Source organism: Myotis myotis, unplaced genomic scaffold (assembly GCF_014108235.1).
Source record: "Myotis myotis isolate mMyoMyo1 unplaced genomic scaffold, mMyoMyo1.p scaffold_m19_p_7, whole genome shotgun sequence".
Classification (NCBI taxonomy): domain Eukaryota; kingdom Metazoa; phylum Chordata; class Mammalia; order Chiroptera; family Vespertilionidae; genus Myotis; species Myotis myotis.
In genome coordinates, this window is record NW_023416379.1 from 37,160,015 (window position 1) to 37,304,193 (window position 144,179).

General features: G+C 38.9%; 2 protein-coding genes across 13 annotated transcripts; one reads left to right on the forward strand and one right to left on the reverse strand.

The window, feature by feature from the left end:
* Nucleotides 1-5,912: 5,912 nt before the first annotated feature.
* On the reverse strand, nucleotides 5,913-59,998 carry CDC40 (cell division cycle 40). 3 transcript variants are annotated; one of them, XM_036316813.1, is made up of 15 exons: nucleotides 59,640-59,998; nucleotides 46,301-46,387; nucleotides 38,990-39,119; nucleotides 28,926-29,006; nucleotides 27,266-27,405; nucleotides 26,076-26,172; nucleotides 24,615-24,754; nucleotides 23,729-23,803; nucleotides 21,258-21,303; nucleotides 18,990-19,091; nucleotides 17,622-17,737; nucleotides 17,235-17,368; nucleotides 10,746-10,822; nucleotides 9,311-9,455; nucleotides 5,913-7,883 (listed from the first exon to the last, which is right to left on the reverse strand). In XM_036316813.1, the coding sequence occupies exons 1-15, from the start codon at nucleotides 59,826-59,828 to the stop codon at nucleotides 7,706-7,708; spliced, it is 1,737 nt and encodes a 578-aa protein (XP_036172706.1). In that variant the 5' UTR covers nucleotides 59,829-59,998; the 3' UTR covers nucleotides 5,913-7,705. The 3 variants fall into 3 exon arrangements, with proteins under 3 accessions (XP_036172706.1, XP_036172707.1, XP_036172708.1); XM_036316814.1 differs by lacking the exon at nucleotides 59,640-59,998 and adding an exon at nucleotides 42,493-42,604; XM_036316815.1 differs by lacking the exon at nucleotides 59,640-59,998 and having other exon boundaries at nucleotides 46,282-46,306.
* WASF1 (WASP family member 1) lies at nucleotides 59,283-94,802 on the forward strand. 10 transcript variants are annotated; one of them, XM_036316817.1, is made up of 11 exons: nucleotides 60,544-60,810; nucleotides 61,475-61,620; nucleotides 62,382-62,462; nucleotides 81,070-81,230; nucleotides 82,586-82,720; nucleotides 86,013-86,166; nucleotides 87,203-87,347; nucleotides 88,840-89,012; nucleotides 91,060-91,239; nucleotides 92,432-93,060; nucleotides 93,950-94,802. In XM_036316817.1, exons 4-11 carry the CDS (start codon nucleotides 81,098-81,100, stop codon nucleotides 94,105-94,107), a joined length of 1,707 nt encoding a protein of 568 aa, XP_036172710.1. In that variant the 5' UTR covers nucleotides 60,544-60,810; nucleotides 61,475-61,620; nucleotides 62,382-62,462; nucleotides 81,070-81,097; the 3' UTR covers nucleotides 94,108-94,802. The 10 variants fall into 10 exon arrangements, with proteins under 10 accessions (XP_036172714.1, XP_036172710.1, XP_036172711.1 ...); XM_036316818.1 differs by lacking the exon at nucleotides 62,382-62,462; XM_036316819.1 differs by lacking the exon at nucleotides 61,475-61,620.
* The last annotated feature ends 49,377 nt before the right edge of the window (nucleotides 94,803-144,179 follow it).

Genomic DNA, 144,179 nt, shown 5'->3' on the forward strand with positions numbered 1-144,179 from the left:
AAATACTTTATGTTTTTTTGGAGATTGGTTTGGTGCCATAAGATTATCTGAAACAATAAGGGATTTATTGTCCTGTCAAGTTTGAATTCTAATCTAGACTGTTCCGATAGAGGAGCCCAGTATACCTAGGGCAGATATGCAATCGATATGTACCAGGAAGCTATCGTGGTTGGTAAATAGCTGTGGTCCTGAGTCATTCTCCTCCGCTATAGCTCCTCCCATGGGACCCCCAGACCTCTCCAAGATCGAGCAATTAATGCACGGCACACTAGGCAGCTTCCAGGACCCTGCCCTAGCACAATGGTTAGCTTCTATTCTAACTGCTCTATGTCCCATGTTCCTGGTCGTTGGATGTTTTGATATCACCACTGGGTGGGTAGAGATGATGAGCAAAGGTCCAAGTGTGTTCTATAACATGAATGAAACCACAATTATGTCAGAAATAAGTTATGATCTGTACAACACAGTATTATTTTTCAAGGATTTTGATATCAGAGCAAACATGGTTTCCCCAGGGACTCCCCACCCCATTTAAGGCCCCCAGCTATGTGTCCCTGTAATGCCCCCCCTCCCCCATTCTCTCTGTTTTCACACGCCTTGTACTTTAATGTACCTGCTTATTTAATGGCGGTCTTTCCCAGCAGATTGTACACTCCATGAGGGAAAGGGCCAAGTCTGAAGCCCCAGTGCCTGCCAGGTAAAAGGTGCTCAATAAATATTGGTTGGGTATGGATAAAGAAAGCTATTTCTCATAGGATTTTTCAGTGAATTTATTTCGCCAGCATTTGTTACTGAAAATTTTTTTCTGACATGAGAAATACCTTTGCCATTTAGATGCACCACTGTCTCTCCTGTTGGTTCATTTAAATTTAGACACACTTTAGCCTGTTCTTAACATGGCTGTTTATTGCTCTGCTTCTGGGAGTCCTCATTCCCGATTAATGCCAACCTGGAGATCTTTCTTAGGAACTTGAGAGCTACATAATAATCGGATTGAATAAATACAATAATAATTGAAGGCTCAATTACGACTACAAGATATTCTAGGATATTAAACCTCAATCTTCGCTTCTCATGCCTCATTGTCCTTCCTTTGTACCAATTCCCAGAAAACAGACTTTTTAGAATCAGTGTGTAAACCACAATTCCTGTAGCACAGAGACTATTTTTAGTTTATGAGAGAGGAAAGGTATGGTGTTGTGAGGCTACTTAGGACCAGGATAGAGACTGGTATTTCTAAAAAAAAAAAAAAAAAAAAAAAAGATTAAAACAGATGTTCAAAGAATAAAAACAAGATGAGAAAAGGTATCGTGTTGTCAAAACTATCGGAAATATACAAAGGACCTTCCTTGTGAGTGGTTATGAGGGGGTGTTGTGGGCCAAGCTCAAGGGAAGAGGCCAAGAGAATGTCTTTAGCTACAAGTTGTTTTCCTGAAGTCTGAACTAAACATGATTTAAATAGCTGAGTGCTGCGTTTAAACCACCTATGTCAGAGAGAGCAAGCTGGAAGCCACAAAGATTAGGACACCACTCTGACAGTTTAAAAAATAATACTCAGTGAAGTGGCATTATGTGGAGGAGGCAGGATCATAGGATGAAAGGAGGAAGATTTCAGCACTGCTGCTAACTAGCTGCATGATATCAAGCAGCACCTTTCTTGACCCATTTCCTTACTTAGATTAGGATATTTAATTTCTAAGGTTTCTTCTAGCTTGAAAAATCTCATTATTCTAAGACTTTCATGATTAGAGAAGGCTTAGACAGTGGTAGATAATTTCTTGATTAGTGTGCTATAAAGGGAACTCTTAGGATAAATTCACAAGAATCCAAATGATGTGATTATTCAAAGAAAAAGCTCAGATAAAAGATGAATCCATTATGATGGCTCTCCAGTCATCAAGTGAAGTGCCCTCAGGAAAAGCACCTTTTTGGATAACACACTTCAGCCCCCATGGTTCTAAAAATCAGAATGTTTCAGACTGCAATAGTTTATACACCTGTTTTTAGACTGCCCTAACAAAGAGGCAATATCTGAAGATACCAGATCAAGTACATATATCTATGGTAATACTTCTATATGTATGTGTGTATGCATATATATGTATATATGTGTACACACACATACACAAACATGTATGCATACACACATATAGAAGGATATATATATATATACACACACACATACATACTTACCCAAATATCCTATATAATAAAAGTCTAAAATGCAAATTGACCAAATGGCAGAATGATGGAACGACTGATTGCTATGACACACACTGACCACCAAGGGGTTGACACTCAATGCAGGAGCTGCCCCCAGCCTGCAGGCCCAAGGCCAGCCACGACAGGTGCCAGTGGGACCCCCCCCCACCACCATTGCCCTGCCGGTCGCCCCCACAGATTGGCCCTGATCGCTGGCCAGGCCTCTAGTATACATATATATGGCTAAATAACAAATAAAAATCTTCAGACACAATAAATTCAGAGGTATCCTGCATATGTGTAGTGTGTATACACTCACTACACACATACATACCTGTGCATGTATATGCATGGCTGAATGCCTAATAAAAATCTTCAGACATGCAGAGCTCAGAGGGAGCCTAGTCAGAGAGGTAGACAGGGAAGTTCCTTGCAGCAGTCCCTGGGGCCCTAGAGATAAGGCAGGTATTGGGGGAAAGGATTGGGACTGAGACCCCTGTAGCAGTGAGCCTCTTGGAGGGATACAACCCCGGTGGAAGAGGGTCCCTAGTCTACTCCCCCAGCACAAGGAAGCCTATTCTGGCTGTACCTCTGGGAAAATATATTTCTCATGAGAATTTGAAATCTCTGTCTTGTTTAAGGATGTGACTTTATACTAATCACATGGTGAGGGAAATCATAAACTGAGAAATTAAGATAAACTGGTTCTAGGGGGAGTGACACCTCAGGGATACATGGCAGAAGCAAGTGTAAAACCACTCTAAGAGATGCTTCTTTCAACTCAGGCTACAAAGGATTTCCTCAAAAAACAAGACCCACTTCAGATGAACGCCTAATAAAAAATGACAACTGACAAGGAAATGGCCCACAATGGGGTAAACACTGGAATTTTCAGCCCAAGAATGTGAGATAGAATAACAATCATAAAGTATAATATAAATTGTTTAAAATGATTAAATGCATAAAAGACTATATAGGAACTTTAAGAAAAAAAGACATTTGGCTCTAGCTGGTGTGGCTCAGTGAGTAGAACATTGGCCTGGGCACTGAATGGTCACAGGTCCGATTCCCAGTCAAGGGCACACACCTGGGTTGCAGGTTTGATCCCTGGACCTGGTCAGGGAGCATGGGGGAGGCAAGTGATCTCTCTTTTTTCTTCTCTCTTTCTCCTTAGTCCACCCTCCCTCTCATTTTCTCTCTAAACAAAACAATCAAAAAGGCATTAGGATGAGGATTGATAAAAAAACAAAGAAAAGGCATTCAAAGAACAGTAGATATTAAAAATAAAAATAAACCTTCCATAATGGGAAATGTCATTGGAATGAGGAGTTTAATGGATTAAACAGATTAGACATAGCTGGAGACTGTAAAGTGAACTGGAAGCCCAACCTGAGGAAACTACCCAAAGGTAGGATAGACAAATGTGAATATATTACTTCCAAGAGATAACTTATGAATTGTCTGAATCTTGGAATGCCTTTCAAAAAGTGAAGCAGTAAAGTTAACTATCTGAGCCAAAGTGTGTGAAAAGTTGGCTGGAATTGCAGGTGCCATATGGCAGCCATTCGCCACATGTTGCTACTGAGCACTTAGGTCTGGCTAGTGTGACTAAGAAACTGAATTTTAAATTATATTTACTTTTAATTATTTTATATTAAAAAACCTATTCTTGATTCAATTATTAGAAAACTCTTAGGTATGTTTGGAACAAAGTACATTTCATACAAATGTACTTTGTATGACAAAGTATTTGGTGAGAACTTAGTGTCTGAATTGAGATATGCTGCTAAATGTAAAATGTACACCAGATTTCAGAAACTTAGTATGAGAAAAGTAAAATATTAATTTTACAAATAATTGAATGTTGAAATATTTTGAATGTTATGTAAAATATAGTATTAAAATTAGTATCCCCTGGGCTTCTTAATCTATAGCCACTAGACAATTAAAAATCACATATATAGCTCACATATTTCTTTTACACAGCACTATACTAGAACATATACTTAAATAAAAAATGGTTGAGATTTGAGTTAGTCCTTCAGATCTCAAATGCAGAAAGATGGAGAGTGGGGAGTGGGAGCTAAATAATTCATTTGAAGAGATCTATTGCAATTATAGGAAGCTGAACATGCACAGGCGTTCTCTCTTCCTCCGTCATTAAAAATGAAGCCACTCTAAGGACTCTGGCTGCAAGTCACGACTTCTTTTCCCTTAAGTTCCAGGCAATGTTGCAGTGTTTAGGTTGAGAAAGTTGTTTCTACAATTATTAAAGTGACTATCAACATGGAAGGTGCACATATATAAAAAAATGTATATACACACATTCACATACACATGCATACACACACACACACACACCTATTTTTGGTTAGGTAAATTTTTCTGGGTTTACCTGTATGAAACAGTGTAGTTTCTGAAATACTCAAACTCAGAATCCACATCACTGACTCTCATCTGGAGACCTTGCTAGAAATGCCAACCTTAACCCAGTGAATGACTATTATCTTAAGAAGTCAATCTTTTGTTAGTTCATTCATTTTATTTACCCATTAATTAGAAATTGGTAACATGAAATTCTTTTTAGGTAAGTGCTGATAGAACCTTCTATTGACTGGATCTTCTTTCTCCTCAGGTTACTAGTACTTGCCTTAATACTGTATTTAATCAATTATTTTATGATCTACTAAGAATGCTGCAATTAAACTATGATGCAGTATTGATTTTAAGATGTAGCTCTAAAAAAGAAAAAAGAAAAAAAGATGTAGCTCTATTTGAGATGTCAAAATGTGAAAAATATGTATCTTTGATGAAATAGCACCAGAGTTCTATAGTTTCTTTTGAGACTCAAATTTTATACCACCAATATCTTGACCTGGATGGCACGCCACACTTCCCTTCACACACCGGAATCCATATGGCTCCCTCAGCTCACCTTGATTTTCTTCTGAATTCTCTCAGTAAGATGCAGCTGATTCTGTCCACTCTGAGAAACACTGTTCTCCAAGAAGAGCCTCTATAATTAGTGCTGGTGCTGTAATCCTCCTGGCTGCCAGCCAAGGGTTTGCTGTTTCACTGTCAATGTTTTCTTTCAGGTAATTTACAGACATGCTGGGGACATCAACCAGCCTCCCAATGCATCCGTAAGAATCACTTCACACTTTTCTATTTAGAGAGGTGCCTGTTTGACGCTACTCCCTGTTCCTCATCTTAAAACTGTCTCCTTATTTAAGACAAAATATCCCCAGCTTGTGCTTTAATATTTAAATATTCATCCCATTAAACTTTTCACTAAAGCATTACTTTTACTCCAAACATTACTTTTACTCTAATATGTTCTGAGTGTGACAAAAAGCATACACAGTAAAGAAAAGGAGTCAGACAGTAGGTTACCACTTAATTCCAATAACATGACCTTGAGATGTTTTCATGCTGGAAGGAACCCCACTGATTTGTGTACTCTGAGTGCAACTGTGACTCAGTGTCACCACGAAGTGAATAAATGTGTAATGTTAAACTTAACCTGTATACCCTGAGGGCACTGCCCTGTATTTTTATTATTTAATCAGAAAAAACCCATTAATATAGCACACCTACCTCTAAAGCATCATTTTTCTCCATAAAATCAAAATGAACCATTTAATATCTATAAGTGATTTAATTTGGTTAAGACTTAAAAGGAAACCAAGAATAAAAATTTTGGTAACACGTTTTTTAAAAAATGCTTTATTTAAAAATAGGATTTCTTTAAAAAAGAGAACTTTTATACACAGTTGCTTAGTTTAGAAACAGTCAAAAACACAATAAAATAAACCCAGATTTAGAAATGATTTGTAACATACACAATACTGGTGCTGAACAAGGTAGTTTAAATATACGATTCTTTTATTATTAATCAAATGTGATTAATTCACATTTGTGAAACCCAGTGGTTGGGACTAAAGCAAAGGTCTCGTCTGAAATCTCTCTTCTTGAGGAACGGTGGCCACCCTTCCTGGCAGGTACAGAAAGGGCAGCAGCTGGCAGTGTATTCTGCTGAGTGCTTTTGTGTCCAAAACTATGGCTCTACCACTTTTATCATTTTTCTATTTTCGTCTTTGACATTTACTTATATGTGGCTACAGCACATGGCCATCTATACCAGTTTTCTTTTTTCATATTAATTTTTAAAAATGGATGTTTTTAAGGGCAAGAAGTATAAACTGCTTTGATAGCACATGAATCCGAGCTAATGGCCTTAGGATATCATCACTCAGTATGATGTTGCTCTCCCAGTCAGCACTCTGAGCAGCTATGAACCAATCTTTCCTAGCATAGTAACGAAACATTTCAAACTACATTCAAACATCTGATACAGATTTGTAATAAAGCTAGAGAAATGGTTTGTCAACTAAAGTGCTATTAGCTACTGTATTCAAGAGGTTATCTTAATTTCACAATCTCAAATTTTTAAACCCAACCACAGCCACTGCTTCTCAAACTGGGGAACACTAGCCATTTTCCTGGTTGTCTATTTTACTCAAAGATTTAGAAAGATGTTTAAAACTTTATTGATTTTAAAAAGTTCTGTCGAGTATATTCCCAAACCAAATCAGAATATTTTAAAGATAAGACATATAACTCTTCAAAGAAATTACAAGTTGGTATTTTGATCTTTGCCCTAAATCCAATGAGAAATATTTCAGTAGTAATATCTGTGAAACAATGGCCTAAGAGACCCTGATTTATGAAAGAATAGCCAGGTTCTTACTGACAGTAAATACAAGTAAAGTCCAAAGTTCTGACTCATTCTCTTGAGTTTCATCTTCAAAAATAACATAATTCTCTTATTATATACTGGTCAGGAAGAAAGTCAAGGAAAGAACTCTGGGCTGATTTGTATTTTACACTGTTTAATAATTAGAGGAATGCTGCAGTCAGAGAAAATTGCTGGCTTACAACTAAAAATACACAACATGTGTCATAAAAAATAGTGGAACTTCTCAATCCAAAAGATTAGAACCTGACCCACTGGCAATAATAGAAACAGTAATTGTGGGTGGTTTTATCCTTCTCTCAGTCACATTAAATTATATCATCCCTGTTCTTTACTCTCTTTTTGTTTAAGATAAGTACACGGTACCTTTCTGAGTTGTCATTAACTATATCACCGCCTTCAGAACCCCAATCCTCGAGGAATTCTTACCCGACTCCCAGGGGATCTTTTCTGTGTGTCTTGGGGGTGAGCCCAAACTGCCTGCCAATAGGATCTATTTGTCAAATAGAAAACTGATGGTCATTCTCTGTATAAATAATATCTATAAAGAACAAAATAAAGTTGCCAATGAAATTATATGAGTCAAATTTACAAAGTTCTTTTTCAAACAATGTGTCAACTTTATAAGGCCATGTAAGGAAATGATAATCTGTAAATCAAGTTATCATCCAACACATTTAACAATTAAATATAGTTAAATAGGTTATTGGGTCAAAAACAATCCTAGATAGTTAAGGATTAACCTCATCAATCCCACAACTTAATGAGACCATCCCAGCCACAGGTGATGACTTTAGATGTTTCGTGAGGATGCCACACTGCACCAATACACACTTTATCGTGAGCTTTAAACCGACTGTAGAGTTTTGTGGTCTTCCAGTCCCAGATGTTCAACTTTCCATTTCCATCTCCTGAAATCACATAGCTACAATGGGAAGAAAAATAAATTCAAATTATTCAAACACCTCAAACTGGTAAAGTAGATGAAGAACAGAGAAAGAGTTTACCTTTTTCACCATATGTAACTTAGTAAGAAGAACAAGGGCCCTAACTGGTTTGGCTCAGTGGATGGAGGGTCCTGGGTTCGATTCCGGTCAAGGGCATGTACCTTGGTTGCGGGCACATCCCCATTGGGGGGTGTGCAGGAGGCAGCTGAGTGATGTTTCTCTCTCATCGATGTTTCTAACTGTCTATCCCTCTCCCTTCCTCTCTGTAAAAAATCAATAAAATATATTAAAAAAAAAAAAAAAGAACAAGGTCTAGGTCTATAAGTCTATAATGTAAACTTCTACCAAAAAATCATCCCCATTGAGCAACAACCTAAGAGTAAAAAGTAATTTTTAACTTGGAAGACTGAGATGCCCAAGGGCCACGATGAATACGGTATCACAATCACTCTCTGACAGTCAGAATCAGGGTAGGGGAGTCAATGTCACTGAGCCACCGAACACATCCAGACCCTTTCTGCTGTAATAGACTCTAGCACCTTTATAATTACTTCCTGGTCCCAATGCCTTTTGAATATGTCTAAGACTGACCCAGAGGCAGAAGTCCTAAGGCCCAATCATCAGGCTAAACAGATTTCTGAATTACTGTTACACCTATGTGTTTTAGCTAAGAATAGGGGAATGAATGCAGAGTTTCACTTAGAAAGACTCTAGGCTTCACAAATCTAGTGTGACTTAGAAATAATCAGAAGTTAGGTTGAGATTTCAACACAGAAAAGCTGTAGCGAAGTTGTTAACTTCAACAATGCAATACATGATTAATTCTTCTGGTGTTCATTCCACCACAGCAATATAGCCATTATAGTCCTTCAAACCTTGCTTAAAAAAGCAGAGAGATATATGGCATTGCCTATATAGACAGGGACTTTTATGTGGTTAAAGGGCACAGGACTATACAATATAACAGTGATGGCAAACCGATGACACGCGTGTCAGAGGTGACACGCAAACTCATTTTTTTGGTTGATTTTTCTTTGTTAAATGGCATTTAAATATATAAAATAAATATCAAAAATATAAGTCTTTGTTTTACTATGGTTGCAAATATAAAAAAATTTCTATATGGGACATGGCACCAGAGTTAAGTTAGGGTTTTTCAAAATGCTGACACGCCGAGCTCAAAAGGTTCGCCATCACTGCAATATAAGGAGATATATGAAAGAACTTAAAAAAACAGAAGGTAATTTTCATAACTTGTTTTTGCCCTTTTATCTGGCATTTGACAATTTGCATAGCTCTCAATCAATTACATATGTGAGAGTGACGTAAAGTGTTAGTATTTGTACAACAGAAGTTTATAACATCATATTTGAATATAAAAATACATGAGAAGATTTAAACTTACCTCATGTCTGGTGAAAAGTCCACCTGACAAGCGTAGCCTGCTACCATATGGCCCTTAAAAATTTTCTTCTTATTTAATCTAAATCTGTTCTGTGCTCCAAAAATTAATATTTGGTTGTCCATTGATTGGCATGCTAGCCATTTCCCTGCAAATTCAATAAATAAGACATTTTAGAGAGAAAAATTTTTTTTTTTAAGAATTTTCATTCTAAATATATTCAGTCACTCATATTCTTTTGTTCCCAACTATTTTATAATAATAGGAAAATAAATTTACCATACCACGTGTAAAATGTTACAATCTGTCACTGACAAGAGGCATTTGTATATAAAATAATGGAATTTGCTCATATAATCCTGTGTCATTGAACACTCATCTTTAAATAAGGATATACAGATATTCCGAGTTTATACAGAAATAAAGTAAAATTTTATGAAATTAATCTGTATTAAATATAGACAATAGAATCGTGGGGAGACAGAGACTTCTCTATGTTGATTACAAAAAAGGAAGGAAAAATTAACTTTAGATGAGAAAACCTAGGATTATATATAAGGCTATATCCAAAAAAGTTATGATTAAAGTAATCTCAGTAACTGTTGTTGAAAGGTCAGTACATCTATAGCATAAATTACCTTGCTCTTAAAAGGCAATGCATTACTGAACAAAAACAGTATTAAACAGATTTATCTTTTTTATTTTGCCTGAGAAAATATTTTACAGTGAAATGCTAAGATGTTCTCATTGTGAGGAACCAGACCAAAATAAAAGAACTCATAATAAACCACTAAATGAGTTGTAGAATATGATTCTGTTGGAAGGAGAATTGTTTTAAAAAACCTGATTCTCAGATGGGGATACTTAGATGCTTAGTCAACATTAGTTGCAAATCATTGTTTCATTTATTTTTTTCTTGTAGAAAACAAGAGCCCAGCTGGTGTGGCTCAGTGGTTGAGCATCAACCCATGAACCAGGAGGTCAGGATTCGATTCCAGGTCAGGGCACATGCCCAGGTTGGGGATTCAATCCAAACAGGGGGTGTGCAGGAGGCAGCCGATCAATGATTCTCTCTCATCATTAATGTTTCTCTTTCTTTCTTTCTTTCTTTCTTTCTTTCTTTCTTTCTTTCTTTCTTTCTTTCTTTCTTTCTTTCTTTCTCTCTCTCCCTCTCCCTCCCTCCCTCTCTCTCTCTCTCTCTCTCTCTCTCTCCCCACCCCCCCCCTTTCTCTCTCTGAAATCAATAAAAACATTAAAAAAACAAGAGACTGGGTGAAGTGACTTCATATGAAAACCAATGATTACTTCTAATAATGAAAATTTTCCTTATACAGTATGGCACTGTGACAGAATTGCCCTCAAAGAGAATGGCCAAGGTTCTTTTCAAGAGAAATCACACCATGTCTTAGAAACTCATTTAAAACACATTCTAACTCACCGTTTGGAGACAAAGTCACTGCAGGCATTGAGTGCATACTGGGTTCTGCTATATACTTGAAATCCACAGGGATATCCCTAAATATTAAAAATAGCATATCAGAGTAAGTAATTTTTAAAAAGTACCTTTAAAAGAATTATCTCTGAACCAAAGAAATATATGAAAGAACTCTTGAAAAAATATATTTAATAAACCTTTCATGAAACTTTCTGGGGGGAGAAAAATCACAAAATGACATTCTATTGCATATTATAAATCTTTTACTTTACAAATGACTTTGTGATAATTATAACAGTGTCAATGATTTAATCTTTAAGCTCTATTTGATTTAAACTTTGGCCTTTATGTTAAAAAAATCTGTTACTAAAACTTCTTTAATAATAAGCTCATCTAAAAATGTGTCATGGTAGGCAGAAGCAAGATGTCTGAGGCAAAGCTACAGGGAAACATTCTTATTTTACCTGTCAGTCAACCTTAACTTTACTCTGCAAGCTGGTGAGAGTGCTAAAGAGTCGTCAGCAATGCAAATGGAGGGTAAGCAAAGCTATAGAGGGATCTGCAAGCAGGTTGAGCCCCTCCAAAAATGATGAATTTCAGGACAGGTAAAAAAGATTAAGTGCTTGTACTTGGACACTTTCTATTTTTCAGTTTATATGTAAAATATTACAAATGTGTAATGTACAGAAGAAATAGCACTAAAAAATTCTCATGTGAATGTTCCAAACGATAAAACAAAACGAATCCAAAACTTAGTCACCTAAATTTAGAATCATCAAAGTGCGTTTTTATTTTTAATATTCTCCATGATAAAAAATTCTTTACTAATTCTGAAGGGTTTTGGTCTTGTTGCTTTTCACGACAATTTTTTTTTTTTTTCAATGTGTGGGAAATGTAATTTCATATTATCTCAGAATATAAAGCAGCAATTTAAATTTCAAACTATGGTTCAAGTTCCAAGACTTTAATTAAATGGAAAATAATAATAACAACAACAATTTGCCTTTAAGTAAGGACATTCTCTATCCATTTATCCATCTAGAAGAAGCAGCAAATGATTAAAAAAAAAATTCTATCAGGGTCTTGGTTAAAGGAAAACATTTTAAGGTATTACCTGGGGAACAGTATCATTTATCAAGTCAATACTTTACACATCTGAGGTACCAGTGACAATTACATTCAGAATGACTCAAATGTATTGAAAAGAGCCTCAATTTGAAAAAGGTCCAACTATTTTTCCCTCCTCATGTTTATTATTAGTAGCTAGTAATTATATAATTTGGGTTAAAACATAAGTGAATTTTCTAAATTAAATGAGCCATAATCCAGATTCATATCAACCAAGTTTTACTAAAAGCAAACAAAAAAATTTCAACTTATCCCTTATTCCAAGGACTCTTGGTATAATGAGCTCTAGAACAAGAAATTATTCTGAACACCCTGTGAACTTCATTATTGCTTGTAAAATATGCCTTCAAGGCACAGTTATATTTAATAAACACAACACTATTTTCTAATTGGAAACTGTAATTCAGTATAATAAATTAATAACCTCTCTTACAAATGATCTTCAGTCTGGAAATGAATAACTGAAAAACCCTTACAAAAATCTATAAAAATTTAAAGCTATAAGATAACCAGTAGTATCAACCTCTGTTAAATTTTCTTTTAAATACATATATATATGTGTAATATATATATTTTTGTTGTTGTTAATCCTCACCTGAGGATATCTTTCCTTCTTTTTTTTTTTTTTTTTTTTTTTTTAGAGAGAGTGGAAGGGAAAGAAAGAGACAGAGACAGAGACAGAGAGAGAGAGAGAGAGAGAGAGAGAAACATTGATGTGAGAGTCACATCGATTGGTTGCCTCCCACATGTGCCCAGACCAGGGCTAGGGATTGAGCCTGAAACCAAGGTACGTGCCCTTGACTGGAATCAAACCTGGGATCCTCAGTCTTCAGGTTGACACTCTATACCAGGGGTGGGCAAACTTTTTGACTCGAGGGCCACAATGGGTTCTTAAACTGGACCGGAGGGCCGGAACAAAAGCATGGATGGAGTGTTTGTGTGAACTAATATAAATTCAAAGTAAATATCATTACATAAAAGGGTACGGTCTTTTTTTTTTTTAGTTTTATTCATTTCAAACAGGCTGGATCCGGCCCGCGGGCCGTAGTTTGCCCACGGCTGCTCTATACACTGAGCAAAACTGTCTGGGGCTTAAAAATATTTTAACAAAATAAAAACAACTGCCGAAACCACTTTGGCTCAGTGGATAGAGCGTCGGCCTGCGGACTGAAAGGTCCCAGGTTCAATTCCGGTCAAGGGCATGTGCATATCCCTGGTGGGAGATGTGCAGGAGGCAGCTGATCGATGTTTTCTAACTCTCTATCTCTCTCCCTTCCTCTCTGTAAAAAATCAATAAAATATATTTAAAAAATAAAAAAATAAAAACAACTGGGTGAAAACATGTCTATGACATCTTATGAATTTAGCCAACCAGAATATCACAGGCTGCTCAATATCTAATAATCTCCTATACTTTAAAACTATAGAGTAATGCTCAAGAAAACCAAGTTTTCTTTTATTTGTTTTCCTTTATCATTGTGCTACTCTAAGCAGATACCGGATGTAAACAGAACTTGTCTGAAAGCCAATAATTTTCCTACACTTTGAGGTGGTCAGGGTCTCCCTTTCTCTCTCAAGCATGCTGCTAATATTACTAGTAATTGATTTTGGGTATGGCTATATGTGATTAAGATAGTTCGAGGGATCCTGAGGTAGTTTTGTTCCCTGCTTGTCTTTATAGCAAGACTGAGCCTCGCATGCTTTCTGACTATGGAATCTAGATACAAGTTATCTTCTCTTCCCACCAGATGGGTCACATTCACCTAACTATCCATCCATATAATTATGAATTCAAGTTCTGCATGTTTATATAAGCCTCATCATATCCACAAAGCAAAAACCTGTCATATATACATAAAAGAGAAAGGAATCAAAGCATACGACTACAGAATATCTTCAAGTGACAAAGAGAGGAAGAAACAAAGAAACTATAAAACTAACCAGAAAACAATTAACAAAATGGCAAGTCCATATCTATGAATAATTACTTTAAATGTAAATGGACTAAATTCTCCAAAAGACACATAGTGGCTGAATGGATTAAACAACAACAACAACAAAACACACCAAGAACCAACTATATGCTGCCTACAAGAGACTCACTTCAATTTCACACATAGATAGAAAATGGAGGGATAAAGATATTCCATGCAAATGGAAACCAAAAGAAAACAGGGATAGCTATATTTACATCAGATAAAATAGAATTTAAGCCAAAAACTATAATCCTATATAATAAAAGCGACTGGTCCACCGGTTGACTGTCTTCCCCTTGGTGGTCAGTGCACGTCATAGTGAGTGGCTGAGTGGCCTTAGCATATCATTAGCATATTACACTTTGATTGGTTGAATGGACGACTGGACACTTAGCATATTAGGCTTTTATTATATAGGATTATTGACCTTAAAAAAGAAGAAACCCACCATCTGTGACAACATAGATGAACCTGGAGGGCATTATGCTAATTTGAAATAAGCTGAACAGAGGAAGACAAATACTGCAAACTATCATTTATATGTGCATTCTTAAAAAAAAAAAAGTTAGCCCTAACCGGTTTGGCTCAGTGGATAGAGCATCGGCCTGCGGACTGAAGGGTCCCAGCTTCGATTCCAGTCAAGGGCATGTGCCTTGGTTGAGGGCACATCCCCAGTAGGGAGTGTGCAGGGGGCAGCTGATCGATGTTTCTCTCTCATCGATGTTTCTAACTCTTTATCCCTCTCCCTTCCTCTCTGTAAAAATCAATAAAATATATATATTAAAAAAAAAAAAGCCAAACTCATAGAAGTGGAGAGTAGAATGGTGGATGCCAAGGGCTGGGGAAGAGGAGGGGTTGGGAAAAAAATTGAGGCTACAAACTGAATAGGGCACAAATTTTTAGCTGTAAGATGAGTTAAGGGCTGAGGATCTAATGTACAACATGGTGACTACAGTCAATACTGTATTGTGTAACTGAAATTTTCTGAGACAGGAGAACCTAAGTTCTCATCAAACAACAAAGGGTAAATAAAGAGGTGATGGATGTTAATTAACTTAGTGGGAATCCTTTCACAATGTATATCAAATTATTATATTATACACTTTAAATATAATTTTATTTGTCAATTATAACTCAGTGAAGCTGAAAAAAAAAGACCTCAAGCTTTGGAATCATTTTGATCCAACACAGAAAGTTTAGTATGCCTGACACATAGAAAGGGCTCAATAAGTATGATATAATTAATGATTATGACAACAATGATTTCCTTAGATATGCAGTACATACTACGTGCCAGGCATTGTGCTGGTGCTGGGGACAGATGGAGAGCAGACACAGGTCTTTTCTCCTGGTTAAGAACTTGCTCAGGGAAGAGGAACAAGTAAGCTATGGAAAGCAAAGGGTTACTGCGATGATGGTGAACAGGCACCAAACTCATGTGAGGCCTGGTTAGGGAGGATCCAATAGCAGTGAGCATTCAACTGAAGTCTAAAGAATGCCATCATTTATAATCAAATACTATTATGACTCTAGGAGTATTTCTTAAGCTCTGAGAAGAAAAAAAAAATAAAGTTTTGTTAACATCACCACTTAACTTAATCAAAATATTTTGCTGACCAATGCTCTTCTTTAGAGAAGAGCACAAATGTTCTTAAAGCCTTGTGACTGTGGCATCATTTAAATATTTACCAATTTTTTTGTATCACTATACATTTTTAAATGGAGCTGAACTATTACCTGAAGATACAAACATCTGAAAGTGTAAGTATAATTAAATTGTTAAAGTCTATTAACAAAACAAAACAAGTTTATCGATGTTTAGTCTTCAGAGTATTGTGCAAATGGTCTAAGGCAGCGGTTCTCAACCTGTGGGTTGCGACCCCTTTGGGGGTCGAACCACCCTTTCACAGGAGTTGCCTAAGACCATCGGAAAACACATATATAATTACATATTGTTTTTGTGATTAATCACTATGCTTTAATTATGTTCAATTTGTAACAATGAAAATACATCCTGCATATCAGATATTCACATGACGATTCATAACAGTAGCAAAATTACAGTTATGAAGTAGCAACGAAAATAATTTTATGGTTGGGGGTCACAACATGAGGAACTGTATTAAGGGATTGCGGCATTAGGAAGGTTGAGAACCACCGGTCTAAGGTGACTCATATAAAACTTGGTGTCCATTATCAGATTTTCTGCAGGTAATATCATTTCTAAAGTAAGAAAGAGCTTGGTTATAGTCTCAAATCATGGGCACTAAGGATGATGCTAACTCTCCCTTTATGGGAGGTCATTTGGAAGAAGTTTACTGGTGGTGAGTGTGGGAGAAACTGCAGTTAAATTACATTAAATTTTCAATTACTCAAATTGCTCTGACAATGGTTAGGGACCTGCTCAGCTCCCTGAAGGGACTTAGTTTCAGAGGGAAACTCCTAGCTACAGTTTAAGGCTTCCCACTTCTTAAAGCAGAACAACTTCTGGGGGTGGGAAGACATACTCCTTGCAAGGCTGTAGGTAACCATAGTTAAGCTGTGCTTCATAGCTGACTAGAAAAACAAGCTGGGTTCCATTCAAGCATTAATTTTAAAAAGCTTATTATGCATTTCTTTGGAAATAATTATAAAACATGATCTATGACACTTAGTGAAATTAGCTTTTAGTATTTCTTGATTTTAGAAAAGTGTTTTTTCCTTTCTCTCTCTAGGAAAGCAAAATTCACCGATACAGGGTGGGGCAAAAGTAGGTTGTCAGTACGTGAAAAACAGAGTTTATTCTTGTATTATTATTTATAAACTATTGCATTATTTTCCATACAAACAACTGTAAACCTACTTTTTTCCCAACCTGTATATTCTGATTATAGGTAAAAACACTGTTTTCTACCATATGGACTATAAATGGCAGGCAGGAAACAAGGGAGATGACATAGGCAATTTTCAGTACTAAATAGTCAAAATGCAGGCATTAAAAATTTGAGATTTTTTAATTTGGATTGGTTCTGAGGCCAGGATCTTATGCTCAAACTGGCATAGTCTACACATTTGTGGCGCCTACTTCTCATTAGTCATTTTGCAAAGATGAATAAGACAGCTAATAGAGGATATAAGACTGCACTATAAAAACTTTTCACCGCTGCCAGAAAAGTGACTCAATATATATATCCTTTAGATAGATTATCCAAAGACTATGAAAAGTATCATGTTTAAATTTTTATTTCGATATTCTGGATACTTAAATAGTTATAACAGTTTGACTGGCAAGCCAGAACTCACCTTTGAAAAATATTCAAATGGCTACATATTATCAGGGCTCGTCTTTGCCCACAAATTTTTAAATTGCTTCTTTTATATATCAGATTTTCTACTGATTGAAACTCACCATTCCCAAACTCTAAGGCTCTTATCATCAGATGTGCTCACAAATCTCCTATTCTCATCAACAAAAACAATGGTGTTGACAGCTCCCAAATGCCGATCATATTCCTGCACAATTTCTCCACTTCGAATGTCCCACTGTATAAACGAGAAGAGGTAAAGACGGAAGTGGAGCAGATTTATGAAAACAAAGAAAGATTGTAATTATGGAAAGTGGAGAAATAAAAAGATTTCCAACATCATGTTTTTATGAATTTACTATTTTCTACTAAGAAGAGCATCAGCAGTCCCTAAAAGTAGCCAACATTAAACAAGTTAATATTCCTTATTCCATCCCCAGAGACAACATAAACCTCAGGAATCTTAATAAAAATACCGTGGAAAGACTTACTTGCACAATCTTTTTATCAGACATCCCAGCCACAAAGAGATTTTGTTTATCTTCATCAGGATTAAATTTGACACAATAGGGTACTTTTCGGTTAGTAAATCTTGATATACACTGTCCTAAAACCAAAGACCCAAGTTAAAATAGGCAAAATAAATTTGTCCACTTAAAGATAACCCTGGGATTAAGATCTAAAGATTATTTGCTTAATAAATTCTGAGGAAAGGCAACCTGATTGTTCTTTATTAGAAATCACATCATTCCTTCTCACGGATTTTTAATGATTAAAAATACGTTTTTCAAAAGTAAATCTGTATCAACAATTGCAGAATAGATAAAAGTCTCCAGGTGATTATGATGTGCAGTAAGAGTTGAGGACCACTGCTAAAGAGGTTAAGAATAAGGGCTCTGACATTAGAGAGATCTTCGTATGAATACAACTTGGCTACTTATTAGCTGTGTGACCCTGAAGATGTTAAGCCTGTTTTCTCCTCTATAACAATAATAGTACTTATCTCACAGGGATATTTTAAGGATTGAATGAGATACTGAATAAAAGCACTTAGCATAATGCTTGGTGAACACAAAGTGTTCAATAAATGTTAGCATTATCTTTATCCTTAAAACCCAGCAAGATTGAAAGATGGTTCTTTAATTACACAAACTTTTACTAGCCACAATGTACTGATGCAATTCATGTCTGTGAATATATACAACCAACTGGATGGACCATGGGAGTTTAGACCTACATTTTAATCAATTTGGGCGGTTAAATTTAATTCTGTTCATCAGACATCTACTGTGCTTCTATTATGTGCAAGGCTGTGTGTTAGGTGATATAGGGCAACAAAAAGATCAATTAAATAATCAATGAAAGATTTCAAACATCTTTGTCTATCAATATGTTTGCTTTATAAATTGCATTTGGTGGAAACAAAGCTTCATAGTGAAAGAGCTATTTATTCAGCTGAGCTTCAACTCTACAAAGTGATATAAGCTGATAGTCAATGATAGGAGAATTAGCAGTTAGAGAAGGTACCATTTTGCCACAGACCACCACACACATTTCATTTTAAAATGCTAATTTAGCCCAGCCAGCGTGGCTCGGTGGTTGAGCGTCGACCTGTGATCCAGAAAGTCACAGTTCGATTCCCGATCAGGGCATATACCTGGGTTGTGGGCCTAATTCCCAGTGTAGGGTGCGCAGGGGGCAGCTGATCAATGATTCTCCCTCATCATTGGTGTTTCTCTCTCTCTCTCCCTCTCCCTACCTCTCTGAAATAAATACAAATATATTTAGGAAAAAAAACAAACCTCCCCCAAAATGCTAATTTATAATTTAAGTATCTATTAGTATAAGTGAGCTCTTACCTGTCTCAGTGTCCCAGAGCTTAAGATACCTGTCGTAAGCTGCACTGAGGAACTGTGTTCCTGCAGTATTAAAGCAGATGTCCCTAACAGCTTTACTGTGACCTAAAGGCAGAGACAATAGAAATATAGGTGAGGTGAAGTATCTTTATTTAAAACATAAACACCATAAGAAAAATAGCATTAAACAGTGTTTTCTAAGCCATCTGTGAGTAAAAAAAAAAAAAAAAAAAAATCACTGAAACCCCATCCCCTGATTTACTAACTCAGAATAGGTTTTATGTGGGCTTGGGAATGTAGGTGGTTCCCCTTCAAAAGTTCCTCAGGTGATTCTGATGCATAACATTTAGGTAAGAACCAAGAGAAAAGCTCTAAGTTTTTTTTTTTTTAAAGTCTGTCATGGCAACTTCTTAACATGTAATATATATAACTGATGACTAAACAGCTAAGAATTTAAGGAAACACAATAGGCCAATTATTGCCAATGAAGGAGAAATGACTGGTGACATTTTGGAGGTTCACTCTGATTACTCACTAACCTGGAAGTAAAAACACAGTGATCTAAACCTCAAGTTCATGAAAATTGTAGCCCTTATTCAATAACTGCATATTTGCGTGATCACATTACCAAATTTCATAGAAATAGATTCAGAATCTGACACTAAGCCTTTTTGAAAACAAATATTAGCTTCTATTTTGTTTTAAGATTGCATGTTGGCAATAAATTAATTTTACGGTACTTTGTTTGGAAATCATTCTTGCCAGACCAATCAATTCTTTTGACAGTTACAGGGATAAATAAAATATGGCTAAATGAAAGCAGAAACTTTCATATTTTTTTACCACCCAGCATCACCAAGACTGCCAAATACATTAGTGCAAAATGTGCAGGGCAACCACACACAGCAGCCCTGAACCACCACCACCACCAATGACCTCTAGCGAGGCACTATGTGTCACAGCAATTAGGCAATCAGGTATCTTGTCTCTAGCAGGAGTCCAGTCAGAGCTGCTACCATCTTCCTAAGCAGGACATTTTCAGCTTCCCACTGAAAAACTGTCTGCCAGTGCAGGGGAGACAAATGGGGGACCAAATCCACTACATCTGCAGGAGACATTTTGTTCCCCTGTATGCTGCTGAGAGCCTTCCCATGAATCTTCAGGCTGCTACACAGCTTGGACAGTATTTACTTGTGCAGCGAGGCTCTAAAATCATACAGCATTGCAGAACACCTCCTACTTCAATCTAAAAACAGAGCCACTAAAATTCACACAAAAGTGTTTCAATGCAATACAGTTAAATTTGGAAACATAACTAGTCTTCACACAACATCTGACAAAGGCAATAAACCATTCTCTACCAAAAAGGCTAGACTGCCACAAAGCTGTCCTCTCTTTGGCCCTCTTCGTTGCTTCAAGGAGTTCTCTCAATCTCATTCTTTTCTATGCGTTTAGATCCAATTCCTAACCTCTCTTCAAATCTTAACACCTGGGCATCTAATTGCTTACTAGACATTTTCATTTCAAAACCCCAAGGGCAGCCAAAATTCAATGAGTCCAAAACCTCAGCATCATCTTCTGTTTCCTCTCTTGGTGAACGACACCAGCATTCAGCCTGGTGTCATCTGAGAGTCACCTTAGATTCCTGCCTTACTCATCACTCACATCCCATTACTAAGTTCCACTGATTTTAACTTTTGATTCTTTCCTCTCTGTCTCTGCTGCTTTAATTCAGGCTCTCACCATCTCTAATCCAGACTAATGAAATAACCTTTTAATTCATTTCCCTGCCTCCAGGCTTGCTCCATCAAAGCATCCTCCATGTTGCCAATGTGCTCTTTGTAAGCTTCAAACCTGATCATGTTGCTTTCTTGCAAGAGCTGTTTAATGTCTGGCTTCTCAGAGCCCTCAAAAAAACATCATCAGCATCTAAACTCCTTATTAATAGTACATCTGGTCCTCCATACTCTGCTCCCTCCTCAGCTGCTTTTCTCACTTTCATTTTTCACCATATCGTCCCACACCCTGGCAATTCTGAAATATACGTGGTTCCCCCAAAGCAGCATGCTTTCTGACACTTTTGCTTCTGCTGCTCACTCTTCCTAGTTCCCTTTCTTTCTCTATCTGAGGGGACTTACTCCCTCCTCAGGACTCAGTTCAAGTCTGTGAAGATTTTCATTCATATTAGTCCAGGAAAATTATGGTAAATGATGATAAAAAGTTAAACGTTTTCCCAAACAGATTTATAGTCAGGGAGAAAAGAAGTATTACCAATAAATGTTCGCAGACAGCGCCTGTCTCCATAAACTTCCCATAGCTGGGGGGAAAAAACAATACAAACAAATATTAAATTTAATACTAGACTGATAAAACGACAATTTTCAATCAGTAACAACAGTCATATGCTGGCTATATGTGTGCATATCTGTGTGTGTGTACAGGGGATTTAACCAAAGGCATTATATATCATTAAATTCATTGCTTGGTGCTTCCAGTCTGTGTTGCATTGTTTGGACTCATGGACTCACACTCACACACACATACATTTTAAAACTAAACTCTGAAATCAGATACTGAAAGACACATCAAAATATCACCAGAAATTAGGTGGAGCTGATGCAGGTGATTTTTGTTTTCTTCTTGTTCTTTTCTGTATTCAGCACGAGAAAAAAGTTCTACTGATGTAATACTATGAACTACTTTTAAAATAATTGTTATTAAAACTGTCATGCCTATAACATTTTGGTACTGAAAGGCTTTTTTTGAACCTTCCCGAAGTAGCAAGTATTATAGAAGCTGTATTATGAAGCTGTATTATGAAAATGATGATCCAGACTAAAAGGTAACAGGCTCATAATTCTCATCACATCTAAAGTGAATTTATGCAATAGCTTCAAAGTACCTTTATTCTTGCCTGCATCAAATGCAATTCTCAACAGTGTTGCTAGTCCTCTAAAATAGAAGGCATTTCCTGGCCACTAAGGGCCAAGAGGATAAAGTCTCAGTGTCCATAGCATAACCAGGCAAGGACCTCCCTGGTCCTTTACTTATGACTGAGTAGTCATTCTGTATTTCTCAGATTTTGGGCTCCAGCAACCATGAAACTGCAGTTTACAGTGCACACCATGCTGATTCATTCTATTCACTCTTCTCAGACATAGTCTATGCCCTACCCCTCTCCCCCTTTACCTAGTTACCTTCCTATTGAGGAATGCTTCCTCTTTGAAACCAGAACGCTTTTTATCTGATCATTAAAATCATAATGAAATTTTCATCCTAAGGGCAGAGACAGTGCCTTAATAACTTTTTATCCTCAGGCTCATACACATAACAGGTGTCTAATTAACGTTTATAGAAGTGATAGAAATTGTATTCTATGCTGTTTTAATTGGTAAAAGAGATAACTTTCATCTTAATTAACATAGTTTTTAAGAAGTAAAAGTTAAAGGAAATAAGGGTTTTTTATTTCAAACTCTTGACCTGTTATTTTAAGCTCTCAAGTACAGACAAATGCCAAAATGGTTGCTCTCATTAAAAAATAAATAAATAAATCACCCTTTATAGATATTGTAGCTCAGTTGGTTAGAGTGTCATCCTGACATGCCAACGTTGTGGATTCAATCTCTGGCCAGGGCACATATAAGAAGCAACCAATTAATCCATAAATAAGTGGAACAAAACAATTGATGTTTCTCTCTCCCTCTCCCTTCCCTCCTCTCTCTGGAATCAAGTAATAAAAACTAAAAATAACATAACAAAACAAAAACTTTCCAAGTCCCAAGAACACTACAGGGTTGATATTTTTGACCATCATAACAAACCAGACAAACAAGACACAAAAGAGATAAAAACTATTCTATTAAAGATTTTTAAAAAGACTCTCCTATACTCAAGTTGACAGGCACAGGCAACTGAGTTTTTCCTCCCACATATTCTATAGCAGAACATGGGCCTAAAATGAAGTTTTCCGAGACTATAAAAAGTGGGAGGAGCCTGGCCAAGGTGGCTCAGTGGTTGAGTGTGGACCCAGGAACTAAAAGGTCAACAGTTCAATTCCCAGTTGGGGCACAAGTGGGCTCGATCTATAGTAGGGGGCATGCAGGAGGCAGCTAATCAATGATGTTTCTCTCTCATCGATATTTCTGTCTGTCTATTCCTCTCCCCTTCTCTTTCTAAAAATCAATGCTATAACACACACACACACACACACACACACTAACACACACACACACACACACACATTAAATAAATAAATAAAATAGCACAGGGATTTTACAAAAGAATGGGAGAAGAGTCTAGGAGCATCCTGCTACTTGGTGTCTACTAGCACTGAAAACAAAAAAGATGATTCACATTATTTACTCTTCAGAAATAGGATTTCTATCTTGTATCCTTTTTACCTCATAAGGTTCTGAGGAACAAATGAACTCCGTTACATATACAAAAATCTCTATAAAAATGCATTGTTAATGATTAAGCATTTATGTGTCTAAAGCCAAAGTGATTAATTACATTCTAATCAGTTATCTAAGCTTAAAAAAGAGGCTAGCCTACTGGACCATAGAGCCATATCTGAATCAACATGTTTAGAAGCAGTTCATAAACTGCTGCATTCATAGGGCCTAAGAGAAAATAACTAGCCTCTGATTGCCTAACAAATCCAAATTTATTTATAATTAACCAAAAAGATGTAACCGAAGCACTAGTTTTGTAGCACTCCTACTCTCTTACTGAAAACTCACCTTAATTTTACAGTCCATGGAACAAGACAGCAATAAATGGCCCGAGAGAGGAAACAATCTGACAGCACTGACACCCTACGAAAATGTATTACAGTTATCAATCAGAAGCATTCTAAAATCAGCTAAAATTACACAAGGAAAGGACAGTATATTTTTAAGCAACTTAACTTACTATTTTTCTTCATTCCAAAAATTATACACTCAGAATAAGCTTCATTAGTATTCCAAGAGCAGCCCTTACTGACACTAAACTTCTAAAGATTTGTTTTTTAATCTTTAATATTGACTTCCTCACCCCAAGGAATTCTTAGTCAATCAAGTGCTAATGCCCCCACTCCTCTCCCTTCTTTGCTCTTTGCTAACAGCCATAAATTGGTACTTGGAATAGCACAGATGACAAAGGTTATCAACATTTAAAGTTTTTAAGTAACTTGTCTCTTCATTAGTTTAAATATTATCATAGTTTATAAACTAGAGAACATCTAATCTTCTGTGAAAGGTGATAAACTCAAGAGCCTAAGCAAAAGGACTGCGGCTCTGGTGCTAGTACAAGCCCATTACTCACTGACTTGGTGCCCAAGAGGAAGCAAATTGTGGCAGGAACTTGGAGGGAAAGTCCAGGGCTACCATAAGGGGACAGGACACCGAATCACAAATCCTTATGTCATGGCCAATCCAGATAACCTTGAAGACTGAGTCATCACTTGTGACAGGTGCATGTGGGTACCTCCAAAGCCTAACTTAGATTTCTCTTCAATTTGACTTCCCTGCTCTATTTTGACTTCCTTACATCTTTACCAGAAATAGTGAATATTCCACATCAATAGCTGAAACTTTATTTTGGCTTCACTATTATACAAGAAACAAAAACAACCAATTTGCTTACCTTTGTGTGTCCGGACCACACATGAATTTGTTTTTTGGGAAGATAACACTTCTCAGGTGGCACAGATGACCGCAGATTAACACCAACATCCTGAGGTATGTGAAGATAGGACCTGCCTTGATAGTCATACATTTCTTTAACTGAAATAAGAAGGCAAAGGAAAGCAATGAACAAATACAAGCCACAGCATGAAATCTATATCCTTAAAATGATAACGACCATTTTATTTATAAAGATATTATTCCATTTTAAGGTTTAGATAATAATACTCTGATGTAAGACCAAGACTAGCTAAAATTTAGCTACCTGAAATCATTGCTGTTATTTACAATTAGAGGTAGTGAGGTAGTATTTTGGAATTCCTAAATACCCAGAGAATAAGATCAATACTTGTTTTATTCAGTTACAGATTTAGTAATATATATAAAAAAGGACTTTATTCAGTATGATTACAGCGAGGTAAGGAAAAATAATACTTGGGCCATGTGAGTCACTGACAAAGAATCAGAAGCAAAGCAGGGTAAGAAAGAAGTTAAAACAAACAAAAATAATACCAGCTATCATTTTTCCCTGCTTTCCTCTCTTATGCCCTTCTAGGGTCCTTTTCTATTCTCTTTTCTACTTTCAACACAGACTTTACAATAAATTAACTTGTGGGAATTAAAAGACATAGTGTAAATAAAGCATTTGGTAGCATGCGTGGCAGAGTAAGTACTAAATAAACGTTGGCTGTTATTGTTATTGTGGCTGCAGGACCACAGTGCTAAATGAACTCCTTGGGGATAAAAACTGGAACTTGAGAAACCAAATAAGGCTTTATCAAACCTAAATATTGATATGTGATATAACATTAGAATAATCAATACTATCAGTACTAAATTATTCTTTCCAGTTTCAGATAACCACTACATACTTTAAAAAATATAACTAATTATTAATGAACCAGGTACTTTCTAGAATATTTATAATTTATTTTGGTGTATATGCATTTCCTCCCACAAATCAAAATGAGTATAAGAATCTTAATCTCCAATCTGTTCACATGAAAACAGAGTTTATTCTTTTAAAATATAATTTAGTAGCTGTGAGGAGACCTGGAGAATAGTTGATTTGTGTTAAAAACAAAAGGTTAAAATAAAATTACTGAAGCACTACTGAAGAGAGTCAACTTTATCTTAAGAAAAAACATGTTAGACCATTCAGATTTCTTATTTATCATTTAAAAAACTCATTAGCACTAAAAAAATAATCTGTGACTATCATTAATCATGCTATTTCTTATCATCTATTAGAACATAAAAAATGTTGTAATTTTGGGGGGATACAAAATATCCAATATGATTCTTAATATAATGAATGTAGCAGCTGATTCATAAGGGCAATGGATATTATATGAACAAAGAACAGAGGGAATATCTGAAATTTTATCATAAAAATGAAGAAGCATAAAAAATATATTACCATGTAAGATGGTCTTTTCCTCCCCAGGCTTCTCTTCTTCCAGTTTGCCTTTTTTCTGCCTCTTTGCTGTGATTTCATCCAATTCTTTTTGTTCTTCCTAAGGAAAATAAGGAGTCAACTTTAAAATAGATGTCCTAGGACCCTATCATGGCCAAAGGCGGCTATAAATTCTTTATAATGAGGTCCATTTTTTGCTGAATCAATAGCTTTAAGTATGTCTCCCAGGATAACAATCTCAACTCTTCAACAGATTACAAAATGATATTAAACACATAATGGGTACTAGTTAATGATTTTAAACTCATTTTATACAAAACCCATCCTGGAACACCTAAAAATAAGTTTAACATATTACGTTAATTATGCAAGTGAAAGGATAAGGCAATTAGAAAGCCTAATAGCAGACAGGAAGCTGAATTTTAGTGCACAGTGTTGTTACATAGTCATAAGAATATAAGCAATGTCAGTAGATTTGTGACACAACTTTTATGGAATGAAAATGGGGTAGTAGAAAATCTTTATCTACAATAACAAAGACGTTGACAGATGAAGTCTAAAATAAAGAAGTAGTAGCATATGTATGTTATGGAGTTATATTAATATAACAATATGCATGTTATTGGATGTGAGATACAGCTAGAATAAAAATTTCATGAGAATAGGATTTTCTTGATCCTGTCCACTGCTATATACCTCAGACCTAGAATAGTAATTGACTCATAGTGAAATTAGGAGGTGGGGAGGAAAAGGGTAGGGGTCTATTGCTTTACTTCATAGTAGAATTAAAAAAAACACACAATATAGATATGTTACTTAGTTAAAAATTTTAAATAAATAAGTAAAACCTACGTCAATTCTAAAATTATAGAAAGGCTGATTCTTTAGTTACTACCTGAATATCTAGTATCAGAAGAACAGCTACCATGGCAGCATAATAGCATTATCAAGGTGATTTTTATTAAAAATTGTTCAATATTAAATTACAATGAAACAGTATGGAAGACAGTAAGTCAGAAAAACATGTAAGTAAAACTATTCTAAAGAAAAACAAATCTTACTCTATTTTCTCAATTAAGCAAGACAAAATTTTAATGAGTCATTGGGTTCTCTGAGGAAACCTTATTTGTTAACATAGGTTTAATGGCAATATGGCAACGCCTGAACTGACAATGACAAGCATCAAAGCTTACTTCCGAAGGTTTGGCTACATCTTTTTCATCCACATATTTTGCCCATGGCCCCAGAAAACCATCAATGTTAGATGCATCATTTTCTTTGAACTTTTTCCTCTTTTCTATTTTCTTCTGACCAGTTTCAAACACAGTTAAACCTATATTTAAAAAAATAGACATCACAAATATAGACTTTTCTAAAGAAACAGCAGCATATATATAATTTTACTTTATATTATTCATGTGACCAAAAATCTATTAAAAAACACACAATAAAATCTATATAAATGTGTCGGATATACAAATATATGAATGTGTCAAGTAATACAAAAAGGGATTCAGTGTTCTGGGCAAAGAAATTTTCTAACACTGTAACATTTGCAAATTCTAATATATGTAAAAAAAGACCAGCTATGGACACAATCCTTTTAATGAATCAGAGACCTACATTAGCGGATTTTACCACTTTTTGAGAAAAACGGCAATTTAATCTTGCTATATTCTGTTTTGTTTTGTTTTTTGTTGTTTTTTTTTAAATATATTTTATTGATTTTTTACAGAGAGGAAGGGAGAGAGATAGAGAGTTAGAAACATCGATGAGAGAGAAACATCGATCAGCTGCTTCCCGCACATCTCCTACTGGGGATGTGCCCGCAACCCAGGTACATGCCCTTGACCGGAATCGAACCTGGGACCTTTCAGTCCGCAAGCCGAGGCTCTATCCACTGAGCCAAACCGGTTTCGGCTATATTCTGTTTTTTAATGAGCCTTTTATGAAAAAGGTTCCAATGAGCTGATGAGCTTTAAATTAGCATTTAGAATATGACACTTCGCTTTAGAATAACACAAAATGAATGAGCACAAATATGTATTTTAAAATACATTAAAAAACTCAACATTCAGCTCTAGCTGGTTTGGCTCAGTGGATAAAGCATCGGTCTTTGAACTGAAGGGACCTGGGTTTGATTCTGGTCAAGGGCACATGCTGGGGTTGTGGGCTTGATCCCCAGTGTTGGGACATGCAGGAGGCAGCCAATCAATGATTCTCTCTCATAATTGATGTTTCTCTCTCCCTCTCCCTCTCCCCCTCTGAAATCAATCTATAAAAATAAAAGTGTAATATGCTAATTAGACCAGACATCCTTCTGGACGACATTCCGGATATTCCGGATGAAGCTGTGGCAGTGGGGGCTGAGGCAGAGGTCGAGGCAGCCGCAGCCGCAGTGGCGGTGGGGACCAAGCCCCTTGCACAAATTTCATGCATCGGGCCTCTAGTAAAAATATATTAAAAAACAAAAACTCAACATTCAAAGCAACTCTTCAAAGATAATCTCCACAGGCAAGCACAATAACATTTTTTCTGCTATTAAAATGTAGCTTGACATTAGTGTTGAGAAATAAAATGATAAAATCAGCTATGCATTAATTATAATTTACTGAATAATTTCTACGAGGTTGGCAATGTGCCACGTACGCAGAACAACTTCCCAAAATAGGTACAACTATCTTCCCTAGTAAGTGGCAAAGATGTAAAACTGTAATAGTTCTAAACTGCAATACTATTGTCTCAACTTAAAAGAAGAATCAACAGCTAAATAAAATACTAGTTTTATTCCTATTGTCTAAAGTCAATCTGCCATACAGTAATTATAGGTATAAATAATTTCAAATAAATTACCTTGATTTTTTTCAGCTTCTTCTACAGAACCAATATATTTAGTAGTTACTTGATTATCTAATGAAGGGTCCAATGCATAACCTGAAAGGAAAAAGTAGATATTACTGACTTCATTTTTTGCCATTTGCAATTCATTTTAATTCTATACAAATATACTCATTTCACATTTTCTTCCCCAGATGTCAAAAATACTCTCCTTAACTTTGAGTACCAATCCTTCTTTCCTGAGTTTTGTTTCTATTCAGAACAATTAATCTCAGGCTGGACCATGAATGACTTCAGCAGAGTAAGAAGTATCTCATGGGATGAAGCTAGCACACTGATATTATATTATTACTAAATATCCAATTGTAGTCTTAAATTTTGGAAGAGCTTAAAATTATACATATATCAACCTGGCCTGTATGATTCAGTTGGTTGAGCATCATCCCATGCACTGGGAGGTCACCAGTTTGATGCCCAGTTGGGGCACATGCCCAGGTTTTGGGCTCAATTCCCGTGCAGAAGGTAGTCGATAGATGTTTCTATCTTTCTCTCCCTATCCCTTCCTCTCTCTGAAATCAATAAAAATATTCAGAAGTTTAGAAACTCTTTTTCTTTTTGGTAAACACATAATACATGGCTTAGTTTATCAAATTATATAAACTACTGAATAATTTAAAAATAGGGTAAGATGAACTAAATAAAATCTAGCTATTTATTTTGAAAATCCCATCTCAGTAAAGATAGTCTGCCTTCTCAGTTTTAAAATAATATATTTCTACTTTATAAATCACTATTTGCATTTCCTTGATAAGAGAAGGATATCAAATAGCATATGAATACACTCCTTCAACTAGAAACAGAGTACAAATAAAAGACTACACATAAATGTGGTCTCAGTGGCTTATAGAAACTTAAGGGGAAAAGTCTATATTAACTCAAATCAGTTATTTTCAAGTAGGGGTGTTAGTATAATAAATGTTTGGTAAGATCAGTTTTAATAATAATCTAGCATATTCAAAAAAGAGAGCTAGATCATTAATTAGTCTATGGCAGGGGTCCTCAAACTTTTTAAACAAGGGGCCAGTTCACTGTCCCTCAGACCGTTGGGAGGGCCGGACTATAGTTTAAAAAAAAAGCTATGAACAAATTCCTATGCACACTGCACATATCTTATTTTGAAGTAAAAAAAACAAAACGGGGACAAATACAATATTTGTATTTGCATGTGGCCCGCGGGCCGTAGTTTGAGGACCCCTGGTCTATGGTTTACAACCCATGTGAACTATCATGGAATTCATAATAGTAACAGACTATTTTTTAAAAAAATATATCTTTATTGATTTCAGAGAGGAAGGGAGAGTGAGAGTGAGATAGAAACATCAATGATGAGAGAGAATCCTTGATAGGCTACCTCCTACACACCCCACACTGGGGATCGAGTCCCCAACCCAGGAATGTGCTCTGACTGGGAATCGAACCATGACCTCCTGGTTCATAGGTCAATGCCCAACCACTGAGCCACACGAGCTGGGCCAGCCTATTTTTTTTTTAAGGGCACATCTTAGTGACTATAGTTAACATTTAAAATTTCCCAGCTAAAGCTTAAAAAGAACAAAGATTTGTTGCCGCGGTCCAACCCCAGCAGGTCCAGGGGTTCCCAAAGGTGTGGATGGAGTCGGCGAAGAAGGAACAACACAGAGGCAGCGTTCAGTTGATCAGCAGCCTAGCCAGGATCTCCAGCCAGGATCTCTAGCCAAGTTCTGGTCTGGATCTCCAGAGAGGTTCTGCTTAGGATCTCCAGCTAGGTTCTGTGTCCATGTTCTCTTGCTAGGTTCTCCAGGTTCTCCAGCCAGGTTCTGTAGCCATGTTCCCTCGCTAGGTTCTCCAGCCAGGTTCTGTCCAGGTTCTCCAGCCAGGTTCAGTCACCAGGTTCTAGTCAGGTTCTTTTGTCAATTTCTGTAGTCAGGTTCAGTCCAGGATCTTTTGCCATGTTCTCTCCAGCAAAGTTCTTCTGTCTGTAGGTTCTGTGTGGGTTCTGTCTTCTAAGTTCTGTGTGTAGGTTCTGTGTTCTAAGTTCTGTGTCTTGCTGTCTTGTTACATCTGTATTTATACCAGTTGATTCAATCCTATCAATCTCTATTCCAAAGGTTAGGGCGTTTCTTATCTCCATTCCAGGGAGTAAAGATTATGTAGCTTAAGCATGATTGTTCATAGTTAAAGTGATTAATTACCCTCCTGGCACTTAGTTAAGAGGTTTTATTCCCTCCCTAACTTCAGGGGAAAATCCCTACCTGGGGAAACAACCTTTCTCAGAGACCTTGGTTAAAACACATAGTGCCAAGAAGGTGAGCAAACATATTAAGAACAGTATGCCATATATGCCAGGTCCCTTGAAACAGCAAGCATGGACCGGCTCCCGGCAAATTCCCCCTTTTTTATTTTTTAAAAGGAGGCATTAAAAAGAAAAACCCCAAATGCTCTCTTGTATCCATTTTAAGAGTAGGATTGGCGCTTTCCGCTATTACCTGAGTCCTGATCTATCACCCCAGGGAGAACTTGCCAATCCTGCACTTTCCCGTGGTGGAAAGGCTGCAGTGGGGTTAAGGATAAGGCTTTTTGGGCCTACCTTCTCCCATGCCTCTACATTTACCTTTCCGGCACCTTTCCTTCCTCAGAAAAGCATGGACGTATTTCTTATATAAAATGTTCCATCTGACTGGGAGTAACCTTAACTCCTCTGCTAGCAAGCATGTGTGTTAAAAGATCAATACAGAGTCTTATTTCTTTAGACTCAGTATGGCACATCTTCTTAATCTAAAGATCAATACAGAGTCTTCTTTCTTTGGACTCAGTATGGCACATCTTCTCAATCTAAGTTCTGTATTATCCACCTTCTTACCCGACTTATCCTCTATAGGGGGGTCTGAAGTACCCTGGTGGAGTCCTATCCGTCCCGAATGTGGGGGTTCTCAATGGGGGTGGCTTACCTAGGGGAATCCTGTTCCAGGGGTTCCCAAAGGTGAGGACGGAGTCGGCGAAGACTATCCACCCTCTTCCTACGGTGGAGTCCTATCCATCCCGAGAGTGGGGCTTACCTAGGGGTCCCTGTTCGGGCGCCAGATGCTGGGGTCCAGCCCCAGTGGGTCCAGGGGTCCCCAAAGGTGTGGACGGAGTCGGCGAAGAAGGAAGGACACGGAGACAGCGTTCAGTTGATCAGCAGCCTAGCCAGGATCTCTAGCCAGGATCTCCAGCCAAGTTCTGGTCTGGATCTCCAGCGAAGTTCTGGCTAGGATCTCCAGCCAGGTTCTGTGTCCATGTTCTCTTGCTAGGTTCTCCAGGTTCTCCAGCCAGGTTCTGTAGCCATGTTCCCTCGCTAGGTTCTCCAGCCAGGTTCAGTCACCAGGTTCTAGTCAGGTTCTCTTGCCAATTTCTGTAGTCAGGTTCAGTCCAGGATCTTTTGCCATGTTCTCTCGCTAGGTTCTGTCTCTAGGTTCTGAGGCCAGTTTCTGTCCAGGATCTTTTGCCATGTTCTCTCCAGCGAAGTTCTTCTGTCTCTGGAGAACGTTCTGTGTAGGTTCTGTGCCTAGGTTCTGTCTCTCTTGGTTCTGTCTTCTGAGTTCTGTGTCTTGCTGTCTTATTACATCTGTATTTATACCAGCTGATTCAATCCTATCAATCTCTATTACAAAGGTTAGGGCGTTTCTTATCTCCATTCCAGGGAGTAAAGATTATGTAGCTTAAGCATGATTGTTCATAGTTAAAGTGATTAATTACCCTCCTGGCACTTAGTTAAGAGGTTTTATTCCCTCCCTAACTTCAGGGGAAAATCCCTACCTGGGGAAACAACCTTTCTCAGAGACCTTGGTTAAAACACATAGTGCCAAGAAGGTGAGCAAACATATTAAGAACAGTATGCCATATATGCCAGGTCCCTTGAAACAGCAAGCATGGACCGGCTCCCGGCAATTTGTTATCAAACATACTTTTCAAACAAGCTAAGGATATAAGTGCCCACCTCACCCTCATGATATGCTTAGTATAGAACCAACCACCTGGCTATTAGCTAATTTGCGTATTTTTTTCAGTATTTAAAATTTGTTCTTATCTGGAGGAGAGAGCTTGATGGCAAAAAAGCAGCTACAGAATAGAATCTGTGAAAGCACAGGTTCAAATTACATGAGTTACTTTATCTTTCATCTCTCATGTACAGAATAGTGTTCTGTAAATGATGTATTTTTAAAAATGAGACTAGATAAGGCTTATATAAAATTTAAACAACATACCCTAAATTTAAAAATCCCCATCTCAATCATAAAAACGTATTTAGAGTGTCTTGAAGGAAATTTATGTCTTTAAATGGCACTGCGCTAAGTTTGCAGGGATGAAGTAGGAGGCAGAGGGAAAGGCAATCCCTGGTCCTTCCTGTGTTAGCTGTGTAAATACCAATCCCCAACTCTGGCCATAGTCTTGTTTCTGAGAAAAGGAACTTACACTCTCCTCCTTTTCCATCCTTTGTGGTAAAATCTTTATAGCTACCATCACCATTACCACTACTGCCTCCCACCCTGGGTAATTAGGAGATAAAAGTATTTTCCTTTACAAATAAGACAAGTTAAATATTTAGCTATATGTCTTACTAGAAGTCAGCTAGTGACAGAATAAGATATAACTCTAACACTAAAGAATTTCAGTCCAATTCGTTTTTTATTATTCTATGTCTCAAATAAATGAATATATTTGCATTTTATTTCTGAAATATTCTCATCTATCTTTCTGAAGCTTATTTTCCATTTTATCTTTTTAATGGAGTTAACATCTACTTTTTTCATTTGTAGTCTTATTTGAAATGGCTATCAATTTTATTATTTATCCTAAAGTAATTAACTCCAATATCTGAATAGGTAAATGAGGATAGACTATAAACAATTTGCAAAAGAATGGTTACAAATACAAATACTAAAAGATAGTGAGGGTTCAGTTCCAGACAATAATGGGATATTTTAATAAAATGAGTCATAATCTTTATGCCTGTGTAGGGTCTTGTCTTTAATTTGTAAAAAAATACAACATCTGTGAAGCGCAATAAAATGAGGTATGTCCTTATATGGAAAAACCTTCAACCTTACTAGTAGTCCCAAAGAATAAATTAACAAAGAGATATAATACTTTATTTAACAAATAAAGAAAAACAATCATATGGATCTTGGGTAAGGAGAAATAGGACTTCCGTGCATGGTGGTGGCCCTATAAGGTGGGAGAATGCTTTTGAAAAGCACTTTGACAATATAAAACAAAAGCTTTAAAAACATTTATATTCTTAGACCTACTTCTGAGAGCTCTTTTTAGAAAATAATGAAGCCCAGATGGCATGGCTCTGTTTGAGCATCAACCTATGAACCAGGTGGTCATGGTTCGATTCCCAGTCAGGGCACATGCCCAGATTGCAGCTCGATCCCCACTGTGGGGCATGCAGGAGGCAGCGATCAATGATTCTTTCTCATCACTGATGTTTCTATCGCACTCTCCCTCTTCCTTCCTCTCTGAAATCAATAATAAAAATATACTAAAAAAAAAAATGAGAAAAAGTCGAAGTTTTATGGACAAAGATATTCTCCATCATATTAAAAAAAAGAATTTATCAAACATACTTTTCAAACTTTAAAAAAGCATTTTACTGCAATTCAACATATACATTACCACATTTTTTTGTTGTTAAATCCTCACCCAAGGATATTTTTCCACTGATTTTTAGGGAGAGTGGAAGAGAGAGGGAAATACAGAGAGAAATATCGATGTGTGAGAAACACATCAATTGGTTGCCTCCTCTACTAGCCCTGACCAGGGCCCAGCCGGTGAGGAAGCTGCACCCAGGGTACATACGGGCCCTTAACCAGAACTGACCCCAAGACCTTTTGGTCTGCAGGTTGATGCTCTATCCACTAAGCCAAACCGGCTAGGCTCATTACCACATGTTTAACAGTGAAAACTGGGACAAACTTGAAATCTAAATGATACAAGAAATTTTTATATAAATGATATCTTCATTCAGTAGAGTATTTTAAAAAAATCATTTAAAAAGGTTAATAAAGAATTTCTGATACTGAAGTGAAAACTAAGTTATTAATAATGTGGTGAAACTAAAGGTGTTTAAATTCTATTCTCCACTTCCACAGACTGGTGTAGAGAAAATTCTGGGTGAACGTAGAAGAAAGGGAAGAGACCTCATTGAGAAGCCCCCCAGCAAGGGAGCAGACCAAGAACCCAAGAAGAAAAGGGAGGAAAACATGACGAAAGAATCACACAAACCATTGACAGTCTAAAAAGTCAGGATAAATACCATAAATGGGAGCCAAAAGCAAAACTGTAGAACAAGTGTACGGGATGATACAGCAAATGAGATTATCTGCACTGATAAGGACTCTACAGGTGGGTTCTGTGACAAACTAAATGTACTGTACAGCACCAATCTTCCAGGAATAATACACTTAGATTATAACATTGCTAGGACTATTCAAAAATGGGGGGAAAAAGTATATTTGTTTTATACTCCAGCTGAGTTATAGAATGATAAATATAAGACTTAGGTAAAACTGAATTTAAGTGCAATCTCCTTTATGTCTTGTAGACAACACCAATTCAAGATAGAAGGTTTGCGCCTTGGTACTTTGCAAATGAAAGTTCTCAATCTTATAAGAGCAAGAGAACACTTTCTCTCACTACCTGAAAGGAATCACTACCTGAAGTTAGACAAGAACTTTCTTGAGAAAATTACATGACTTTTAAGTTAATAGAAACTATATTTGCTTAATACTTGGGATTAAAAAAAAAAAGAGAGAGGGAGAGACTGCTAAACCTGAAATTGATTAACTAGTTTATTAAGGTCAAACAAACTGCTCTCAGTTCTAAGATTATCATCAAAGGAGACAAATGATAACGTTGCTTTGCAACGGGTCACTCCCTTTATAATAGGTGCCTAATATAGGAAAGCTACATTCACTTTTTGTCTTAAACTCACTAAATAGTTCAACCTGTGTCCTAGACCAGCCCCTCCTAATGGGAGAGGCAAAAAACACCAGCTATTTAAAAAAAAAAAAGTAAGCCTGGCCTGTGGCTAAATGGTTGAACTTTGACCTATGAACTAAGAGCTCATGATTCAGTTCCTGCTCAGGGCACATACTCAGGTTGCCTGCTCCATCCTCAGTGGGGGGCGTGCAGGAGGCAGCCGATCAATGAATTCTCTCTCATCATTGATGTTTCTATGTCTCTCTCCCTCCCCTTCCTCTCTGAAATCAATGAAAATATATTATTTTTTAAAAAGTAAGGCTATTTCTAAATCCAGGTCTAAAGCCAATTCAATAATTTTAAATGGTTACTCTTTTTCTACAGGATAATTTAAGGAAGAAAGTAGTAATTAAAATATTAATTACTTTTTTCTTGTTTTGTTTTAAAGAAGTCTTAAGGTATCTAAATGTATTGCTTAAGGACCTTCTAAAGTGTAAGAAAATATTTAACTCTATTTTATTATAGGCTAAAATATAATAAATTCATGATGCAATAGAGTTGATTTTTGTGTGCTACATATGTACTTACATGGATCCCTTATACAAGCAATGAGTACAATGTATTTATACCTATTTTTTTGGACTGGAAGTTTTCTAGGTGATTTTAGAGGTATACAGTTAAGACAATTATAACCTCACCATGCTGAAATATTTTATAAATGACAATCTTTTTTACAACTAGTTTCTATGACTACATTGTGATAAATAATTAAGACCATTTGTACTAAACTTCTCAACTAAATTTACAGTGAATGTTTGCATTACTAAATATTTAAAAAGTAACTTTCTAACATTAAAACATAATGTAAATTATGATACAATCAATGGATTATTACATAGCTCTTAAAAGGGATAAGCTTTGAGATTATAAAATAACACTGAAAATGCTTATAATAAAATATTGAATAAAAAAGTGAGATGCAAAATTTTCAGTTTAGAAAGATAACAGCTCTGTAATACAAACATAAACATGAAAAAAGACTTGGAGGGATAATATCACAATGCTGAAAGTAGGTATTTTAGTACTAGAGGCCCGGTGCACGAATTTGTGCACAGGTGAGGTCCTTTGGCCTGGCCAGCGATCGAGGCATATGGGGGGTGGGGGGGGGGTAGCTGGCAGAGGGCAGGCACCACAGGTGGTTGGCCGTCTGGTTGGGGGGCTGGCCAGCTAGGGGGAGGGACCACGGGAGGTTGGTCGGCCAGGGGGAGGGGCCATGGCAGGTTGGCTGGCTGGTGGGGGGGAGTGAGGAGCCACAGGAGGTTGGCTGTGGGAGCGCACTGACCACCAGGGGGCAGCTCCTGTGTTAAGCGTCTGCTCCCTGGTGGTCAGTGCGCGTCATAGCACTGGTCGACCAGTCATTTGGTTGTAATGGTCGCTTAGGCTTTTATATACAGTAGGTCCTCGGGTTATGTCAGAGAGAGATCCATTCCTACGGCATGATGTAATGCAATTTTCGCCATAAGTCAGAACCCACCTACATAAGCACCTACATCACTCACACGGAGCACATACACAGCAGAAATGAAGTGAAACAGTAAAAAATAATTGAAAGAAAGGTAACAATTCCTGACCTAACAATTCCTGACCTTTACTTGTGGTAAATAAATAATAAAAAACATAAAACACATATGTACATACATCAAAATGACGGAACTTTTTTTTAAATAAATAAATGGGAGATGGCGACATAACCACGAAACGACGTACATCGAGTCTGGCGTAACCCGAGGACTGCCTGTATATAGATAGTGAGATTATAAGTATATTTTTTTTCTTCTCTCTTAAATGTCTAAAATTTGTTTGTATTACTTTTTAATGATAGTAACTGTTATTATATAGTATCACTGGAAACATTACATTGTTCCTTAACTTTTTTTGGTCCTGTCTTATAATAATGGAAGTTAATGGTACATAGGACAGAAAAATTTGTTAGAACTTTAAAAAAAATTCTATTGTATTAAATGAAAGGAGTTATCAGGATTCTAACTGGAAAAAAAACCCCAACTTTTTAAAAAAGAGACGATATTGCTGATATTTAAGATGTGATTATTAGCCCTAGCCAGGTAGCTCAGTTGGCTGGAACACTATTCTGATGCACCAAGGTTGCAGGTTTGGTACCTAGATCAGGGTACAAACAAGAATCAACCAATGAATGCATAAATAAGCGGAACAACAAATCAATGTTTCTCTTTCTCTCAAAAAAATCAATTTAAAAAAGTGATCATTAAATCTGTTGTTAAAAAAATTCAGTTTTCTTTTTCAATTACTTTTTTGAGAAAGAAACATCAGCATAAGTAGTTTATTCATAAATAAGATCACAACTACAACAGGCATAAACATTCTCATGTACTTTGCTCACCCACCCCTGTTAAAAAGATCTGGAAAGCAGCACCAGTGTGTCTGTCACACTACAGATGTGGATTATAGGAAGAAAAATGAAAGGCACCACCCAATAAGGACAAATCTGAGGATGTGACCAGAACCTATGATTTGTGGAACTCTCAATAAGGACTTAAAAAACCATCCTCTTTTTGAGAGGATTCTCAGCCTTGTGTATGCACGTGAACTTTTTAAAATCTTGCCACTGATAAGATGTAATTATTTTGTACAATAAATTTGTGGCCATTCTATTTCTGATGCCCTCAGTGATCAATAGAAAACTTTTCAGTGATAAGCTCTGTATATAAAATAAAAATGTAATCTCTTAATCTATCCTGTCATTTACTGACTCAACAGAGAACATTCTGTTTTTAAGACATTTAGTACTCAGAATTCATAGCAGATTTAGAATGACAGTTAAAAATATTAATTTACCTTCCCATTTGTATATTTATTGATGTGTATAAGAAAACACAATACCCTTTTTGAGGGAATCCAGGTTAATAAATTTAAAAAGCTAGAAGATAAAACAGATTCTCTCTCTCACACACACACACAAAGACACACACAAAGACACACACACACACACACCACTTCTAATAAAGTCAAACTTGAAACTCTAAGTCTTAGCACCTTACCATATGTGGCAAAAGTTCTTCTTTGCTGTTCAAACATAAAATCATTGATATGAGCTGGTTCAGCATACCCAGAAAGCATATTTCTGGGGGCAGCCATTTGCTGTGTCCTAAAGGGATTTTCTGGTCCAAACTGTAGCGTTATTAAAAAAAAAGAAAAAGAAAAATAACTTAAATTCTGAGTGTATAAACTAGAATTACTAGAATAACACACAAGAATAATATATGTTCAACTCTAAATCATCAGGGGCTGGTGAACCTGTTTGGGAGCACGCTCGCCTCATGTTGCTCAGTGCAACTAGAAGGTGGCCGATTAGGACTGTGTTAATCTTAGGACAGAAGGAGAGAAACTAGCTCACCCAATTCTACAAATGCCTATTTAAATTGAAATGAACTTCAGTATTCAGCTCCTCAGTCACACTAGGCACGTTTCAAGAGCTCAACAGCCTCTTATGGTTATTGAGTACTACATTTCCATTATGACAGAGTTCTACTTGACAGTGTTTCTCTAGATAAGTGACACTATTGTTTTGTTTAAACCATGATGTGGAGAACTTGATGGGGGGGGGGGGGGGAGACTTTTATACCAATAATGGCACCATGAAGTAATTTTAAAAATACATGTTTCTCCTCTACTAGATTATAAGTTCCTCAAAGGTAGAAACTAGAATCCTTAAAACTTACCCTAGTTCCTGGGAAGTAGAAAGCACTAATAAAGGAAAGATTAATCAAAATCCCATGGGGACAGAAGACAGTAAAATAAACAATAAAAGTAAAGTGCTTAAAAAAATTTCTCCATTCTAAAAAGTCACACTATGAAAGCCTTACATAAAATAGTACCATTATTTGTTTATAATGCTTTGAGTTTCCAGAATGGCTTTCCAAATGTTATTTAATTTGTACAAAAATCCTGGAAAGTTAGAGAAGTATTTTCTTTCTCATGTTAGAAATGAAGAAAGAGGCCAAGATGATGAATTTTACCTGATTTAGAGTCAATAGTTTTATTCATTAGTAATACCAAGGTTAGGATAAATCCCAATCTAGCATTCTATTACATAAACTATTCCTTAAATATACAATCATAGCCTCTAACTTGTAAAAAATGCTATTATAAAGTACTGGGAGAATACCTTTCCTCATTTTGTTTTAGATAAAGAATAAAATAAACTTACCACTTGGGAAATAATGGAATTGCATGTAATATTTTTATTTGAATTCTGAAAAGTCTACTGTCAAGATGAAATATTTTGACATTAGAACATCTTAGGTCACTGGCATTAGAAACCACTTTTCTATGATGTATAACCAGAGCCACATAAATTATTCATAGTCTCTTAACCAGAATGTTGCCTTCTTTAAATATCAACATTATATTATGCACGAAAATCTAAATTTAAAGGATGTTAGGTTTGCCTTACAATTTTTCTGCTTAAGGAAAATTACAATATTCTTCTTTATCGACAGCTTCCATTTCTATGTTTAAAATAATTCAATCTTAAAATACCTGTTTTCTATATAAAGCTTTTATTACTATTTATTCTAAATTATAATAAAGGAGAGTACAAGGCTTTGTAGGCCATATTAGTTCTTCCTGTGTTGCTAGGTAAAAACAACAACAACAAAAAAAACACCTAAACTGCTGAATGCTGAAATTTTCAGTTAACTTCATTCAGTCGTGAAATTTATTTCAAAACAAGAAATATCCATAAAGTTAAAGATAATAAAATGAAAAGTTTCCTAGATGCTCTACTTGCTACAGTCAGCTACATCTGCATAGCAGCATGTGATTATTATTTCTAAAACGATAAAAATCCCCATTGCTCTTACTGTTAATTCCTTTCATATACAATAAATTATCAATCATGCTTATAATTTCCAATTTAAAAAAGGAAAATATAATTTCCATAGTCTTATTTTATTAAGATCTTACAAAAAGAGAGTAATTCTTCTATAGGCCACACATATCAAACCAAATTTTAAAGAAAAATTCTCAGCATTAAAGAACTTTGATTTTTATACAAATACAGATCCATATATTACAGATAAGTGTATTTTATATGAGGTGCTATCCTTAACATCAGTCTAAAAATTTAAATATGCTTGTCTTATAGATATTTAATCTGAGACAACAAAAAATTTAATGATATAGGAAGCTGTGTGGGGGACATTCCATCTATACCTGGCTCTCACCTTAACTGCCTGGTTACTGGCAACTATTGGAGCTGAGCTCACAGACATTAAATGTCAACAAAGGCAACCCTGGTCAGGTGGCTCAGTTGGGTGGAGTATGGTCCATACACCAAAAGGTTGCAGGATCAATTCCTGATCAAGGCACATACCTAGGTTGTGGGTTAAATTCCCAGTCGGGGTGTGTACGGGCACCAACAGATCAATGTTTCTCTCTCTCTCTCTGTCTCTCTCTCTCTTCCTCTCTCTAAAATCAATAAACATATCCTCAGGTGAGGATTTAAAAATTATTAAATGTCAAACAAAGGCAGAGAACATTACTTAGTAAGACTCAGCTCTCCTAACTACTCAAAATATGTCTCCCAGATGTTGCTGGTCTCTGTGAATATGATGTCTTTAATTCTGGGTTAACCATTAAAAAACAAAACAAAGCATATTAAAAAATGCACATCATTGATTCCCAAATACTTCTTTTCAACTTTTGGTAGTTAAGTTTAAGTGTAAATCATTTGTAATTCAAGTAATTTTAAAAAACTGACTGGTCTTTGAAATCATAAGTTTACATATAGAAAAAAATCCAAGTTATTAATTAATAATCACAGATTGTTGGTTAAGTTCTTTATTAATATTTATTGCAATCATCAATGTTTAAAACATTCATAAACAAATCTTAAGGTGAGAAGAATCTGTTGATTAACTTAAAATTATTTTCTACAAATTTGGAAAATATCAGCAAAATTCAATTTTATTGGCAGAATACCTCAATCTTGTAAGATATAAGTAGAGCTTAAATATCATTAATGTAAGAATATTTTATTAGGGCTGATTCTATGACCTAGGGCCTCGGTTTCCTCGTCTATAAAATAAAAGAGCTAAGCCACATGATTTTTAAAGTTCATTTTAACATTAATATTTATAGCAGCCCATACAGTCAAATTTTTAAGATTAACTGGCTTTTTTCCCCTCTAACTTTTATATTTTTTTCCTATTCCTAAATATACTATTATTTTAAGTCTGAAAATCTCCCTGAAGCTTGTGGGTTTTATGAGTCCAGGGAAGCCAACAAATACACTTTTCTCTAAGTAGATACAAAAAGGATTGTGTGAAATGGAGAAAATGACTAGATTAAAACAATGGCTACAATCTTCAAGTTCTATCTATAAATTTGAGAAAGCTTATCTGGATAACTAAGTAGACCATTCAGGAAAAGTACTTGGTTAGGAGGGGTAAACAATATTTGATAAAACAAAATAGCCAGTTCAGTTAGTTTGCTGAACTAGCAAAGTCAAAGACATAGGTGTATACCCTGCAAACCTTACATGGCCTTCAAAATGCTCTTCCAGTTACAGAGTGATTTGTTAAGAGTGATCTGGACTCAAATCCTCAAGTCTGTCACTTGCTGGCAGTATAATCCGAGACTTGGTTTCCTTGCTATAAAATAGGGATAAGAGTACTTATTTCATAGGGTTGTAGTGAAGACTAAAGGAGATAGGTATATAAGTATATATGCCCCTCAGTATGGTAGCTGGCATGGTTGACCCAGTTTTAAAAATGGTAGTTTTATTTCATTAATTTCTATCCCAGTTCTTCCATCATGCAAATTCTTACCAAATTCACCTTCCTATAAATTCAGCTTTAATTATGCCACTCCCCCACTAAAGAACCTTAGAAATCTATTTACCATTAATTAAATAAAGACCACTTTGGTCTTTAGAGCATTGTGCAATATTATTTTACAAAGTATCATTCTAGTCCAGCGGTTCTCAACCTGTGGGTCGCGACCCCTTTGGGGGGTCGAACGACCCTTTCACAGGGGTCGCCTAAGACCATCGGAAAACACATATATAATTACATATTGTTTTTGTGATTAATCACTATGCTTTAATTATGTTCAATGTGTAACAATGAAAATACATCCTGCATATCAGATACAGTGGGGCCCTGACTTACGAGTGTCCTGACTAACGAGTTTTTCGAGATACGAGCCTCCTCTCGGCTGATTTTTTGCTTTGAGTTGTGAGCTAAAATTCGGGTTACGAGCCAGCAGATAACCCACCGCTAGTTGGCGCAGCAAACGTCACAGTGAACGCCACAACATCAGCCCAGCATCACGTGTCTCACTCGTTCACTTTAAGATTTGACATACGAGTAATTTGAGTTACGAGCTCCGTCATGGAACGAATTAAACTCGTAAGTCAAGGCCCCACTGTATTTACATTATGATTCATAACAGTAGCAAAATTACAGTTATGAAGTAGCAACAAGAATAATTTTATGGTTGGGGGTCACCACAACATGAGGAACTGTATTAAAGGGTCGCAGAATTAGGAAGGTTGAGAACCACTGTTCTAGTTTAACCTCCCCTTTCTCCCCTACTAATAATGACTAAAGCATTCTTGTTATTTTATTTTCAAAGATTTAGTCAATTATTATAATTCTCACCCAAGGATATGTTTTTATTGATTTTTTGAGAGAAGGAAGGGCGGGGGGAGAGACAGAGAAAGAGGGAGGGAAGGGAAGAGGAAGAGAGAGAATGATCTAAGAGAGAAAAGCATCGAACAGTTGCCTCCAGTAACTGGGGATTGAACTGGCAACCTGAGTATGTGTTCTGACCGAGAATAGAACCCACAACCTTTTGATGTATGGGACTATGCTCCAACCAACTGAGCCATAGGCTAGGGCAGCATTCTTTTTCTTTAGATCTTCAATGATTTAGCTCATGTTTTTCCCTTCTGCCTGGAATATTTCCTCATAAAAGCCTTCCTAGTCATCAATGCCAATAATAGTAATATAAGTAACAATAAATGCTACCATTTATTAAATGCTTACTCTGTGCCAGAACATTTCCTAAGTACATCATACATTATCTCATTTATCCATATAACTCAGTAAAGTAAAAATTATCTTCATTTTACCTAATGAGAAAACTAAGATAATCCAAGGTCACACAAGACCTAAAAAGCAGTCTAACTCCAAATCTCATGTTCTTAACCTGGATTGCTTACTTTAAATACTATTTTTCCCATGGAACTTTTTCTTATCTTTATAACCAGATGTAATCTCTCCTTAAACCTGAATAGTACTTTCGAGGCACTATAGGAAACAATCTGGTCTCTATCTTTAAAAAAAATACACTTAGCATATCTTCTTGGTAAAACTAGCTTGAGGAGAGGGTTACATTTTGTTTCTAGCAAAGGCTCCTCAAATAGGAGAACTTGAATTTCATCTAGCAAAGTTCCTGGTAATACCTTTCCAGACTTTGCCAAGTTATATAGATCCTAGTCATAAAATTCAAAGTTAATAATCTGTTATATCACAGACAATTCATTTGGCAACCGGGAAATATTGTAATTTTTCTTCACTTTTCAGTCTTACTCTTTTCTTAAATTGCTGACAAGCACTGTAGTGTTTCTACCACAAACTAATTTATATATGTACTAGTGTATCAACATAGGAATGTCATATCCTACATTACTTCCAAATTTTCTCATTTTCTGAATTCAGTGATCCTATTTTATTGAAGTACTTTCATTTAAAAACTCATGAAGCATATCTATTCTCTCTCTCTCTCTCTCTCTCTCTATATATATATATATATATATACACACACACATATATATATATATATGCCTAAGCAACTGTCCGACCGGTAGCTATGACATGCAATGACCACCAGGGGGCAGACGCTCAACACTGGAGCTGCCGAGCTGCCATGACTTGACAGCTGTGGTTCTCGGAGGATGCACCCAGAACCAGAAAGGAGGGAGTCTGATTCCAGGATGCATCACCCAAGTGCCGCCCACTCGCAATCCAGGACCCCTCAGGGGATGTCAGAGAGCCAGTTTCGGCCTGATTCCTACAGGCCAGATGGAGGAACTCCACTGGTGCACTAATCCTTGCACCGGGCCTCTAGTATGTAATATACAACCTCTCTTCAATGTGATGGCTAAAATGTTGCTAAGGAATATGGGACAGCCTATAGTTCAACAGGCTGGAAGGATTTAAAAAATAATGGAATAAAATTTAAAATGTGCTATAGTTTCGGAGTGTGAGAATGAGATTTTTGCTTTGTGTATACCCAGAGAACTAGAGCATTGTCTAAATACTGGCATTGACATCATTAGCTGTGCTAATATTTCAATCACCATATTTTGAGTGACTACAGAAACCTACACAGGCAAATTATGTGGAATAGATTTATGACTCGGCTTTATAAAAACAAACACCAAAAAATAAAACACCAATGACTATACACTAAAAAAATGAAAAATATTAGAAAGTACCTCTTCGCTACCTACCAAGATACAGTAAGATTTAGCTTTTTAAAGTGCTTCTTAAAGGCCCTAATAAACCTTTTCTTGTGTGTTTTATAATTACCATTTTATGGCATCTCTATTTTGTCAATCAAGCATTCTTTTTCCTTTTTTAAAGGCAAAATATCTAGAAATTTGATCTTTTCTACAAATGTTCCTAAATGAAAAATTTCACTCTTTTCTTCCTCCCTCACCTTCTTTAAGGCTTTCATCACCATTTATCATCATTATATAGAAAAAAGAATCCATAAGATGTCTTACTCAGAGCAGGCAATAAACACTGTGACTACTTTTGAGCCGTGACCACATCAGTATAATACCTCTTTTAATATTCAGCACAGCAATGTTTGTAACCAGATGTTTCATAATATACTATGCAGTGATGATGTTAAGAAACCAAATTCTTTTCCCCTTAAGGTTAATTTGTAATACTCTCTCATCAATACTGAGAGGAAGATGTTAACTAAATTTATATCTAAGAATCAGATATTCTGAGATTTCCTTTTTTCAAAAGACGTAGCTCCACACTACCAGATAGGTGTATGTTGGTAGATAAAAATCCTTAGTGGATTTTTAAAAAGTATTCTCACAAAAGCAAATACACAATTCAAAGTTTTCGAGAATAGAAAGGTATATTTTATTTTCTTTTAAAATTGAGATATAGTTTATATATAACAGGATATATTTTCTAAAAAGCTTAAATAATATATTTTTGTGAGAAAACTTTGAAAAATTCACTGACTGTTTATCTACCTATGTATAATTTAAATAGTTTAGCAAAATGTAGAATCTTACATATAGTATGTTTTCTCACCTCAGGAGCAAACATGGTCTCATAGGTAGGATTATACTGTACTTCCTTGACAGCAGGGTCAAGGTGAACTCCGGTCTCCAAATCTTCCTGAAAGAAAACCAAATGAACATTAAAGATCTGACAAGTAATTGTTTTATTTTAAAACTACATTAAGGTCTCACTAGCCATTTTAACACCAATTTAATGATTATTATGTCAGTGCCATATAATTAATAATTCTAATCAAAGACTAATAAAAGTAATATATGCAGGTATAAAGGTTAAAGTGCGTAACAAAATTTTTTTTCCTTAAAAAATACTGACTTTATCCCATCTGAATAAAAAATTTCTAAATAAGTTAACAGTACTCAAAGCCTTAAATTAAGAATCTAACTCCTCTTTTTTATTAACTCAAAAAGACCTAATCTTCCAGTTCCAAATTCAGGAGAAGCGCTCCTTATTCAGCAATCTTTATTAAATATATACCCAGATGGCATTGCTTAGGGGCTAATTAAAGAAAAGGAAGTGACAGGACTTAAATCTGAACCTTGTCTTATAATCTACTAGAGGCCTGGTGCATGAAATTCATGCTCTGGAGGGGGGACCCTCAGCCCGGCCTGCCCCTCTCACAGTCCAGGAGCCCTCAGGGGCGGGAGGCGACCCGGCCATTAGGGGAAGGCCCTGGGACCGAGGAGACTGAGGGACTCGCAGAGGCAGGAGCATGAGGCAGGCCCGGCCTTGTCGCATGCCTGCTGCCCCAGCGGGGCTGAGGGGGCTGGGCGCCGCCATCTTTGAGGGCGTGGCAGTAATTAGCATATTCCCTACTTATTGGCTGTGGGTGCCGCCATCTTTGCGACGGTGAGGGTCAATTAGCATATTTCCTCTTTATTAAATAGGATGTTAATGTTTCAACCTTCTTAAATTCATCCTCCAGTTTAGTGAACATAAGAATCTCATCTCCACTACAGATTACTGATAGTCTCTCTTTTGTGTAACCCCACCTCTTACAAATATAACAATTCTCAAATTGCTATCTTAAGTCTGGACCTCTCCCCTGAATTTTAGAGACTTGTGTATTTAACCTTCAATTCGAAATCTTTTCTCCATCTCACACTTAATATGTCCAAAAGGGAAGAACTTCTGGTCTCCCTTTCCCCCAGGACACCTTCCAACCTTCTCTAAGTTAGTTGCAATTCCATCCCTACATCTGCTCATGCAAAAATTCCTGGAATTATCCGTGACTCCTCTTTCTTTCACATCATCTAGTACTATATCCAATCCATCAGCAACTCCTCTACCTTCTGTATACATCCAGAATTCAACCACTTTTTAAGTCCTCTTTCACTCTCACCTCAGTCCAATTTATGATCTCACACCTGGATTAATTTAATAGTCCCTTGCCCGCCAACAGCCTCACTTCATAAGGAGTCAGTGATTATTTTAAAATAGTCACCAGATTATGTTACTCCTTTGCTCTAAACCAGCCGTGGGCAAACTACGGCCCGCGGGCCGCATCCAGCCCCTTCGGCTGTTCTATCCGGCCCGCGGAGCCGAAAGAACGGAGGGTTCTCTTGCTCTCCCCTCCGCTCCTTCACCAGCAGCAGTGTTAACATGGCAACGTCGGGAAACACGGCTGCAGCTCCTTCTTCTGAGTCCAGTTTAAGAACCCATTGTGGCCCTCGAGTCAAAAAGTTTGCCCACCTCTGCTCTAAACCCTCCAGTACCTTCCGCACTCAATGAAGTTTTATTTTGAAAATTTTAAGGAAGTTACATATAATTTGTGAATTATATTTCAGGAAAGCTGGAATTTCAAAATGCTATTATAAGATGAGACATTTGAATTTACCCTCCATGATCTGTCCCTCCCTCTCCCTTCCACTCCAAATTGTCTCCATCTAGCTCCTGCCTATGCCCACTTCACTACAGCCTCATGGGATCATTTGTTACTCCTGGAATTCACCAAAGGACAATCCTGCCTCAGGGTCTCTGGACTTTTCCCTCTTCTTGGAATATTCTTTTCCTGGATACCCACATGATTGTTCTCTCTTCTATCAGGTCTTTAACGAGTTGTTTTTTTTTGTTTTTGTTTTTTTTTACTTTTCTCTAATACCTTGCTTTAATGATTTCCAGTACATGTATCACCTTCTGACATACATATTTATTGTCTACCTCCCTCCACTAAATATAAGCTACAAAAGTTGGATTTTGTATGCACAAATGTGTCCTCAACAGCTAGAACTATTCCTAACATGTCACCATTTTTATTCTGTTAGTCTCTTGCTGATGGTAGGATATATCTGTCAATAGACAATGCAAAGTGATTTTGCAAATTTTACAAAACAGGTGGGATATCATGACATTGACAGTAATGTTGGAGCAGAAGCAATGCCACTGACAAATGAAGATCTGGTAGCATTAGACCAGTTAATGAACAAAGACTACAAAACTGATAAGAGAAACAACACCACAGGCACACAGATATTGTTCCAAAATTTTACATCTTTTATTTTATTATTATTTTAAATCCTCACCTCAGGATGGATGGATAGATATATATGTTTATATACCTATACACATACATATATATCTATCCATATACATACATATGTATATTTGATTTTTAGAAAGAGAGGAAGGGAGAGAGAAACATCAATGTGAGAGAGAAACATCGATTGGTTGCCTCCTATATGCACCCTGACCAGGGATACAATCTGCAACCTAGGTATGTGCCCTGATGGGGAATCAAACCCACCGCCTTTTGGTGTATGGGACGATGCTCCAACCAACTGAGCCACCCGACCAAAGCCAAAATTTTACATCTTTTAAAGCACCCTTCACCAAAACAGGCAATTTAGTTTCTCTACTTCTCAAAGGTAGAGTCCTTCAGGTCTGACTCCATTGAAACTTCCTTTCCCACTAGTTTCAAAACTGTCCATATCTTTATCCGATCTTATCCTCCTCATGACTTCAATTTCTACCCGAAACTTATCCTTGACCACAATCCTGGCCTCTGGCTCCACATATCTAACTTTGAACTTTATGATATGGATGTTCCACAGACTCAAACTCTTTGCTGTGTCTAAAACAGATATCATTCCATGACTCAGCCTTCCGTCACTAACAAATCAACAGCCACCGAGTCTTACTATTCTATCTCTGCACTATTTCTCCAGCAACTCCAACCATCCCTTCTCAGCATCCCAGCCACCACTATCCTACACAGGGCTTCATCACATCTTGCCTGGCCTATTTTAATACTTCCTTATCAAGTTTAATATATCCCTCACTTTTGCCATATTAGGCTAATTGCTGATTTTCTAAAATATTAAGCACTTGCATGCTTTCTGTGCAATGTTACTCTTTGTTCATTATGTATTTCCCTTTATTATCACTAGAGGTTAATCTTCTGATGATGATACTATGTCATCATCTTATTTTTCCTGATACCTTCCCTCCTTCTGACTCAGAAAAACTGCTTTTTGTACACAGTCCTAAGAAATGTTTTTCATAACTCCTTATAGTATTTGTGATATTTACTATATTTACTGCACATGACCTTTACTTTCATTTTATATCTTCATTGCCTAGTACAATACAGGGCACTCAGTGCATGTTCAAAAAGTATTTGTTAATGAAATTGAAGAAAAGTCAAATCCATAGATAATTAAATAGAATGAAAGCTGACCAAAATCACTGAATTTGGCAATCATGTCACAAAAACCTTTGCCAGGACAATTTTGGTAGTGGGGTGGGAAGCCAGCTGCAAGGGGCAGAGGTATAACTGAGGATTTAGAAAAACAGACAGTAATAATGTTTACTCTTTCAAGACATTTGGTGATAAAGAAGAGAAGAGATGGGCTGCCAGACTGAAGGATTTTCAGGGTGAAATTAAGTTTGTTTTTTCCTCTCCATAAGAAAAGACTAGGTCAAAGATTTATTTAATCAGTCATAGGCTAGAGGAAAGGAGCAAGTAGGGAGAAACACATGAATAGGAGGGATAATCAAAGGTACGGAAGAGGTGGAAGGGAAGGGAATCCTGGAGAGTTAGAAGATGAACCTCTGAAAAGGGAAGGAGCTCTCTCTGAGATGGAATTGAGATGACAAAGATAAGAACTGAGAGGTGACAGATGTTTAGAGGGTAAAGATGTAGGGAGTCACAGTTGGTCTTTTTATTTTCTTTGTGTAGTTAGGGGCACCGACATCTTCATAAAACAAGTACCATAACTTCAGACTTATTCATTTAACAAATACTGACTGCGTGCCTACTATGTGCTAGGCACTGCTCTAGGCCCATAGAAATAGACAAAGATCCCTGCCCTTGTAGAGCTTATATGCTACTGGAGGATATAGACAATAACCAATATAATAAAGTGAATAAATATATATACATATATATGTATATGTGTGTGTGTGTGTGTGTGTATCCTATCTAATAAGAGAGAAACATGGTAATTAGCGTACGTCCGCTACCTTTCCCATTGGCTAATCAGGGCTATATGCAAATTAACTGCCAGCCAAGATGGCGGTTAACCACCAACAAAGATGGCGCTAATTTGCATATCCTGCAATGATGGGAGGCGAAAGGGGAAGAATGGAAAAATGGTGATCGGAAACCCAGGCGGCAGGCAAGAGATGGGGGCGGGCAAAGGCAGCCATCAGAAAGCCTGGTGGCCTGTGGCCTCATGATCCCCGCGGCAATCGCGGGGGGAGCGGGAGCCCGGGCGCAGGCTGGCCGTGTGATCCCTGAGGCAATCGGGCTGAACGGAGCCCGGGCGCAGGCTGGCCGCGTGATCCCCGCGGTGATCGGGGCGAGCGGGAGCCCGGGCGCAGGCTGGCCGCGTGATCCCTGAGGCAATTGGGGCAAGCGGGAGCCCGGGGACCCCAGCACCTGACATGCACAGGTCGGGGATGAAATGACTTTTCCCAACCACATCTGCAAATATCCTGGGGAAGGCATCACTGAAGAGTTCACAACTCTCTTACTTGGCAAGGAAGAAAAAATTTGGCAACGGAAACAATCCCTTACATCAAACTTAAGGTCCGTCTGGGTAAAAAAGAGTATTTCCAACGTAAAGTAGGGAGCAGGCAAAAATAATATGTTCTCATGACTTCCACTGAAGATTGAGCATATGACAGAGTCAAAACGAACATACAAATTAAAACAGACAGTGGACATTCAGATGACCCAAATCAACTGTCACTGTTTGTGCCAATAGCAGCAATGCTTATGCGATAATATAGTTTAACAAACATACAAAACAAGTCACATGATAAGAGAGGTTCAGCTTCTAAAGTAAATTGAATATGTTCTTTAAAAATTCTCATGTCCTCCCCTCTGACTATAATTCTTAATTTTCCAATCAGAAAATTACCCCAGGTGATCCAGTAACATGTAGAACTCCAGTAACCTAACTTATTTAAAAAGCAAACATCCAAACCATTTTTAAAATATTTAAATTGATATTTTAGGGTTAAAATTATAGAAGATATTTAGATCCAAATATATTTTCTGAATAGAAAATATTTCAGTTTTTGATTTTAAAAAAATAAACATAAAAAATATATGTGACACATTTTCCCAAGGAACTCTGAATTAGTACCTTTCCCTCTAACTTTCTTCAAATTAAGAGAACCTATGGCGTTCCCTATACTGCACAAGTTTTAATGAAAGAAAATAAGACTTTCTAAGAGCATCAAATACATGTTTTCTTATTTACAAACATACTCTTCTCTCTCTCTCTTTAAAATATATTCTTACTGATTCAGAGAGGAAGGGAGAGGGAGAGAGATAGAAACATCAATGATGAGAGAGAATCATTGATAGGCTGCCTCCTACACGCCCCTGTACTGGGTATCAAGCCCACAACCTGGGCATGTGGCCTGACCTGGAATCAAACTGTGACTTCAGATTCATAGGTCAATGCTAAAACACTGAGTCACACCTGCCGGGCTTAATTCTTATTTATAAATTAATTCCAAGGACATATATAGCTTGAAAAGCTTTGGAAGCAGTTTCAAAAAAAACTATCTTTTAAGTAACAAGAAAACAATTATAGAAGTTTAAATTAAAAGAAAAAAATTATTTTAATTTATTCAAGAGTGGGAACATCTGTGAGTGACGGGGGGAGCTCCTCAACCACCTGATGGGCCCTGCTCTGTGCGTGACAGGGAACAGCGCCCCAACCCCCTGATTGGCCCTGCTCTGTGCGTGACAGGGGGTGGCGCCGCAACCTCCCCATGGACTCTGCCTTGAGTGTGACAGGGGGCGGTGCCCCAACTCCCCAATCGGCCCTGCTCTGAGCCCGACCAGGGGCTGCACCTAGGGATTAGGCCTGCCCTCTGCAACCCCGGAGCAGGCCTAAGCCAGCAGGTCGTTATCTCCCGAGGGGTCCCAGACTGCGAGAGGGCACAGGCCGGGCTGAGGGACCCCCCCCTCCCCCCCGAGTGCACAAATTTTTGTGCACCAGGCCTCTAGTATATATATATATATTTTTCTAGAAGAGGGTAAGTGCTATAAAAAAAAAGTACTGAACATTAGTGCCAGGAGTGGAGTAAACATATTACCTCATACAATCCTTACAATGCTCTGTGAATTAAGTATTAACAAGATTCAGGCACTTGCCCCAAAGCACTAATAGAATAAATGAAAAGGGGAAAAATTTAAAGTAACCGTAATGATGTCAAAGAGACCTAGTTAGCAACAAACAAAATTGCGGGCAGAGTATCACCCAGGTTCTTAGTTGCAAGCAACTGAAACCATCACAGGCTGATTAAACAGTACTGAATCCTTCTAAGTTTCTCTTAGCATCGCCAAGAAGGGTGGAGAATCAGCTTGGGGAAACAGGCAGAGATGAAGGGTTGAATATACAGATGGAATCACAATTCTAAACCAATCATATCACAGAACCAGTCCAGTGAAGACAACAGTTCACTATTTCTGAAAACCACTGCTATGGCTGCCACTGGATGGTGCTGTTGAAATTACTAGACCAGGAAACTAGATAATGTTGGCTACCACTGCCACTTAGAAATATTTCCTTGCTTCTTTGTGGATTAGCTTTAGATTAGATGGATGCATTTGTCTGGCTGAGCCTAAACCGTAGTAATGGGCCTTAAAGGGAACTGGGAGAATGAGAATCTGGGTTTTCAGCTCTTGAAGGTAGGAGGCAGGGAGGGATGTTCTTCACAGTAAGACTCTTAAGGAAGGGGGTTCCAAAGCTGGGCCACCTAAGAGATAATACACAGACATTATCCTAGAATGCATACTAGAATCTTCATTGATTAGAGATGACATCTTGCCTAGGGCTCAGTAGCAAAACCCAGTACTATAAAATTAAAAGATTATAAACAAATTGCTTAAACTGCATAAAAACTAAAATTAAATGCTTTATTTCTTAATATTCAACTTGTAGTGATAAATTGCTTAAATTAACAAGAGGCCACATTGATACCTCCCCAAAGGATTTCATAGAATACAGTTGCCAGATCACTTTATAATAAATAATGGTTTACCAGATCTTTCCAATTAAGGGTATTCTAAACTTTAATTATTTGACTAGAGTACCATGAGATACCAAGCTTTAAATTCAAAGTACAATTTAAAAATAATTACTCTTTACATATGCAACAGTGGCAACTAATACAACATATAAATAGGTCCCAGTCTCTGGGTCCTCAAATCACATAAACTGAAGAGACCTCTAGAAAATAGTTATTAATTTTACATTAATTAGAAAAACTTGGACAGTACCGCAACTTTGCTTTAAAACCCATGAGGAGTTCAATAACAATTAGGCATGCAATTGAAATTACCGCAGAATTACAAAGGATTTCTATTCAGTTTTAATCCATATAAATTAAAGTGCAGTAAATGAGGGGCAGATCCTATGAGTCAAATAAGTTTTGAAAGTTTATCTTTCATTGACTCAAAGAAAACTGAGAACAAAACTACATGATATTTATTTTCCAGTCTTTTTCACATTTCTTACTATTGTACAAATAAGAAAACAGATGTGAAAGCACTTTATAAACTGTAAAGCAGAAATAAATACATATCATTATTATAAACCATTTATTAATTTATGGTATAGTTTTGTTCTCCCCCTCCCCCCAAGAAAGTAGAAATGAATAAACTTCCTAAAATGGGAGTGTAGGTGGATGAGATAAAAGAACCGAAATTCATATAAAGATACCAGAGGCCCGGTGCACGAATTCATGCACAGGTGGGGTCCCTAGGCCTGGCTGGCAATCAGGGCCGATCGGGGCCATCTTGCCCAGTCCTGATTGGGGCTGGGCCAATCAGAGCCTGCCAGCAAGGGGGAGGGATAGGGTGAGCGACCGGGGAAGGTTGGCCAGCCAGAGGAGGTTGGCTGTAGGAGCCCACTGACCACCAGGTGGCAGCTCCTGCGTTGAGTGTCTGCCCCTTGGTGGTCAATGCGTCTCATACTGACTGGTTGACCGGTCATTCCAGTTGTTCGGTCATAATGGCCGCTTAGGCTTTTATATATATAGACTAGAGGCCCGGTGCACAAAAATTTGTGCACTCAGGGGGCCTGGGGGGGGGTCCCTCAGCCAGGTCTGTGCCCTCTCGCAGTCTGGGACCCCTCGGGAGATAACGACCTGCTGGCTTAGGCCTGCTCCCAGGTGGCAGAGGGCAGGCCCAATCCCTAGGTGCAGCCCCTGGTCGGGCTCAGAGCAGGGCTGATTGGGGAGTTGGGGTGCCACCCCCTGTCATGCACAGAGCAGGGCGGATCGGGAGGTTTCGATGCCACCCTCAGCCACGTTCTGGGTAGGGCCGATTGGGGGGTTGGGGCACCGCCCCCTGTCACACTCAAGGCAGGGTCAATGGGGAGGTTGCGGCGCCACCCCGTCACGCACAGAGCAGAGCCAATCAGAGGGTTGGGGCGCTGCCCCCTGTCACATAAAGTGCCGGCCAATCAGGGGGTTGGGGCGCTGCCCCCTGCCACACACAGAGCAGGCCCATCAGGGGGGTTGGGGCTCTGTACCCTGTCACGCACAGAGCAGGGTCGATCAGGGGGTTGGGGAGCTCCCCCCTGTCACTCACAGAGTAGGGCTGATAGGGGAGTTAGGGCACCACCCCCTGTCACACCCAGAGCAGGGCAGAGCAGGGGGTTGGGGTGCCGCACCCTGTCACACTCAGGGCAGGGCCGATGGGGGGTTATGGCTCTACCCCGTCATACACAGAACAGGGCCCGTGGGGGGCGCGGGGGTTGGGGCACCGCACCCTGTCATCCACAGAGCCACAGGGCGATCAGGAGGTTGGGGAGCTCCCCCCCATCAGGCACAGAGCAGGGCTGATCAGGGGGTTGGGGTGCCTTCCCCGTCACGAACAGAGCAGGGTGGATAGGGAGGTTGTGGCCCCGCCCCCTGTCACACACAGAGCTGCAGGGCGATCAGGGGGTTTGGGCGCTGCCCCCTGTCACGCTGATCCCGGTGCCGGGAGGCCTCGTGGCTCCGCTGATCCCAGCGCTGGGAGGCATATTACCCTTTTACTATATAGGATAGAGGCCTGGTGCACAGGGGGGGGCCGGCTGGTTTGCCCTAAAGGGTGTCCTGGATCAGGGTGGGGGTCCCGCTTGGGTGCCTGGACAGCCTGGGTGAGGGGCTGATGGATGTTTGCAGCTGGTCACACCCCCTTCAGGGTGGGGGTCCCCACTGGGGTGCCTGGCCAGTCTGGGTGAAGGGCTGAGGGCTATTTTCAGGCTGGCAGGTGACTGAAGCTCCCAACCGCTCCTTTTTTTCTTTTTTTTTTAAATTCTGGGCCAGCTTTAGCTTTGAGGCTTGGCTCCAGCTCTTAGGCCTCCGCTGTTGAAAGCAGGTATCTGGTTTGTTTGGGTTCTATAACTGAAACACTGTATCAACTCCAGCTCTGAGATCCCAGCTGGCTGAAAGCAGGTTTCTGGGGTTTTGTTTAGCTTCTATATTTGTAACAATGTTTCAAACTGCAAGCTCAGAGGCCGGCAGCGGCAGGTGGGGAACATTGGCTTCCTCTGTCACTGAAGCAAGCAAGCCTCATGTTCGCTTCAAGCTGCCTGGCTGCCAGCTGCCATCTTGGCTGGCAATTAATTTGCATATAGCCCTGATTAGCCCATGGGAAGGGTAGCGGAGGTACGGCTAATTACCATGTTTCTCTTTTATTAGATAGGATTTTTTTGAGTTTGACTCTTAACAAATGCAGGGGGACAGGGCTATCATTTGAAGCTCACAAATAAGAGAAAGATCACCCATGAAGAAGAAATTTTAAAATATACTCAAAATTAGAGACAAAATTTTCATTTTACTCATGTAGACTATACTAAAGCAAGGGATACATCGGTGAAAAGTAAGTTATTAACTGAAATGAGAGAAAGCCAGGTTTGCTTTAGTTTTTCAACTTTAAAGTCAATTAATAAGCAACTGTTACCATCCAATAGGGCTCATTACATAATTTCCAAAGTGTAAAATCTGACAATGTTGCATTAAAATAAAATATTTTTATTGATTTCAGAGAGGAAGGGAGAGGAAGAGAGACATAGAAACATCAATGATCAGAGAGAATCATTTATTGGCTGCCTTTGCACACCCCACACTGGGGATCGAGCCCACAATCCAAACATGTGCCCTGACTGGGAATTGAACCATAACCTTCCTGGTTCATAGGTCAACACTCAACCACTGAGGAACGCTGGCGGCCAAGCTTAAAATAAAATTTTAACCAAAAATAGTTATTGTCATACACTGGAAAACACAAATATGTTAAATTGGAATTCTAGAATAAGAGAAAAGAGGACTAAAATAATATTTGAAAAGATAAGCACTGAGTACTTTCCAGAAATGTTTAAAGATGTATACTCCAAACTAATTAATTCACAATTAAAGAAACCTGGCAAATTCTTAGCAGGACAAATAAAAAGATATTCATAAGTATGTATCCAAAAATGAATATAAGTAATGAAACTATACCCCCAAATAAAAGGGGTTTAGGGCAAGTGTCTTAGAAGCAGTCAAAAGAAAAAAGAAAAACAACTACACTAACAGCTGACTTGTTATCAGTAACAATCAGTAACAATAAAGATCAGAAGACAGAGTATTTTAAATATGCTGAGAATATACTTGTCAACTAAGCAAACCCAACCCAGTGAAAATACCCTTCAAGAAAGAGGGTTAAATAAAAGCATTTTAACGACAAACTAAAACAAAGTAGCTGCCACCAGCTAGCCCTCACTTAAAGACCTTCTCAAGTATGCATACAGGCAGAAACAGATCTCTTGCATAATGAGATGCCAAGAATCAGACTCACTTGCTGTCATCTTTTGAGTTTTAAAAGAATGACAATAATAGCTAAGTGAAGAGTTCTTGCACTGTTCACTAAGGCAAAGGTATCAACTCAGACATGTTTTAAGTTTTAGGACTAACCACTTACCAGAAATTGAGGGCATAAGTTAGAAGTGAGTACAGGAAAAGAATGGAATGATTTTAAAAAAGTAATCCAAGAGAGAGGATGCCTACCATACTAACTTTCTGACTTTCTTCTTTTCTATTACATGTATTTAAGACTATACTTAAATGTTGCCATGGCTGTACCTCACAAGTTCTGAATAATATTATTTCCCTGATTGTTCAGTTCAAAATATTCTCTATTACTTTTTTTTTTGGCTCATAAGTTACTAACAAGTACAATTTCATATTTCAAAGATGGGATTTATAGTTATCCTTTGTGGCTGATTCAGCTTAGATGCACTGTGGTCACAGAACATGATAGCATGATTTAAAATTTATTGAGGCTAATTTTATGGCCTAGTGTAGGGCCTGGCAGAAATGTTAGAATAAGCCGAATGACTAGCTTCAAGGGCTGAGGAAGAAGAGTAAAGGAAGACCCCTCTTCTTGGCTTGGACTAATGGGTTGGAATCATTATTCAAAATGGGACTGAAGGTGCCTGAGAGCCATCCTAAGAAAGAGGCTTAATAGCTCTGGAGCTAGCAAGGAGTTTACAATCGGACATAATAAGAATAGTGTGCCTGGCAGAGTGCTTTAAATGCTTTATGGTACCTTACAACTCCAAGAGTTTGCCCAAGAAGCTACAACCAGGCTGCTCTGGGTTGAGGAGAAAATGCAATGAAGAAGTAGGAGAGAGATCCCAAAACCTGAGCTGTGAAAGGAATGAGGGCTCAGGAGTTGATGTATAAGTTTGGGGAATTTGTAAATGACGTAAGTGATAACACAATGGCCCTGCGAACATCATAAATACCAAGGAATTTTTGCACACTGCCTCCCCCGAGCTTCTGATCACCACCTGCTTTGGGGCCTAGGCTACCAATTGGCAGATGCTCTCCCTGGGCTCCAGACACACTGACTTCCCCTCCGCTATTCGAACACATTAAACTCTGTGCCATCTCAAGGCTTGCTGTCTCCTTTGCCTGGGATCTCTAGCCTTCGCTTGAGCGTGGCTGGCTTCAGAGAGGACTTCCCTGACCTATCTATTGAAGTCCTACTCCTGCATTATTCTCTATCATAATACTCTATTTCCCCCCTTCACAGTACGCAGTCCAATCTGCCACTCTATCTGCTCACATTTTTTGGCTGCCTCTTCCATTGAATGTGTGACCCATGATGGCAAAGATGCCTGGCTTGTTGGCCTCTGTGTCATCAGCCTTTAGAACAGTTCCTGATAAATAACATGTGTTCCATATTTGTTAAATCAACTATATAACCCAATTTCTCCATCACTTCTCTCAACTGGGGTCATGCATTCCTTCTGCAATCCAGGTTCTTTTCTCACTGTATGGACCTATACAATCAAAAGAGCTAACAACACTTATCGCACTATATTAGATATCAGGCTATACGCTCCATTTACGCCGTTTCACTTCACCTCCACAATAATCCACTCACACAATATGTGCTTTTAAGATGATCTCTATTGCACAGGTAGGAAACTCGGCCAAGTCCAGACAAGGGGGTGGAGCTGGGAATCCAGTTCAAACTTCAAAAACAAAACAAAGCCAGGCCACTGCTCACAACCAGTGAAGGCATCCGCTCTAGTTTGAGAAGTCCTGAGTTATAGCCTTTCTTATCTTTTGAGATGACACCTGCTCCAGCCAGGCCACATCCTAATCCATACATTCAACTTTCACTCCCTCTCTCCGCGGGAGGCGAAGGCGGGGAGCAGCGGAGCGCTGTCCTGAACTCCCACTTCCTGGCTTCTCCCGAGGAGGATGCAGGTGGAGAGGAGAAGAACTCCAAGCGTCAGCAACTCGTCTCTCGGCACGGAGCAAGAGGTAACACGGGGCCCAACAAGCCACCGCCAGGTTCTGGAGTAGAAGCCCATTCCCGCACCGCGTCCGGGGCAAAAGCGCTTACCTTAACTGCCACCTCCGGAGCCGCGTCCACCGCCACCGCCAGAGAGGGCTTGGCGGAAGGCGACTTGGTCAAGTGCATGAGGGAGTCCGCCGCTGGCAGCGGACACCGTCCGCCCTCACTGTCCGAGTCCGATTCGGACCCTGAACCCGAACCATAGGAAGCAGCCAGAGCTGCAATCGCAGCCGACATGACGGCGGTAGAGCTGCGGAGACCAGGCCCCGGCGGAAGAAGCGGCGGCTCCCAGGTCCTGAAAGATTACCAATGCGCACATTGTTTAGTTCCTTTGCTAAGCAAAAATTTATGACACTTTAAATAAATTAATTAGTATTAGAATAAATACCACATAACTGATAATTTGGAACATGTATCTAGAAATAGAACTATATTAGCTTATAACTTTCAGGACCTTTTTGACTTAAGACTACGAATTCCGATATACTTTGCCGGTCGGAGTCCTGCACTCCCGGCGTGCAGCGCGACAGGAAACCAGAGGCACAATGGGAAATGTAGTTTAGACTAGGGGGCGGGGCCGGCAGGCATCTCTTTGACCCCGCCCCCGATTGGATGGTTCATTCAATTGGCTATCATCTTCCCTCATTCCCTGGCCAGGCTGTGTTCTCTCCGTCCCCTCCCCCAAATTGAGGATTGGGCAATACCATGAAACCTCAGGAAAGGGGGGAAGATTGATACTCATCCCCGCTTATGGGCGAGGGGGCGGAGGCTGAGTTTCTCTCCACGGCTGCACCTCGGTTCCCGGGGCTGAAGAGGAAAGCGAGAATCTGAAGTTGGAAGACGCTGACTGGCGGGGAATAGCTCCTGCTGGGAAGGGTGGGAGGTTAGGTGGCGAGAGTCCAGCGGTCCCCCCTGCTTCAGGCGCTGGTCCCCGCGCCCGGTTGTGGAGCGGGGCGCGCGGGGAGGGGGCGGGTGGGGGGCGGCGGCAGCGGCGCTCGGTGTTGTTCGCTCGCGCGTCGAGCACACTGTGGATCCGACGACCGGTGGGCGCCTCTGGCGGCGTTCCCCGTGGCCCGGTGCGTCGGCCACTGCCCGAGCGGGTTCCCCCCGGGAGCCTGACTCCCCTGGAGGCTCTAGGGGGAGTCCGGGGAGCAGAGGAGGACCGGCGGCCGCCGCCGAAGCATGCAGAAGGGCTAAGGCAAGAGCCCCCAAGATCTCGGTGAGCGCGAGCCTCCCAGGAATTGTTTTTTGGGGGAGAGGGTGCCGGGGAGGAACTCTTCCCCACCGGCCAGGACGGAGAGCGGTGCGTGGAGCTCGAGCCCAGCAAAGGTTACGGGGATGGGCGCGCCTCCCCCGCAACGTCCCCCACCCCCATCTCGGTTCCTGATCTCCCGACGCCCACCCGCCAGCAGGGCTGGGTGCCGCGGGAGACGGCGGCCGGCCGGCCGGCGCGTCTGGGTCTCGGTTGCAGGGACCGGCCCGAGGCGGGGAGACTGCGGGTCTCACCTGAGGTGCCACCGTCTGAGCGCCCCTGCCCTGCACCCCCGGGCAGCCACCCGGCCTCCTGGCTGCGGGGGTGGCTGCAGCGCCGGGGGCCGGGGGGCTCCGTAAAGGAAGCCCCGCGTTTGCGTGCTTGCGCCGCGGGTCTGGGTCTGAAGATCTAACGGTGAAGCCAGTGCGGGGATCCCTTTCTCCGCTGGGGAGCAGGCGGAGCGGGGCTGTTGCCTCCGATGCCTGGGGGTGGGGGGTGCCTCGTGGCGAGTTGGGGAGCCGCTCCCTCGGCTCCGATGTCGGCAGTTCTCGCCCATTGTGCCACCCAGATAATTATTCAACTATGCAGCATCCATTGCACCTTTCCCGTTTTTCTTCTCCCCTTGCTACAGCGTGCCCCCTAGCTTCGGTCCTCAGGCGCCTTCTCTTGCACTTGCTGATGATGAGCTGGAATAACGATGAACAGAGAGCACATCTGACCTGAACGTTCACAACCTGTCCTGTAGCCTATTGATTAACTGATCCCCAGCTAGACGGGGTACTTTCATACGACTCGGGCGAGTCCTATCCTTGGGTTATATTTTCATTTTTTCCTTTGGTGTTAGATTCACGTATTAACCAAGTCTTATTTCTGTCCGGTAATCGATGTAATTGATTTATTGGTTATTCAACCCGCCTGATGTTCTTGAATTTAATTTGGATGGTAGGTAACTTTAACTTTTCTGGTGGTTGATAGCACTATATCATCTTCGCACATGCAGTTTCAGTCTTATTAACTCTCAGGAACAGCTTTCCTCATGCCCTAAGTTTCTAAGTTAGGAAAAGTATATTTATGTCGAACCTTTGAATAAAGTACATGGTATAAAATTTCTCAAGCATTCAATAAGAAAAGTTTTGGAATTCTTTATTTTCTAATAACAGAATAAATGATGCTTATCATAGTCTGCAGCTGAACGAAAGGAAGCATTTAATATTTAAGATGGAGTTGTAATTATGGTAGCAACCTTTTCCTAATTTATCTAAATTTTATTTTTTGTTCATTTCTCTCTTTGCATTATCATGTACTGAATTACTTGCTACAGGATTTTTTCCTCGTTTTTCTAACTTACGTCTGCAAGGATGGGTAGGCTCTAATTTTGCATGATCTAACTGAAAGGTGAGTTTTTTTTGAAAATGGAAGAAACAACTTAGTTATTTGATACTATATTAAACACTGTTTACATCTCATTATATTAAAATAAATGGTTCCCTACCAAAAATAAGTGTTTTCTTTTTGTTTTCGTAATCCTTCCTTTCCAGCTTTTCTTGTGTGAGCTTGTTGCCATAACCCTCTAGATAAAATGGAATGCACATAGGCATTGCAGAGGCAGCTGCTTTAAGGTACCGTAATTGTTTTGTGGCACTTGAAAGTGGCGCACATATAATTTGATGGGGTAGGGTCAGTTGCTTGCTTAGGAAGTGACCTTGCAGCTTACAAAATGGACACCTTTGTGCCTTGATTTCCTTATATGTAAATAGTGACAAAATACCCATTTATTCCACTACTAAGTAGAATGCATAAATTCAGTAAAGATGTTTTCGTAATGCTTTTAAAGATTTAAAAAATGTTTTAACTGATGAATGATGAAAAATATTTCAGTGTAAAATTTCATGAAAAAATGTCAGTAGGATTTTTCTTGACTTTTTAGAATGGTTGATTTACATTGCATTTTGCTTTGGAAGGGTATGGCTCTAAATTGAAGAATGTTTCTCATATATCAAGAGTTTTTAATAATTTAATAGGTATTATAGTTAATATCTATGTAATATCTAAATATAGGTATGGTTAGTATGGATGAAAAAAGTTATAGTACTTGGTAATAAGCAAGCAGAATATTGATTTGAGTTTGTGAAAAATAAAATCTCCAGAAAACATTAAGGCCTTTTTCATTAAAAACTTGTAGCTGACAAAATCCAAAATGCATAGTTGTGATCATTTGTAAGATATGCTATGGAGCTACTTTATTATTCAGGTTTGTAAATAATTATATATTTAGAACTGAGCATTAAGTTCCTAACTTAAAATGGTCCCTGACAATGTATGACTATCGTATAATACTTTATGCATTTTGCTTTATTTTCAGAATAGTCGAAGGTGCCATTTCCAAATGCTTGATTTTCATTATCACAGTACATAGTAGCTTTTGATTTATTTTCATAGCAAAAACCACTATTAACATATATTATTAGAGCGCTGCAAAAATAGTGCTTTCGGCTCCTTTGTGAGGCTACTTTATATAGATGAGACTATTCAGTGTCTTCAAAATTACTATTGTATTGGTTATTTTTTTTGGAAAATTAATTTGGTTATATTTTTTAGTGTTTTTTAAAAATGACCAACTGAAATTCAGATGTCATTATCACTTGGGTACATACAGTTAACTCAAGGTTTTTTTTTAAGCTTCTTGAGGACAGGAACTGATTTGATGTTTTTTTATCATAAATCTAAAGTAGTTAATACAGTGTGTAGCAGGTTCTAGGGGCTCATTGTTTTTTGTTGTTGAACAGATTAAATGAATGAGTGAAGAATATCCATTGATTTAATGTACTGAGTAGAAATTTTAAAATTAGATTTATCAAACAAATTTTAATTCATGAAACATAAACTTTATCTCAAGAGGAAAGAAAAATGTATTTGGATGTTTTTTGAATTTCCACTTATCTGTTCAGATATAATTCATTTACCCATACATATTTGGAACTAGCTCTAGATATTGTAGAATGTATACATTGTCAAATCTTTATATATGAAATGATAATATTTTTCTTCTTACCTATTATAGCTCTCTACATGAAAATATACACGAAAAGTTTTGTTTTTCCTAAATGAGTATAGAAATGTTTCATTTTTTTTAACTTCGGTTTTCCAGTGAAATATTAATAAAAAGGTGTATGTAGATTATATCCTGTGCTAAATGTTCAAAATACCTAACTTTAAAAATAAATGGTCCCTGAGGTGGAGCTTTGTATAAAATGGCACTTTTTCTGAAATGTGTTTTTAGCTTATTACATTCAGTTTATAATTTTGTATCATTGTGTATTGGTACTTCCTAACTTAAAATGGGATTGATTATACCTTAAAACTTATAAAATGGTTTATAACTTGGAACTTACTTTCTCATAAATAGGAAACTTAGTGGTTACATGAATAAACAGCCCACCAAAATCCATAATATACCTTAATTAGAGAATTAGGCTAACTAATAATACTAGAGAATTAAAAAACTATAATAATTTGTACAAAGATAATATTAAACATATTGTGTACAACAATACTTCTGTAGAAAAGTCAACTCAGAATCTACCTCAGAATGCTAGGAATACATTTCTCTTGTGTTAGACATGACAACATTATTAGGCACGTGATCTCTGATACCCACTGGGCATAGAGAAGAGGGTCTTCTTCAGAAAGTGGTACAGCCTCACATCTGAAGCAGTGATCAGAGAATGGGAGAAATTGGAAGGAGCTAGGAACTTCTATGTAATGTTGGACCAGTCATTTTAGTTCTCAAGAAAGGACTTTCATTTTTCTCAATTGTAAAATGAGGACGTTGAAGTAGATGACCTATGTGGGTCCTTTCAATTACAAATAAAATTCAAAGGCACTTAGAAGCTCATTATAACCGCCCCCCCCCTCCCCAGGGTTCATTTTTTCCTTTCTAGTATTAATGCTTATATGCTTCCTGTTAGGGAATATTTTCTTTCTGGATCTACCTCTGAAAAGATTGTAGTCTTAATCTTTTTTTCAAATGCCTATGCTTGAAAGTTAGACTTTTTAGGTTTTTAAAGGAGAGTTTTTGTTATGGTGGTCAAAATTGATTTTTTGCTGTTACTAGGAATAGAGAAGTCCAAAGAATGGGTAAATTTTCTTTTTGGGGAGAATGGAGAGTCTTAGATGATGAATTTGATTTTGGATATGTTGAATTTGGGTTAATGAAACATTATTGTATTGCTCTCTGGCACACTCATAGCACAGGACTAAATATTTACAGGGATGTTAGGTTGTTTGTATAAGTAATTTAGAGATGACAGTTCAAGATTCTGGAAAGAGATGGATTTATGCATAGAATAGAGTGTAGAAAAGAACTGGGATATAACAAAACTGTTGACTTCTGACTTAATAATTGCAGAGTGTGAATTAAGGAGAGCCAGGAGAGAATGTCAAGTGTGTGATCAGATATGATATTGGTGTTGCATTCTGATTTGACTGTTCTGTTGGGACTAGGGTTTGAGGTCTAGGGCAGTTCTCCTTTGAAGAGGAATGTGAAATGCTAATGAGGTAGGAAGGGAGGCAAAGGTAGAAAAGTATGTTGATGGTTTTGGAAATAGAGGAGAATAAAAGGATAACAGGAACTTAATAAGGACAAATACATTTTATAATGAGAAATTGGATTGGTAGGATAGAATATGAGGTGTGATGGGGACATTTTAGAGACGGAGTTCTGGGAGGTAGGACTTTGGAAGAGTGCACAGATACTTGATGTGCTTAGCAGTAGAAGGGAAGGGGTTGCTCCTCAATCTTCAGGACTGGAAGCACTGACCGTGGGAGCCTTCAGGACAGATCGATTTGATTCTGAATTGATTTTTCTACAGAATTACTGTTGTACACAATATGTTCAATATTATTTTTATATAAATTATTATCATTTTTTAATTATATGACCAACAAATCAATTATGACCACTTTAGAAAGCCTTGCTCTACTCTACATGCTTCTAATTCTAACCCTCGGGTTGGCAGGCAGTGTAGGCCACATCATTTGGGGTAGGAATATTGGTGAGAGAAAAGGGGTCATGCATTACTAGTGAGTGCTTAACTATAAATGTATTCTCCTTCTTACTTGCAAAAATAAGTCTTTTTTATTATGATAGAGGCAGGCAACAGCTGTGTACCCCGTCAGGGTTAATATAATAAAAATCATCATTTTCATTGTCTGTCTAGTCATGGAAGTAAATGAAATACAGCACGTCTCTTATATGTGTTTATAAAGGACTTAGTTTCATTCATTAGCATTAAAAAGAAACTGTAAATTTCTTTTTTGTAATGTTACACTAAGTACAAAAAGATGACATTAATGACCTGTCATCAGTTGAACATGAATTTTAAAATGTAGTAGGGATGGATTTAGGAGTTCTCCAACTAATTTTAAATTCATTATATTTGCTTATTGAAAGCCTGTTATGTGAGCGGTCATGAAACTGCTGGTTAAAATAGTATTTTCTGTAATATCCTTATGGAGTCTTTTTTTAGGGTTAAGTGAGATAATTGCTATAAAAAGACTTTTGAATTAAGTCTACATTAATATAAGATATTACTGTTACACTCTCGGGACCAGAACCATAGTTAAGGCCCTGATTTACATTTTAATGAAATTATTTTAGTATCTTAATATTTCTAATGTATGTAATAAATTAGTAGAATAAAAAGTATTTGTTTTGGTATTTATCTATTTAAATTTGTAATTTTTAGCTTTTAAGTTATCAGGAATATTGAATTTAAAGAAAGATGGTGATAGTCTCTTGAAATTTTTCACTTATTTTTCTTTTTAAGTTTTTTGTTTCTATTTGAATCTGTTTTTTTATCTGCATCTTCTTCCCCAAATAATGGCAGAGATATCTATAATTGACTTTATTTGAGGATGACAGTGAACCCTTAAGTTAGATATAGATGTATAATCTCACTTTAAGAACATTAATATGAAACCATTAATGAAGTGAATATGGATAAAAGTAATAAAAAAAGGTTCAAGCACTAAGTCTTAGAATACTCTAAGGGTTACAGGTTCAGAAGATAAGGAGGAGGTAGAAAGAAAGCCATGAGTTTGAGGTCTTCGAAAAGCCAAATTAAGGAAGTGATTTCAAGGAGTGAACAACTAACTGTGTCAGATGCCGTAAAGAGATTGAGAGAAGAGGCCTGACAATTAACTGCTGGTATAGCAGATAACTGACCTTGGTAAGATGGTTTGGTATAGTGCTGAGACTGAAAGCCTGAATGGAACAGATTTAAGTGAGAATCCTGTGAGAGAAATCGGAGAACTCATTCAAGGACTTCTGCCATAAAGAAGAGCAGAGAAATCAGGATGTCTGTTGGAGGTTTGGGGCAGATAGAGTGGGATGAAGACAGGCTTGTTTTTGTTGTTCATGTTGTTTTGTGTTTTTAAGATGGATGAGATTACAGCATAAGTCTGTGCTGATGGTAGTGATCTGATGGGCGGGGGGGGGTGGGACGGACAGTGATGCAGAAGAAAGGATAATTAAATAGCGTTTGGGAACTGGTTTGGAACTCTGGAGAAATTTTTGACTTTGACGTAGGCAGTTTACAAATGCCTAGTAACCCAACTCATCTGCTATTTTATAGTTGTAAATTGTTTTTAGTGATAGGGATAGGAATTGATAAAGTCACATACAGTTTTCCATTGTGATAACTGCATTTATGTTCAAGTCAAAAATAGGGTTGTAAATATGTTGACAAAAGAGCAAATCTCATTGATCTACCCATTTCTCCAAACTTGCACTGTTTTAATTTATTGGTCTTCAAGATTTTTTGCATACATATTCCTAGAAACATTTTTGAAAAACCAAACCATACCCTCTTGCACATCGAAGTTGATGTCTAATATTACTATCATAAATTTAAATCATGTATTTTTGTAATAGCTGGTAGAAAATAAGCATTTTTAGCATGATAAGAGTAATGGAATAAAAAGTTAATGCTATTTGATTAGATGGATTTTTGAGAACTTTTATTGAACTATAATTGCCAAACAATAAATTGTTAGGTAAGCTTTGACTTGTGGGTTCATTCTGAAACCATCATGACAATCAAGATAATGAGCAACCTCCCCCCTTTCATGCTCTTCCTTTATATTCCCGGTATCCTACCTCTTTCTCCTTTCACCAATCCCAATGTCCATTGTAGGCAACCACTAATCTACTTTCTGTCACTATAGGTTAGTTTGCATTTTCTAGAACTTTATAAATGGAATCATGTAGTATGTACTCTTATTTGTTTGGCTTCTTTCACTCAGCATGGTGATTTTTAATTTAACCATGTTGATTCATATATCATTAGTTAATTTTATTGGTGAATACTATTCCAATGTATGAATACTGTTCCAGTGGATAACAATTTGTTATTCATTCATCTGTTGATGAACATTTGGGTGGTTTTTAGGTTTTGGCTATTTCAAATACAGCTGCTATGAGCATTCATGTACAAGTCAATGTTTGGATATATGCTTTCATTTTTCCTGAGTAAATACCTACAAGTGGAATAGTTGGGTCATACAGTAGACATATGTTTAACTTTGTAAGAAAGTACTGAAGTGTTTTTCATAGTGGTCATGTCATTTTATATTTCTACAAGCAAGGTGTGAGTTCAATTGTTCTACCTCCTTGCTATTCTAATTTTAGCTATTATAGGTTTATAGTGGTATCTCATTGTGGCTTTAATTTGCATTTCCCTAAAGACTAATAAATGATGTCACTAGTCTTTTCTTTTGCCGTTTGTATATTTTCTTTTGTGAAGTATCAGTTCAAATCTTTAGCTATTATATATTGGGTTATTTATTTTCTAATTGAATTTTAAGGGTTCTTTATTCTAGATATATGTGCTGTATTATATGTGTGATTTGCAAATATTTTCTCTCAACCTGTGGATTATCATTTCATTCCCTTAACAATCTTCCAAAAAACAGTAGTTCTTAATTTTGTTGAATTCCAATTTAACATTTTTTTTCTTTTATGAATTGTGCTTTTGGTGTTGTCTAAGAAATTTTTGCCTAACCAAAGGTCACAAAGATTTTCTGGTTTTTTGTTTTTGGTTTTTTTGTAGAAGTTTTATGGTTTTACATTCTACATTTAGGTATGTGACCCATTTGTATATGATGTGAGGTAAGGATCAAAGTTTTATTTTTTAATATAGATATCCAATTATTGTAGCAATATAAAAAATTATTTCTGTATTAAATTGCCTTTACACTTATGTCAATTTCTGGACACTTCTCTTCCATTGACTATTTGTCTGTCTTCACATCAATACTACATTATCTTGAATTATGTAGCTTTTTAATAAATACTGAGGTCAGATAGTATAAATTCTCCAATATTGTTTTTCTTTTTCAAAAGGCTATGTATTTCTTCTTGAGTAAGTTTTAGTAGTTGTGTCTTTAAAGGTATTTATCCATTTCATTCATGTTTAATTTATTGGCGTAAGTTGTTTATAATATTCCCTAACTATTCTTTTAATATCTCTAGAATCTATAGTGATATCACTCCTCTCATTCCAGATATTGCCAATTTGTATCCCTTCCTCCTCCCTCCCCTCCCCATTAGCCTGGTTAGTGATTTAGCAGTTTCATTGATGTTCTCAAAGAACCAGCTTTTGGTTTCATTGATTTTTTTTTTTCCTCCATTATTTTTCTGTTTTCTATTCCATTGATTTCTGCTCTCATCTTTACTATTTCCTCTCTTGCTTATTTTGAGTTAAATTTGCTCTATTTTTTTCTATTGAAGTGAAAGTAGTTGAGGCCATTCATTTGAGATCTTTCTTTTCTAATATAGACATTTTAGTGTTATATATTTCCCTCTATGTGCTGCTTTAGCTGCTTTCCTCAAATTTTGATTTTTTTTCTAGTTTACTCAGTGCAAAATAACTTCTAATTTTTAAAAATTTATTCCTTGACTTGGGGCTATTTACAAAATATGTTTTCTAGTTCTTAGATATGTAAGAATTGTCCAGATATCTTTCTGTTATTTCTAATTATATTGTGGATAGAAAACATACTTTTAAATTTATTCTGACTTGCTTTATGGCACAGAATAAGGACTTTCTTGGTAAACTTGAAAACATATGTGTATGCTGATGTTTGGGGATGGGATGTTCTATAAAATTCAGTGAGGTCAAGTTGGTTTATAGTGTTCTTCAAGACCTCTATGTGCTTATTGATTTTCTGCCTACTTGGTTCAATTATTGCAGTACTAGAGATGGTGAAATTCCTGCCTATACCTGTGGACTTTCCTAGGGGTTTTTTCTTGCAGTTTTATTTTTACTTTATTTTGAAGCTCTTTATAAAGTGCGTAAACATTTTAGATTATTACATCTTTTTGATGGATTGACTCATTTATTATTATGATGATGATCCTATTTATCTCTGCTTATATTCTTTCTTTAAAATCTACTTTGTCTAATTAGTTAATATAGTCACTCAATCTTTTTCCCTTAGCATGATATATTTTTTCCCATCCTTTTACTTTTAACTAATTTATGTCTAAAGCAGATTTTTTATAGGCAACATGTGGATGAGTCTCATTATTTTTCCCATTCTCACAGTCTTCCTTTTAATTGGCATGTTCATATCCTTTATAATTAATGAGATTATTGATATGGTAGAGTTTAAACCTACCATTTTCCTACTTGTTTTCTTTTTTACCTTAATGTTCATCAGTTCCTTTTATTTCCTTTTTTGTCTTTTAGATTTAGTAGGGGTTTGTTTGTTTTTTTGGTCTTTTTAAAATTCTTTATTGTTTAAAGTATTACACATGAATCCTTTTTTCCCCATTGATCATTCCCCATTTGTCCCGTCCCCCCTTCACCCCCCCCCCCCCCATTGGCTGTGTCCATGGGTTATGCTTATATGCATACATACAAGTCCTTTGGTTGATCTCTCCCCCCCTTCCCCCACTTCCCCCTGAGGTTGGATGGTCTGTTCCATGCTTCTATGTCTCTGGATTTATTTTAGTTCATTGGTTTATGTTGTTCATTATATTCCACATATGAGTGAGATCATGTGATATTTATTTTTCCCCACTGGCTTATTTCGCTTAGCATAATGCTCTCCAGTTCTATCCATGCTGTTGCAAATGGTAAGAGTTCCTACTCTTTTACAGTAGCATGGTATTCCATTGTGTAGATGCACCACAGGTTTTTAATCCACTCATCTGCTGATGGGCACTTAAATGACCTAAATAGACCCCTTAGGAAAGGACATATAAAAGGCCAAGAGACATATGAAAACAAGCTCAAAGTCACTAATCACCCAAGAGATGCAAATGAAAAGGACAATGAGGTACCATCTCACACCTATCAGAATGGCTATCATCAACAAATCAACAAACAAGTGCTGTTGAGGATGCGGAGAAAAATGAGCCCTTGTGCACTGCTGGTGGGAATGCAGACTGGTGCGGCCACTGTGGAGAACAGTATAGAATTTCCTCAAGAAATTGAAAATAGATCTCCCATTTGACCCAGTGATCCCACTGCTAGGAATATAGCCCAAGAAACCAGAAATACCAATCAGAAAGGATATATGCACCCCCATGTTCATAGCAGCACAATTTACCATAGCTAAGATTTGGAAACAGCCTAGTAGGTTTTTTTTACGATTCCATTTTGTCTCCTTCGTTGGCTTAATAGCTGTAACTGCTTGTGAAATTTTAGTGTTTGCTTTAGAGTATATAGCTATTTATTCTAATATTAATTCACAAATTAATTTATCTAGCTTTCAGTTTAAGGACTTAACATTTGCCACTTTGGGCTCATACTCATTTGGACATTGGAGTCATATCCACCTGGATTCAAAGCCCAGCCATGCTATTTGTGTAGTGTAGGATTGCTTACACTTTCTATCTTACTCTTGTTTATAAAATGGAGTTAAACTCTTCATAGTTTTTTTGTGAGATAGACAGCGTTTAGATACCTAACAACACAGTAAGCACTAGAGTTGGTACCTACTTGAAAAAATTATTTTATGAATATCTCTTATGGATTCTATCTTTACATCATTCTACTTCTCTAGCCAACCTAATTAAAACACTTATTACTTTTTTAGATTAGTTGATGGTCTGCTACTCTTTTGCCTTTCCCAGTTTGAATGAATCCTCCCATCAAGTTAATCTTTTTTCTAATCATCAAATCATATCACATCATTTTTCTATTTAAAACTATTTTCACCTGCTGCTCACTTTCAAGATTAAGGACAAATTCTTCATCCTGACAAGCAATGTAGCGTATTGTATCTGTTTTCAACTTGTTTTTCCATTCTTTATTTTCACTACTTTTCTACTTTTACTCTATATAGTTCAGTCAAACTGCATTTCTCTTTCCCATATATGTAATATAGTGTCCTGTCTCTGTCTTTGTTGTTGCTGTTTTATGTCTGTGAAAAGTTTTGTATTTCTGGAAATTACCTTTTGTACCAGTGTTCACCTGTCATCATCCTTTGCATCTTTGAAGGCTCTCATCAAATATTACCTATTTCATGAAGTGTTTCCTATTATTTAGTTGGTTGTGGTCTTTCTATTCATTATATTTCTACAATGACCTGTGCTTTTCTTATATCACTGGCCTTATTCTCTTTTGGGTTATACAGGGCCAAATTCCTTAATCTGTAGTTCTGAAGTCCAGAAGTCAAGTCAGTGGTTGCTTGTAGACATGGGCCGAGGGAGGGATTCCAAAGGGGCACAGAAAACTAGGGTGACTGTGGTGGTTTTACAGTGTTAAATTGTGTTAAAATTGTTTTAAAACTGATCAAACTTTAATGTGCAGTCTGTTAAGTTCTGTTGCTGCTCAATGAATTACCACAAATAATAGCAGATTAAAACAACTATGAATTACCTCAGTTTTGTAGGTCAGGAATCTGGGTGGGCATAGCTGGTTTTCTGTTTAGGGTTGCACAAGGCTGAAATCAATGGATCTGCTGGGCTGCATTCCTTTCTGGAGGCTTTGGGGGAAAATCAGCTCCCAAGCTCATTCAAGTTTGCAGAATCCAGTTCTTTGCATTTTTAGAATTGAAGTTACTCTTTTATTCCTAGCTGTCAGCCAAGGGTTGCTTTTAAGTTCCTAGAGGCCACTCTTAGGTCCTTTCCATATGGCCCCTCCATCTTCAAGCCAGCAATGACATAGAGAATCATGAGTTGAATCTCTGACTTAGTCTGTTTTCTCTGTAGAAACCACTCTGCTTTTAAAGGGTTTGTGTGATTAAACGCGTGCATATAATTGAGATCAGCCATATTATGTCTTCAAAATCTTTCCTAACACGTCATATAATTTTAGTAGCACTAGAGGCTGAGATCTGGGGGCCATCTTTGAATTCTGCCTATCACATGCAGTATATTGTGCTTCAGTTATACCTTAATAAAGTTTATACATATTTTTCTAAAAATAAAAAGACAAAAATAATGACAAATGTTTGCAAAGATTGTGAGATGTAGATTTATTTTCCTCACTGATTTGATTTAGCATAGCATTTCTGTGTTCTAAGTCAGGGAATAGAATTAAAATAGTAATATACCTAGCACCTTTTCTATATTTGTATTTTCTTTCACCTGCAATAAGAGGCAACAGTAGAAAGGTGAGGATGTAATTAAGAATCAAAAAGAATAGAAAATAGGTGATTTTGTAAGATTCTTCATAAGTCCTTGGCTCAAAAATTGTGATTAATAAATATTGTGGCTTAATGTATATCTACAAATCTAAACTTAATATTTTAAAATTCCTATTTATTAAACTTATACAATAGATGAATTAGTGTAGCTGTGTATTTTATTGATCCTGTTATTTAGACCAAACTTGGAAGTCTTAAATTTACAGAATTCTTACATTACAGAATGTAAGGAATACTGTTTCTGTAGCATGGAAGAGGTTTTATCTACTTATCGTTTATTTTCCAGAAAGGATTAAGTCAAGAATTACAAACTTAATCTTTTATTGTAATTATTTATTATGTAATGGCTACATGTTTTAGAAACTTAAAAAATGTGATAGACAAGACGCAACTTTAGAATAAAATGTGGTTTGTCTTGATTGTGTCATCTCACTTGATCATGGTGTATTATCCTTTTAGTGTGCTGTAGAATTTTGTTTGATAGTATTTTGATGAGAATTTTTGCATCTATGTTCATCAGGCCTGTAGTTTTCTTGTATTGTCCTTATCTGGCTTTGGTGTCAGGGTTTGCTGGCTTCATAAAATGAGTTTGGGAATGTTCCCTCTTCTATTTTTAAAAAATATATTTTATTGATTTTTTTACAGAGAGGAAGGGAGGGGGATAGAGAGTTAGAAACATTGATGAGAGAGAAACACCGATCAGCTGCCTCCTAAACACCCCCCACTGGGGATATGCCCGCAACCAAGGTACATGCCCTTGACTGGAATTGAACCTGGAACCCTTGAGTCCGCAGGCTGATGATCTCTATCCACTGAGCCAAACCGAACCAAACCGGTTAGGGCTTCCATTTTTTTAAAGAAGAGTTTGAGAAAGATTGGTTTTCTTATTTAAATGTTTAGTAAAGAGTTAGAGAAGAATTGGTATTAATTCTCCTTTGGAAGTTAATAGAACTTATCAGTGAAAGTCTGGTCTTGTGATTTTCTTCATAATTAAATAGTTGCTTTAGAAAAGTATGTGTGTATGTGTGTCCTCTGTACTCAGTAACCCAAAGAAAATTTCTTTTTGCCTCCTTACAGCTTATTGTCTTGTTCTTTTTTCCCTTATCAATCAACTATTGAACATCTTCTGTTGTTTAGATCTTGGAAACACAAGCTGAGTAAAGCAAGATTTTTGCCCTCTAGGAGCTCTCGCTTGAACATAAACATACAGTACAAAAGAGTGTAATTGTTAGCATTTAGGCAGATGCATATATAGGTCAAGGTCTTCTACAAAGAATAGATGGTTACATCTGCCTAGGAGATTCAGTAATGCTTCAGAAAAGAGGTAATACTTGAGTCTAGTCTTGAACAATTAAGTATTCTCTGTGAGGATAAGAAAGGGAAAGGCATGCTAGAAGAACACCATGAGAAAAGGCATGACTGTACAACAGCAAGGTGTGTTCAGAGTGATTTGAGTGAGGCAGAAGGAGTGTTGTGAGAAATGCGCCAGGAGACATATGGAGGGGCTAAATTCTGGAGAACTTGGTATAGCCTCAGTGCAAGGAGTCATTGAAGGTTTTTTTTGTTGTTGAGTGAAGCTGACTGTCAATAAGCATCTATGTCAGTAAAGTTATAAAGAGAGCAGCATATTAAACCCACTGAAAGCAGAAGGAAAGAAATAATAAACCATTAGTAATGAAGTAGCAAGCAATGTACAATAATGAAATTCAGTAAAGCCAAAAATTGGTTCTCTAAAAAGACTAATAAAAGTGATGACCCCTTTATGGTAAAGGAAAATAGAGGATGCATAATTAATCAGTGTAATAAATGAAGTCAATGTAATAAATGAAAAAATACTTTGTAACTTTATAATCCTAGGAAAATTATAAGAATTTGATGTCAATAAATGTAAAACTTCAGATGAAGTAGGTAAATTCCTAGAAATTCAGCTTAGCAAAAATTAATTTAAAAAATAGAGAATCTCAAAAAGTCTATGACAAAGAAAATTCATAATATTAAACCTTTCCACAAAGAAAACTTGAGGCTAAATTGTTTCGTAAGTGAACTATACCATACATTTAAGAAAAAAATAATGCATTTCTTATACAAATTACTCCAAAGAATAGTGAAAGGGAACATATTCCAACTTGTTTTATTAGGCCAGCATAACCTTACTATAAAGCAAACTAAAAAACTTCTCAAGATATTACACAAAAGGAAAATAATGGAGCAATTTCTCTCATGAATATAAATGCAAAATTTCTAACATAGTAACAAACCAAAACCAAATCCAGTTGTATATAAAAAAGATATAATCTCCCTATTTTGAGGTCAGCTGATTAAACTTAATTATCTATATCTGCTACCTTATTTTCCCTTTGCCCTGTAATATAATCACAGATTCTGGGGACTGGAAAGTGGATAGCTTTGGGGGGCCATTATTCTGCCTATCACATCCATCTCAACCAAGCTGGGTTTATTCCAAGGAATGCAAAGTTCTTTAACATAAAAAAAACACACACCAATGTAGTTTATCACATTAATAATAAAAGAAAGTTACTTGATCCTCATAATAGATATAGGAAAACATTTGATAAAATCAGCATTCATGATAAAACAAAATCTGAGCAAACTAGAAATATATAGGAATGTCCTTAATCTGTTAAAAGATGTCTACACAACAAAGCAACACAAAACCCGCTAGCAGACATTTTATGAAATGTTGAAGGCTTTCCTTTGGTTTAGGAAAAAGACAAGAATGCTTGTTATCATTACCTCTATTTCACATTGTGAAAGGTTCCAGCTAGTAATGAAGAAGAAATGAAACAGATCAGAAAGGAGGAAATAATCATTATTCAAATATGATAGATTATATACATTTTAAAAATCCAAAATAATTACAGATAGGTTAGTAGAGATTAGAAAAGTATCTGGATATAAGGTCTGTTCAAAAATCAATTTATGTGTGTGTGTGTGTGTGTGTGTGTGTGTGTGTGTGTGTGTATATATGATAAAGAGAAAATAAAACACAAAATATACCATTTCCAGTATTTTAAAAAAATTCACATATATACCAGCAGATCTAATAAAGGATGTATAAGACTTCTATTCTTAAAACTATAAAACATTAAGAGACATTTTTAAATACCTGAAATAATTGGGGAGATAACAATATATTCATAAATAGGAAGATAGTGTTGTATAGCTATCAGTACTCCCTAATATGATCTATAGATTTAGTACAATTCCAATAAAATTCCCAATGGTGTGTGTGTGTGTGTGTATAATTTGATAATCTGACTCTAAAATTAAATAATAAAAAAATAAAATTCACATGGAAATACAAAGGGCCGAGAATAAACGCATTTTTTAAGAACAAGATAAGAGAGCTTGCCCCATTGGATATCAAAACTTATTCTGAAGCTCCTTTAAGATAGTGTGTCATTAGCCCCGGTTGGTATGGCTCAGTTGATTGGGCATCATCCCATACTGAAAGGTTGCTGGTTTGATTTCTGGTCAGGGCACATGCCCTAGTTGTGGGCTCAGTCCCTTTGTTTCTCCCTTTCCCTTCTTTTCTCTCAAAATCAATTTTTTAAAAATTTAAAAGATAGCGTGTCATTAGCTCAAGGTAGACAGACCAATGGAATACTATAGGGCTTCAAAATGGATGTAAAAATAGATAAAAACTTCATTTATGACAAAAGTGCCACAGTAGAGCCATAGAGAAAGAATACCCTTTTCAATAAGTGATGCTGAAGTAATATGTAAGAAAGTTGACTGCTGCCTCACACCATTTACAAAAATTAATTCCACATCAATTATAGGTTGAAAGTACAAGGCAAAACAAAGCTAAGAGATATGGAATATCATATATGTGATCTTGTAGAAAATGATTTTAAAACCTGTGCTTTCATATTTTGAAAAAGGATTGATAAATTCCACCATATTGAGTGTAAAAACCTGTTCATTAAAAGACATTAAGAGAGTGAAATAGCAAGTGACACAAGAGAAGGTAAGTTGTGCCCTAGCCGGTTTAGCTCAGTGGATAGAGCGTCAGCCTGCAAACTAAAGGGCCCTGGGTTCAATTCCGGTCAAGGGCACATGCCCAGGTTGCAGGCGCTATCTCCAGTGTGGGGCCTGCAGGAGGCAGCTAATGAATGATTCTCTTTCATAATTGATGTTTCTATTTCTCCTTCTCCCTCTCTGATATATATAAAGAAAAGATAGTCGCATCAAAGATAACACCTTCGAATGGCTCATATCTACTGTTTCCATAAATTAGCCCTAACAACAAATGATAAATAGAAAGTGGGCTAGAGAATTGAACAGGCATTTCTCAGAGAAAAATCTAGTAAGATCAATAAACATGAAAAGGCACTTAAATTCATTTGTAATTGGGAAAATTAAAACTACAATAAGTTATCACTACATACAAGAATAGGTAGAATTTAAAATGGACAGTATCAAGTGCTGTGAGGATGTGGAGCGGCAGCAGCCTCGTACTCAGCTGGAAGGAGTGTACAGTGATACTGTCACTTTTGGAATAGTGACATCATAATGGGCTCAAATTGGAAACAGATGGTGTCATCATATCGTGGACTATTTATTACACAACACTAAAAGTGAACATCCTGTATACAAAGCAACATGAATGAATGGTACGAATACAATGTTGAATGAAAAGGGCAAGACAAAATAATAATACTTATTTGATTCCACTTACATAAGCTTCAAAAAGCAAACAAAACTATAATATTTAGAGTTATCTGCTTAAGTATAAAGAACAAGGAAATGCTTATAAAAGTCAGAATAATGGTTATTTGGGAAAGAAGTGTGATTGAGAAGGGGCCAGAGTGGGAGGGTTCTGGGGTCCTGGCTATGTCTCATTTCTTCTGTGGGGTTGCATGAGTGTTTGCGGAAATCATTAAAATGTACAATTTTGTATACTGTTTTGTGTTTTATATTGTAGAATTTAAAATTTTTTTTAATGTAGAGAGAATAATGAACAAACAGGTCAGAGGAGACAAATTTCATACGAAAGTTTGTTTTTAAAGAATGTTGATAAGTAACACTTCAGTACAATTAGATTTATCTAAAACTTTTCACTTGGTAGCCATTAAAGCTCAGTAAGTAATAAATTACTTCCTTCAGTAACCATTGTTTACCAGAGGTAAATATAGGCAGTCCTCTCTTTGCATGATAGAGTGGGACCCCCCCCCCCAAAAAAAAATGACCATACAAACTAAAACCATGCAAAAATTAGTTTAGTAGTCAATGGGGAAAATTACTGTTGTTCCATGGTCTTTTAAAAAAGTTGTCAAAACATTAAACTCTGCTATGTTGGTTATAAATGTATAGAGGAATAATAAAAAACTTTAATTTAGTAAAACTTTAATTTAGTCTAATGTAAGATAAAACATTAGAAACGGAATTAAAGTGCTTTATTTGTAAAAAGTTTATCAAGAGTACTTTGAACAGTGCTTTCTTTGCCTTTTATAACAGAACAGCTAGCAGAGTGAGCATCTTTTCTGCGCCTTGGCAAATTGTCTTACTACTTTCTACTAAATGTAGACCAGCTTTCAACATTTTGTTCTTTGCACTTTCAGTATGGTGAAATATCTCCGAGTCCCATTTAATGTGAAGTTGTTTTCTGGCATCATTTCCTCTGGGACATCTTTTCCTCAGAACTACTTTCCCTGATTATGTCAATAAGTTTGACTTCACTAATTCCTTTGACTACATATCTAGACCAGGGGTCCTCAAACTTTTTAAACTGGGGGCCAGTTCACTGTCCCTCAGACCGTTGGGGGACCGGACTATAGTTTTTAAAAAAAAAAAACTATGAACAAATTCCTATGCACACTGCACATATCTTATTTTGAAGTAAAAAAACAAAATGGGAACAAATACAATATTTGTATTTGCATGTGGCCCCCGGGCCGTAGTTTGAGGACCCCTGATCTAGAGTCTCAAATAGAGGCAGTGGCAACATTTTTATAATCAGTTATTTCTTCTATTCTACTGACATTCAATTTTAATTTCATTATTTTTAACATTATCATTTTTTGTTTCTTTGATCCACTTTTATCTTTGTTGGCCATTTCCCTTTCAATTACCCATTTTGTAAAATTTCACATGGGTTTATCCCAGCTATATGCTTTGCTGTCCATAGGCTGATTGAAAAGCAGATGAAGAATAACCAATCACCAATCGCTTTGAAAAGAAGTGACTTAATTGGTCACTGATGATGATGTACATCTCTTATTAGCATAGCAATGTGTGGACTCAATTCCTGCAAAATAGTTGTATTTATGCAGTTATAGTTAATGTACTGTGGTGAGTGAAATTGGAACTAGGTGGATAGGGGACTTGTATGACCATTGAAATGTCTGCATATGGGAAGCCTGGGAAGTGAGGACTGACTGAAATTCAAAAAGGTTGAACTCTGATTTATTAGTTTGACGGTGTATGACTACTTGGACTAGTTGATCTCTGAGCTATTGAACACCTGATACATTTTACGTGTCTGTGTAAGTGATGTCCGAACCTATAGAGAATTTTTATGAATTTATTTGAGTCAAACTGATGGCAATTGCCAAGAAGCAAAATCTCAATGGACTGAGAAAATGCTCCAGAGAATGGCAGTTTTGCAGCTTATTTTATACATTACAGTCTAAGGAGGAGACACAAGGCTGGGGGGTTACATGTAATCCATTGGTGGTAGATTAATAAGGAAGAAGCAAAGTGGGGGGAATCTCTGAGATTGGATAGAGTAAAATGGAGAAACACTTCTTTTATGTTGATGAGTATAGGATAGTTAACAATGAACACACAGCACATAGAGTTGGTTTGGGGGCAACAAGGTAACAGTGAGTTCTTGTGTGGTCTCTGCTGTGGTGGATTTTGCCCTGAGGAGTCTGGAAAAAGGGGAGTACTCTGACATTCCAAATGTGTTATCTTGGATCCAAAAAGACAATAGAAAGGCTCAGTTAAAGTAAAGATTGACTTTTGTCAAGGAAAATACAGGCCTAGGACATGACCACCCACCATGACTCACTTTTAGTTAGAAAGTTTTCATTTCAGATCATGCTATGGTTACTTTAGGTCTCTGTGGTTTGTAGGGCCTGCCGTGCAGGCCTCCCCTGAGCTTGTTAGGTTTAGTATGTGGCCCCCTTTTCTTCCACATATGGAAATGCAAATTTGATACTAACTTTCCAGCTTCTTTAATCCTTTTAGGCACTTATTTAGGGAGAACCTTTCATACCAATTCTGTAGAACAAAATCCCTAGTTGTAATAAGTAAAGTCAACAGTTTTAGGAGTGTAGTAGTGATGGTGATTATGAAATCACTGTGAAGCAACTGACTTTGAAAGCAAGGGTCCCCCCCGCCCAATGTTTTATATAATGTTGACATTCTAATAGTTGAAGATGAAAGGTTGACAAATGGAGTATGATTCATTTAGTCAGGTGATTCTATTTTCATTGTCTTGTACTGGCAGATATTTTATTACTAAATGTGAAAGATAAGGTCTTGCTCTGTGTTGGTTCCAGGTGAATAATGTTCACTTGCTGTTTGATCTTTCTACAGGTGAACTGGCACGGAGGTTGAGCTCAACATGCCATTAGTGAAAAGAAATATCGATCCTAGGCACTTGTGCCACACAGCACTGCCCAGAGGCATTAAGAATGAACTAGAATGTGTAACCAATATTTCCTTGGCAAATATAATTAGACAACTAAGTAGCCTAAGTAAGTATTTTTATATCAATTAAAACTATTACTTCCAAACCAGAATATTATGCTTTAGAGTATTAAGATGTTCTTGTGATTAATTGAGGGTGAGAGGGAGATATTAGGTGAAAATACAGTGTTATCCTGAAAAAAGTTGTCATTTTAAGTAAAATTAATGAGCTTTAAAATAATCTCTTCTGTGTGTTTCCTCTGGGAAAGAGAAATAAGGACAGAATCTTTAGGAACATAATCACATGATGGATAAGAATTGCTGAGATTGTTTTTAAAATATGATCTTATCTATGAAAGGTAGAGCCAGAATTATATTTCTGCTTGTTTGTTATTGCTATTTACTTTTTTAGAGGCTTAAACTGTTCTGAGACACTAGTGTCTCTCTTTACATATATTTTATTAGCCTAGGGAAATATTTTTAATTATCAAATATCTACAGGTGAAAAGTAGGGGTTAGGCACTACTCAGTGGATTGGTTAGTCAAATTTGAGTTGTTTAAAAGATATTAGGATACAGTCAAGAGTCTGATATGCAGGATGATGTGAAAATAGCAAGTGAACGTGGCCTCTGACAGACAAAAGGCAAGCGGATTGGCCAGCTAATAAAAGGCAATGGACAGGACTTGTAGGGGAGGAGAAGATAGGCAGTGTGTTCCCATTATAAGATTACAGAACGGAGCTACTAGGTGAAGGAATTAAATTTAGAATAGTGGGAAATTATTTAATATTAGAAAATTGAAAAATAAATCCAGACTGTCTTTTGAATTGAAGGATTAGCTTTTTATCAAGACATTTATATTTCATTTTAAAGATAAAACAAGGTGTTCCTGGCCTAGAAATATTCTCTAAATGGTCTCAGATTTATCTTCACATTTCTACCCTCCCACATAGATTGTCCCCACAGGCAGGATTGGCTCTTCTCTTCTTTTCCTTTTAGCCTTTTTTTTTTTTTTTTTTAATTTTTACAATTGAGTACTTAGCACAAGATAAAAAGAGGTTGTTAATCTAATTTGGTTCAAGTGAGAGGGTTTGAACATACACACATGTAGCTAGAACAACATAAAAATGCCAAATTTATCAGGACAGCACCTTTAAATATTAAATTGTTGGGTATTTATCTCTGATCACATTTCAGTAGTTCTTAACCTTCCTGATGCTGCGACCCTTTAATACAGTTCCTCATGTTGTGGTGACCCCCCAACCATAAAATTATTTTCGTTGCTACTTCATAACTGTAATTTTGCTACTGTTATGAATCGTAATGTAAATATCTGATATGCAGGATGTATTTTCATTGTTCGTGACCCACAGGTTGAGAACCGCTGCATTAAATTATGTGGTATATGCTTCATTTTTGTTTAGGTAAATATGCTGAAGATATATTTGGAGAATTATTCAATGAAGCACATAGTTTTTCCTTCAGAGTTAACTCACTACAGGAACGTGTGGACCGTTTATCTGTTAGTGTTACACAGCTTGACCCTAAAGAAGAAGAATGTAAGTTTATTTATATTTTTTCTTTCACATATATTTTAGGTTAGGTGAGATAAGTGAAATATTTAAGAACAGAATTAAAAATGAATTTATTACAAATATTTTCTGTACATGTAATAATTGTGGATCAGCTATAAATGCCATTAGCATGACTTTCCTGGTTTCATTTCTACTTTTTTTTTTATCTCTTCTTTTTATATACTAAACTAACTCAAGTTTTTGACATAAGAATAACTTAGCCAGATTTTTCCTCCATTCTCTATCTTTCCTTGCTTACAATTTATTTGTATACATTTGCCTCAGAAATAAAAATTATTTTAAATTTACTTGAAATTCTCAGTAAATTGAAATTGATTCTATAAAACTGTAATTTCTTTAAATATGCTATTTATGTGTACATATATTAGATTGCTAAAATCTGATCTAGTTATTTGAATGTTACTTCCCACTTTAATGATTTCAAAAAACCCCACACAAATTGCTAGTATGTAGGACAAAAATGTTCTATACTGAGTATTAAACGAGGGATATCAGGCAAAAAGAAAGTAAATAGATAATAACAAAAAAAAAAACAAACACGCAAAACCCCACATTGCAGGCTAAACTAATGTTAGAAGCTTAGTGATAAAACAACATTTCATGCCTTGATAGAATACATTGAATGTTGATGTTTCTCAAACTCCTTCCTGTTTGTTTGTTTTTTAACATATAGAAATGGAACTATTAAGGACATAATTTTCACTTATCCTGGAGTTATTTAATATGAATGTCTTATAACTGTTTCTTCAAAAAATGTTTTTTTGTTGAATAACATTTTTAGTATTTAAGAGATCTAAACTTGAACAATAAGTTGTATTAAAAGATATCACTGGACAAAATCAAAAAACAAAATGTAATAATGGATGTCTTAGTGATTAAACCAACATGTTTGACATAACCTAATTTAATGTCTTAATGAGAGGCAAATACTATGCTAAGTTTCTACTGCTTTCAAAAATATAAACGCATATGTCTGGTTGTGAACAAAATCAAAACAGCACTTTTAAAAAATGTTTTTATTGATTTTTAAAGAGAGAGGGTGGGAGAGGGATATATATAGAGAAATATCAATGAAATTGAAACATCAATCGGCTGCCTCTTGCATGCTCCCTACTGGGGATCGAGCCCACAACCCAGAAATGTGCTCTGACCAGAAATCAAATCGGGGACCTCTTGGTTCATGAGTTGATGTTCAACCAATGAGCCACACTGGCTGGACACCTTTTTTTTTTTTTTACAGTTTTACTGAGATATATTCCATACACCCTACAATGAGCCCATCTAAAGTTAAATTGTATAGTTCAGTGGACTTTAGCATATTCAGAGTTATGCAACTATCACCACAATCAATTTTAGAGCATTGCATCAGTCCATAAAGAAATCTTAGACCCATTAGTAGTCATTCTCCATCTCCCCTTCTCCCCAGCATGTTGCAATCAGATTAATGATTAATATGGATTGGCCTGTTCTAGACATTTCATATGAGTGGGATCATACAATACGAGGTCTTTTGTAACTGGCTTCTTTCACTTAGCGTAATATTTTCAGTGTCTATTCATGTAGAATGTATTTGCATTTCCCTGATGACTAACGATGTTGAGCATCTTTTCATAGGCTATATGCCATTTAGAGATAAGACACTCAGCAAAAAGTGGTAAAGCTTGGATTTAAAACCAGGGTTTAAATGACTTATCAGCAACTTGTATATCATTTTTTTGAAAAATGTCTACTCAGATCCTTTTACCAGTTTTAAATTGGCTTATTTTTCTTTTTATTGTTGGGTTATAAGAATTCTATGCATATTCTAGATCCAAGAACCTTGTCAGATAATATGATATGCAAATATTTCTCCTATTCTGTGAGTTGTTTTTCTTGTTATCCTTTAAAGCATATACTCATATTTCTTGAAATTCTTAAAATTATTGCTAGTAGTGAAGAAATATTTTATGGCTGTACTTGAAATGTATCATTTATATCCAAAATTTCTTTTTTAAATAACTTAAACATTTAATATGCCATCTAATAATACAGAGATACATAGGCACTTTTTATATTAATGGAAATAAAAATTAATATTTATTTTCAGTACTGTTAAATTTTAACAAAATCTTAGCACTCCTATTAAAATTGAAAATGAAAATACAGATACCAATAAATAACTTAAGATGTGTTTAAGTTATTTATAGGTATTTAAGCGAGACAAAAAGTCTAGCGTGCCCTGGCAGGGTTGCTCAGTTGGTTAGAGTAGCCTTCCGTACACCAAAAAAAGGTTTTGGGTTCGATTCCTGGTCAGGGCTCATGCCTAGTTTGCAAGCTCAATCCCCAGTTGGGGCATCTATGGGAGGCAGCTAGTCAGTGTTTCTCCCTCCAATTGATGTTTCTCTCTTTCTCTCTCTCTCTCTCTCTCTCCCCCCCCTCCCTCTCCTCTCCCTCCCCCTCTCCCCCTCTCCCTCTCCCTCTCCCTCTCCCTCTCCCTCTCTCTCTCTTTCTCTAAAACCAATGGGCATATATCCTCAGGTGAGGATTAAAAAAAAAATAGCTTGCTAACAACTATCAGAATTGTTTATAATTTCCTTTAAAATTATGTGGAGCATTGTTTGAATTGAGAATCTAAAAGCTGAACTATTGAATAGAAATTGTTTTGGGGATATTGGATTGAAGTGATTTTCAGTTGTTTAACCTAGATTTTTTAACTCAATTCGAACAAAATAACATTATAAATATAATACGAAATTGTAGAGTGTAATATCAATATTTTTTGTTCTTTAAATTACCATTAAATACATTGTTGACCTCTTATAGAGAGGTCAAGAGAGTATTTAGCCCAGACTGCTACTGATAACTAAGTAATTCCTTCAGTGTTATTGGTATAAGCTAAATAAAACTAAAAAAGGGTGATGGGGAAAGGGGGTTATAGAAAAAAAGAAGAAGAGAATGTGTGTTGGCGGGGGCAAGTAGAGAAAAGAAAGAGGTGTATTTGTTGGGAAATATAGATATGCTTCAGGAGTCATTAGAGCATTCTGATCCTTAGAAATCAAAGGTTGTATTAAAACCCATCTGACTGGGGAAATTAGGCACACAATGAAATGGGATATAATGATAGAACATTTAAAATACAGTTCCTGATTCATAAGCCACTACAGTTACAACCTCCTGAGCCATGCTGACTTTTAAACAAATATAGTATGTGAATTTATTCTTACATTAAATCATCTTGGGAAAATGAACAAATACATTGTTGATTTTTTTTTTTTAGTGTCTTTGCAAGATATAACAATGAGAAAGGCTTTCCGAAGTTCTACAATTCAAGATCAGCAGCTTTTCGACCGCAAGAGTTTGCCTATTCCGTTACAGGAGACATACGATGTTTGTGAGCAGCCTCCGCCTCTCAATATCCTCACTCCTTATAGGTCAGTAGGCTCATCAGTAAGAAGGCTGGCTATTTATCTCAGACTTCACATTCAGATAGGTAGCACTCTACCTATAAATGCTAAACCCCCGAACATTCTTTATTTTACTGAGCTATACAGTAAATCTACCACTTTAGAAAACGTTTGCTTTATTCACTGAGTTCCCAGAGTTCTGGCATACAAAAGATAAGGCTAGTTCAAGGGAAATGTTTTTATGAGTATTAATAATAAAAGCCAATGGCAAACATAGTACTATGAAGGGTCAAGGAGTTGTTATTGTCGTTTAGATTTAATTTCTAATCAGATGGAAAAATAACTCAGAATTCTACCAAAAATGTTGTTTTTGCTTGTCTAATCTGTTGATCTATGTGCATTAAATTTACATAATGAGTATGAAGTTCAATGTATTTTAAATAAAATCTAGAATTACTATTTAGCCTCTTTTTTTTGAAGTTCTTCACATGATTTGCTAAATAGGTAATTTAAGATGCATAACAAATATCCTGAATAAAATGTTATTCAGATAGTTATTTGAAACTCTTTGTCAGTATGCAAGGCATTTGGATATAAATAACTGTTTTACTATAAGAATGACTATTATGTGATATTTTTGGGGTTTGGTAAGATAATAAGTAAATGAGAGTATTGGCAGAAAACCTGTATAATTTCTCTATTATAAATGATATGATTGTCCTTTCAAGCTTTTCTCTTTGGCAGAACCATTTCTAATTATTGGAATTTCTCAAAGCACTTTTAGAAAACGGTATTCACCAGAAGTTAGGAATGAAAATTGGCCAGCTGTACTTTAAATTATTAACACCAGCTTTGAAAAGCATCTAGTTTTCCATTGTTCTTAGTTTCTTATCTGACTTGTGAGAAATGTTCTGTTGGTGCAGTATTCTAATTTATTTTGCCACTATTTTTACACATGCTATATTTTATTCATGTAGGAAAAAAAAACATTTCAGTGAAACTATCTTTATTCTGATTCCTAAGTCTTACTAATACACATTTTAATTGATATTTTATATTTCAGAGATGATGGTAAAGAAGGTTTGAAGTTTTATACCAATCCTTCATATTTCTTTGATTTATGGAAAGAAAAAATGTTACAAGATACAGAGGATAAGAGGAAGGAAAAGAGGAAGCAGAAGGTATTACAAGAGATTCAAAAAATTGAAGTTAGTTTTCGAGTATTTGTGTTTTATTGCACATATGGAACTTTATTAGTCCTGTACTTTGACAGTTTTCTTTTATTGGGTCCAAGTAATCAACTGAAGTCTTTATAATCACGAAGAAAGTTCACACTCTAATCTGAGCAGATTAGATCACTGAAATTGTACATAGATAGACTTGATTAGGTTATTGTAACATGATGTGATAAGTGCCATAGTTGAGGTGGGCACAGAAAAGCACTTGATTTAAACAGAGAACAGGGTTGGTAAACACTTCCAACAAAGCTTATAATGTATCTCAAACAACAAATAGGAATTAAGTGGGCCAGGGAAGAGAAGGGCATTCTAGTAATAAGGAACAAAGGAATGTTGTGCAAATATTGGTAAAGCGGATTAAGCTAATATTTTTAACCATAGGGCATATCCTAAATGTTTTGAAAAGGTTATTATACTCTCACTAAATTCCTGTTATCTGTCTACTATGTTTTCATTTTCCATATTTTGATAAAATTCACTTGGATTTGCTTTATTCCATGTTAATGATAACTAGAAATACAAAAGGAGAGAGCAATGTTGAATTTAGATAGAATTATGAAGGAGGCAAAGTCTATCTTCATCACCCCTGTTTCTCCTATAACTCTCTCTATTCTCCCACCCCCACCCCCAGTTCCCCATAATGCATTCCTGTTATCTTTTTCACCAGACAGCATTCCAGTGTTCTAGCTAGAGTTTGAAAACTGGTGACTGGCAGCCCCGATTACACCTGCAAGCAGGGTTTTGTTTGACAACCACAGTGCTTTAAAATTTTTGGAACTGAAATGCCCTAAGTAGACAGTCCTATCTAATTTACTGCCTTCCCCATCTTATACCCTACTCTCCATTTATGTATGTTATCTGCTTGCCCTTTGGGCATCTGACTTTGTTGTACCTACTCTAGACCTTTCTTTGCTTTTCTCCACAATTTAAATCACTTCTTGTTTTATTTTCCAAATACCCTGTTTTCCATTGAGTGAAAGTTATAATGGGTTAATTGGATAATTGGATTTTTTTCTAATGTATTGGGTAGCCAATTGGTTACTTCCCAGATAACATAACCTTAGTAAATTTTCAGGTTTTGGTTAGAGGTAGACAGTGCCATTAATGGTAGAAATTTCACTCATTATAGCAAAAACTAACAGATGTGATAACAGAGTTGGTGAATAATTTTTCACCTGAAAGGACTTTCTGACCTCAAATTTTATTACTTAGACATACTGTTTTTATCTGGTACATCAATTCCAATTAGAGGTTAAAGAAACATGAGGAGAAACTGGCTTACAAGCAAACTAGCTAAAATTTAACTCTGAATGTACAAATGAACTGTCTCTGTGTTACTTTTACTATATTATGATGACCTTGTCTTTTGTAGTATTGATGTTAGGATTTATTTTGATTGTTATAACCCCTTTTAAAAACTTAGCACTTAGCATTTGGCTTTGTTTCAATACATCTGTTATAGCAGAAAAATCTAGATCGTCCTCATGAACCAGAAAAAGTGCCAAGAGCACCTCATGACAGGCGGAGAGAATGGCAGAAGCTGGCCCAAGGTCCAGAGTTGGCTGAAGATGATGCTAATCTCTTACATAAGCATATTGAAGTTGCTAATGGCCCAGCCTCTCATTTTGAAACAAGGTTTCTTTTCTTTTGTTTGTTTTCTAACAAAATTAATGATATGATACTGGCTTTATTTCTAATATCTCTATCTTTAAGTATTAGATCCTGAACTGTTGAACTGGCAGACCCTGTTATAAGTATAGAGATGGTTTTGAAACCCTGACCACTGTGGCAGATTATTTTCATACTGGGGCTTTAGTCATTTTCTGAAAAGGGTGGTTGAGTAGATGATCTTCAGGGTTGTTTTAGCTTTTGTATGAAGTCTCAACTTCCTGTTAGTTTTTCAGGCAGACTCTGCTAGAATTTTATAATAGGAGACAGGACTCTGGAATAGTTTTTGAACTATTATTGACTCACTATATATAAAATAGGAATTGAGAAAGGGTTATATTTTGTTCCTTTTTCTTTCTGACATCCTTTCTATGCCAATCTCTCACTCAGACATACCAGGATTTTAAAACAAAATTACTCACTCCCTTTTGTAAAAATACAGAATAGGTACTTTTCCTTTCTCCATGGTTAGGGGCCCTATATAAGTAATACACTACCCTAACAAACATACTAACATCTTTCTATGAAGAAATTTATTTTTGTATAGTTGATTGATTATAACTATTATTTTTACATATGTAATAGTTATTGATTTTTTAATGCAAAAGAGCTTAAGGTTTTCTTTTGAATTTTGTAAATTATTGGGCCATGATAAATATTTTGGCCTATTTTAGGAGTAATATACATATAAGACACTTTCTATACATTACTAAAAGACACTGAAAGAATTTAGATTTTTTTAAAAAAATTAATCTATAGGCAAACATTTATTTCTACTATTGTTAAGTAATTGAAGTATCTAGCTGACCTAGTAGTGTAAATACAATAATCCTAACTTGCTTTGTGCATAGTTTTTAAATCCAACTGTCCCCAGTGTGCTCTGTAGTCAGTAAATATGTATGTCTTCACATGCTCAGGGTATCTAAAATTTTGCTTAAATCTGATCTTCAGACACAAGTTGCTCTGTTACTCAGCGCACCAGTGTACTATTTGCTGAGTACCCTAGCACCTTTGAAAACACCAAAAAGACAAAAATGATGTAGTTAATCATGTCTGGTGTTAGGGTCAAGGAGACCTTTCTCCTTGGATGTAAGACATTTAGGTTTAAGAGAGCAACAAGATATCCTGGTGGTAGGAAATTCCAGTTTTTATTTTTTTTAATTAATTAATTTTTTAAAAAAATATTTTAATGATTTTTTACAGAGAGGAAGGGAGAGGGATAGTTAGAAACATCGATGAGAGCGAAACATCGATCAGCTGCCTCCTGCACACTCCCTACTGGGTATGTGCCCACAACCAAGGTACATGCCCTTGACCGGAATCGAACCTGGGACCCTTGAGTATGCAGGCCGACACTGTATCCACTGAGCCAGACAGGTTAGGGCGAATTAATTAATTTTTAAAAAATATTTTTATTGATTTCCGAGAGGATGGGAGAGGGAGAAATAGTTAGAAACATCAATGATGAGAATCATTGATTGGCTGCCTCCTGCACGCCAACTACTGGGGATCGAGCCCACAACCTGGGCATGTGCCCTTGACCAGAATCGAACCCAGGACCCTTCAGTCTGCAGGCCGACACTCTATCCACTGAGCCAAACTGGCTAGGGTGAAAAATTCCAATTTTTGTATTCTAACTTTTTGTCATTGGCATCTTATTGTAAAGAAAGAAATGAAATAGAGGCAGACAGCTTTGAATGCAATTTGCTAAAGGTTATTTTCTTGTTTATAAGCTTATATATGTAATTCTTTTATCCTTATGAATTGAGTTAGTGTGATATTATAAAATAATAAAATAACTGGAGGTCATCATAATGAACCTGAATCAGCAAGGAAAATTTGCATTGTGAGCAGCATTTTTTGTTTTAAAAGCAGGGTGAATGTAATGAATTTCTGGAAGGAGTTTCTTAAAGGTGGTTAAAATATTGGCATTCAAAGGATAATCTTTATTTCATGTAGAACACGTTACTCCAGTAATTCAAGAAAAATATACTGATACTGTATTTTTTTTTAGACCTCAAACATATGTGGATCATATGGATGGATCTTACTCACTTTCTGCCTTGCCATTTAGTCAGATGAGTGAGCTTCTGACTAGAGCCGAGGAAAGGGTCCTAGTAAGACCACATGAACCACCTCCACCTCCACCAATGCATGGAGCAGGAGATGCAAAACCCATACCCACCTGTATCAGGTATGTTGGGCATATGTTTGTATCACACCTGCTAAACTCTGCCATTGTTGCATGAAAGAAGTCATGGACCATATACATAATTAAATGAGTATGTTTGTGTTTCAACAAAACTTTATTTACAAAAACAGGGAGAGGGGCAAATTGATCTTTTGGGAGATGACTTTCCAACCTCTGATAAGAGCTGACACATTGTCTTGGGAAAATATAACTAATGAGAATTTAAAGTTTAAAGTGCATTTCATTTTATTATAGCTTTGTTATTAAACACATGATGTGCAGTATAGCGGGCCCTTGAATAGTGTCATCTTTTTATTCAACATGTTTAACATTGATTAGATGCTATGGGAACTTAACTCTTGTTTATACAATTAGCCTATGGTAAAATTGGTTTCGTTATATGTCGTTTCATTTAAAGTCATTGAACCTATTGACAGTGATAAGGGAGGACTTATTGTATATTAACACAAATAAAAATTTTTCATAATGTGTTAAGGGACTAAAAAATGGGAACCAAAGGTGTTGATTATAAATGTTAATTTGATATTAGGGGAAATATTCTCAGAATTTGAGATAGAATAGGCAGTTGCTCATAGTATTTTTAGTAAAGCTATTTTGAAGTTTAATTTTGTCCATTGTTCAAATTATAAATTTTTAAAGAGAGAGATCAGCTTCATAATTTTCAGTTAAAAAAAAATCAACCTTCTGTCACTGACTCCTTTGATGTTTTATCCTCAGGAAGGAAGAGGGCCATACATTTCTGTTTATGGTTTGTAATTAGTTGTCACTGATTTAACTGAAATGACATATGATGAGCCTTAATAGCTTCAATATAAATACGGCATTTTAGTGGTCACGGTATTGCTACAAATATTGCAATATAATAAATGTTGAGTCATTATAAAGACTCATATCACAGTGTAAAATTGTAAGCGTAAAATGCTTGAATGGATATGAAAGTTGCATGAGAGGATGAGACCACTTAGAATATTACAAACCAAAGTCCCTTGTATTAATTTTCTTGGTCCACTTTTAGTACTCCTTTCATTTTCAATACTGCTGAAAATTTTGTAATTCCTATAGGAACATGTTAATACATACATCTACATTGGTATTATTACTGATCGTCATTTATATTTTGTGTGGTTAATTTTTTCTCTTTTAATAACTTGCTAGGATCTCTTTATCATTTCAGTTCTGCTACAGGTTTGATAGAAAATCGCCCTCAGTCACCAGCTACAGGCAGGACACCTGTGTTTGTGAGCCCCACCCCCCCACCTCCTCCACCACCTCTTCCATCTGCCTTGTCAACTTCTTCATTAAGAGCTTCAATGACTTCAACTCCTCCCCCACCAGTACCTCCTCCACCTCCACCTCCAGCCACTACTTTGCAAGCTCCAGCAGTACCACCACCTCCAGCTCCTCTTCAGATTGCCCCTGGAGTTCTTCACCCAGCTCCTCCTCCAATTGCACCTCCTCTAGTACAGCCCTCTCCACCAGTAGCTAGAGCTGCCCCAGTATGTGAGACTGTACCAGTTCATCCACTCCCACAAGGTGAAGTCCAGGGGCTGCCACCACCCCCGCCACCGCCTCCCTTGCCTCCACCTGGCATTCGACCATCATCACCTGTCACAGTTGCAGCTCTTGCTCATCCTCCCTCTGGGCTACATCCAACTCCATCTACTGCCCCAGGTCCCCATGTTCCATTAATGCCTCCATCTCCTCCATCACAAGTTGTACCTGCTTCTGAGCCAAAGCGTCATCCATCAACCCTACCTGTAATCAGTGATGCCAGGAGTGTACTTCTGGAAGCAATACGCAAAGGTAATTTTCTCAGGGCCACTGAAAGCATTGCTATTGTAGTACTAGAAACTTTCTAAATATTTGAACAATAATGTTTTACTCAGTTAAAAAATTTTAAATGATCATGTTTTTGCACAAATGGTCTTTAGAAAGTAAAGCTATGTTCAATTTTAAAGCATTTTCAAGAAAATATATCACATTTAACTTTTATTTTCATACTTAGAGAGTCTCAATGTTTATTGAATAAATGAGAAATTAAAAGTCAGACAAACATTAAAGAAAATTAGTTAAAACCATTTACATTATTTTTAATATGAATATTAACTCCTTAAAAAACTGTATTTTCTTCAGCGTTAAGGCTGTCCATCTGGTGTCTCAGTGACACTGGCTCTACCAGATGCCGTTAAAGGGTTAAGTTTCCTCCCTTAGTAACAAAAAAAAGACTGACATATTCATTCCTGTATTCTGCCAGCATTTCCTAAACACCTACCACATGCCAGGAGCTTACAAAATAGAATGAATACGAGTGCCTTTTCCTCAGTACCAGGGAGAATAAAGCCTCAGAAAATATCGTCAACAATGTTTATTTTATTTGATTCTAGAGGTCACAGAAGAAAAATATCATCTGGTTAACTTTTTAGGATTTGGTGAGCAGGCAGGCACAGTAGATTATAATGGTTTAATACATTGTAGATATCTAGTGGGATGTCTGGTAAGTTCCACCAACTACAGGTAACATAATAAAAAAAAAATAATGTCTTTTAAATATGATTCCTTCAAGGTCTTTTTAATAGACATTGCTTTTTATTTTTCTATTAGTATTTCTCATGTGTATTTGATTTTATTCCAGAAAGAGTAACAATATCTAGTATTTTGGTTTACAATGAATGGTTTGGATTTACTGTATCAGGTATTCAGCTACGAAAAGTAGAAGAGCAGCGTGAACAGGAAGCTAAACATGAACGCATTGAAAATGATGTTGCCACCATCCTGTCCCGCCGTATTGCTGTGGAATATAGTGATTCAGAAGATGATTCAGAATTCGATGAAGTAGATTGGTTGGAGTAAGAAAAATACGTTGATAAATATTACAAAACTGAATGCAAATGTCCTTTGTGGTGCTTGTTCTTTGGAAATGTTTGATCATTCCAGTGTTTTGCTTTTATTTCCTTAAGATAAATAACCCTTTTCTTCCATAATTTTTTATTTCTAAGAAAAATATTAGCATACATTTCAACTAAATGTTTTACAGTGGCTTATCTTTTTTATTTTTCCCTGAAAAGACACAATTTGGTCAAATAAACCACTAAGTATTAAGCATGGACAGCTGTTGTTAGAATAGCAGATTCAGTTTTTTGATATATCTTAATTGTGCACTTTGTGAATTTTAATTTAAAGAAAGCAACTGAGATTGAAATCTTGAGGGCAGCTGTATCTGTTAATGAGCCTTATTCCATTTCTTGATGTTTTAAAAGAAGAAACTGACTTGATTATATGAATACACTCAGAAAGTACATTTAGCTTGTAGTATTGAATTCTCTTAAAGGAATGCTTGAATTTCTTTCATTATTGTTTTATTGTTTTTAAATACTTGCTTTATTTGAATGTTTAGCAGTACCCCTTCCCACTTATATATTGTGTGGTACGATTTTGCTTGCCTATAAAAGTTTAAAAGATTTCCATGTGAAATACTCTGGCATAAACATATATGTAACTTACATAACTGTTAAGAATGATTTAATAAATGGTTCATTTTAAAGGTTCATGGGTGTTGCTCTTTGAATAAAATTATTTCTGAAGGTTTATCAAATAATATAAAGTAGGCTCTTAATACATAGATAGCCAACAAAGATTTAAAAATCCACTTATAGCCCTGGCTGGGTTGGCTCAGTTGTTTTGGAGTGTCATCCCATACACCAAAAGTTGAGGGTTTGATTCCCAGTCAGGGCACACACCGGATTACGGACTTGATCCCTAGTAAGGGGCGTGCAGGAGGCAGCTGATCAATGATTCTCTCTCATTGATGTTTCTGTCTCTCTCCCTCTCCCTTCCTCTCTCTGAAATCAATAAAAACATTTAAAAAATATCCTAATGGCTCTAATAAAAAGATTTGCTTTGCACTCTTAGTAGCTTTGCCTAGAACAACAGATTGCGTAGCCATTTAAGGTTTCTTTCCAACCTTACAAAACTGTATAATGTTGAATTTAACTCCAGAAAATATGGCACAGTTTAAAGTTTGTACTTATGGTCAAAAGGCGTAGCAAATAGTTTTTATACAGCTCAATTATAGCCAGGTAACTAAAACATAATGGTATTGGTGTTGGAACATTTACGGGTGATAAAAAGGAGATGGTTGAAGATTTCTTAATAATAGAAGTGGATCTGTTGTAAAGCCTGGAAGTATGTATCCTAAATAGTTTATGATCTATTTCTGTGGGGGTTTTTTTTACCACATTTCTGGAAGATAAAGTGTCCACAGACTAAAGAGGCCATACTTGTAGTATAGATTTTATTTTTTTTTAAAGTTTGAGAACTTTTTTTTTTTTTAATATATTTTATTGATTTTTTACAGAGAGGAAGGGAGAGAGATAGTTAGAAACATCGATGAGAGAGAAACATCGATCAGCTGCCTCCTGCACATCTCCTACTGGGGATATGCCCGCAACCCAAGTACATGCCCTTGACCGGAATCGAACCTGGAACCTTTCAGTCCGCAGGCCGACGCTCTATCCACTGAGCCAAACCGGTTTCGGCAGATTTTAAAATCAAAATATCCTTTCAAGTTAACTTGCTGAGATAGTTTTGGAACATGTCATTCAGTGGTCAATTTTAATATCCTAGGAGGGATGAAAGTTACTGGATAATGACTACCTTTTTCTTATTGAATTATGTTGTTATTCTACAAGGTCATAAGCATAGAGTCAGAAAAAATGAGTATCACGGGGAAATAATTGGTTTCACTTGTTTTGGTTGAAGTCACCCATTTGCCTCCACATTACCAAATCCAGTGAATACTCTTTAGTCCTTTATTTAATCTTTATTCTGTGTATAGTCTACCTCCATGAAGGTGTCAATCCGTTTGGCTTTTGTTGTGACACTTTTCCTTCCTCCCAATAATGTTGGGACAGAAGAAGGGAGGGAAATATCTAATGGAGTTTGGGGTGAGATTCAGTCATTGTGGAGAGAGGGGAAGTGTGTTCTTTACCCTTCTTAAGTAAGGAATATTTGTAAGCTGCAGGTTTATAAGGCATTTTAAGCTATAACCACTGCTTTTCATAATTTATAATTTATTTGGGCAGATGAGATGACTTCTGAAGCAATTTCACATTACAAATATTTATTAAAAGATAAGTAACAAAATTTGGATTGTGTTCTATAAATTACAAAACACTTCCCTTTATTTCCACCTTTAGAAAGCCCTGCTCTTTCTTCAACAATCATCTCACATCCATTTTTTTCATGAAGTCTTCTCAGATCACCACAACAGGAATTCTTATTCCTTTTCGTTTTCTCAAATTCTTTTATTACAAGCTTTCTTCACATGATACTTTATGCCATTTTGTATCACAGTTATTACCTATTTGAGCTTGCCACATAGGTGACTCACCAGACAGCCAGCGCCTTGTCTAAAATAGGCAACTCACAATCTCTTCATATAAGTAGGTTCAGAAATACCCCTTTTGATGCTGTCTACAAAGGTTCTAAAAATCATATCTTCCTAGATACTGCTCCTGTTTAAAATTTTTTTTTACCATTAATCACAGTAACAAGAATGACCTAAAATTAGCCCTGACTTCATCAAAACTGTGTGTAAGGGTGTGTGTATCTGTGTGCGTATGTGTGTGCAATTTAAGAAATGGAAAGATACTGGCTTCTGGCCAAAAGGTGGGAGTTATTAATATTTCTAAAGACATTTTTTAGGGCAGAGAGCAAAATTAATCAAGTATTTTAATTTAGTAGGAATTCTCATGAATTACTTTTAAAACAGCTTTATCTTTGCCCTTAGTAAACATACTACTGCTGTTTACTTGTTGATTTTCACTCTGCTACATTTATCTTGACCCCAGCTTTTTTTTTAAACTACCTCCTTAAACTGGAGGAGGCATAAAATAAATTATTTAAAGCTCCTAAATAGATCAAGAAATTTCTTTTAGATTTCCCAGTCTCTATATCATCCACATGATAAAAAATGCAAATAAATCAATGCAAGATATTAATCATGCAGTATCAGGATTTAAGGATCACTTTGCTGTGTTTAATGAAAGCAAAATTATCGTGGTTCTAAGTTGTGTCATAAACTGTCATTACTAGAAATCGTCCTACTGAAGCCAGACAGAAGGCATTGACCCTTGAAATACAAAGAGTAAGTCTTCTCCCCCTTTATTCATTGCTGGACTAAGGACAAATTTATTTATGTTCTCCATGACTTGGCTGTAGGATGCATCAGTAATCTGTTGCTTTTCAAGCCTGACAACCAAGCTCTGAATAAAGAATGAATACCACCCTTGAATGAACATTTCAGGCACTTTTTTTTCTACAGTCTAGTTATCAATACCTTTTTCTTACTATTGTAAGGCCAGCTGCTCTTTTTTCCTTTAGAAAAATATATTTAAACACAACTGAGCATGCATTGAAGTCGTCTTTCTTAGGATATTTAAAGTTTCTCTTCCCTATGATAGATAAAGATTTTAGTGGTAATATTTTATCATATCTATGTAAGTATGTATGTTATACTCAAAGACTTCTTGATAAATTTCTTATTTATCCATCCTACCTTGAGGTAACTAGCTTTTCCAGTATTACTACTATTTTGATACAGGACATGAATGTCTCCAGGAGTAATCAAATTTTTCATCCACTTTTTCTGGCCTGGAAACAATCTAAAAGACACAAGAGCCATCAAATCACAATCTGTCTTCCATTGTAACAGCTTCAACTATTACTTAAAAATACCTATTTTGTTCTTACCTATGAAAGCTGAAATGTTGCACCTCTAAAGAAAATCTATAAGAACTATTTATCTAGATCATTCCAGGTAAAGGAGCACATCTGTTATGCATGGTTTATTTTTATATTTCTTTTTATATGTATTATATTTCCTTTTATTTATTTAACAAAAATTTTTGATGCCTGCAGAGTTACTCTGCTGACTATTGAGGCCACAACTGTGAATAGACAGAGCCCTCCTTTCTAAGCATACAGATAAATTGACAAAGAACAATGAATGTTATGTCAGGAAAGTTCCTAGCACAGAGACCAAACCTAGTTTAGGAAGTCAGGAAAGGCCTCCAAGAGGAAATGGCATTTAAAGATTGAGGTGGACCTCAGCAGGAAAATGTTGAAGGGAGGGTGGACAGTCTCCCAGACAAAGGAAATAAGTGTGTGAATGTCTGGAAATGTTTGATGCAAGGAGTGAAGTAATGAGAAATAAATTAGAAAGGCAAGCCAGGAGCAAATCATGAGAGGGTCTTAGGAACCATATTAAGGAGTTTGTATTTTATTCCATGGGCAATAAAATTGAGGAAGTAATATATCAGAATAGCATTTTGGTAAGATGATTGGCGGGTACAAGTGCAAATGAATGAGAAGTAAACTTGGAGGTCAAGAGACTAAGGCTGTTACAGTAGGTGACATAATTAGGGATGGTGGTGACAGAAGATAGATAACAAGATATAGTCGATAGAGATTTAGGATGTGGACTTGGTAACTGGAGAGGAAGGAGTCCAGGATAACTTCCAGTCCTGGCTCACTGACAAAAGGACCATTAGAGGAGGAGCCGGTGTGGGAGGGTGAGTGACACAGCTTGGGACATAGGCAAGGAAAGGACCACTGACATGGTTGGAGGGAGGGATTGATCTTGTATTTGTGAAAGGAGACCTCTTCCGCAGGAAGGAGAAAAGGGTGACTATGTAAACAGATCTGAAAGTCTGGTGCCAAAAAGTTGAAAACTTTTCCTTCGTATGGCATGTATTTTCTCTTTGAAGTATGTGACAACCCTGCTCAGGGTGATTGGGAAGCAGAAGGAGTGTCAGCATTCTTAAGAAAAGTATATATGGCTTGAAGGAGTCATTGTGAAAAGTGGGAGAGCTTTCCAGGGAAAGCGGACATTGTCAGACAATCTTGAAAACATCATTGAAATGAATGACCTCAATGTTACAGTGGCTCCAGTCTGCAATGTATGTGTATTGGGTTTTTGTGTGTTTTTCCTGAAGACAGTTGCCAGAAAGAGAGTTGGATTCATCAGTTGGGTTTTGGCTGTATTGTGGTTTCCAAGAACTATCTCTAGGGAAGACTGAATCGTCTTAGTCTCTTAAATCCCATGATTAAACTCCCATGTTGAAGGTGTTCTCTCACTTGCCATAATGCTAGTTTGATGGCCTTTTCTCGTTCAGTCCACTCCCATGGGCTCTCCTGGATTGTCAGAACATGCAGATGGATCTTCTTTGTTTTTAAGACTTTACATTTCACCTCCCATGGGCTCGACGACATCTTGGTTTTCTTGCTTCCTCAGTTTACTGCAGTTCCTGCTTTTTATCCTGTTGCACCTGAGAATGTCTGCCCTATCCTCATTTGAACATACTCAGTTATCCTTTATTGTGTCATCTTTCAGATCTAGAAATCTTCTGAGAATTCTGTCGGAGATGATTCTGCCGTGAAGGTTGTGTAATTGAAAACAGAGGTGGCCAGGGGAGGCTCTTTGGGATTTGACTTTTTACCTATCCCTTTCATGTCGGAGTCATCGCATCTGCTTCATTTACTTAGTTGGCAGGAATCCATTTTCTTTTAAAGAAACTTCCCTCAGATTAAAAATAAAGACAATGCTTGGTTCTGTTATTTTGTTTTTTAGAGCATATTAAGACGAGGCTAAATTTTTAGATTTGATGCTTGGATTGGTTAATTTTCCACAGCTCTATGCCAATAAACTGGGTTTTTTTGTTTTTGTTTTTAATCTTTAGCCAACATCTCAGAAATGTCTGGCAGAGAGTCTCAGTAAAAGCATCTGGATAATTCAGTGTGAACCACTCACCATTATCAAAATAACTCAAAGAGTAGGGCCTACTAACCAAGTACTAAGCCTTTCATCTTGATATCAAAGGCCAGCCATTCCTTTTGTTTGGTTGTTTCATCTTTTTTATCATAAAACATGCATACATAAAAGCGCATAAAAATTTCAGCTTAGCAATCTGCTGCCATGTGAATACCACCGTCCAGGCCAAGAAATAGGATGTTGTCCTCACTCCAGAAAGTCTCTCTCATGCTTCCTTCTAATTCCCACCCTTCTCTTACCTCCAACCCCAAGGAGAACCACTATCCTAATTTATGATAATCATTCCTTGCTTCTATCTAGACATTTTACCACCTAAGCATGTGTTTCCAAATATAACAGTTTAATTTTGCCTATATTTTAAACTTTATATAAGTGGAATCTTTTAGCATATGCCTTTTTATCTGGCATCTCTTAAAATTCATTCATGCTGCCATATGTAAACTGTGCTCTGTTCATTTTCATTGCTTTATAGTAGTCCATGCTACAAATATACCACAATTTATCCATTCTACTGTTGGTGGCTATTTTAGTTTGCAGTTTGGGGCTCTTACAAATAATATGCATGTGAACACTTTTCCATATGTTTCTTATTCATGTGTAGGCATTCCTGTTAAGTGTATACCTAGAAGTAGAATTGCTCAATCATAGGCTATTCAGCTTTAGTAGATAATGTCAAATGGCTTTCCAAAGAAGCTGTACCAGCTTTTACTGCCACCAGCAGTCTGAGAATTCCTGTGGCTCCACATCTCTGCCGGCCTCGGGTATCATTCTGCTTAATTTTAGCTATTTCTAGTGGGTTTGTGGCAGTGTCTCATTATGGTTTAAATTTTCTTCTCCCCGGTTACTAATGAGGTTGGGCATCTTTTCATGTGTTTATGAGCCCTATCTTATCCCTTTCTGTGGCTTGTTTTCTCGCTTTAATGATGCTCTTTGAAAGTAAGTTGCTAATTTTAATGTAGTCCACTAACCAGTCTTGCTCATGGTTAGTGCTTTCTGTGCCCTGTTTAGAAATATTTCTCCATGCCGCACTTGTAAAAACGAGTTTCCTGTATTGCCTCCTAGAGGCTTTGTTGTTTTACCTTTCACAGTCAGATTTATAATCCACCTGGAAATGATTTTTGTGCGCCATGTGAGGTCAGGGTTGCAATTCATTTTGTTTTCCTGTGGCTATCCAATCAAGTTAGCACCTTTTATTGAAGACTGTTCTTTTCCCAGTGCTCTGCAGGACCAGTTTATCAAAAATACATAAACACAGACAACTATATGTGTGTGTTTATGCTGATATATGATTGGTATAACAATATAATGTTGACAATACAGATACACACAAATACATGAGTCTTTATAGACTTCATTCCGTTCCACTGATCTATTTTTATACCAATATCACAGTTTTTTTAACGTGTTTATGTCCTTATAGAAAGAATTGCTATCCAAGAAAGCTTGCCCACCCTCCTTGTTGGTTTTCTTCACTGTTATTGGTCCTTTGCATTTCTATCTAAATTTTAGAGTCATATTGGCTGCTAACAGATTGGGCATTTAGAGGCAGCAGTAGCTGGGTTGACTTTGGTAAGTGGGAGCTCAGTACGGTCTTCATTCCTGCCACTGTGGCCATGCTATTCATATGCCCTCATGCAAGTTTTCTTGGCCTTAGCATAGCAGACCTGCATCAGCTGAGCATTTAAATGTCTCTAGAATTCTGTGTCTCTAGTGAACAGGTCTGTAGTTGTATCTGCATTTCACAGCCAGAATAAGGGCCTTTTTGTAAACTACCAAACTAAGCTCTCACCCAGAGACTTTAACTGCTTCTTAAACTGCCAAGCATCATTGCAACTTGGCAATACCAGCCAACCCCACTGTCATTTTAGGCCTTTTTCATTTCACTCCTGAATCATTTCATTATACAAGCAGGGACAGTCACCTCCCCAGGCTGTTTTCTCAGGCAGTTTGGCCACTACCCATGCCAGGGACTATCCATGCCCCACATACCAATCAGGACGACATTCCTCTTTGCCTGCCAGGTAATGAAAGAGCCAGCCCAAAACTCTGTCCTACCACTACCACCTATGTGAGGTTAGGACCTTGGCATATGAGATGCATATGCCAAGACGGTTAGATGTGCAAGATGTTTATTGGGGCCAGTATCTATAAAGGAACAGGGGACCAGAGAAGGCCTGTGGAGAGCCTTTGGTGAAAGGAGGGAGGGGAAAGGAGTATTGGTTGGAAAGCGTCTTAGACTGCAGTGTTACTCTAAGAAGGTTTGGCTAGGGCTGTGGGGAGTCCTCACGCTAAAGTTGCCTGTTAGAGGATTGGTCCAGTAGCACTGATCCTGCTGTGCTTAGTCACTGACTAGGAGCAGCAGAAGGTAAGCTGGCCTTGGCATGGACACAATAGTAGATCCAGAAGAGCAACAGCTGGGGCCTCCGTGAACTACGCTTCCCCCAGCGCGAGATATGAATGGTGCATTTTATAGCCAACAAGAGAAAGTAACTGGACCGTCAAATCCCCCCAGATCTTGGCCTGGCAATTCTTTACTATCTTGTTATCTCTCAGGTGGTCTCAAGCATATATTTTTACTACTCTATCTAGCTTTCTGATTGTCCTCAGCAAGAAGGTAGATCCAAATTACCTGGTACCTATTACCAGGAAGACATTGGCCAGCAACCTCTATTTTTTATTCCTTTTTCAAAATTAACATGTAGACCATTTTTGGTACTTATGAAAAGTAAAAATTATCAAACAAATGTTTTCCCATCTTGAGCATGAGTTACATAAAATGCCGTGTCCACATTTTAACTGAGTCCTTTAAGCTCACAATTAAACTGACATTGCAGTGGAACTGCATGCAGCTGCATTTAAAGACACATCAGGAAAAAATACTGTGAACAATCCATGTTATTTTTAACTAACAAAGGGAAGTGGTTCAAAAATAATAGATACAGGGGCTTACGTAAGTGGAGACAGTGCATCCCTGGAGTCTTCTGAAGAATGAGAAAGCAAGTGGCAGACCTGTCAAATGGCTCCCAATTTGCTGCTTGGGGACTTGCAGGATTCTATTTAAAGTTATACAGCTTATAAAAACTTCATCAAAAATCAAAATTCCTAGTGGCACCTCACTTTGAAGCATTCTTGTTTAAGGGAGGAATGTGTGTGTTTGAAGCGTTTATTTACACTTCCAATTCTATTTTAACTCTTATGGTGATTGTGGAATCTTTGTGGAATACAAGTGGTGCCCCAGCAGGCATCACTGGTAATACCGATGCCAGGGGATAGAGACTGTCTTACTCACCCTTCTGCTCCCAGGTCTTGGTATAATACATATCTTAAAATAAAACATTACCTGTCTAGAATCTTTGAGAAATAAATCATTCTGGATAAATCTTTTCATATAATTAAGGGTCAAAGTTTTACATATTATCAAGGAAGTACAGTGGGGCCTTGACTTACAAGTGTCCCGACTAACGAGTTTTTCAGTGGGGCCTTGACTTACGAGTTTAATTTGTTCCGTGATGGAGCTCGTAACTCAAGTTACTCGTATGTCAAATCAACAGTGAACGAGTGAGACGTGTGATGCTGGGCTGATGTTGTGGAGTTCACTGTGACGTTCACTGCGCCAACTAGCAGTGGGGTATCTGAAGCTGGCTCGTAACCTGAATTTTAGCTCGCAACTCAAATAAAAAATTGGCCAAGAGACGGCTAGTATCTCGAAAAACTCGTTAGTCGGGACACTCGTAAGTCAAGGCCCCGCTGTATTACCATTGCCACCCTCATACCACCACCCTATTAACTATCTATAATTTTTGTTCGGGCACTGTCCTAAGTAGTTTACACTCTTTATCTTATTTAATCCTAAACACAGGATGAGGCCCTACCTAGTTTGGCTCAGTGGATAGAGTGTCAGCCTTCAGACCAGAGGGTCCTGGGTTTGATTCCTGTCAAGGGCATGTACCTTGGGTTGCAGGCTCCTCTCCGGCCTGGGCCCTGGTCAGGGCACGTGCAGGAAGCAACCAATCAATGTGTGTCTCTCACATCGATGTCTCTCTGTTCTTTGCTTCTTTCTTCCACTCTCTCTACAATTCAATGGAAAAATATTCTCGGGTGAGGATTTAAAATAAGTAAGTAAATAAAAACAGGATGAGATAGGAACTGGTATTATATGCACTTTGCAAAGGAAGGAGCTGAGGTTCAGAGTTGTGACTTGGCTGGCCCATGTCTCAGTTTATAAGAGGTAGAGCCTGGATTTGAGTCCAGTGTGTCTGACTTCAAAGCCCATATTCTTAATCACGATTTTTACTGAAAGCTACAACAAATTTTTCTACCTTTTTTAAAAAAATGTTTTGTTTTTTATTTATTTGAAAGAGAGGGAGGGAGAGAGAAACATCAATGATGAGAGAGTCATTGATCAGCTGCCTCTTACATGCCCCCCCACTGGGGATCGAGCGTGCAACCTGGGCATGTGCTCTGACTGGAAATTGAACCTGCAACCCTTTGCTGCATGGAACGATATTCAACCAACTGAGCCACACTGGCCAGGGCTTTTTTGCCTTTTTAAAGAGGATATTCTGGACATCATTTCCATTTAAAAGTTAAATTAATATAGCACTTATCAGAATGTATTATAATTATTTGTTTATGTTAATGTCTCCTTATATTAGACTGTGAGTATTTTGAGAGCTATATCTGGCTTATTTTTGTGTCCCCAGCCCCTCAGTATAGGCCCTTGGCCTAGGATGCCTTCAGTAAATATATTTTGTTTTAAATAATGAAAGAATGAGTGAGTATCATTATGAGTATTGGTTACTGTGAAGTGTTAAAAAGCAGATATAGAAGTAGCTATAGATGTAGACTGTGGTTCATGAAGCTAAAAGGGTAGTGTTTCTGTCCTTGTACTTGAACCTTGCTTCCTTTGAGTAAAGCCTCAGATGTCACTTTTCTTTTTTACTAATTTCTTTCATTCACTCAACAAATACTTACTAATAGTTACTGTGTGCCAGGCACACACTGTTCTGTGCTTGTGAAGAAAAGGGGCACATGGAGCTTTTGCTCCTTCAGTGGCCTGGAGTCACTCCCTCACAGTGATGCCAGTACAGCTGCACCTCGTTTACCGTAGAGGATTTTCTGGCTCTAAACAAAAATCCTTTTTACTGTTCTATTATGTTGACTTGTCAGCGAGATTGATGCCTCATTAGCACAGTGAATAAGCAGATACCGCTTAAAAGCGTCCATCTCCTCTTCCAGTTCACTTGCATTGTTAGTTCATGGAGTGAGGAGGCATTGCCTACCATTTACACAGTGGCTGTTAAACTTGGCTAATTATCAGGTTCACCCATGGAACTTCTGGAAACTTCTTAGCCATCATCTCATCAAATATTTCTTCTGCCCTGTTCTCTCTCATCTACTTCTTGGGTTCCAATTGCGTGTATGCTTGATAATTTGATACTGCCTCAGCTCTTGGATGCTCTGTTCTGTCCTATTACCCACCCTCACACACCTTATTTTTCTTTGAGTTTCAGTCCGGGTAATTGCTATTGCCTTATCTTCGTAGTTCATGGATTCTTTCTTTGGCTTTGTTGAGTCCACTACTGTCACAGCATTCTACAGCTCTCTTACTGGGCTTTTTATTTCTAGCATTTTCATTTAATTCTTATTTCCATCTCTTCTGCTAAAATGCATGTTGTCAACCTTTTCCATTTGAGCCTTTAACATAATAATTATTGCTGTTTTAAAATTCCATGTCTGATAGTACAATAAGTACTGTAGGTGTTGTAGTTGATGTCTCTTGTCTTCTCTTTTTGTCATAACAGTTCTGGGTAACACAACAGAAAAGTTCAACTCAACATCCTGTTTACAGTTACATTATTACTAGATACCTTGTCATCATTTTATACATTTTCTAAATGCTGGTACATATTATTTTTCAAAATGTTGGTACATTTTCAGCAACCTTGCTGATCTTGCTTAATAATTCTAATAGTTTATGCATTCTCTTGGATTTTCCAAGCAGAGATTATAAAATCTTTGGGAGCAGGCACACTGTCTTGCTAGGCCTGGTATCCCTGGCATTGACACAGTCCCAGGACAAGGAAAGTGGTCAATAAATGTTATGTGGAATGGAAGTCCTCTGTGATTAAAAGGTAAAATATGGATTAACAACATTGAGCATTATAGTGGCTCTGTACACTTGAGATCTTGGGACTGAGAGAGGTTTTTGGATACTCAGTTTTATTATGAAACTGGAATCTTCAGTGAAGTCTACGATAGGAAGGAGGAGCAAGATGCATATGGCTGCAGCCAATTTTCCAGCTGGGACAGGAAAACACCCAGAGGAAAGCTGTCCAACGCAGAGCAGCCACCAAAGTGCCACCCCCGACCTAGAGGGCGGAAGGAAAGGCTCAGGGAGGAGGAGGCAGCTGCCAAGGGAAAGAAACAGACAATACAAGTCAGAGACACCTCTCCCCTCCTCCTTGAGGTTCAGCCTCCTTCTCTCATAGGGAACTGCTCTCCTCTACTCTTCTTCTTCTTCATTGAAGGTAAGAGTTTGAGCGATGCGCATCCACCTGCGCCTATCTACGATTTTCCTGTGCAATCCCCCAGCCATTAGCTCCAACCTGAAAACCTTTTGGTTAAGACTGCACTGAGCTACTCACTAGCAACGTAACTGACAGAAGCGACTCCGCGGAGAGGCAGTCCTCCATGACTCTCTCCAGCAAGTCCCCGGCCGCTCTTTCTCTGGGCCATTTCTCAGGGTGGTTTGTGTAGTGAACAACCGTGAGGAATGAGATAATGTCTCCCGCCCGACCAAGATCAAACTTGCTTGCTTCCTGCTTTAAAACAGCAGGCAGCCCGAGCTCCGTGTTGCCCTCCTGTGAGGCAAACCACTGCGCATACAAGCCCATCTACCACCGAGCCCATGCACATCACCCCCGTGGGGACCGGAGCTCCGGGAACCACGGAGCGCACCAGACACTCTGGCTCCGGCTTTGGCTACGAGTAATAAAGCCTTTCATTTCTTGCTCATGTCTTCTGTCAGCATCCAGGAAGGGAGCCTGCCAGTAGGATGGAATCTCTGAGCCTCGACAGTCCTGACAGACTAACCACGCAGCCAGTCAGATTGTCGGGGACTTGCCTGCAACTGGAACCATCAGAGATGATTGAAGTTTTCCTCTTTGCTCTCAGCCTCTCTACATCATTCCAGGAATATTCAGGGAAGTGGGCATATCTTAGAGGAGGGCCTTTCTCAGAACCAAGGTTTGGGCTCTGAACCAAGGCCAGAAAAGAACACTTTCTTCTCTGGAAACATGGCCAAATAAATTCTTTCTCCCTGTAATTAATGAAAGATGACAGTATCAGAACTTTTAGGGTCTAGGCCTCAGGGGACTGCTGTGCCTTTGGCTAGAAACTTAGCACCTGCCCTGTTGCTTTTTCCTTCCTCCTCCCCCGTCCTTCTCCCCTAAACCCCCAAATCGGACAATTATATATTTTTTAAATGTTTTATTTGGAAGTAATTTCAAACTGACAAAAAACTTGCAAGAATAGTGCAAAGAAAACCCATCCTAGATACATCTTACCCAGATTTACTTGTTATTAACATTTTACCTAGTTTTATTTATTATTTACTAGTGGCCCAGTGCATGAATTCATGCACATTGAAAGGAAATTAATTAAAAGAAATATTTTAATATCGCTATTCACCCTTTCTCTATAATAGAAGTGTCAGAGATGAAATAAAATTAGTAAAATGTATATGAAAATAATATATAAATTGATTAATAAATAAACAATAACAACATTATATAATAACAAAGACATGATATAAAAACAACAAAAACATGACATAAAAACAACATTGATAAAAGCAGTGACTGATAAATTGATTAAACTTATTCTAATATCTCCCAGTATACCACATTAAGAGTAAAACACTTTCAGAGTGCTTGACTAATTTCCCTCATGATGAAGTATTTACAACTTTAACGTCACACGTTCTTTGAACTTGAGAGAAAGCAACATATAACTAAGCATGTCCGAAAATGGGTTCAGGTAAGAATATTCCTAGTCTTTCTAGAATGGCACCAGCAAGAGCTTTATATGTATCGCTCATGTGCAAATCAGTGTTTAAACTAGAGGCCTGGCATGAAATTCATGCATGGGTAGGGTCCCTAGGCCTGGCCAGCAATCAAGGCCTATCGGGGCCTTCCTTCCCTGGATGCTGGCCAGGGCCTTCCTTTGTTCTGCGCCACTCCCTGGTGGTCAGCACACGTCATATAGCGAGCAGTCGAACTCCTGGTCGAGGGCACAATTTGCATATTAGGCTTTTATTATATAGGATTGCCAGTGCACATCATATGTACTGGCCGGTTGGTTGGTCAGATGGTCGGACAGTCAGATGGTCGGGTGGACATATGGTTGGTCACTTAGCCTTTTATATATATGGATTGTACATGTGTATATACTTCTTAATGAGTCATTGAGAGTAACATATACATTCAGGCTATTAATTTTTGTGGATAAGCTTACACTTGAGATTCATCTTTTTGTAAATCCATTGAATCATGAATAATGTTAGCCTGAAGTTGCTATGTACTTGGATAAAGTCTTTCATTTCTTGCTCATGTCTTTTATTATCTTGAGAACTTAATAAGGAACTTAGTGATTGAGAGTTTGGGTACCCTAGTATTTCTCCAATAAGATGATTGTTTTCACCTCACATAATATTACAATATTGTATGTCATAGTTTCCACATGTATATATAATATGTTATTGTCTCAAAGCATGATTTTAGAGGTGCCATTAAATGTTTAAAATTTAATTCCTTCTTTAGGATAGGATATAATTTAAAGTTTCATAGCTTCTTCTATGACTTGGAATGTATGATTTTAAAATAGTAACTTAATTTTCTTGAGATTTTCTATATGTTGGTGACATGTGGTTTGTATTAGAAAACTACAACAAAGGAATTCTAACTGATCATCTCATATTGAAAACATTTTGCAAATGCTAACACTACACAAGTATTATTAATTATGGCTTCTTGTGACTGCACATGGTACCAGTTTTGTGTGTGGAAAAAAGGAAAGTAGCTTAAAGAAAAGGTACAAGTGAGCCGGTTCATAACAGATTAATTTTTTATTATCTGGGATTCCATGTGCATGGTCTTGGCACAGTTCTGACCTCAGGTAAATAAGGCAGAAGATATTCTCTGAATATTTTAATGAAAAAATTTTAAAATTCAGGAATAATATTAATGATGGTTATACTTCATTAAAATATGATTTTATTATTGGCTCATAGTGATTTATATCTTGGAAACTGGACTAGAGACGAGCAGAAATCATAGCCAGTTTTAGAAAGTTAGTGCCAGGTCCATATTAATTCCACAGTTAGTTTTAAGAAAGAGAGGAGCTAGTTTTAATTAGGGTTGAGGTTTCCTACTGTGACTTGTCTTGGAATACAAGAGAGTGTCACATTAACTTAAAATGACAGAGTCTATCTTCCTATGAAAATAGAGCCCGCAAATTCTTAGTAGAGTTTTACATGTAGGAAGGCAAATAATAAATGAATCCATTAACATTTCAGCTAACTTTAATAAAACTCCTGAACAACCTTATTATAACAAAAGCTGGAAGGCATTTTTGTTTGTTATATAATATATAAATTTTATAAAATACATAATGGACACCCACATATTCTCTACCCATCTTAAGAACTATACACTAACCAATACAGCTGGAGCTACTTGTGTTTTTCCGCCATGAAATTGGTGTATTTATTATTTCCGTGCATTTATTTATATTTTTATTACATATGTGTATATATATACAGATATATACACATGTATTCATACTTATTTGGGGGGGATATATATGTATATAAGGATAAGTATATGTGTAGAATATATGTTTATCTTCCCAAGAAACCTAAGTATGTGGGAAGAGTGTAAATCCCCAAGAAGTATAGCATTTTTATGCATAGCTTTCCAACTTTGTATTCATGATATCCTATATAATAAAAGCCTAGTATGCTAAGTGTTCGGTCATCCAGTCAGCCATTCAACCAATCAAAGTGTAATATGCTAATGATATGCTAAAGTAGCTCAACTGCTCACTATGACATGCACTGACCACCAGGGGGCAGACACTCTGGTAGGTTAGCTTGCTGCTGGGGTCTGGCCTATCGGGACTGTGCAAGACAGGCTGGACACGCCCTGGAGCTCTCCCACGGTACCTCCCCGGCTGGCCAATCTTCCGCATCCCTTCCCGGGCCCCAGGCGTGCACCAGTGGGGTCCCTTGGCCTGGCCAGGACCCCTCAGGGGATGTCGGAGAGCCAGTTTTGGCCCAATCCCGCAGGCCGGGCTGAGGGGCCTCTAGTACTATAGATATATAAATATATAGATATATAGGTACATATATATATATATTTTTTTTCTTTTGCAGCTTTCTTTTTTCTTCAACAGTATATTTGTGAGTTTCTTTTCATTGCTAGAGTATTCCAAGGTGGGAATAGATTATAATTGATTTATTTACTTAGTTATTAGGTTGAGCCATGTGAAATTTGTTTTCCCAGGAAAAGGGATTAACTTTCTAATGTGTTAATGTGTACATGAATGATGTGACCCATAAAGGATGAAATCCCCTGATATGACTTAGAAAGTCCAAGGACAGGGCAGGGTAAGCAGTGACAAGGAGGGTTTTCCGAGAAGATGCGGGTGGAGAAATACACTCCTGGGCACCCGAGTGAGGTAATTCTAAATCAAGGGAAAGGCTAGGGGGCACTCAGTTCAGTACTGTAACAACCCTGACACCAAGGACAGGGAAGGATAAACTCAGAGGCTGAACCTGCTGATGGAGATGGTTGGCTTTGGATGAGTAAGTACATTGGGTAAGGAGCTGGCGGCCAAGAGCTGGGAGAGAAAGGTATGGTGGCGATTTCCTAACAGCGCCCAGAAGGCAGCAGGCAGGTTGTCTGGAGAGTTAGGAAAGCAGACTCAGACAGGTAAATATCCTGTTTCTCCAGAAACAAGGGCAGACTGTCCCAAAGGAAGGAGAACTCTTCCTAGGGGGGGGGGGGGGGGGGGGGGTGGGGGGGGTGGGGGGGGTGGGGGGGGGTGGGGGGGGTGGGGGTTAAAAGCCTTCAGGGCAGGCAAACAGCCCCCTTCCTTTATCTCTTCTAACCCCAAGGGCGGAACACTAGAAAAGGGATTCACAGGGTAGTTTGAACCAGACAGTTTAATCTGTCAACCATTTGAGTTATTTAAGATTTGCCTTGCAATACAGTAAGGTTACAGCGCACAGCAATTATGTTCTGTTACAAGGAAGGGGGAAGGGTTCAATTAGGAAAGAAGAGAGTGAAGAAAAATCATGAATACAGGGAGCAGATGGTTCAGGTGAAATTTACCTTGACCCTGTTTGGGGGGAGTGTGAGGGAGAAGGACTTTTGAGTAGTAGCTAAAAGTAAACCAAAGCAAATGATTAGATCTCGACAAGTTTGGGAAAGGGAAGCGTATTCCCTGGGGCTTAGGTGTCATCACAAGGAAAAAACAACATTCAGGAGAATCATAATTTCCTTCCTTAGGAAGCAAACATTGAATGCTTTATTTTGTTTGGTTGAAGAAACATATTCAGATTCTTAAAAATATTTTAGGCATAATCCCAATTATGCAAATATCATGAACACATAGAACACATGGATGAAATATGCCAAAACTTCTCTAGATCGTAAGATTGTCAATTTTTCTATGGATAATATGTATTTTCTACATAACATTTATTTCAAAAGTAAGATTTATTTTAAAAACCATATAGTGAAGTTTAAGAAAAATCTACAGAAGACCACATTGATGCTGGATTAGAATCACTAGCCAAGGCCAGCCTGGGGTAGGAGCTAAAGAAAGATACAACGCCGTAGCGGTTTGGCCCAGTGGATAGAGTGTCAGCCCACAAACTGAAGGGTCCTAGGTTAGATGCCGGTCAAGGGCATGTACCTTGGTGGCATGCTTGATCCCAGTCCTTGGCCAGGGATGTGGGGATTGGGGGGGAGAGAGGGGCAAGTGGGAAGGCACCCAGTCAATGTGTCTCTCGCACATCAATGTTTCTCTCTGTCTCTCCCCCTCCCTTCCACTCTCTAAATATCAATGGAAAAATATCCTCGGGTAAGGATTAACAAAATAAAATAAAATAAAAAAGACACACACACCGCATGTGTAAGTACATATATGCAGAGAGAGAGTGTGTGTGTTTATTCTTGGTACCTTGCGTTCTCTCCTTCCAGAATAAAATTTCCACCTCATGCCCAAGGCCCCCTCCTTCTCATCCACCCCACGCATCCCTTCCTAATGACCTCGGTGCTGCCACCTCTGTCCACTGTGCTGGCAATTCTTTATTATACATTATCAGTAAGCTAACAAGCTAATCACCAAAAAGGTTTATCACTAATGATTTCTTTTATTACCTATAGGACCTTTAACAGAAGATAGTAAAGACCAGCAAGGCTTAAATCAAAAGAACCATAACAGATGGTTTTGGGCACCTGTTTGGAAGTTTGGGCCAGTGTTTCCTGGATGCCTCTTAATTATGCCTAAGACCTGAGGTTGTGAATTGATTGTATGGCTTTAGGTGTCTTGGTTATCTTGTGATTTTGATACCATGAGAAAGCCTGTAAGAGACACCTCAACAAACACAGCTATAGAGAAAGGAATATCGTGCTTAATCCAGCTGTGGCCAGCTGAGCTCTTCCAGATCTACTGGTGCATGTTATGTGACCCTGAAGAGCCCTACTTTTCTTTGGTAAAACTCACATTTTCCTAGATGTGGCCTTTTGAGATCTTGGGATGAGTTAAATTGTGCCAGGCATTCCATTATCCAGTATGAGATCTAGTCTGTCTGGAAATAAGATAAAAGAATTAAAGATTAGGTAACAGAATAGGATGTGAAACAGAGCCATCTCTGGGCTGGCTTAAAGTTAAAATACTTCATTCAGTTTCTCAGAAAGTTGATTGAAAGAAGAAAATACATATTATCTTGTAAATTTAATATATTCTCCCAGCATGAGCTACCATTCAGACATTTTTATGTGCTTCTGTGATTCATCAACAAGATTTATTAGACCTCTAACATCGCTATTTGATTCAGCCTTATATTTTCAGCAGGAAATGGCATGTCTTCTCAAACAAAATGTGGAGTTCTTTCAAATATGCTCCATTTCCATACCTAAAAATAATGCTATCAAATAGAAATTTTTATCAATACAGTGTAAACTGTCTTAAGGTTATATGTGGCTTTAATTTGATGTTTGTTAACCAAACTAACTGGTAAAAGCACCAAACTCACTATGTTTCTTTATTGGGATCCTGCTGAAATTCACAAAAAAAGAGAAATTATTCAAAACAATATGGAATAGAAATTTTTCTTCTTGTGGTATTTTAGAAAAAGCTACCCTAGTTAAATGCCCAAGCATTTAACAGAGGATGTAGTATCTAAATGATAATACTTCTAAATAAAATATTTTCAATCACCCAATGTAAATGCTTAAGATTAGTTACTTTTTTATATAAATATATTTCTTTATTGATTTCAGAGAGGAAGGAAGAGGAAGAGAGAGATAGAAACATCAATGATAAGAATCATTGATTGGCTGCCTCCTTCACGCCCCCCACTGGGGATTGAACCTGCAACCTGGGCATGTGCCCTTGGCCGGAATCGAACCTGGGACTCTTCAGTCCACAGGCTGACGCTCTATCCACTGAGCCAAACCGGCTAGGGCACTGTTACTTTTAAATAGATCAACAAACATGAATTAACATTTATGTGCCAGGCATTTTATATACAGAGAAAGCACACATCAAGAATATTCAACAAATACTTGTATAGCTCCACAGTGCAATAATAATAAAAATCGTGATGAAAAAGACCGATTCATTCAATGTCTTTTCAGATGTTCTTAAGTCCTCAATGGTATCAGTTTCTCCAAACCCTGACATGTCACAGACCTGCCTTTCATTGAGATGATATATTCAGATGGACCTTGTTTCTCCTATAGCTGAAGAAACTATTCTCTGCATGTCACCACTTTAAAAATTTTACTTTGGCATATACATTTTTTTAAAGACATGGATGTGGAATGTATTTCTATGTAGTGTCTTTTAACTGCCTTATCTCCATTGTCAGGGTTGCTTACTTGAAGCAGGAGTGAGAAGTTGTTGGCTGAGTTCAGTTGAAATTGGATCTCCTGCCAGTGGACAGTGTGACAATGAAGGGTTATGTAAAAAAGGGTTTATGTTGCCCCGATGGGCAATGACAATTTAAAGATAACTCTGAAGGTTTCCTGACGCCTCTGCCACTCAGTGTGTGGACTAACTGCTATAGTCCGTTGCCACATGTGGATGCCATCACTAGACCCTGGGATCTCAGAGGGAATCGCAAATGGTGTTTTTTTTGTTTGTTTTTTTTTTTAAAAGAAGCTAGATACTGCTTTTTAACCCCTTTAGTCAAATTTTTTTTTTCTTAAATATATTTTATTGATTTTTTACAGAGAGGAAGGGAGAGAGATAGAGAGTCAGAAACATCGATGAGAGAGAAACATCAACCAGCCGCCCCCTGCACATCCCCCACCGGGATGTGCCCGCAACCCAGGCACATGCCCTTGACCGGAACCGAACCCGGGACCCCTCAGTCCTCAGGCCAACGCTCCATCCACTGAGCCAAACCGGTTTCGGCAAATTTTAACAAACTAAAATTAATTGCAAAATTGAATACCTGAAAAATCTGAAGTAAAATGAAATGTTTCAATTAGTAAAGATACTGACAGCTAACCCTCAGATGGCTTTAGCTATATGCCATGCACTGTTCTAAGTGCTTTACACGCATTATGTCATTTCCCCTTCACAGCCACTCTTTAGGGTGGGTGTTAATGTGGTCCTAGAATCCAAGGCAGAGCTGATTAATTCAAGGTTTAACAAATGTCAGGAGGTCACTTGCGGCAGAGCTAGTGTTGAACCCAAATATCCTGGCTCCAGAGTCCATGCTCTTCACCACTATCCCAGTCTGCTGATCCACTGGGGACACTTTCGGTGTCGGATGCCTGGAGGAGGTGAAGCCGTGTCTCTTTCGCTGGACCTCTGGTAAACCAGCTGGATTAGAACTGGTGGCAGTTGTGTGCATGCATTATTGAGTTCCTGGCTCTGGTCTGAGTGTGCTTGTTCGTGATAACAGATCAGCCGTTTCAGTTGCATTCAACGGTACTGGGGATGTGGGAAAGGGATTGTTTCTTTAGAAGAGCCATGTGCTTCCATTAAACCTTTGGGCCGAAACTGGTTTGGCTCAGTGGATAGAGCGTTGGCCTGTGGACTGAAAGGTCCCAGGTTCGATTCCGGTCAAGGGCATGTACCTGGGCTGCGGGCACATCCCCAGTGGGAGATGTGCAGGAGGCGGCTGATCGATGTTTCTTTCTCATCGATGTTTCTAACTCTCTCTCTCCCTTCCTCTCTGTAAAAAATCAATAAAATATATTTAAAAAAAAAACCTTTGGATGTGGTGATGGAGTTTTCATTCTTCTTCAACATTATTAAATATTATATAATCCCAGTTAGGGAAGACTTCCTATGGCCACAGAAAATCTCACCAAAACATACTGTGAGGAAATATGGAAAAAACTTAACCTCTGTTGTTATCTCTTGAAAGAATTAAATGGATGGCTAGAAAGTAACTTTGTACCTCACATGATAATAGGCCCAAAGCTCCATCATTAGGCAATAGTCTATTCTGGTGAGAAGAGCTTTGGATTTAAGTGCTCCCAATAAAACAGAATTAACCTTGTGGTTAACCAACAGTGTGATTTGAGGACTACCAGCTCATCTAGAAAATTAATCCTAGAACCCATTCATTCCACTCTCGTAGGTGCATTCTTTTTTGTCTTAGGGCTTTATTTCTCCCTGAGTCTCCTTTTAAAATGTAGCTACCCCTGGGAGAGGGCAGAGCTTCTGCCTTTATCAGTCCACACCTGATACTGTTCATCACTCCAGCAGGGGTTAGATGACAGGCAGCCGAGTGGAAGAAAGCCACGGAATCAGGCAGAGGGGTAAGCAGAAAAGGTGCCTGGAAGGCTCGAGACAAACTCCATTACCTCACAGATTTTCCCAGGCCTGGTCCGGCTCCGAAATTTGATGAGGACAGTATTCAACCTAGAAAAAAATAAGGCTTTTGAAAGCCCTTTACAAAGAATGTCTTGTTTACCAGTGGTCCCCCATTCTTCTGGTTGCTTGAGCTTAAAATCTTAGATTCTAAGACGGGGTGGTTGTCCATGCCTTTCTCTCCAGTCCCTGAACCCCATCAGTTATCGGTCGCATCCCATTTCTCTGCATTGTTTCTTCACTTTACCCCTTCCTTTGGATTCCAGCTTTTAACACCGTAGCTCAGACCCTGGTCATCTGCCCAGATTACTAAGTAAAAGGCGGTGGGTCATAAACTCCTCTGAGATGTATAATTCCCAGGTGAGGTTAGGAGTCTCAATAGTTTGCTGTTCGTAAGCACTGTTTCACCTTAACTGCAAATTCAGGACCACTTCCTAGTGAGAGGCACTTTCACTGAGAAAGGTTGGGGCAGCAGGGGCGGGGGCGTGGGGATCCTGAATGGGGTCAAGGGACTCAAGAGGCTGAATGAGGTCAGGGACTCAGGAGAGGAAGGACACTACCCCCAGGTACAGGAGAGAAAGGAAAAGAGCAGGATGCTGTAGGCACCACTGAGAAATACGATTATGACAACTTTTAAGGTTCTGGATCCTCTGTAGGAGCCCTTTTCATTCCCCTTAAAAATACCAAGAAGAAGAAGAGTCTGCGTGCTTGATGTCGGGGATGAAGGAGAAAAGGTAAAAAGGTAAATTACTGATCATCCACATACATAATACTTGCTTGTCTATGCATAAACCATCTCTGCAGAGACACCCCAAGAACTGGAGACTGGTGGCGTGGGAAACCATATCTGAGGGGCTCCTTTTGCTCCAGGTTTTTCACGACAACTGTAAAGAATCTGATAAGAAGACACGAGCTCCCCCTGTGATTTCCACTATCTGCCGTTGAATAACACTTAAACATTTTTTTTAAATTGCTGCAACTACATAAATCCATCTAATCTGAGGGGGAGGTTCTGGTGTTGAGTCCCTCCTCCCTGTGGAATGGGTGGAGCCTTACCCAGGAGCCTGAAGGAAGTGCCCTGAGCCTGTCTGAGCCCTGTTAGTGTCTTTTTCTGTGTCCCATGCCAGCTGCCGGCTTACATCAGACTGGCCACACCTGGGCTGAGGTATCCAATACAAAGAATTCTCATTCCATTTGCAAGAGTTCCAAACACATTCTCCCTCAATCGCCCTGCTCATTCTTGTTCCTAACCTGCGACTTCACAGCCCCAGGTCGAACTTCAGGAGGTTTTCTTTCCTGCGCGTGCCCTAGGGCCTGCGGTCTCTCCTGAATGGCTTCTCTCTCCCTGCGGTGTGACAGGCGGAGGGCTGACAGGGCCCACCTGGTTTGGGGCACAGAAGGAACAGCTTCCAAAGCAAGTTGCTATAGTTACCAAGTCTTCCCCACTGCAGAGCAGCCACCGACACTGCTCTTTTTGGTGTTGCTCTGTCAGATGCTCGCGGTGGGTACGGCAGCTTGGGGTTTTGTTATTAATCATTTCCGTGCCCACTTCTGCGTGGGCTACACTGAGCGAGGAGCACAGGGACCCTATTATGGTGAGCACGTGTACACCCACACGCCGTGCATGCCTGTTTCAAGCGTGACATGCCTTAAATCACAGATGTTTTTCAACTAGGATTTCTTGTGCTGAATCCATTTTAGAAGGCTTCTACAGTAAGAGATTGCATATGGAATTATGTTGTACATGCCAGAGAAATGCTTGCTTCTATGTTTCTGAACACACATTATGTGCGTGGAAATTTTCCCCAATTCTTTTCTCAGTAATTACCTAGTTCATATCTCGAGGAGCGAAAAAGGTTGACTGTAGATGAAATGATTCATTTGTGAGCATTTTTGAAAGTTAATATTTCCAATCAGACCCATTGTTGAGCATTTTGCATTGTTTGTGTAATTACTACAAATTGTGACATTTGGAGCCTAATTGAGCTCCTTTCTTATCTGCCAGGCACAGTGTTCTAAGTAGAAATTAAGAAAACGAGTGCAGTGGCTGATGAATAGTACGCAGCCTTTCTCTCCACCCAGCTCTGAGGAAAACACACTCAGAGACCACAAGCCAGGGTTGCAGTTAGTTCAGGGTCACAGTGCAGTGTGGTGACAGAGCCCCGTGTGACCCCACACCTCCCTTCCCGTCTCCTAGCCCCACCCTCTCCGTGTGCTCCCCAGCTGCCTCACCTGGCTGGACTGCTGCAGGCGCTGAACCCCTGGACCCTCTCTGAGCTGACTCCCTGGCTGGAGACTCTTTGCTTTGATTGCTCTCTGGGCGGCATTGCTGCTGGGGGACGTTGATGGCAGCCCCTGGCTCTTGGACCCCTATCACCCATGCCCTTTGGCAGATGGAGTTGGGGATCCCATCCTCTGTATGGGGTTAGTCCCCAAAGCTGACTGAAGCCAAAGAAAGCAAGCTTTGCCCTGCCTCTCTACCGAGGTATGCCAGACTGGGCTGCCCGCAGGGAGGGTCCACATGGGGACTGCACAAACTACAGCAGGCTCAAGGGATTTGGAGGGAAACAATAGCAGCAGTGTCCCCCTCTGCTGCAGGGGTGGTGTCCGGCACGGTGGGAAGGCTTCTGAGGGCTGTTTGAAGTTTACAGCAGGGGTCAGTCTGCTCCCGCTGTGGCTGGAAGCCAAGTCCTCTTCTTGGCGAAACCTGTCCTTCTCCGTTGGATCCCAGGGCCTGACTCCCCTGCCGTGTCTCTCGCTCCAGAAGCTCCGGAGTCTCCTTTGCAGCAGCCAGTGCCCCTGGAGTCCCCCTCGCCACTGCCTTCTTCCCCTCTGCTCCCTGGTGAGCTCGTCCAGGCCCAGGGCGTTGGTCAGCACCGACCTCACAAATGAGGTTCTACCCAGAGCTCCCGGCACAAGTTTCCATCTGCCCCTCTGACTGCACTCTGGAATGTCTCTAAGCACCTCACACTAAACATGTCTGAAAGATACTCATTATCTGCCCTCCAATTTGATCCTCTTCTTACTACATAACCGGTTATGAAGCCAAACCCATGTATCTTCCTTGACACCTCCCTCTCCTTCACTCCCACGTCAAACACACTGCCAAGTCTTGCTGATTCTTCAAAAAGATCTCTGATGCCTATTCCCTCCTCTCCCCCGCACCACCATCACCCTGGTCCAAGAGCTGACTCCTCACTGGTCTCCATCATCTCTTCCTATTTTGTTCTCTGTTGCAGCCAATAGTAATTAAAAAAAAAAAAAAAGTGTGCATCTGATTATTTCATGGAACCACTTCAAATATTTTAAAGACTTTCCATTGTTCTGCTCCGTTTGGCCCCTCCCCGGCCTCGGCTCACAGCACACCCGCTTCCGTCTCCCTTCCCACCTCACTGGCCTTTCCGTCCTCACACGCCGCACTCCTGGCCTCTGCTGTCCCCTCTGCCTGGAATGGCCATGGCCTGCTCCAGCAGCTCTGCTGCAGTCAGCCATCTGCACTCCCTGTGGAAGCCTTAGGGGGTGAGGTCCCCTGCCCTCCTCTCTCTCACTGCACCGTGTGCCTCCTTTTCTTGGCACCTGATATAATTATAGCTCTACTCCTATTGGCCTAATTCTGTGATGAGTGTTAGTTTTTCTCTCTAGACCTGGTAAGCTCTCGATGGTTTTTGAATGGATCTTTCCACTCCCCATCATGTTCCCAGCTCTGACGCTTGGATTAGCTCCCTGTGGGGACTCTAGTGCAATGTGAGTGTCCAGGAAGCAGGAGGAGGGGCCCTGCGGGGTGAGTGCACAGATGAGGGGTGCAGGGACCACAGCTGCTGGGGTACCCACAAACGGCTGTGCATCTGACGTGATAATTCCTCTCGCTACCAAAATGGCAGGACTCTTCTGAGTTTTTAAAGTGATCCACTCAACTTTTTTGTTCTTCCAATGTTTTAGTACAGCTTTTAGGGGGGAAAGCCAAGCAAGACAACTTGGAGCCATCACCTCAATGACCAGCAGAGGAGGCTGCTCCTCAGAGCCGTGGGCACTTCACTGGCATGTGAGGCAAGACCTAGGGCTGTGAGTGCTGAGAGCCCGACCCTGAGCCTCTGCCCAGGGTCCCCAACAGCCCCAGAGCGTCTCTGGCCGGGGCTGGTCAGGACAGCCCCCTCAGACCCCTGTCCTCTCCTCATTTTCTAGGGGAGAGAGAAGCCCCAGGAAAGCAGGGGGCTGAGCCCGGCCAGGTCCCAGGGGACCACAAAGCCACACACTGACTTTGGATGAAAGAGGGACATGGTGTGCGCACATGACGTCCAGCAGGGCGACCTAGCCAGGGGGTCTTGCTGCTGGAGAGCAGCCGCCCTCTGTGCGAGGTGGGTGGAGCTTGCAGCTCCGGTGCCTATTCATTTATTTATTTACTTATTTCTATTTTATTTTTTTCTTCATTGATTAAGGTATTACAAAGGTGTCCTTATCGGGTGCCTTTTTGACATCAGGTGGGCTCAGGTGGGCTTGGGCGTTCTGCTACAACACAAACAGGATCACCTCTTTGAAAGGCCTGAGGCGAGGACCAAATAGGGTCACACTTAGGAAACATCTCAGCGTGCAGCACGGCAGTGTGGGCAGGAGGGGAACGAGGGGTTAGAGTGAAGGCCCCGTGGTTCCCTGACAGCAGAGGACCTTGGCTCTGAGAGCGGAATCCACGCCTGTCTCTGCCTTGGAAACAGCCAGCCCTCCCCCAGGTCTGAGCTTCCCAGCATGGGGGTGGAGGGCCAGAGGTGGGAGGCAGGGAATGTTGAGGAGTCCTCTTGGGGGCAGCTGGCCCTGGAGCCTGGTTGGTGGTCTCTCCTCAGAACTCTGCAGGCGAAGCACAACCGCAGCCTGAGGGGCGTGCCCAGCCCGCCAGAGCCTGCTCCCAGCCCCGGGCCTGCGGTTCCCCAGTCCCCTGGGAGTTTGTGACATAAAAGAGATGGTAACTCTGGCGCAAAGGAGTGTGTGTGTGTGTGTATGTGTGTGTGTGTGTATGTGTGTGCATGTGTGCGCGTGTATCTATGTGTGTATGTGTGTATCTATGTGTATGTGTGTATGTGTGTGTGTATGTGTGTATGTGTGTGTGTATGCGTGTGTATGTGTGTGTGTATGTGTGTGTATGTGTGTGTGTATGCGTGTGTGTATGTGTGTGCATGTGTGCGCGTGTATCTATGTGTGTATGTGTGTATCTATGTGTATGTGTGTATGTGTGTGTGTATGTGTGTGTATGTGTGTGCGTGTGTATGTGTGTGTATGTGTGTGTATGCGCGTGTGTGTGTATGTGTGTGCATGTGTGCGCGTGTATCTATGTGTGTATGTGTGTATCTATGTGTATGTGTGTATGTATGCGTGTGTGTGCGTGTGTGCGCGTGTGTGCGCGTGTATGTGTGTGTGTGTGTATCTATGTGTATGTGTGTATGTGTGTGTATGCGTGTGTATGTGTGTGTGTGTGTATGCGTGTGTATGTGTGTGTGTGTGCATGTGTGCGCGTGTATCTATGTGTGTATGTGTGTATCTATGTGTATGTGTGTATGTGTGTGTGTGTGTGCGTGTGTGTGTGTGTGTGTGCATGTGTGCGCGTGTATCTATGTGTGTATGTGTGTATCTATGTGTATGTGTGTGTGTGTGTGCGTGTGTGTGTGTGTGTGTGTGTGTGTGTGATGTAATATAGGTTTGGGGCATGGTGCTTATCTGGGAGCAAACCCGTCAGACTTACTCCACATCCCTGCCCCAGTGAGGACCAGAATCCCTCAGAACAAGAAGGCACCCGAAGGTTTGGGAGTCAGGCAGGTTTGCCATTGAATGTCATTCCCCATTTGACCAAGTCACTTCAGCTCCCAGAGCCTCTGCTCCCACATCTGTAGAGCGCGACGATGGCATTTACCTCTTGGGCTTGTCTTAGGAAACAGACTGAGGCAGAGGCCCTGTGCGCAGGAAGCCCCTTGGAGAGTGTCCCTGGGGACAGCCCATGTAGGGAAGGGAAGGGATGGAAGCAGGACAGGGAAAGAGGCGGAACTGGGGACAATCAGTAGTCACAAGGCCAGTTTAACTGGGAGCTCAATGGGTGGCCTTTGAGAGTGGCACCACCCTGAGTGCAGGGGCCAGACCTGTGTGCCTCACCCACAGTCCTGAATGAGCCAGCTGCTGGGCACTGGCTGCCCCCTGGGAGAGGGTGTGACCTTGAGTAAGGAAAGTGACTCAAACACTTGCTCCTCCTCCTCACCAGCTGAGGAGGACCTGGGCATCAAACTGAACAGCTACTACAGGTGTTGAAGGGGATTAAATGGAAAAACATCTACATAATATGGTAAGAATTAAAAATAAATGAATAAAACCTAATGGGTTCATCTTTTCCCAGCCTCATTCATGGAAAAAGTGGCATTGTGCTCCTAAAGGTCTGAGCTGTCTTCCTGAAACTCAGCACCCCACAGAGGAGAGAGAGCTTTTGTGTTTCAGACTCCTTTAGGGGGAGCAGGCTGGATGGGTGTAGCCCAGAGGGGATGGAGAAACATCTGGAGACTGAACGGTCCTGAGTTAAAGGGGAGGGAAAGTCTCTATAACGGAGAGAAGATCAGTGGTCATGGATTCTGATCACTGAGGGTTGGTCTCATACCACTTCTGTTTAGCCCCCCAGAAGATGGGTGTGCATTGGGTGGGGCGGGGGGAGAGGGTTGGAAGGGGAGGGAGCACATACACTTCCCATTGTTCCTTTGAAAATCACAGAGAAAAGTCCCTGGGCTGGTGCCTGGCAGAAAAGCAGCAGATCTGCCTGTGTCGATAGGCTGCATGGAGTCCCCTGAGATGCCAGTAGGAATTGAAAAGAGATGCCTTTCCAGAACATTCTAGGCTACATAAGGTTCATTCTCCTGGGACTTTTCATGACCCTAGGGAGAGAAAGCTCCCTCCATGCATCACTGAGATTGAGATTTTTCACTAGCCAGGTGGGTTGGGGCCTAGAGTGGTTATCTGGTTTAGAGAAATGAAACATTTTGTGGAGTAAATTTCATACCAACTTGAAATTTGGCACCAACCAAGTGTCCAGCACCTAGTGGGCACACAATGAGAAATCACTTTCTCTTTCCTGTCCTGTCAGAGATATACTTAATGTTGCAACCAGTTGAAAACCCGAGAGAAAGACATGCTTCTTTGTTACATTCTCTAATCAATTGCATACATTTATTAAATATTTGCTATGTTAGTTTCCTCTAAGATGGCAAACTAAATCAGGCTGCTTACTAATCAATACTGAAGAAACATAGAAGCAAGAGGGAAATGTGGATTTGGGGAAACAAACAAATAAAAGCAAAAGAAATACCCTTACCCCCCACCCAGTAAGCACTGAGAAGGTTGTTCTGAACTCTTATATGTGAAGGGGTGACTGCACTTGTGGGGGACCCAGAGGCAGCAGTGAAGAGACCGGTTGGAGAAGAGTCTTTTAAAGGCCACCCTTGCATCTCCCTGGAGTAGCCTATAACCACCATTGCCCGCCTCTCCTGTGGAGAGCTCTGGGCAGTAGCCTGGACTATTGGTGCAGATGCCTTCAGGGAGATTCCTGGCAGCACAAAAGTCCTGCTCTGAGGAAGTGATGGACATGGATGTGGACTAAACAGCTAACTTCTGAGTCATCCCTCACCCCCTCCGTCGCCACCCCCCAGGGTTGTGGGATTGCTTGAAGGGACTACCTTCTCCCAATCCTGCTGAAAGATTGAAAGATGAAATCTTGACCAAAGGAATCGTCCGATGGAAAGCCAGTGGCCCAGTGGAATCACTAGTGATTCCATGGTGCCTGGGACTCTCCATCCCAGGGTTGCAGGCCCTCTCTTCTCCTTAAACTCACTGGAACTGACCCAGTCTGGTGTCTTTGGCCTTTTCTTAGTACATATTACAGAACAGAGCAGAGAGAAAATGAACAGGTAATGTAAGGAGAGGAGAGGAACAGAAGCTCACAAACCAAATGACTGGAGAAATGCAACCACTAAACAAACAGGTAGCACAGCATATGCCATTGGCAGAAGTCTTTGAACAGATGAGCCAAGAATTTAAAATGAGCACTGTAAATACACATACTAAGGAAATAGGGGAGATATTAGCAAGAATAAAAAGTCACCAAAAAGAACCAAGTAGAATGTTAGGTGTGGAAAAGGTAAGTAATAAAATAAAGAACACTAAAGATGGGATAACTAGTGGGAGTGAAACAGCTAAAGAACAATTAGTGACTTGGAAGGTCAGATTGAGAAGTTCTCCCAGAATGCACAGCAAAGGGTGGGTTGAGAAAGAAAATAGATATTTTAAAAGATAAAACCAAAAGAAATGAAAGATAGAGGAATGTCCACATCCACATAATTAGAATCCTAGAAAGAGAAAAATAAAAACAAGAAATGACAATATTTAAAGAAAAAGTAAAGATAAAGTTTCTGGTATTAAATTATTATATTCAGCCAATCTGTTAATCAAATGTAAGAACATAATAAAGAATTCTCAGACATATAAAGCTTCAATATGATAGACATTATATGTGCATAAAAGGAAGAACGGGAGGTAGGGAAAGCAAAACAGGAAAAGATATACCATTATAGAAAGCCTCAAAATATTCCAAACAAATGACAGAATTGCAGAGAGAAATATATAACCCTACAGTTGACTGAAGAAACAGTTGATCAAGTAGAACCTGCTCCCCCCCCCCCCCAAGAAAGGACAGAGATACCCAAGACCTAACAATAAAATTAAACAAAGATTTCTTTTCAAGTATATATGGAACACTTACAAAAATAGATAACAAATGAATAATAAATACATTCAGGAAATAATAAGAGAACTAGAACTAAATAATTTCTTATCCTAGGAAACCTAATAACATACTACTAAATATATTTTATTGATTTTTTTACAGAGAGGAAGGGGAAGGGATAGAGAGTTAGAAACATTAATGAGAGAGGAACATCGATCAGCTGCTTCCTGCACACCCCCTACTGGAGATGTGCCTGCAACCAAGGTACATGCCCTTGACCGGAATTGAACCTGGGACCCTTCAGACAGCAGGCCAACGCTCTATCCGCTGAGCCAAACCAGTTAGGGCTACTAACTGACTTTTGAGTTCAAGAAAAAAATCATAAAGGAATTTGCAGAACACCAGAACTACAGTGAACACTACACATCAAATCGTGAGATCCAACTGAAAATTTAAGAAAAAATCACAAATTTAAATACACTTATCAAGAATCTAGGGATATTAATAATAAATGATATGAGCAATCAATACAAAGAATCTGAAAAAGAGAAAAATATGAAATAATTATAAAGACAGAAATCAGTAAAGTAGTGAACATAAAAAATGATTGACAGGATTAACACAATTTTTTAAAGTTTTAACAAGGCAGATATTTAGCAAGTTTTGATTTCAAAATAGGAGAGAAGATGTAAATTTAAAAATACAGGAAAAAAAGTGGAAAATAACAATAGAAAGATCAAAAGAGGTTGAAAGCTTAGATGAAAAAGATGAATTCATAGAAAAATATGAAATGTTAAAATTAGTAAGGAAAGAAATAGCTTGAACGGAACCAGTAAGTATTAAAGAACTTGAAAATAATATCAAAGATGTACCTTCCAAAAGAGCTCAGGCAGTCTCACAACTGAATTTCACCAAACTTGGAAGGAGCAGATATTCCCATCTCATACAAGCTGTGCCAGAAAATGGGAAAAGGGAAAGCTGCCTAGTTCATTTTATGAACTTAGTATAATCTTAATTCCAAAGAAAGAAGATAAAGAAAATTATAGACTCATTTCGCTTATGAACATAGATGTGTAAGCAGAGAGTAAACTATTCACTGAATACATCAGTTTATTTACAACATAATATAGCAAAACCAAGTGAGGTTTATTCCAGGAAGAAAAGGATAGCTCAGTGTCAGAAAATTGTATAATTTCCCACATTCCACACATATAAGGGAGAATTATATAATTATTTCAATCTTTGTAGAAAAAGCTTTTGAAAGGCTCATTATTGATTTTCAGTAGGTATAACCATCTTTCCAGAAAAAATAAGCAGGAAAAATAAATTATTAATAATAATAAAATAAAAATTCAGCAATATTACTGATAAAGATCAATCTATCTTATACTATTTAATGAAAATTAAGATGCCATTCATAATAGAAACAAAAAAACTATAAAGTATCCAGGAATTCACTTTACTAATAGGATACCTCTATGGTGGGAACTTAACAGCTGTTATAAACACTATAGAACATTTCAGTAAATGGAGTAGTCCATGCTCCTAAATGGTGTGATGTGAAATTATAAGGAAGTCAATTATTCCTCAAATAATTGCAAATGCAATTTCAATCAATATTCCAGCTGAATATTTCTGAGGAACTTGTTTAACTTAGTCTAACATTTATTATAAAGGATTAAAGATTCATGACTAATCAACCTTTAAAAAGATTAAAGATAAGGGAGAGGTCTAATCATACTAGATATTGACATACTACAAAACCATTATTAATATTTTAAAGTGCAATTTTGGATAAGGAACAGACAAATAGATCAATGGACAGAATGGAGAGCTCAGAGAAATCCAAGTGTGCATGGCAACAAAGGACAGAGGTGACACCACCCATCAGCAGGGAAGGGACTCATTATTTAGTAAAAAATGTGTTGGGAAATCTGGCTCACTAGGTAGAGAAAAATAAAACTGGATCCTACCCAACAGCACATCACCAGTGGACAGGAGAAGAATTAAAAACCAAAGAAACAAAACAGACTAAGTCAGACAAACAACGAATGATAACACAGCTCATTTCAGTGATATAAGGCATTTAAAGTCATCGTTGTCATTAAATATTTTGCCCTGAAATATACACTCATTTACTCTTTTTTTGCCCTCCGGAGAAAGTGCTCACCCTCTCTATGAACACAAACGTGTTGGACTCCCGGATTTGACCACTCCGATCTGTCTCTCTGAAGGCTGGTGTTTGGGACCAAGCACCCCCACTACCTGCACTGACTGCTGATTTCTTGGATGCTTTTCTGTTTCTCTGGGTCCATTAATAACATGCAAATGGCTGTTGGAAGGGAGTTCTTGGTGGGAGCAGACTGGCCTTCCTCTGGATGTGAGGACTAGTTGGAAGGCAGCCAGCAGCTGGGCAAACTGGTAGAAGAAGAGGGAGGATTAGATGGGAGAAGGAAACTCACTGGCCAGGCCAGTGAAAACACACTCTTGCCTCCTCACAGTTTCTTCCGAGGCTGGATGCCTCCCGCAAAGCTTCAATGGCATGTGAAAGACTAGAGCAAACACCCAGTGAGTGGGCTGCGGGGGGCCCCTGGGTCTGGTCTGAATGAAGGTGACGTTAATCTTTTCACCGATTCCCTGGGACTCTCCTTCAGCCCCTTCATATCTATTTCCTGGAGGTTTTTGGGTGCTGAGAGCCTCCCTGGCTACAATTGTGCTGTTATTCATGCTTTGCAAGGGCTTGGCCCTAACAAGAGATTTGTTTGAGATATGATTTCAGTTGATTAAAATGTTTTATGTTATGAATAACATTTTATGCTCTGTAAAAATGGGTAGAAATTTTGAATGTGAGTTTCCAGAAGTGTGCTGGGGCTGGCTCTTGCCAATTAGGCACATCCAACTCCATGCTCAGTCACATAAAGATAGCTTGAAATTGGCCTTGGGAGGAGTATTTACACCATGGAAATGGGCAAACAGTACACATCAGGGCTTCCTGCCCCCCAGAGGGGTTGCAACATATTTACCAGCATGCCACTGCTTCGGGGGCTGCAGGAGGGGCTTAACAAGGACTTGGAGAGACAAGACTGAAACTATGAAAAAGAGATTCTCCTTCAGAGAGAATATGCCTTAGAGTCTGAAGTCACCAAGTTGGCCTTAACTGAGAAAAGAGATTTGCTATTGGTGAGTGTGGCTGACAAGTCATTCTGACTGACGACGAACATTGGAGTCTGAGGCATGGGATAACTAAGTCCCATTCTGAGGTTGTACACCTGAGAAGACATTCCATGAAGTATCTAAGCACATTAAAAAAATAACTGATGTATTTAAAAAGAGTAGGAGTGTAGTAGGCTGTTCAAAAGACATGAGCAGAGCAAGGACGATGGGCCAGGTACGGAAGGCCACCAGGGTGGAAAGCCTGAGGTGCCTCGCAATGGACAGTTATAGGGTGGGCCTCATCCCCAGGATGACCTTTCCTCCCCTAGCATATCTCTGGTCCCTTGGTTTGAACCCCCTGACCTTTCCTCCCTAGAGATAACATCTAGGCTTCAGCTGTATCTCAGCTCCAGGCCCAGAAAAGCAGCAAAACCAGACAAGGACGCCAAGGCTGACCTCAGGACCAGCTGCCTTGGATAATGACCCCCTGCCCTGGCACCAGCCATCCAATCAGTGGAGACCACAGCCCTGAAAGGACACAGCTGGAAAGCTGCTGAATAGTCTACTGCAAGCATGTCAAACTCAAAGGTTAACACAGGCCAAATACACAAGTTTTAAGTTTATGTGGGCCGCAAACAAACAAAACCTTCAATTTTCGTAGAAACGTAGGTTTATTTCGATGGATACATGCTGAATACAAAGGGCTGAAATAAATGAGTAATCGTTAACATAAAATAATAGAACATTTTAATAAAAGTTAATATTTTTTCTTGAAGATTAACTTACCAGACACTGAATAACTGCACAAGTTAATAAGCGTAACGCAAATTAACCTATTTTTCTTGTTCTCCAAAAGCAAAATATTTCCTGTTGTGCACACCGAACAAGCCAGTCCAAGACTAATGACATGGCAACCGACTGCTAAAATATTCGCTGCTAGTATTAATGGAGAGAAATGGTGCGCCTGCGCATAAGGTGCGTAAGGGAAATGAATGCAACACGATTATAGTAATCAGTCATTAGCAAACGTTGTAGTTCGTTATTAATAACTAGAGGCCTGGTTATTATCCGTGCACCAGTGGGGTCCCTCGGCCTGACCTGCGGGGATTGGGCTGAAACCGGCTCTCTGACATCCCCTGAGGGGTCTTGGATTGCTAGAGGGCACAGGCCAGGCTAAGGGACCCCACTGGTGCACGATTGCAGCAGGGAGGGACCATGGAAGGGCTCCAGGGCATGTCCAGCCCATCTCACTCAGTCCCGATTGACCAGACCCCAGCATCAAGCTAACCTACCATTTGGAGCGTCTGCCCCCTGGTGGTCAGTGCATGTCATAGCTAGCAGTTGAGCGGCCTTAGCATATCATTAACATATCATGCTTTGATTGGTTGAACAGACAACCAGATGACCAGACACTTAGCATATTAGGCTTTTATTATATAGGATGTAACAAATCAGGACTGTACCTGTATCTGCAATCTCCCTTAGTTCTTCCATTTCTGTGGCTGACTGTTCAACTTGAAAAGCCCTTTTTTACCTGGTGTGAGAAAAAGTCCTAACTGGTACCACAAACCCTCAAAGCTCCAGGGCCAGGTACACAGGTGTCTTGGGTAGTAAGGAGGATCTTGCTTGCTGCCAGTCAGTGGTTGCAAGCTCCTGTGGGGTCTCTAGCTGATGCCCCAGGGGTTTCTTATTCGGGAAGCCCCATGTCTGCACACTGGGGGAGGCGGGTAGGGGGGTGGGAATCTGGGCTCCTAGAGGCAGCAGCAGCCCGGGGTGATAAGCACACTCTGCCCTCTGTTTGAAAGAATGAGAGGTGAGCCATTCTGAAAAACGTGGAGTGGATGCATAGGAAGCCGTTTTCCCAGTCACTCTCTTGCTCCAAGGAACCTCTTATCAGAAGGCCCAGTGACTGTAGCATATGGCAATGACACTGGGGAAGGCCTCCAAGAGAGCTCTTTCTACACATTTTCTCTACATAGGACTTTTGCAATTTAATTTTTGATGTTATACTTAGCTCAGAAAATTTACTTGTAATGTTTTGCTATGACATGTTATTAGGTATCCAGAACCACATAGTATTTTGGAGCTGAAAGTCCCCACTTTCTCAACTACCAAAGGTGATATGAAGGGACTTGCCCAGTCCCACAGCTAATTAGTGGCCGTGCAAGGACAGAGGCCAGAACTCCTTCCTGAACTCTCACACCTGGTAAAACAGGGCATTGCCAGTCTTGAAGTCCCAGTTCAAGACTCCTTTATTTCACAGATCCTGTATAACTTTCATCTAAGCACCTGAAATGTTTATTCAGCATCTGGTTTTTCAGAGGTGACTTTGAGAATATGGAACTGGAGTTGAAAGGTGATTTTAAAATCTATATACTAGTTATTTGTGTAAAAATGGCACTTTGGGTACAAATATAAGATATTGAATTTTTTAAGTATTCAGCACTAGTAAAAAGATTAATTTGTACAAAGACATGGAAATCTGTGCTCAGACAAGCATTCTGGATGACCGACAGGTGGCAGTATTTGCCTGCCTGATAGCATCTTGATAGCCTGCTAAGGAGACAGCTCTCCGTTTGGCCTCAGGGCCCGGAACAGAGAAGGCCCACTTCCCTTTAACTACCTACCTCCTTTGCTAGGATACAGGAAATGCACGTCTTCAATTTTCTAATAACAAAAACAGCCTTGGAAGTGGTGGCTTTCCATTCTGCTGATTTTTGCCCCAAGGAGAAGGCCGACTTTGTTTCTCTATGGTCCAAAGTAAGAGTATGTGGGAGAAGGGGAGCTGGATCTAATGTCCTACGTTGGCTGGTGTTATGGGGTTCCAGTTGAGTGGCTTCTTGGGAGAGCCCCATGTGTCAGGAAATTACTTCTTGTCAAACTTGAGGTGATAATAGGACAATACCTGGCAATGCTTGAGGCTCATGAGTAAGCAGTGAGGCAGAAGAGAGAATTTTTTCCCTTGTCTCTGCCAACCCAAAAATGTAGGTCAGTACAGACAGCATGGTTTATAGGGACATTGGGGTTCAGTTAGTTACAAGGAGACATTCTGATTAGGGTATCAGTTTAGTTTTTATGTTTGTTTGTTTTTTGTGTGGGGCTACAAACTTGTCATTGGAGATTAAGGGTCAAGGCTGGCAGGTCTAGTACTAATATTTTATAATTATTGTCTTTGGCTTTAAACACAAGCCCTGTGAAGGGCAGATACCTCTGGGAGGGTCAGCACACCATGCAACTGTATTTATTCACCACAGTGAGAGTTTGTTCATCAGATAATTCCACAGACTTAATGTCGGGGATTTTCAAGAAGTTCAGCCTTGTAAAGTGCTGGAGGGATATGTGGAGTGTTCAGAGCTCTGTTCTCCCCCTCTCCCCTTTTTCTTCACCATGAAGGGCCCTAAGCCCCCTGGCATCAGGAATTAGAAGTGAACTAAAGGGGGAGTGGTGGGTGGTGAAGGTGGAAGAGTGTCAAAAAGAAAGTTCAGTTGCCCCATGGACTGGCCTAGAGCTGACCTGGAATCTCTAGAATAGCATAGTCTTCTATCCCAGAACCCTCCTGGGGAAGAGAGGAAGTGATGTGGCTCCAAGATCTGGTGCTAATATGACTATGTTCTCAGGACTTCCTGGATTTGGGCTATCCCAGGTGGTAGCAGCAACGCAATGGGCACTCAGTATGCCATGCTGGCATCCTTTTCTCCCCCAACCCCCATGTCCCATCTTTCTCTCCTTCCTCAAATGCCCATGCTCTGGATGCTGGGAGACAGAAGTGAATCAACACAGAACAAGTTCCTATTCTCAAGAGCCTACCTTCTAGTGAAGTGAGATTCACAAGTCAATCACTATCTAACAGGTGAGACACTATACTAGGTGTTTACCTTGAATTTCCCTAATAGCTCTGCAAATGGGGTTTGTTATTCACATTTTACCAATAAGGAAATAATACCTAGGGCAGTGTCTGAAAGTCTGTACTATTTTGTAGAATGAATGAATGAATGAATGAGCAAACAAGTAAATGAACAGAGGCACCAAGGATTTCACTGGCTGACCTCAGACCATATAGCTGATAAGTAATATAGCCTTAGTTTGGCTCCAAACCTGCACTGTGCTTCATTTTCCAAGTTGGATAATGTACCTGAGGGGGAGGGGGTGCTTCAAAGGGTCACTGAAGGATGATAAGAAGAACAGATGTTTAGTAAATAGTTTGCCCGGCCATAGAAAAGGTTATCACTGATAATCTCTTATTATGGGCAAAGTCCCTGATTCAAGTTCTTCTAGGTAGTTAAAGGGAGGGACAGGAGTTTCTTTTGAGCCTAAAGCTAAAATTGCATACCACTCAGGCACATCTTGGGGTGGCTCATTCAGAACCCACACATGTACAGAGAGATGACCATTCTGTAGAGGCAGCATGCGGGCAGCCCACTGCAAGCCAAGGAGAGAGGCCTCAGGAGAAACTAAAGCTGCCCACACAGTGATTTTGGACTTCCAGCCTCTAGAACTGAGAGCAAATCAATCCGTTGTTTAAGCCACTCAATCTGTGGTATTTTGTAAGGGCAAGTCTGGCAAACGAATATGACCCTTATTCTCAGATCCTCAAAATTCTTAGCTTATCTGTAGAATTAAATGCGCAAGGAAATGACCACTCACACTCTTTGGAGGCCGGCCGTCGGGCCAAGCAGTTTCTATAAGTTTCAGCACTGGGGACCAATCACTTCTCATCCCAGCTTCCCATGACTACACGGGCAGTGCTCACACTTTAGTCTCATCCGAATCCCCAGGGGTGGTGGTGGTGGGCGGGGGGCTTGATAAATCTGAGACAGTTGAGGCAGGGCCCAGAATTTCTGATCAGTGGGTCTGGAGTGGGGTCCGAGAATTTGCGTTTCTAACAAGTTTCCTGGTGATGCTGCTTGTTTTGGGACTATTCTTTGAGAACCAATAAATTACAGTTGAATTCTACCATTCACTTTTTTAGTGGCTTCTGCTTGTTTAACATGTCTAGGAGGACACTTAGGAAGGCTTCTCCCCGTCCTCTAATGGGGAGTGTGTACTTGGAGTCAGGATGCATGGCAGGGTGGTCTTGGCTCGCTTTGGGGACCTTCCCAGCCCTCCTGGCCCTGCCCTCCAGAGTGGGTTGACGGGAGTGTGCAGGGCAGAATAGCAGAATCTGGGGGCCAGGGGGCAGGGTAAATGGCTGTCAGCATTCAGGGCTCTTCTGCGGCCTAGAATTTATGTAATTGGAGCACAGTGTCTTAAGCCCCGAGGCCGGAGAGGGATTTGGGTCAATGGGAAGTAAAACGAGCCCGAGGAGCTTCACTCACGTGAGGCAGAACTCACTTGGCCGCCGGTGGACAGTGTGAAATAGGAAATAATTAAATGTTGTTTGGTGCCTGTGCGACCTGTAGGGTTGGGCCATTCGCTCAGGAGCCAGCTGCGAATAGCTGCTGGAAGTGGTCATGTCCATTTCATAAAACCCTGACTAATTTAAAGAGCAGCTTATTCCAAAATAAAGCAAATCAAAAAACACTTCCATTTGGTTGCATATGAAAGACCAGCTCACAGTGGAGTCATTTTTTAAAAAGGCAGAGGTACACTTGGGTGCTCTCATTGAGTCTTTCACTGGCAAAGAATTCAATAATACCCCACCTCTCCCCCTCCCCAGAGGAAGCCACATCTGGCCTGTTTTCTTTCCTCGCATTTGGCTTATCTTGTGCCTTTAGAAGACGTGGGCTGTGAATTTCTTGAGAGCATCGGCCGTGTCTTATCCATGTTGGTGGGCCTGGCACATGTTAGGTGCTCAATATGCTTGTGTAGAATGGATTCAGGAAAGGAAAGACACTGATTAATTTTCAGTGGGGTGGTGGGAGTGAGGCGAACAGCTAAAGGCTGGGAATCATGGACACTTGTTCCAACTGAAGTTAATGTTGATGTTAATTTCCTCAAAAACAAAATACCTGACATCGGGAAAGTGCTCCCAAGTGTACAAGGCGTTTTCTTCTGGAAGAGCCTGCCCCATCGCCAGGCTGCAGGCCCCTATGCCCGCTTTCTACCTGGAAGGTGGTCTGGGAGATAAGCGTGTCTGCTCGGGCTCTGAAGCAGGTGTGAGCTCCTCCTTCCTTCAAGCTTTTCCCTCTTGGGGATGGAGCCTCCTGCTGACTTGGAAGATGAGAGCTGAATTCTCACAGCTGCCACCACAGCGGCTCCCACGCTTCCCTCACCCGCTGCCACGAATCCAGAGATTCTGACCCAAGCTCCAGGGGCCTGGACGTCTGATGTCCTATGTTTAAACACTGGATATTCTTTGCTCACATATGTGCACAAGCACACAGGGGTAGGAGGGTGTGTGTGTGTGTGTGTGTGTGTGTGTGTGTGTGTGTGTGTGTGTGTATATGTGTGTGTGGTTTGTTATTTTTCTGGCCTGCTTCTTATTGTCCTGATGGCCTGCTAAGTAAGACCTGCAGGTTAACGATACCGACTCCTAGCCCTGTTCTCCTGTGTTCTTTTCAAATGTACACATTGTCCGGGGCTGAACACGTATCTCCTTTTCATTCTTTTTCAAGGTTTGCTGTCCCTTTAAAGCAGAAAATTGCACATGTATACTATTAACCCTTTGTGCTGGTTTCGCTTGAAGGCAAACATTCAGTGAACAGTGTCTGAGACTGTTTTGCATTTCAAAACCATTCAAAAAGCAGTAACTCACCGATGTGTGCTGCTCTGTTTTGCTTTCCTATTTTTACATCACAGTGAGCAGAGAGCCTCTTTGACCCTCCCGGTCTCCATAAAGAAGGGGTGAAGGGGGAAACCAGCAAGGAGGCAAAGCTGCAGGGCCCTTGGTGTCTTCTGGGATCTGACTCTCCTCTTCCAGTTGGTTCCCCAAAGACAAAAGAAGCTGCAGCACTTTAAGTTTCCCCTCTGAAACCTGGGAACAGGCAACACCAAGTTCCTGGAACACCTTCTTATTGAACCATGCCCAGGGCAAGTGCTGCCTCTGCCCTGCAGCCCTCCCTGATTGCCTCTTCCCCTTTTGGTGTTATTTCTCCTTTCTCCTCTGCTCCCAGGACACTTTGCCTGTTTCTCCATTAGAGTGTTTACTGTGTGTTACTCTGAGTTGTGGGTATTTGTGACATGTCCTATCTACCCATAAAAACCTCTTAAAAGTGAGGAATGTGTCACCCAGGGCAGAGGTTTGCAGGATGGTAGGTGTCTGAGGTTTGCTGAGTTGAGGTGAATTTTAAATTCTCACTAATTCAAATGCTTTTCATAGCTAGTTCCCGGTGGTGTCCTGTCCTGGATTTCAAATGATGCAGGGACTTACGGGGTGGAGGGGAGCTCCCTGATACCTGGGAGTGACCGTCCATATGTGGGGGGCGGGGTTGGGGGTGGGGGTAGCGGGCTGGCCTCGCCTCAGGTTCTTCATCGCTTGCTCAGAGATGGGCAGCTGCTCCTGGGCCCAGCAGATTTTCTTTCCTCCCCTGCCTTGCTGAGAGCGAGGCTCATCCCTGCCCTTTCCAGCTCCTGCCACGTGAGGAGTGAGGCTTCAGACAGCACAGGTCTGTTTTTAGATTCTGCCTCACGTGTGTTCAGCTAACTTAATGAACTCGCTATAGGGGTCGCTTTCTTGAGAGACTGTTGCTAAGGGCCGGTGACACGTTTCTCATGGTGTTGTGATGGAAACGTGATTAGATGCTGATCCCAGCTTGGCACAACTTGCTGGAGTGTCAGGTTGGAGTGGCCTCTTCTGTGACAGCCGGTAGGATTTCACAGACCAACACACCTGTGATTTCAGCAAGTGGGCAAAGGCGGTAAAATGCCAGGAGGTGGAGGTTCGGGGAGACTTCAGGTTCATGCGGTTGGGGGCACATGTCCACCTCAGCTGCTTTCCTGAGTGTCGCCTGCAGTGGGCACCAGATCAGCAGGACCTCCTCCTAGGAGCATGGAAGTTAGTTGGGGAAGTGAGAATAGGCAGAAGTGATTAACTGGCAATCTGGGCTGCCCAGGCCCAAGTACAGGAGGTCAGAGGGTCCCAGAGGAGGGAGAGTGGGGCGGGCGGGGGGGGGGGGGGCAGGGGGGAAGCTCATGGGGGCTGGATGGTCAGGAAAGGTGTCCTTGCACTAGTAGACAAGGGGTCTTCAGAAGGGCCGATGGGTCCACATGAATTGGGGCAGGAGGCAGGAGGGCATCCCCTGGCAAAATGATGGCGATAGTCACCATTCACTGACCACCCTCTCCAGGCCAGACTTCCTTCTGGATGTTTCCTCTTTTGTCCTCATAACCACTCTGAAGAGTTGGTGCTATTATCCTGATTTTTTGGGTGAGAACTGAGGCCCAGAGAGATTACATGTACACTAGAGGCCCAGCGCACGATATCACCTGGCCCCCCTCACCTGTGAGTGCCCCACCCACCCACTGCCCTGCCTCGCTTGCAGCCCCAGGCACCCGCCTGCCACCCCGCCTGGCTGCCACTCTGCCGCACTCGCACCCGCCCACCTGCCCACCGCCACCCGTGCTTGCAGCCCTGCTGCCGCACTAGCAGCTGTGCTTGCAGCCGTGTCTGCCATGCCATGCCCTGCCTGCCCACCACCCCACCCACCCACCGGCCACCAGGCTTGCTGCGATCAGAACCTGTGGGCCAAGGGGGAGAGCCCTAGAGGTGCTCCATGCACCTCATGGTGACCGGTCATTTGGTCGTTTTGGTCGTGACACCTCTTGGCCTTTTATTATTAGGAGAGTCCATAGTCACACAGCTGGTGACAGTCCACAGTTAATTCCAGATTGTTCTCATTCCAAAGCATGTGTTGGGATGTGGGGACAGGGGGTGCGGGGTGGGAGGGGGTGGAGGATGGTGGGTGAGCTGCCTGACAGAGGTAGAGGTCTGGGCTGAGGTAGAGAAGATGGCAAGTCAGTCCATGAAGAGACAGGACATCCCCCGAGGCACTAGGCCTGGGTCCTGTGGGTCAGGGGTCTCCAGAGCAGACCAGCCACTCCCTGTGTCCGGCTGCCCTTCCAGGGGTCTCTACCTGGTTGGTTCCTTTTTGTCATTTATGCTTTGTAACTATCACCTTCCCAGAAAAGGCCTATGGCCACTCAATCTAAAGCTGCCACCACTTATAGAGCACTCTACCAATTACAGCAGAATACTCATTCTTTTCAAGCGCACATGGATCATTCACCAAGGTGGGCCATAAGCTGGCCATAAATCGAGTCTCAATAAATTAAAATGATTACTTTCATACAGAGTATATTCTGTGAGCACAACAAAATTAAATTAGGAAGCACAAACACAAGTAAATCTGGAAGATATCCAAGTATTTGGAATTAAATGACACTTTTCTGAACAGCCTGCCCCTGCATGACATATATTGAGCTCTACTTATCTTGGATCAAAGAACACATCATAAGGGAAATTAGAAAACATTTTTAACTGAATTATAATGAAAATACAACATATCAAAATGTGTGGGGTGCTAGCATGGTTGGTGTCAGGTGAGAGTTTTCTCCTGGGGTTGTAGATCTGCCTTCTCTCCTGCCCTGGCCTTTCCTTGGTACATGAGGGAAGTGAAGGAAGGAGAGAGAGAGAGAGAGAGAGAGAGAGAGAGAGAGAGAGAGAGAGAGAGAGAGAGAATTCATTAATTTTTTGGGTGTGATTTTAGTGTGCAAATCAGCAACAGCTCTGCTCCTGCAGTTAAATTTCTTAGAGCAGTTCTTACGGGGGAGCATGTCAGGAGCCCTGGGGGGCTGAGGCACCTGTCTCCAGCTGTACCTTTGGTCAGTAACCTGCAGCTTTTATTCATTGTTTAAAATATTCATAGAACTACTTTTCTTAGCTTCCCTTTAAAAACATGTCTAATTTAGTTAAAATGAGCTAATAATCACAATAGTTGTCATATATTGGGCCCTACTTCCCTTGGGTCAGGTACAGTGCTAAGCTCTTCATTTGCACTATTCCATTTAATCTTGGCCACAATTCTATCAGGTAGAATTATCATTACCCATTATTCCTTGTGATTAGAGAACAGGGGCGTTTTATTCATTATCTAGCAGTCCTCTCAGGCCCCATTCCCGTAGTTGGGGTGCACATGCCCTTGCGCATGAGTGTCTCTCATAAAGCTGTTTGTTGTCTTTATATAGGTCTCACACACGGAATGCAAGGCTTATTTCTAAGGACATTCTGTGTTTTGTTGTTATTGTTAATGGTGCCCTTCCTGCTGAGGCCACCCCACAGGATTCCTTTGGTAATGGGCACCCCCAGCGCATTAAAAGCTGATTTAACTTCCACAGATTGCAGGCCCATGCCAGGGCGAGAGCCTGCCCCTGCTTGACACAGGCCACAACCAGGGCACCCTTTCCTTTCCTGCCCACGTGGGTATGAACTCAAATTCTGTTTCTTCCCCATGATCTCATTTTATAGGAAAAGCAGGTTTCCAGGACACTGTGAACAGAGAACTGGGAAGGGCAGGGGGTTGGGGGAAAAGGGGAGAGGAATGGTATTTACAACCAATCTAAAAATGGCTAAGGGTACCTCCTGCTTAACTAAGGAAAAACAGAGTGGGTTTATGGACCCACACCTCAGAGAAGGAGCGCTGTATTTTGTACCTGCACTGGGCTAATTCCTGGCCAGCATTCAGGGTATAAGCGCTTACATTTGGCTGGAAGAATCATTCATTCAGTCACACTTAAGGACCCCCATTCTGGTACCTCTTGGGGCCACCACATAAGTGCATGTACTGCTTTCCTCCCTCCCTCTCCCCCACTAAAGGCACGGAAGTCATTTGGGTCCCTTTGCTTTCTCTCTCCAGGGACAGAATAAATCTTAGTGAACGGTTTGAACCATAAACTGCTCTTTGAACACTTCCCAAGAAGACTGTTCACGATAAAATAGTTTGTGTCTTTTATAGCAGAAATCCTTCCATTATTGTATACAAGAATGAGAACAGGGAGCTGAGGATGGACAGGACATTAATCACACGCCCTTACCCAGGCCAGCACTCATGGGGCATGGCTGCCCACATCACTCCAAACTCCAGCAGAACCAAACACGGATTCCCCACACCTCTTGGCAAGCATCACACCCTGGCTGGGTGGAGACCCTGCTTGACTCTGGGCCCTGTCATTAACTAACACTGTCACCAGGGGCAAGTTGGTTAATTTGGATGAGTCTCCATTTCTTCAGCTGCAAAGCTATAAGGGGTTTGTTAACATAAGAAGTGATAACTGCAAAAAATCAGCCAAGGTGCCTGACTGACAGGGAATTTGAAGACTTACATCCATTTTAAAATACACTGACATTTTATTTATTTATTTATTTATTTATTTATTTATTCATTTATACCTTCATTCATCCCTTCATTCATTTGTTTTCAGAGTGGGGGGTGGGATCTTTTTCTGCCAAGGGCCATTTGGATATTTATAACATCATTTGCTTAATATAAATTTATGTTGCTATGAAAAAAGCTCCCAGATCTATTGAATTTCAAGTCCTGCATGAGGTTGCCTTGGCAGGGCCAGACCAAATGGTTTCATGGGCCTTATCGGGCCAGCCCGAAGGCCAGATGTTCCCCACCCCTGGTTAAATTATAGTGGACATACAATATGCTATTAGTTTCAGGTGTACAACATAGTAATTCAACATTAATATACCTTACCAAGTGATCATCACAGTAAGCCTAGTAACCATATTACTGTACATAGTTATTAGGATATTATTGACTATCTGTTTCTGTTTTTTAGATTCTGCTTATGAATGAAGTCATACAGTATTTGCCTTTTTCTGCCTGACTTATTTTACTAAGCATAATACCCTCTAGGTCCATACATGTTAGAGAAAATGTTAAGATTTCACTCTTTTTTGTGGCTGAGTAATATTCCATTGTATATATGTATCACATCTTCTTTATCTATTTATATAGCTTGGCTATTGCAAATAATGCTATAATGAACATAGGAATGCATATATATTTTTGAATTAGTGTTTTTGTTTCCTTTGAATAAATACTAGAAAGTGAGGTTGCTGGGTCATATGCTAGTTCTATTAGCCCCCCCCCCCCCCCCCCGCCCCCAGGACAGTCTATACTGGCTGCATCAATTTACGTCCCCACCAACAGTGCACTAGGCTTCCTTTTTCTCTGCATCCTCATTAACACTTGTTATTTGTTGTCTTTTTTTATAGTAGCCATGCTAACAGGTGTGAGGTGATGTAGCATTGTGGTTTTGATTTGTATTTCCCTGATGACTAGTGATGTGAAGCATCTTTTCATGAGTCTGAGCTATATGACTTTGTCTATTCAGATCCGCTGTCCATTCTTTAATTGGATTGTTTTTTTGGACATTGAGTTGTAAGAGTTCTTTATATAGTTTAAATATTAACCTTTTATTGGATATATCTTTTACAAATAGGAGATGCTGACAATTTTATATCTGCACTGTCCAATACAGTAGCCACCAGATATATGAAGCTATTTAAATTAATTAAAATTAAATAAAATTTAAAATTTACAGTCCCAGTAGCCACTTTTTAACTACTCAGCAGTGGCTAGTTGCTACCGTACTGCAGAGATATAGAACATTTCTAACATCAAAGAAAGTTCTATTGAGCAGTATTACTTAAGAGCAGCGGTTGGCAGACTTTTTCTGCAAAGAGCCAAATAGTAATATTTTCAGTTTTGTGGATCTCAGTTTCAAATATTTAATACTGCTGTTGGCCAAAAACAACCATAGACAATATTTAAAATGGGCATGGCTGTTTTTCAATAAAATTTTATTTAAAAAAACTGGCAGAAGGCCAATCCCTGCTTTAAAGACCTGGTGAACTTTAGACTCAAGTCTTTTGCAACCTCTAGCTCAGCCTTCTTTTTTTAAAATATATTTTTATTGATTTCAGGTAGGAAGGGAGAGGGAGAGAGAGATAGAAACATCAATAATGAGAATCATTGATCGACTGCCTCCTGCACGCCCCCTCCTGGGGATCGAGCCTGCAATCAGGCATCGAACCTGGGACCTTTCAGTCCACAGGCTGATGCTCTATTCACGGAGCCAAACAGGCTAGGGCTAGCTGAGCCTTGTTATACTGCAAATGATCTCACAGAATCTTCATTTATGGAATGCTTGAGCTAGAGAGATAAGCCACACCTCTAAGGAGAGCCAGCTTGACGAACATAGGCAAACTCGTGTATAACCCTAGGATTATACTGTCATCTGCTGGACTGTGGAAATAGTCCAAGCAGAATTCCACTCTCATTTCTAATCATTGTATTGTGGCTGGCGATTGGTGAATAATCAGTTCTCCCCTGAACGATATTGTGGCCAATGTTTGCTAGGTATTCACTTAATATTATTTTCCCTCCTTTTCTTTCTGTTCATATTAGTTTTGCACAGGGCACAATGTACCCTGAGAGAGTGTGCTTAGTGTGCTTAGGAGAAACCACTACATTTCTCAGTCTTTCCTGCAGCTAGGGCTGGCCATGTAATGCAGTTCTGACCAATGTGTTATAAACAGAAGTAGTTAATTGTTGTTTCTGGGACATTCTTTAAAAGGGGGCAGACTTGGACACCAATCCACTTCCCTTTTGCTCTTTGCCCATCCTCTCCTTCCTGCCTAGAATGTGTCTCAGTGCTGGAGGTGGACCAGCAACTTGTGCCCTTGAGGCAGCAGTCAAACACTAAAGAGGGATGAGTGGAACGACAAGGTGCCTGAGTCCCTGGTGGTAGTAAGAGCCATCATGCCAATTTTGAACTTCATAAATCTGGGCTTTCTAAAATAAAAAAAAAATGAAATATGCATTTGAAAAAGCCATGGTATATGAGGTTTTCTGATCTATGCAGCCAAATGCATTTCTAACTCATAGAGAATCCTCACACAGGATAAAAAGAAATCACTTCCCTCTAATGAAGGCATGATGAACATAGCGACAGAGCTGGGTTTGAGTCCCAGATCTAACAGCTAGACAAGTGACTCATTTCTTGAGCTCAGTTTTTTCATCTAAAAACTATCAATACAAGTAATAGAAAGAAAGAAAAGTTAGCATACGTGCCTGACGATGGGGATTTTAAAGGTCTATACCCACTTTAAGATACATGGACATTATCTTTACAAGATGTTTGTGAAAATCAAAATAAAATAATGCAGATGTTAATCACATAAGAATTGCTCAATAGCAATCTCTCTCTTAAACAGAGACACAAAATTTTTAAAAAAATATCACCACAGTGAATCCAGCAATATATAGAGGACCATCAGCACCAAGTACAGTTTACTCCAGGAATGCAAAGTTGGTTTAATGTACAAAAATCAATCAATATAATCCATTACATTAAACAGACTAAAAATGGAAAAAATAATATGATCATCTCAACATTACACAGACTAAAAATGAAAAAATGGTATGATCATCTCAACAGAACTAATTCTTAAAAAGCATTAGATAATGTTCAGTACCGACCTGTTAAAACATTACTTCTTAGCATACTAGAAATAGAAGGAAATATTCTCACCTGGATAAAGATCATCAACAATAAAACCTACAGTGAACATCATACTAAATGGAGAAGGACTGAATGCATTCCTTCTAAGATTGGGAACAAAGGAAGGATGTCTACTCTCATTACTTTTATTCAACATTGTATTGATCCTAGCCAGTCTAATAAGAAATAAAACACATACAGACCAGAAAGGAAGAAATAAAACCATATTTATTTCCAGATGACATGATTATATATGTAAAGAAATTCTAAGAAGTCTACAAGAAATCTAGAACTAATAAATGAATTAGGAAGGTGGCAGGATACAAGACCAGTATACAAAAATCATTGAGTTTTTTATATGGAATCAATGAATAATTAGTATCTGAAATTTAATAATACTATTTATAGTGGCATCAAAATTATGAAATATTCAGAGATAAACTTAGCAAAATATGTGCAAGACATTTACAATGAAAAATGTAAAACATTGATTACAGAAATTAAAGGTGACCTAAATATTGGAGATATATACCATGCTGATGGATAGAAAGACTCAATGTTATTAAAATGTCAAATCTCCTCAAATCGATCTGTAGATTCAATGCATTTCCAACCAGATGCATTGGAATTAACCTAACAAATAATTTCTTCTACAATAACAACTGGTAAAAAAACCCCAACAATACCAATAACATTAGCCAATCTGTTGTTATAGCTGTGGTCTTCTAATTAATGTTGCACAAGGACATTTATAAACTACACAGTCACATACATTTGTAAGCAACTAACAAATTCTGAATGTTAGGGATATAATAAAACTATGTTTTAAATAGTTTCATTTAAACTTTTCCTTTCCCCTTAAATTTTTCTTCTTATATTCATGCTTCCCACTATTTTTTTTTCACTAAACTCATTAAATTCTAGATTTAAATATGGCCAAAGATAAAACAACACTATTGAGATGGGTGTCAACAAAATAGCTGAGTTTTATCAGGGTATAAGCCACCTAAAATACAATTTATTCTCCCAAGGCAAACATGGAAAACGTTGAAATCAAATCTTAGGATCTTCACAGATTGACCATTGGAGCATCCAAGGCTTGAGTTTGGAAGGTCTAAATGCCAGGTGTATTGGCCTGTGTTCTTCAGAGAAACAGAACCAATAGGATATATTGTCGGCAAGCTGGAAACCCAGGAGAGCTGATGGTGTAGTTGCAGTCTGCGTCTGAAGGCTTGAGAACCAGAAGAGCTGGTGGTGTAAATTCCAGTGTGAGTCCAAAGGCAGAAGACAGCTCAAAGATAGTGGGTTCGGTCTTTACCTTTTGTGTTCTATTCAGCCCTTCAAAGGATTGAATGAGGCTCTGTTGTATTGGACAAAACAACCTTTACTCAATCTACAGCTTTGAATGTTAATCTCATTGAGAAACACCCCCACGGACACACCCCAAATAAAGTTTAACTAGATATCTGGGCACCCTGGGGCCCAGCCATTTTGACACATAAGATTACCGTCACAGAAATGAAAGAGAAATTAAAGGATACCTAAATGATGGAAGATAACCGTATATACTATACTTATGGATCCACCATGCAGGGCTCCACCTTGGAAACTTCTAATTCTGGG

Bases quoted from the DNA above. Each gene is read 5' to 3' on its own strand.
- WASF1 (XM_036316821.1), top strand. From the start codon at position 81,098: ATGCCATTAGTGAAAAGAAATATCGATCCTAGGCACTTGTGCCACACA. The intron at 81,231-82,585 runs GTAAGTATTTTT...ATTTTTGTTTAG, and splicing joins TAGACAACTAAGTAGCCTAA to GTAAATATGCTGAAGATATA. The intron at 82,721-86,012 runs GTAAGTTTATTT...TTTTTTTTTTAG, and splicing joins TGACCCTAAAGAAGAAGAAT to TGTCTTTGCAAGATATAACA.
- CDC40 (XM_036316813.1), bottom strand. From the start codon at position 59,828: ATGTCGGCTGCGATTGCAGCTCTGGCTGCTTCCTATGGTTCGGGTTCA. The intron at 46,388-59,639 runs GTAAGCGCTTTT...GTTTTCTTTCAG, and splicing joins CTCCGGAGGTGGCAGTTAAG to GAAGATTTGGAGACCGGAGT. The intron at 27,406-28,925 runs GTAATTTATTTG...TTTTAAATATAG, and splicing joins AGAAGCTGAAAAAAATCAAG to GTTTAACTGTGTTTGAAACT.